This window comes from Hyperoodon ampullatus, assembly GCF_949752795.1.
Source record: "Hyperoodon ampullatus genome assembly, chromosome: 16".
Taxonomy (NCBI): Eukaryota; Metazoa; Chordata; class Mammalia; order Artiodactyla; family Ziphiidae; genus Hyperoodon; species Hyperoodon ampullatus.
In genome coordinates this window covers 73503117-73647295 of record NC_136929.1, presented here as the reverse complement: position 1 = coordinate 73647295, position 144179 = coordinate 73503117, and the positions used below count along the sequence as shown (strand labels likewise).

The 144179-nt window shown below is 46.8% G+C and overlaps 2 protein-coding genes and 1 pseudogene across 3 annotated transcripts; 2 read left to right on the top strand and 1 right to left on the bottom strand.

Moving 5' to 3' along the window:
* The first annotated feature begins 22049 nt into the window (after positions 1 to 22049).
* LOC307065143 (large ribosomal subunit protein uL24-like) lies at positions 22050 to 22489 on the top strand (annotated as a pseudogene). Its single transcript has one exon. The product of its transcript is annotated as a large ribosomal subunit protein uL24-like (transcript).
* Positions 22490 to 32786: 10297 nt separating this feature from the next.
* GTF3A (general transcription factor IIIA) lies at positions 32787 to 114289 on the top strand (the record flags this gene model as incomplete). The annotated part of the gene is made up of 15 exons (XM_079721642.1): positions 32787 to 32831; positions 61071 to 61351; positions 68163 to 68388; positions 69063 to 69176; positions 72517 to 72659; positions 102705 to 102873; positions 102930 to 103118; positions 105313 to 105413; positions 108321 to 108417; positions 108794 to 108882; positions 109875 to 109948; positions 111461 to 111541; positions 112115 to 112344; positions 113380 to 113439; positions 114022 to 114289. 15 exons carry the CDS (start codon positions 32787 to 32789, stop codon positions 114151 to 114153), a joined length of 2031 nt encoding a protein of 676 aa, XP_079577768.1. The 3' UTR covers positions 114154 to 114289.
* Positions 114241 to 118063, bottom strand: MTIF3 (mitochondrial translational initiation factor 3). Its single transcript, XM_079721714.1, has 4 exons — positions 117885 to 118063; positions 117323 to 117783; positions 115858 to 116015; positions 114241 to 114492 (listed from the first exon to the last, which is right to left on the bottom strand). The coding sequence occupies exons 2-4, from the start codon at positions 117780 to 117782 to the stop codon at positions 114274 to 114276; spliced, it is 837 nt and encodes a 278-aa protein (XP_079577840.1). The 5' UTR covers position 117783; positions 117885 to 118063; the 3' UTR covers positions 114241 to 114273.
* Positions 118064 to 144179: the final 26116 nt, after the last annotated feature.

Genomic DNA, 144179 nt, shown 5'->3' with positions numbered 1-144179 from the left:
TATGCACCAGTTCACCTCCCTGATGCAGTTGTGTTCAAGTCCCGTGAAGACACACACGCACAAAAACCCAAATTCTAGTTTTTGTGATTTCTGTATCATTCTCCACATACTCTTTTAAATATTGCAAGTTTTGTGTTATTTTCAATGTAGAGTAGGGTTGGTAGTTTGAAGCAGTATGTTCCTTTCTCCAGTGGGAACTGCCACCAGGTTCCTGTTCACGTTCTTGAGGACCACCCTAGTTTGTAGCCCACTTGCAGAATGAGAAGATGGACACATGTGAAAACCAGTGAACGACGGAGGTAGTAGCTGAGCCACTTCCTAATGTTCACAAGCATCATTCATTCGGCTTCCTTTTCCAGGAGAGTCTCCTTTATATGATGGCAGGTTTCGACATTAAACAAAGTTTAAACACATGAACACTTTAACAGACATGACTGCCATCTAAGAACGCAGGGCATGGTTTTGCTGACCTCGCCTCACAGCAGGTGCTGGTTTCTGCCATTTGCACCTCAGGGACACCTCTTCCCGGGTCCTCCAGCCAGCTTCGGGATCTTACTCTCCCTCCCTCACTGGGACCCTTTACAGAACTTTCTGCATGGATGGATAGAGCCGATATACCTGAGGTAGCAGAGTTTTCCAGTTTCTATTTTTTGGAACAGGTATATTTTCCTAAGGTTCAGAAGTTTTTTTAACCTATAAAAAGGCGTAAAGTGAAAATCTTCACTTCGTTCGGTCCCTGTTCACCTAGTTTGCATCCCCTCTACACCCAAAGGTAACTAACCCCTTGCACTACTTTGCAGTTATTTCAAATATGTTTCATTCAGACCAAGCTTGATTTGAGTCTTGGATTCATTTGACAATGTCAAGTAGTTTAGCAAGAAAAATACAGCTATTGAGGCTAAATTTTGACTTTGAATTCAAACCGAAGATCTTATTGTAAGCCCTGCGGGTAGTATTTTTTGTGCAGTTATAGAATTGGGTTCTTTTTTTTACTCTGCTGGGTAAGCAGTTCCAAAATGTTCAAGTGTTAGCAATGTTGAAACAGCCTTTTGAACAAACTCCATTCACTCAAGGAGTAGTCATACCTCCTGACTCAGTCCCTTGTCCTCAATAGATAGTCTTCCCATTGGATTGCCAAGGGGCATTTAGTGGCCCACGTTAGGATGCATGCAGTAAAGTGCATGAAACGAAATGTTGTGTACGAGCTCCCAGCTGGTTTGGGTCAGGGTGTCACTGTTCCGGTGCAAACTGACAAGACACACAGTGATACATGGGCAAAACATCTTCTTCAGCCCCAGATCAGTGCCTGTGGGAGGAGCCCCTCAAGTAATTTAATTTTGGCTGTTTAGTTTCACAAAGGAGAAATTTCAACAGTGCTAAAAGTGTTTGGGAAAATAGCAGCAAAACACGTCACACAAAGGGAAGTATTACACAAAATGTACCAGGAACATAGCTGAAAATGAATTGTGATTGGCGCTGAGGTCCAGTGAAGGCTGTGCATCGCAGCAGAGTTGAAAACCGTGTGGAAGGGCAGCAAGCAGCTGATGGACACCGGGGCGTCCGCACAGCACAGAAGCAGGGACTCCAGAGGGCGTGCGTGTGTGTGTGCACGGGTGTGCTCTCCTACCTCGTCTGCCGCTGTCTCCCACCGCAGACAGCAGGGGTATGGACAGACCCCACCCTGGAGGCGGATGAGCTGAACCTATGCAGGCTGACCTGAGAGAGGGTCAAGGCAGAGAGAGCATCTTTTTAAAATATATATAGATTTATTTATTTTATTTATCTCTGGCTGCGCTGGGTCTTCGTTGCTGCACGCGGGCTTTCTCTAGTTGCGGTGAGCGGGGGCTACTCTTCATTGCGGTGCGCGGGCTTCTCACTGCGGTGGCTTCTCTTGTTGCAGAGCATGGGCTCTAGGCACGCGGGCTTCAGTAGTTGTGGCACGTGAGCTCAGTAGTTGTGGCTCGCGGGCTCTAGAGCGCAGGCTCAGTAGTTGTGGCGCACAGGCTTAGTTGCTCCGTGGCATGTGGGATCTTCCCGGACCAGGGCTCGAACCCGTGTCCCCTGCACTGGCAGGCGGATTCTTAACCACTGCGCCACCAGGGAAGCCCAGAGAGAGCATCTTGCCTGTGTCATTTTACTTTCTCTGAAAGCCTCTGTGCCTTGCTTTTGTGCTAGGATAGAAAGGATCAGAGGTGACTCTTTCCTCAGCTCTCAGTCTGTATTTATGTTCAAGTCCTCTGAGACATGCTCCTCTCACTTTGCATGAAGTACCCTCGGGAGCAGATTGGGGTTCCGTTCACAAAGGGGGAATACACGTCGCATAAACCCCTCTGAGAGGGCAGGTAGAGAGAAAGCATATTCAGAAAAGTCAGTGAGAATGAAGCTCCCTGGATGGAAATCACTAGGGATGGGAAATATTTTTCCTTTTTCAGTCATGCAGGCCAGCGTTGGTGGGCAGGCAGAGGGACCCCAGAAGTTGGGGAGCCCTGTGCCATCAATGCCCTGAGCAGTATCTGGATGGTTTGACTACTCTGAATCGGGAAAGCAGTTGTCTTTGCATTTTCATTAAGGTCTGGAGCAAAAGCTATTTGTTTTCATCACTGGCAGTTTCCAGAAATTCTCAACTTGGATCCATGGGCCCCAACGCCAGACATTATCATTCATTAGATGTGCTTTTTAACAAGCACCCCAGTTGCTTCCCCTGAGGCAGTCTCCAGAACAGACTTGGAGGAATGGGCTACAGATCGATCAGAGTGAGACTGAGGCAGGAAATTCCCCCTGTTCTGTGGGCCTCTTGCTGGTTCCAGTCACTTGGCGACTAGCTCACGTTGGGATTAGACAAATCTGGGTTGGAATTCCCACTCCGCCCCTTACTGTGTAACTTGGTCAAAGAACCCAGCACCTCAGTCCTCAGTTCATACAGTTCGTGTGAGGGCTCAGTGAGACGGCACGTAAAGTGCACAGAAAGGCGTCTGGCACGTGGTAAGCGCCCAACTTGTTGTTGAGATTGTCTCTCGAATGACTCCTGTTTGTCTTCATATCTGTTCTTTATACTCTAACATGGGTTCCGACAGACGTTTTATCCCTTGGCTGTCATATAGGGCTTAATCACATTGGACAGGACATTGATAAATGCTGGTGAATTCCTTCCAGGAGAGTCTGCTCTCATTTGTCACCAGTTTTGCTCCTTGCTGGGAAGTCTTGTTGAGGCTGTGCCAGTGTTATTTTTCAAAATATTTTACCTGTTGCTTTTCCTTGCCTTGTATAGTGTCGGGCTGATACACTGCTGGTACCAGGATGATACAGGACAATGGTCTGAGGCTCAGTAAGATGGGCAGCCAGGCATGAAAGCTGGTTAGAGGGGAAAGTGGCCCAAATTCATGCTGGACTCAACAAGCCAACATTCGAGGTGAAACAGAGGTAGGGAGCAGTAGTGTGGTCGGAATGGGTGTTGTCAGGCATGACAGGTGAGAACAGGACCAGGTAGACCAGTGGAAACCAGAGCACTCCACAGACCAGGAGCAAACAGTCAAGGGGAGTTGGCACCAGCCAGGGCTGAAGAGGTCCCAGGGTCTGAAGGGTTGAGAGGTGTGAGCTTGAAAAGAAGTGAGAGGCTACAGCACCTAGGAGTGTTGCAGCCAGGGAGGTAACGCCTTGCCCGGCAAGGAAGCCAAGCATTCCTCCCTGAATGACAGGAACCGTCAGAAGTGATAGGGCTGGAGCCAAGAAGGAGAAGACATGGGAATACCTACCGAGTGAGTGACCTGCCAGAGGGCAGCAGGTGCTTCAGGAAAACCATTGTTAGGTGCCTTGCACAAGTAAGAATTAAAAGATACCAGAAGAAACATACTGTGCTCAACCCACAGTGTGCAAAGCACGTGGTACGTGAGCTGCAGACACTGGTTGGATTCGTTATCATCCAGCTAGGAAAATACATTTCAGGCCTCCTATTCATTTGACTTCTTGCCTGAGGTGAGGAGTTTGGGTTTGGAGAAAATCAGTCATTTTTGTTGTTGTTGTTTTGTTTTGTTTTTATTTTTGGCTGCGTTGGGTCTTCGTTGCTGCGCTCGGGCTCCCTCTAGTTGCGGCGAGCGGGGGCTACTCTTCGTTGTGCTGCGTGGGCTTCTCACTACGGTGGCTTCTCTTGTTGCAGAGCATGGGCGCTAGGCTCGCGGGCTTCAGTAGTTGTGGCATGTGGGCTCAGTAGTTGTGGCACGCGGGCTCAGTAGTTGTGGTGCACGGGCTTAGCTGCTCCGTGGCATGTGGGATCTTCCCGGACCAGGGTTTGAACCCGTGTCCCCTGCCTTGGCAGGCAGGTTCTTAACCACTGCGCCACCAGGGAAGCCCAAAAGTCAGTCATTTTTTTGTCCTGCTTGTGATTTAGTGAAGCCCTTGCCCCAGGAGAGGTAAGCAGAACCTGCTGTTTCATCACGGGATTTTGGCAAAGTCCCCTCCCCACAAACCTCCCTCTCTATAAGTTTCTACTGACCTGGGATTCTGAGTTTATCGATTTCCTCCCTCCTCCCCCAGGCAGAGCTGGGGCAGCACAAGACGCAGCACACCAGGGGGAGGACCCAGCTGGGAGGGTGGATAGAGGCTCAGTTGGCCTGGCTGACAGTCTTTCTTGAAGGGAAGCATGTCAGTTATGAGTACTTTTGGCTACAGGTAATAGAAGCTCCAAAATGGCAGTGGCTTAAATAAAAAAGAAGTTTCCTCTCATATTAAAGAAATCCCCAAACTTGGAAGCAACCCAATATCTTCAAGTAGGTAAATGGATAAATAAACTGCGGTACATCCGGACAATGGAATATTATTCAGCAATAAAAAGAAATGAGCTTTCAAGCCACAAAAAAAGGCCCAGAGGAAACTGATACACATAGAGCCAAGTGAGAGAAGCCAGTCTGAAAAGGCTCCATACTATATGATACTAAGCATATGGCATTCTGGAAAAGGCAAAACTATGGAGACAGTAAACAGATCAGTGGTTGTCAGGGATACCAGGGGGTGGGGGAGGGAGGGATAAATAAGTAGAGCACAGGGGATTTAGGGTGGTGAAGCCATTGTGTACGATGCTGTGACGGTGGGTACCTGTCGTTATCATTTGTCAAAGCTTATAGTGTGTACAACATAGAGAATGAATCCTGATGTAAACCGTGGACTCTGGTTAATAATAACGTTATCAGTATCTGTTCATTGATGGCGGCAAATACACCACACCAGTGCAGGATGTCAATAGTAAAGGAAACCATTGGGGGTGTGGCTCTCTGACCTTTCCTCTCAGTTTTTCTGTAAATGTAAAACTGTTCAAAAACAAAGTCTGTTAATTAAAAAAAAAAAAAAGTCCAGGATAGGCTACCTTGGGCTGGAATGGTATAGTTCCATGGCCATCTGAGGCTGAGGAACCTGTTATCTCTCTGCCCTTCTAGCTAGTGTGTAGCTCTCATCCTCAGGGTCCTCCTTGTGGTCCGGGATGACTGCTGGAGCACCAGCTATCTAAGTTACAGGCAGCAGGAAGGAGCATTCCAGATGACCTAGCTTTCATTTATTAATCTTCCCAGAGTCCTCAGTACTTGCATTTGTATCTCACTACTCACATGGATACACGTAGCTAGAAGGGAAGCTGGGAAATGTAGTCTTTTCTCTGGGTGTCTTTGGCACCCTAGTGATACTGCACTTCTGTCACTAAGGAAAAATAGAAGGGGTATTGGGTGGCAGCTAGCTGTCTCTACCTCAGGAAGGCACAACCTTTTTTTTTTTTTTTCCTGCACCTCAGAGCACGTGGGATCTTAGTTCCCCAACCAGGGATCGAACCTGTGCCCCCTGCAGGGAAGCACGGAGTCCTAACCACTGGACCGCCGAGGAAGTCCCAGGAAGGCACAGCCATTCTTGGGAGCTTAGGGTTTGGCCTTTTAAAGAAGCCCTGTAGTTTCTCAGCAACCCTGCTTGGGGCACACTGCTGGGTCTTGCCCCAGCCTGGAGGAATTCCAGAAGGAATCTGTGACTGACGGGGAGGAGTGTGAGGACTGCCTGACTGGGAGGGGCTGAGAAGGAACACTGCCCACCCCTTGCCCCTTCCGAGGAAGGCTCACTGGGCTGCAGGCTGACATCACTTTTTCTGCCCTCATATTGGAGGGAGAAGCGAGATGGACCAAATGATGACTCGGGTAGTAACACGAGTGCAGCGGTGAAGCACTGGGCCTCCTCTTCTAGGGAAGGGAAGGCCTGCCTGTGTGCCAGGCGGGGTCTGGGGGCTAGGGCAGCAGGGCACAGCCCCTGTTTTCTGTGCAACGGGAAGCGGAGCCAACACACGAACTCCCAGTTCCTTAAGGCAGGCTGGGCATCCTCCCTAATGAATCACAAGCCCTCCCAGTAGAGCGGGAGCTGCTGGCAGCACTGATGGGGCTTCTGGCTGACAACACTCGCTGTGATCTTCCGGGTGCGTCAGATGCCCTGCTAATTGCTTAAATGACGGCACAGCACCGGAGGGCAGAGCAGCAGGCGAGGCTGTGACGGGAAGAGAGCAGGGTAGTCATCTGTGGAGACACTGGGTCAGAGCAGACCTGTGACGGGCGTGATGCATCTGTCCTCCAGCCTGTTAACGGGGCTAAAACCCCGTAACTGCCCACCGGTAGCTGCCAGTGTCGGAGCCGGGGTGGTCGCGGGGGACCTGCTGACCCTCCAGCCACATGTCGCGGGGCGGGGGTGGAGGGAGGTTTTCTCTGCTCCATCCCCCTCTGCTGACCAGACCCTGGGACCCGGAGCCCTGATAATTAAGGTCGAACGTCTTTTTCTCTTTGTGTGCGCAGAAAACACTTGGTTTTAAAACCATTATATAATACATCTGCTTAAAAATAACGTTACTTAACAGGATAGGACCAGAGCCTCTTAGAAAATGGTTTTAGCCACAGCGCGGGATCTGAAAACTGCAGGAGAACAGAGGAAATTACTAAGTGGGCCAGTTTGTATTTATTAGTAGAGATTTTGTGTTTGTGTATCAGACGAGACAAAGAAGTTTAAGGTAATTTGGTAGAAAAGTGTCCATTATAAAAACTCACTGTGGCAGAGTTTCTCTTTCTTTATTCATTCAAAACATACCTCTGAATATTAGCTGCGCGTCAGGCATTGTGTGATTTTGCCGACAGGGATGGGACGATAAAAGGGAGTTGAGGGCTGGGGTCACCTGATCACCGATGACCCGTCCTTGCTGTGGTTACTGCTGAGATGGTCATCATTGTGGGCAGCCTGGCCGGCCAGGCCTCTGGAGCGTCTGGCCAGGCTGGAGAGTGCACCTTCCCGAAGATGCCCCGGCCTTTCCCCTCCGGGTCTGCAGCCGGGCTCCCCTCTGCCCTCTTCCAGCCCGAGAGACTCTCCCTCTGACCTAGGAATAAAGGAAAGCCCGATTTTCACCACTTCCCAACTTCTGCAAAAGATCTTTTGCACACCCCCAATCCTCTCCGCATTATAAAGATACAACATGCATGCTTCTGACGACGGCATTATGTCTGTCTATGGAATCCTCTAGAAGCCTTTAAGGGCCTGGGCTTCTGCAATACTAAGCCAAAAGACTTGTAGGAAGTCTCTGCCTTCTGTCCTGTTGCATCCCTCATGGGGCAGATGCCGTTGTTGGCTACCAAACACTCATTTCAACCTCCTTCTTGCAGGGTTTACAAGGGCGCTGCTGTAAGAGCACAAAATGGGAGGCCACTAAAGTGTTTTTTTAGATCATTTGTGCCTTTTCCATCATTTTGGCTGCAGTGTGATCACTGAGTCAGGATATTAACCAGAGCTGGGGCAAGCTTTGGCCCCTGCGGGGTTGTAGGTGAGTCAGAAAGATGCGTTCTATTCATTCATCAGGGGAAAACCAGGTTTAGGCAAAGAAAATACAGATGATTGTTGGAATTTATTATCCAAGTATTTGTGAGATTTTCGTTACAATTAACTCTAAATCCTAAATAACTTTAAAAGACATATCAAAAGTATCAGTGCTTGGCAGGTTGATGACAAGATTATAATTGTTTTAAAAAGTGATTTTGGATAGAAAGGATGCTTCTCTTTTGTCTCCTGGTTAACAGTGCTTACTGTATCTCATGTGGCCATCGGGCATGGGTAACTCGTTAGCTGACGTTTATCTGGACTTAGTTAGCATTTATTCAAAGGACCGACTTGGGGAAATGCCAGGGAAGCGAGTAGTAGATTCAAACCTCAAATCTATACACTGGTGGCCAGTGTTAGGCCCCCTCTCTGCATTTTCTTTCTCTGGTAACTTCAGGCATGTGGCTGTTCCTCTTTGGAGCTTACTGAGCCTGGGTCTGGTCCCTGAATGATGTTTGTCTTTCCAGAGGTAACGAAGACAGACACAGAAGACAATGGGATGAATCTCAAAGAGACACAAGTAGCATTACGCTTGAATTATTTAAAAGCCTTTTTATTGTTATTTGAACACTTTTAAACATCCTGCAGAGAGAGAGAGAGAGAAAAAAAAAAGAAGGGAAAGGAGTTTAGAAACGAATGAGAACTAAATTGCATAGCAATAGTTCTAGCTGTCAGATCTGCCACTGCACCCAAGGTCTTCCTTAAGAAAATGATTTCCCGTTTTATCACTCCATGTTATCATTGTTTATCATTCATTGTTTATCTTAAACACAGGCTGCACAGGAAGTTCTGCCTTTTCCCATTTATCACTCACAAAAAGCTGTAGTCTATAGTGTCTTTTTGGAGGTTTACAAGAGGATAACACCAATTTAAGGCAATTTTCCAAGTCAATCTTGGGATAAGGATAAATCATCATGGACGATTTAAACAAATGAAGTTGTACAGACTCATATACTTGAACAGTTTTACAGGCTCATATACTATAATGTTTATTTTTAGAGCAGTTATAGGTTCACAGCAAAGTTGAGCAGAAAGTACAGAGAGTTCCCATGTGCTTCCTGCCTCCACCCCCAACCCACAGAGCCTCCCCAGGATCACATCTTGCACTGAGTGGTACATTTGTTATGATGATGATGTTACATGTCCCTGTTATCAACCAAAGCCCATTACATTAGGGTTCACTCTTGGTATTGTACATTCTATGGGTATTTTAAAAAAGTATAATGACACATATCCATCATTATAGTATCCTACAGAATAGTTTCACTGCTTTAAAAGTCTCCACGCTCTGCTTGTTTGTCCCTCACTCCCTCCTAACCCCTGAGAACACTGTCTCTAGGGTTTTGCCTTTTCCAGAGTGTCACATAGTTGGACTCATGCAGTATGTAGCCTTTTGGATTGGCTTCTTTTACTTAACAATATGCATTTAAGGTTCCTCCATATCTTTTCATGGCTGATAGCTCATTTCTTTTTATCGCTGAATAAATGTCTGGATGGACCACAGTTTATTCATTGACCTACTGAGGGGCATCTTGGTTGCTTCCAAGTTTTGCCAATTATGAATAAAGCTGCTATAAGCATCTGTGTGCAGGTTTTTGTGTGGACATAGTTTTCAACTCCTTCGAGTAAATACCAAAGAGTGAAATCGCTGGATCTTGTAGTAGAGTATGTTTAGTTTTATAGGAAATCGCCAAACTGTCTTCCAAAGTTGCTGTTACCATTTTGCATTCTCATCAGCGATGAGTGAGAGTTCCTGTTGCTCCACATCCTCGCCAGCATTTGGTGTTGTCAGTGGTTTAGGTTTTAGGCATTCTAATAGTATGCAGTGATATTTCATTGTTGTTTTAATTTGCAAGTCCCTAATGACTGTGATGTTGATCGTATTTTCGTATGTTTATTTGTCATCTGTATATCTTCTTTGGTGAGGTGTCCGTGCAGATCTTTTGCTCAATTTTTTTTTGGCCAACTGTGTGGCTTGTGGGATAGTTCCCCCAGCAGGGATCAAACCCGGGCCCCTGGCAGCAAAAGTGCCAAGTGCTAATCACTGGACCTCCAGGGAATTCCCTTTTGCTCAATTTAAATTCAGGTTTCTTGTTTTCTTATCATTTAGTTTTAAGAGTTCTTTGCATACTTTGGATATCATTTCTTTATTAGACATGTGTTTTGCAATTATTTCCTCCAAGTTTATGGCTTATCCTCTCATCTTTCATAGAGCAGAAGTTTTAAATTTTAATGAAGTTCAATTTACCAGTTCTTTTCTTTCATGGATTATGCCTTAGGTGTTGTATCTATTATAAGTCACTGCCAAACCCAAGGTCATCTAGATTCTCTCCTTTGCTATCTTCTAGGAGTTTCATAGTTTTGCATTTTACATTTAGATATATGATCCATTTTGAGATAATTTTTGTGAAGGGTATAAGGTCTGGGTTTAGATTCTTTGTTTGTTTGTTTGTTACATGTGGATGTCCAGTTGTTCCAGCACCATTTGTTGAAAAGACTATCTTTTCTCCATTGAATTGCCTTTGCTCCTTTTTCAAAGGTCAGTTGACTATAGCTGTGTGGGTCTCTGGGCTCTCCATTTTGTTCCATTGATCTATTTGTCTATCCTTTCACCAATAGCACAGTATTTTGATTACTGTAGCTTTAGAGTAAGTCTTAAAGCTGGATAGTGCCAATCCTCCAATTTTGTTGTTCTCCTTGAACATGGTGTCGGCTATTCTAGGTCTTTTGCCTCTCCCTATAAACTTCAGAATTGGTTTGCTGATATCCACAAAATAACCTTCTGGCACTTTGATTAAGATTGCATTGAAAGTAATAAGTTTACATTTTTGTTGAGTCTCTACCTGGTAGTAGAATTGCTGGATTGTAGAGTAAACATATGTTAAGCTTTCATTCAGTTTATGTTGTTTTCCAAAATGGTTTTGCAAATTTACAGCGCCACCAGAAGTATGTGGGAGTCTGAGTTGCGCTATATCCTTGCAATAGTTAGTGTTTTTCATTTTAGCTGTTTTGGTAGGTGTATTATGGCATCACATCATTTTAGTTTGCATTTCCCTGGTGACTAATGAAGTTGAGTACTTTTCAGATGTTTACTGACTATTTGGATACCCCCTTTTGTCAAGTTCCGTTCAAGTCTTTTGTTCATTATTTCTACTGAATATTCTTTTTCTTATCAATTTGAAGGAGTTTTTTTTTTTCCTATTCAAAATGTGAGTCCTTTGTTGAGCACGTATTGCAAATGCTTCTTCCAATATGCCGTTCTATTTTTACTCTGCTAATAATGTCTTTTGATGAATAGGTGTCTTCATTTTACTATTTTCCAGCTCAACTCATTTTTTTCCTTTATTATCAAAGTTTTTGTGTTTTGTTTAAGAGATCTTTGCCTCCTTCAAAAATTGATGTTCAGAGCAAAATTCAGTCATCAGAATGGGGCTGTGTGTAATGGTAAATTTATTTATTCACGTATCTGTTGGTATATTTATATAATGGAATACTCTACAGTAATTTAAAATAAGTGAACTACAGCTGCATGTATTAACAAGAATGTATCTCAAAAGCATAATGCTAAATGACAACAGTAAGTCACAGAAGCACAGAGCATATATGATTCTAGTAATAGAGAGTAGAATAATAGGCAAAATTAAACAACATGTTGGGTGGAAACTCATACAATTGTGGTAGACCCTTCAAGAAAAACAAGGGAATTATTGATATAAAAGTTAGGTGTACGGGCACCTCTTGGAGGGAGGAAGGGAGTGTGGTCAGGGGAGGGCACACAGGGGCTTCTGAGACACTGGGGAAGCTCTGTCTCCTAAGTTCGTTGGTGGATCCACAGGTGTTTATTTTCCTGCGCTTACATCTGTACGTGTACAGTCCACGCACTCCTTTGAATGTAGGATAGAGTCACAGTAATAAAGAGAAACACAAAAGATGAGCATTGAGATTGAAGGGACACACCACGTCTTAAACAGAATAGATACAAATATGTCCTCACACAGACACAGCAGAATAGAACGACAGAACGTCAGCAGCCTAGAGAAAATCTTCAAAACCAGTAGAAAGTCACGTGCCTAAAAGGCAATGGTACTTTGACTGACAGCGGACTTAGCAGTAACAGATGACAGCAGCTACCTGAACGACACCTCCAAACTGCTGAGGGAAAAGAATTCCTTACCCACAAATTATACCCAAGATCTAAGGTGCAATAAAAACATTTTAGTCATAGAGACCGAGAGGGCTTACCTCTCACAAAACCTCACTGGAAGAGCGACTAAAGGATATTTTTCAGCAGAAGAAAACAGGACCGGAAGGAATGAGTTGGAGACCAAAAGTGAAAACAGGCAAAGAAACTAGTCAGCATGTTGGAAAATCCAAAGTAGCACGAGCTATAAAACACAAGAAAGCAAATTCAAGGAATTTTAATAAGTTGGAATTAAATAATACACATCATGGGCTTCCCTGGTGGCCCAGCGGTTACGAATCCGCCTGCCAATGCAGGGGACGTGGGTTTGAGCTCTGGTCCAGGAAGATCCCACATACCGCGGAGCAACTAAGCCTGTGCACCACAACTACTGAGCCTGTGTTCTAGAGCCCATGAACCACAGCTGTGGAGCCTGCGTGCCACAACTACTGAAGCCTGCGTGCCACAACTACTGAAGCCTGCATGCCTAGAGCCCGTGCTCCACAACAAGAGAGGCCACCGCAATGAGAAGCCCGCGCACCGCAACAAAGAGTAGCCCCCGCTCACCGCAACTAGAGAAAACCCACGCGCAGCAACGAAGACCCCAATGCAGCCAAAAATAAATAAATAAATAAAATTAAAAAAAAAATACACATCATTAGCATGACTGGTGGTGTATAGCATGCAAGGATTATGAGAGTCTTGCTTTGTTCTCTGGGAAGAGTAATATATTAACTCCAGGTTTTTGTTGAGTACACACAGTTTAGAGTTTTAATGGTAACCTCTAAGATAATAAAGTGTATAATTTTCAAACTAAAAGAAGAAACTAAGAGAATAAAAAAATATACAGCAGGTAGGAAATGAGCAAAAAGAAGCATGAAATATGCATGATAAATAGAAAACTAAGATTTATCTGGTAGAAATAACTCCCTGTAATGAGCTATCACAATAAATGCGGGCGGTTAAACCATATATTAAATTATATACTAATGAGCAGATTAACAAATTAATACTAATGAGAAATTAACAGAATCTGGCTCTGTGCTATTTTCAAAGAAGAAAGGTCGAAAGTGAAAAGACGGTAAAGGATGTTCAGGCAAAACAGAAAGGGGGCATAGGAAGGGTTGCATCGGGGTGGAAATACCCCAGGCTGACAGCCACCAGAGGGGAGTGCGTAAGGGGAGGCGGGGGAGGAGGCCTAATGAGGGAGTGGTGTGAGACCTGAGGTACAGATAACAAGGGTGAGCGGCCACGTGCAGACCTTTAGGCAGAACATTCCAAGGGTCTTAAGGGAGGAAGAAGCTTAGCATGTTTGAGGAGCAGAAAGGTCAGTGAACCGCTGAAAGAGTGGTGTACAGACTGCATCAGGAAGGGTCTTGGAGGACATGTGCATTTTATTTTTAGTGCAGTGAGGGTCAATTGGAGAGTTTCTAGTAGGCGAGTTACATGATCTGTCTTTTAAAAGATCTTTCTGGCTACTGTGTACAGAATGCATTCTGGAGAGTTACAGAGAAGCAAGAGGGAAACAGGAAGTCACTTAGTAGCCAGGAAAGTTATTCAAGAGAGAGAAGAGTATGGCTTGATCCAGAGGGGATCCAGAGGGGCTTGTTCCAGAGGGGATGTAGTGGACATATGGAGACACAGACAGGTTGGAAATATGTTGATTGATTGGGTACAGAGTCCACGACAGGGAGGAATCAAGGCTGACTCTCAGCCCAGGGCTTGAACACCTGGGTTGATATCCGTGTCTTTCACTGAGACAAGGAAGATAGGGTGGCTGAAGACTGAGTGGGCAGGTAGAGGTTGCAATCAACAGTTCTGTTTAGGTTGAGATGACTGTGAGCTTATGAAAGCGGAATTATCAAGTAGGCAGCTCGATGTCTCAGTGTGAGCTTAGTGCAGAGTTGGGAATTGGAAATATAAATTTGAGAGTTGTCAGGATGTGGACTGGACTGGATAAACTCACTTAAGTAGTGAGCGTAGATCGAGAAGGATCTAGGGTGGACACTTGAGGTTAGGGTTACTAGATTTAGCAAATAAAATAGAAGATGCACAGTTAAATTTGGATTTCAGATAAACAATAAATACTTTTTTTAGGGTATGTTCCATGAAAAAATTGGGACATACTTATAATTTAAAACATCATTTGCTGTTTATCTGAAATTCAGATTTTATTGGACATCCTGTAACTTATTTGGTAATCCTACCTGAGGTACTCCTATTTTTAGATGAAGTAAAGAAGGATGAGAAGTAGAGAAGTAGAGAAGGATGAGAAGCAAAGAAAACGTTCCATTTAGTGTGGCTGTGTATCCTATTTCCCCAGAAAGTGGTGCCATAAAACAACTATTTATTATGCTCACAGACTCTGTGGGTCAGGAATTTGGACAGGGAATAGTGGGCATGTCTGAGGTCTCAGCTGAAAGACAAAGGCTGGATCGTCTGAAGGCTCACTTACACACATGTCTGGTGGTTGATGCTAGCTGTTGACTGGCGTTTCGGCTACGGCCATCTGCTGGAGACTGTACTTGTGGCCTCTCTGTGTGGCCTGAGATTCTTGCCGATATGATGGCTGAGTTCCAAGGGTGAAGAGAAAATAAGAAGAGGCAGAGACAGAGAGAGAGATTTTATCACTCAAATCTCCTGATTCCAGGTAATTTGATCCATTCAACAAGGAAACTTTAAAGGGGAAACTCTTCCATGCCTTGCCTTGTGCGCTGGACCATAGTAGGGATGGGAAGAAAGTGATTGCTCACTCGTCAAATATTTATGGACCAGGCCCTATGCAGGGCACTGGAAATACTAAGGTGCTTAGCCATGGCCTCTGCCCTCAAAGCACTCACAGTATGGATGGATATGTGAGGTGGGAGCAGATACGCTGGGAGAATCAGGGCTGGGCATCCCAATCAAACCCAATCCTGGCTTTGGGGGAAGAGGATGCAAAAGTGCAAGCTATTTAAATAATCTAGTAGGTGACTAAGGATTCACAGGGTGAAATAGAGGACAAGAGCAGGTGGAAATCTGGGAGAGGGAGCAATCGGCATAGGTTGCATTAATTTAGAAAGACTTTGTGCAGGAGAAACAATTTGAGCTAGACTTTCTGGGAGGAGGAGAATTTAGATAGTGATCACTTCCCTTAGCCAAAGTAACATCATAGATATCACTATCGTAAACAGGTAGAAACCTAGTAATCACATAGTTTAGTTGACGTTTTAGAAGAACTCACACCTTCAAGTACGTATTACATATATTCCCATTCAACTTTAAATAAGTACTAAAAGCTCCTTAACCTATGTTTTTCTATCCTCTCCTCTCTCATGAAGAAACTCTAGGAGTGAATTTATCTTTTCTTTTTAGGCTTATTGAAATATTTATTGAAATAATAACATAACCATTCACCCATATTTTCCCAACAATAATGTGACCCAGTAGGAGGAGACCCAAGTCCTTCCAGGTCACAGAATCCTCCATAAAAGGCTCCCTGGGGAGCCTTCAGGAGAAGCAATGGAAAAGGGGTGACTTCTTGATATGAAAAACATCTCACCAAGCAGCCAAAATTTCTGAAGAGTGACTGCAAACCACAGGGGCCGTCACCACTCAAATGGCATTTGCCATTCCCCACATTTTCATAATTAAAAATTTCAAAAGTACAGAATCATTGAAAGACTAGTACAATGACTATCAATGAACTTCCACTACCAAATTCAACTATTGATAACTTTTTGCTATATTTGATTTATCTTTCTACATATTCACATGTATCTTTGAGTATAGAAATTAAGTTACAGGCAGGACACTTCTATGTATTTCAATAGTCATCTTCTAATCATGAGAATATTGCCCTACACAACCATAAGAAATTTTCAGAAGTCTTCAATATGATCTAGTAGCCAGTCCATGTTTAAATTCCCCTAGTTATTCCCAAAGTGTCTTCCTTGGTTTTTCTTTTTTTTTTCAAGCCCACATTTACCAAGTTTCTCTTATCGTATCTGGTTAAAATGACTCTTTAGTCTACTTAAATATGGACCAGTTGTCTCACTTTTTTGTGTGACACTGATATTTTGCTTTTGTTTTTAAAATCAGCTGTATTGAGATATAATTTAAATTTAGTAAATTGCAGTCATTTCAAGTGTACTGATTATACATTTTGACAGATGCATCAATGTAATCAGCACCCCAATCAAGATACAGATTTCTGTCATCCCGAAAAACTCCTTTGTTTCCCGCTGCAGTCATTCCCCTTCTGCCCCTGGTCCCAGGCAACCACTGATCTGCTTTCCACTATCATATGGATTTTCTGAAGAGACGAGGCTGTTTGTCTTGTAGAATGTCCCACGTGCCTAATTGCCTCCTTGTCATGTCATTACCTTGATGCCCTAGCTATTGAATTTTCTGTGCATTGCAATTAGGACTAAAGACTTCGTTAAGTGCAGGTTAAACACTCTGTAGGTGGAGAAAATACTCCATAGGTGATGTGGAGTACTTCCTGTTGCATCATATCAGGAGGCTCAATGCCAGGTGTACCGTTGTTAGGGATGCCAAGTTTGCTCCCTTGGTTGAGCTGTTGAGCAGAAGGGCTTTTCTTGGTAAAAGTAAAAATTGGCAAGTCAGGTATGGGGTGGTACTTTGGTCATGACCAAAGATTCTATCTCCCCACAACTTTACCCAATGTTTGTAGCATTCATTGATGGTTCTTGCCTGAATGAGTTATTTCATAGGGAGTTGCAAAATGATGATTTCCTAATTCTATCATTTCTTCTACTTTTGTTATCTGGTATTCTTTGGTAAAGAAGAACTTCCTTTCGTGAACTGGGGAGGAACTTCAGCTCCTAAAAAGGCAGAGTAAATGCTGATTCCTTTACCCTTAGTTACAATTAGGGAAAGTTTGAGCATTGAAAAAGGAAAGAAAACAAACAAACCATAATTGAAAGTAAAATACTGAACAACTAAGACTCTGATTTAATTTTATTTTTGCCTATGTAATACAAGCATTAAAGATGGTTTAATGCAGAGCATTGTGAATTGTACTGGTAACTCTTATTAGGCTGCCTGTTATTTAAACCTTCATTTAACATGCAGGTTTAAGGCTGGCACACTCACTGCATTTCCCCCTTTAGTGACTTGAGCTGATAGAGGGGAGGGTTGTGGACTTTGGAATCAAATGCATCTGGGCTGAATCCTGGCTCTGCCACGTACTTGCTGGGTGGCTTTAGGAAAGCATTTGACTTCTCTCAGCCTTACTGCTTCCCTCTGGAGGTAGAGCAGTGCTGAGAATGAACGCAGGTGCCATAAGTGAAATGTCTGGCTCAGGTGAGCAAATGATCATCTCGGATCCTTTCGTTTCCCTTGAAGGAGAAGTGGGGCCACAAAAGAGGAGCTGCCTGAGCTTCAGAACCAACAGAGAAGTGGGGCTGATCAGACACCTAAAATTGTGGCCACAAAGGCAAAGTCATGATTCGCTGTTGGCTTACTCTTCCGTCCTTCACTTATCTGGTGCTTATTGAGTGATGTCTTTATTCTAAGAAGAGAAGGGGGCCAGCACGTGTGTGCTGCTGCCGTGGTCCTGACCCGTCCCTGGGTGTGGGGATTTCTCCTGGGACACTGATGCTGATTCCCATCCAGCCTCTCTCAGGATTTCTGAAGCCAGAAACGGAAACCAGTGCAGGGTGGGAAGGGAGGGGTGGGCTGGATGCTGATGGACAGTGGCTTCTAGAAAGGCAGAGCCTCTGAGAGAACCAGGAGGAAAAGGGAAGACCTGTGTTTTAGCACAAGTTTCCATAAGCAGTTACTATGCAAGAAACCACTCCAACCATGAATAAAGTATCAAATGAATGAAAAAAGCAGGAAATATATGTATTAAATGATGCAAATCATGTGCAGGAGTTGATACGAACAAACACTCTTGTGTGGCCGGGTGAGAGGACGCCAGCTGGTGGAGGTGGCTCAGAAGGTGCCACCCTAAGAGGAGACGTGCCAAAGGGAGCCATGATTTTCTCTCAAGTTTAGTTTCCGTCTTGAGGAAAAGTTTGCAACTTTCACGCGGTTACAGAGGAAATACTCCACATGGCTGATTTAATGTAGTTTTCCTCCAGAATACTGGGATTTAAGACCACTGTTTTTCCTATTTTTGGAATTGTAAGCTCATAAAAATGTACATGCTCCTAAATGATGTAAAAGGCAGATACTATTCCAAATAATTAGGGAGTTTCTTGATTTTAAAATACATAAGCTCATACATTTTAAAGGTTCAGCAAGTGATATAATTTCATAAAATCTGTTGTGATACTGTGGCCTGATGGGATTTTTTAAAAAAACAATAGCACCCTAAGGGACTTCCCTGGAGGTCCAGTGGCTAAGACTCCGAGCTCCCAATGCAGGGACCCGGATTCGATCCCTGGTTGGGGAACTGCATCCCACATGCCACAACTAAGGATTCCGCATGCCGCAACTAAAGATGCTGCAACTAAAGATCCCGCACGTGACGACTAAGACCCAGTGCAGCCAAATAAATAACTAACTATTAAAAAAAAAAAGCAGTAGAACCCTAAGAAGATTTGAAAATGGAGCAATATTACAAGCATCGAGTACCAATTAAATAAAGACACAAGGTAACTTCAGAGTGTTATATAAATTATTTTTAAAAGTGCCTCATGAATATATTAGGGATATTTATAATGGAATTATAACCCATCATACACCAGACATTCTGCCCCTGAAATCTTGTCGTCAGGAGACTGACAGCTAGACAATTAATGTAACCACATGGCTGCTCAGAGCGCTGTATCAAGTATGGATAATTCCAGGTGTGCTACCCAATAAAAATGGACCCTCTGCCCTCATGTTAACTCCTTTTAACAGGCCTGGTGGGCCAAATCAATAACATTTAAAGCTACAGAGTTTTAGATGTGGCTGCCAAAGCCAGCAACACCAGCTGTGCTGGGGGAAGAAGAGGCCTTTGGCACCACATGCAAGACAAAACCCAAAATATTTCAGAAGAACTTCAAATTTTCAAAGTTCTCTTTTCATGAGTATGTGTTAATGAGCTCCAAGGAAAAGCCGGGCACGATTAGGAAATGTCTCAGGAAAAATGGGACACAGTCATGAGGAGGACGAGGGTCCTTCCAAGGTGCCCTTCTGCTCAATGGAGATTAGAAATTCATTTTACAGTCTTCTTGCTGACATCAACAAAGGGCACAGCTGGTTGAGGGCTTTCACTTTCCCCTACTGGGCTATGACCTGGCCAAAGAAGCGCTGCACCAAATTCAGGGACGGGCTAGAAACCCAGCACGGGATGTGTGTGTGTGTGTGTGTGTGTGTGTGTGTGTACACAAAAAGATGCATATCCAAGAGGTCAGCTGACCCTGAGGGCATCCGTAGAAGTGTGATGCTCTCTGTTGGTTACTGTGAATCTGTGTACTTTAGACGGTTAACATGTTAGTCAGTTCCTGGTTGTTAGGATTTTTTTCTCCCTCTGAGAATATTGGAGGGTCCAGATCTCTTCATTATATCAATGTAAGTCACTAACTTAGGTGCTTTGAGGTTAAAAAGACAAACCAGACACAGACCCTACCCTTGAGGGGTTTACAGAGTAAGGCAGTGTTTCTCAACTTTGGTCTCGCACTGAAATTGCCCCGGGAGCCTTGTAAAATGCCAGAGCCGGTCTCACTCGGAGAGATCCTGACTTAACTGGCCCAGAATGGGGCCTGGGCTCCTGAGTGATACTAATCTGCATTCAAAGTTGGGAGTCATTGCAGTAAAGGAGAGACAAAGGCTCCCAAAGTCCATCAGCTAAAGAGGAGGAACAATTTCCAGCCTCCAAGAGTGGTAATACCACTATATGAACATTATGGAAGTTAAATAAAATTTGAAGTTACTGTTCTCTTTTATGTACATACATACTTACTCATGCATGTATGTATGTACGTGTACACATATATATTACACACATGATATACTGTTCTTGTAATAGATCCGGTGACATAGAAGTAATCCAGGAAACATACCTCCCCTAACTCCGCAGTCCCACTCCCTAGTGGTGTGGCACCCACAGTAAGTGCTCCCTGTGCAATTCCCCAGGCTCCTTTCTGTGCATTTTGAGCGCCTACACATACAAACGTACTCCTATTCCTACAAAAATGAGATCAGGTTACGTAATTTGATTTTTTTTTTAAATTTAACAATTTTCATGGCTACACTTTTTAATAGCTATTCAGTGTTCTTGGCTGTTTGGTGTGGATCATTCTCTAGTTTACTTAACCTCTCCCCTATATGGACATCCTTTTCTGGTTACTTTTGTTTTAACTGATGTAAAAACTCTTAGAGCAGTAACACCAATAGTTCAACAAGCAAAAGTAAAACTATGACTCAGAATCTCCTTCTGATTTAGTGAAGAACTTAGTCATTGATGTCTTATGAAAGTCACAAACCTTTGTTTATGAATCTGGAACCACTTCTGACTTAATGCCCGTGCTTTAGGGCAAAGAAAAAATGGGGAAATGTTCTGGAAAATAGGTATGGTTTCTACTGGAAACCATGAAAGGAACATGAGTGTGATCATTTTTGTGTGGGAGGAAAAGAATTAACAATAGCTCAATAGACTGAAAGAAAAAGGAAGCAGAAGGGGTGCAGCGGCAAGCAGACACCCCCTCACTACATTTCTGATTCCCTCCCTTATTTCGAGATGAGGCTGGTTATGCATGTGTACATCACTTGGGGTGACTAAGCTGAAGGTGGTGTGGAAGGCAACAGCTGTCTCTCCTCCGTCACTGGCGTTATGAGCAAGAGATGCTGAAGGGGGAATCAAATCAGGAGCCACCTTCAGCTTCACTTTCAATTTCATGAAATCGCCACTGCTGTTGTGGAGAGTGTCACCTGCTTCTGAGAACTCCCAGCTGGTGGTGAAACCAGCAGGTAGATTTTCCAGGCTGGAATGCAGTTGTGCAAGCATTCAATTAGACGTTCATTCCATCTGAAATAAAAATCATACTGTGCCCTGGCCCACGCTTTACCAGCTGCCTCCAGCATGGCGTGGAAGGGATTGATTGTTTAGAGCCTGATAAAAGTGCTGAGTTACCCTAGAGGTAACAGCAGATGTCTCGATTCAAGAGGTCCTGAGAGAAATTCTCTGATGCTTGAGCTGGCACTTTGCCCGACCCGAGCTAGTCAGAGTTAATACTATCATTTATCAGGCTTATTATACTGGATGTGCTTATTTAGAAACATAGCTGCTTGGGGTTTAGGAATGGATTATTTTGCCTAAGAAACAGATGAGAGGAAAGAAAAACAATCAGCATTCCTAGCCAGACAGTTTAATTTCCCTAGAATTTTTTCTCTTCTAGTAAATAATTGTATCACGATATTTTGGGAGATTTGTCTGGGAAAACACCCAACATACATCATACGCTAATCCTAACGGAGCCAGGAGTTCCGGAGGCTTCTGGGGCCAAGGACCGATGCATCCATAGGGCTGGGGCCCAGCAGAGGGCTTGGGTTCCAGCCGCGTGGGAGGGAACATGACAGTGGCCTTTCTCAGGGGAATAAAGTATGGTGCCAGGCAGTGTGAGCTCAGGAATCAGATACTCAGAGGAGTGTTGGCCCCTGGACAAGCTGGGGAACCCCCACCCCCATCCAACAGGAAGTTGAGAACGATGCAGCACCTCCCATGGGGAGAGGTGGAGCCTGATCAGGACACCCACCAAACACCCTGACTGCTGGTGTCCACACCACTTTCACTAAGCACCTACCACGTGCCAGACAAAAACCAGGTGCTCTACATGTGCTAGCTCTTATCGTCACTACGACCTTGGAGATGGATATAATTATTCCCATTTTACAGATGAGGAAAATGAGGCTCCAGGGAAATTAAGCTACTTGTCCAAGGTTAGCTGGCTTGCAAGTGGCAGAGCCAGGATTCAAACCCAGGTTGTGCTCTTCCCTCTGTGTTGCTGTGTCCTAACGAAATGTTAAGTAAATATGGTAAGAAACATGTACCAGCCCTTTTGTGGCCATCGCTGAAGCGCCGGAGGCCAAAATGAAGTTCAATCCCTTTGTGACTTCTGACTGAAGCAAGAACCGGAAAAGGCATTTCAATGTGCTTTCCCCTCTTTCTAAAGAGCTGAAACAGAAGTACAGTGTCTGATCCATGCCCATCTGAAAGTATGATGAAGTTCCAGTTGTATGAGGGCACTACAAAGGGCAGCAAATTGGCAAAGTAGTCCAGGTTTACAGGAAGAAATATGTCGTGTACATTGAACGAGTGCAGCGGGAGAAGGCTAATGGCACAACTGTCCATGTGGGTATTCACCCAGCAGGGTGGTTACCACCAGACTAAAACTGGACAAAGACCACAAAAAGATCCTCGAACGTAAAGCCAAATCTCACCAAGTAGGAAAGGAAAAGGGCAAATATAAGGAAGAAACAATTGAGAAGATGCAGGAATAAAGTATTCTTATATACAACTTTCATTAAAAACTTGAAAAAAAAAAAAGAAATGGGTACCAAAGAAAATACAATTCACATAACGCTCTTAATGATCCATATATGGATCAAACTATGTCTTCAAGATGGACTTCCTGGGACATCCCTGGTGGCGCAGTGGTTAAGAATCCGCCTGCCAAGGCAGGGGACACAGGTTCGAGCCCTGGTCTGGGAAGATCCCACGTGCCGCGGAGCAGCTAAGCCCGTGTGCCACAACGACTGAGCCTGTGCTCTAGAGCCCGTGAGCTGCAACTACTGAGCCCGTGAGCCACGACTGCTGAGCCTGTGCACCTAGAGCCCCTACTCTGCAGCAAGAGAAGCCACTGCAATGAGAAGCCCGCGCACCACAACGAAGAGTAGCCCCCACTCGCCACAACTAGAGAAAGCCTGCGCGCAGCAACAAAGACCCAACGCAGCCAAAAATAAATAAATTAATTAATTAAAAAAAAGATGGACTTCCTTCTTCCAGCCTTGACACTAACAGTGATGGCGGCCTCTGTTGCTAGTGGCCAAAGAGTGGCACTGCAGATGCTGGAGGATCCCAGTGCTCTCCAGAAGTCAAGGCTTTGCTTTGGTTTTGGAAAGACCTTATAAAAATTTGAGAATGTGGAGGGTGTGTGTGTGTGTGTGTGTGTGTGTGTGTGTGTGTGTGTGTGTGTGTGTGTGTTGGGGAGGGATTCCCAGAATTGGGACCAGAGTGAGCAGTGAATGGACTTGACTACTTTTGGGCTTGAGGTCCCTCCCAATCCAAGGGTCACCCCAGAAAATCCAGGGCCAACCAGATGGCCTTAACTACTTTGAAATGAAGAAGAGTAGCCAAGACATAAGGGGAAATCATCAGAAGCTCCTAACCCATCTCTCTGGTTCTCTAAGACACTCACAGCTGGTAGTTATCCACGGTGTGACCTCTGAGCTCCACCAGAATCCAGGGATGCAAGCAGAGGTTCAGTGACCTCCAAAAGCTGAGCCTGTGGGCTTCAGCCAGATGGGGCACCTCGCACACCCCCACGGGAGACTCTGCTCTAGGGGAGCAAGGGCAGGAGCGGGGGCAGGAGGTCCAGGCTCCTCTCAGCCACAGTTTGCTCTTCCTGCAGCCCCCGAGCTCCAGCAGCATGAGAACGAGAAACAGAGCTGTGTGCTGCTGATACAGGGACTTTGTGTCAGGTCCTTGGGAAAAGAAGATGGGCCTCAGGGCCTCTCATGCAGGGTGATCTGTCATCATTTTCTGGGAGCTAATTATAAGCCAGAAACCAGAACTTCACCAATTTTGGACTCTCCTCCGAGGACAGCAGACAGCTGACAAAGGCTGCTTTCAGTTTAACTTTGGGCAAATGGTCCAACATGCTGTGACCTAGATTTCTCGGCTGTAAAATAAGATCAAACAACTTGTCTGAAACTGGGCCACGACAACGTCGTGAAAGGTGCTGTATAAGCCAGGGGCTGTGGAATCATGGCGTCTCAGAAGCCTGACAAGATCATTTGGTTCATCCCCTACCTTCACACAGGCACATGCTTACGGAGTCTACACAGAGGAGGGGCTGTTCTCATTTTATCATCCTTCTGAGCAGATTTCACACCGTTGTCAGGCAGTTTTGATAGTTGACAGCTTACTAAGAAATCCCCCTTTGTTGTCCTAACTCCCACGTCCTGCATCCCCCGCACCACCCTGTCCATCGTCCTTGGCGGTATCCCTGGTACTCGCTGTGCTGACGACGACCCTCCCGTTGCTGCCCCAGGTAAGGGCCATGCCTCCGAGGCAGAAGTCAACATCTCCGGAGAAAAGAGACAATCCAGAGATCTCCGCCAGGAAAGAAGAACGTGGAGGGACGGGAGGCGACCCTTCAGGACCTACACGAGCTTAGAGGACTCCCACGGGGTGGGGGTTATAAAAGGCTTCTGCCTCATGGAGGGAGTGCAGGAGCTGGACCAGGAGTTGTCCATGGGAAGGACCTCAGGACGAACATGTGACAGCTGTGTGCATAACTGTCGGTTGCCCATGGCTGAATGTGCTTTCTTGTCCGCTTGGCTACACTCCAGATCCCCCCAGGATAAGCATTCCCTCCACCCTTCCCTCGGGAGGGAACTTTGATGGAAATTTTCAGGGGTACTGGATCATAGCATTTGCTTTGTGAGAATATTTGCTGTTGTCCCTATTCATCTTGCTGGCCAGATGTTTCCTGGTCCTTCTCTAATTGCTTTATTCATTCCACAAACATTTATGGAGCACCTACCATGTGCTACGTGTGGAGGACTAGCTGTGAGCACCGTATGCCTGGTGCCTGTCCTCAGGGAGTGTCCAGTCTACAGAGAGGGGCTCTCCTGTTCCTGAGCCTGGGCTCCTGCCTTCCCCTTGATGTCCCCATCGCAGGCTCTGCCCTGACACTAGCCTGCTGCCCAGGTGGAGCACCCCTCCCGGACTGTCTCCCTGTTGTGTACCAGCAGTACCTTCTATTTATTTTATTATTTTATTTTTTTAACATCTTTATTGGAGTATAATTGCTTTACAACAGTGTGTTAGTTTCTGCTATATAACAAACTGAATCAGCTATATGTATACATATATCCCCATATCGCTTCCCTCTTGCGTCTCCCTCCCACCCTCCCTATCCCACCCCTCTAGGTGGTCACAAAGCACCGAGCTGATCTCCCTGTGCTATGCGGCTGCTTCCCACTAGCTATCTATTTTACGTTTGGTAGTGTATATATGTCCATGCTACTCTCTCACTTCGTCCCAGCTTACCCTTCCCCCTCCTCATGTCCTCAAGTCCATTCTCTACGTATGCATCTTTATTCCTGTCCTGCCCCTAGGTTCTTCAGAACCATTTTTTTTTTTAGATTCTGTATATACGTGTTAGCATACGGTGTTTGTTTTTCTCTTTCTGACTTACTTCACTCCGTATGACAGACTCTAGGGCCATCCACCTGACTACAAACAATGCAATTTCGTTTCTTTTTATGGCTGAGTAATATTCCATTGTATATTAGTGCCACATCTTCTTTATCCATTCATCTGTTGATGGACACTTAGGTTGCTTCCATGTCCTGGCTATTGTAAATAGCCACCAGCACCTTCTCAATGTGTGTGTGCTCTCTGCAGGAGGACTCCCAGCCAGACAATCCTGTGCTCTGCTTAGGAAATGATGTTAGGAAGGTACGTGGTCCAGGGGGTTCCAAAGGGGTCAGTGGTGCTGTGTGGATGCTGGGCTACTTCTGATCCAGGGATCGCTCATTTCAGGACTGTACTGTTTCAGAACAGTCATAACTAACAAAGAAAATCCACTAGGTTGCTATTAAAGGAGCCAGATGCTCACTCACATGTCCTCAACAATGAGTCACAGTTCATCCCCAGACTTAATGAAATAACAAAGCTTGATGAAGCCCCTGGTACCAGGAACATGAGTGATAAGTTAAGGGGCCTTGGTAATAGGACTGGGCTTTCTGGCACAGGACCAAGCCCTCACCAGCCAGTTTCAAGCCACCAGTGTGGAGAGATCACAACCATCTTGCTGTCATTCCAACCCCTTGGCTTGGCATCGTCCGGCAGAGACAGGGTGAGAGTTAAACAGACGACACAGGATGAAACAAGGCAGTGCTATTTTAGAGGCAGGTAATGTGCAGGTCACCCACACAGGCGTTTTGCCTCTCGATCAGCTCTCCCTCCTAACTACCTTAGCGTGTTTTCTAGAAGCGAGGAAGGAGAAATTTTAATGTTCTGTGGGCACTCTTATGAAGTGTTTAGAAAAAGATGAAACTTAAAACCTGCCTGAAACGAGAGTTTGGAATGACCTCTTAATGCTCACATCCACATTTTCCCAGCTGAGTTCCTCTGCAGCCTTTGGCCACAGCCCTCAGGGTGAATGTAGCACTGAGCAGAGGGGAGGAGTGCCCAGGCAGAAGCCTCGGGAACTGCTGGCTCTGTTAGGATTAGCATATGATGTATGTTGGGTGTTTTCCCAGACGCATCTCCCCAAATATCATGATACAATTATTTATATTTATTATAGAAGAGAAAAAATTCTGGGGAAATTAAACTGCCTGACTAGGAATGCTGATTGTTTTTCTTTCATCTGTTTCTTAGGAAAAATAGGCCTTTCACTGAAGGGGGCAGGAGAACAGAGACCCATGAAATCTAGCTCCCTCTTCTGCCTGTGAATCCAACATACCCCATCTGAGGTGTAACTGGGTTTGTTGGTCTTTGCCCATGGCGGGTAGTTTGGAGTCTGGGTACTTGCAGCACTGTTAGTAATAGTCGGAGCATCTAATTACTTCTAAGGATATGGAAACTATAACTGCATATCTTCATATCGAATTGATATCTGCCTTTAAAAGTGAATTGGGAAGGGCTTCCCCGGTGGTGCAGTGGTTGAAAGTCCGCCTGCCGATGCAGGGGACGCGGGTTCGTGCCCCGGTCCGGGAGGATCCCACATGCTGTGGAGCGGCTGGGCCCGTGAGCGATGGCCGCTGGGCCTGCGCGTCTGGAGCCTGTGCTCCGCAACGGGAGAGGCCACAACAGTGAGAGGCCCGTGTACCGCAAAAAAAAAAAAAAAAAAAAAGTGAATTGGGAAGTGAATTTTGGAGTGTCACATCTTATTTTTCCATTGACTTGCATTATTAAATAGGAATGTATTCCTTTAGAAGAAAAAAAAAGGATTTTAATAAAACTCCATGAAGGAATACATCACATACACAGAATACTAAAGTTTTTGTATAAAATCCTAATAAGGATACCGAAAATCAGTTACAAAATGTAAACAGAAACCTTTGGGTGTTAATTTTCATGACAGTTGCCTAACGTTCTATAAAAGGAGCAGCAATGACAGCCCAGCTGCAGAGAACATTCTGGACAGGAAGTCAATTTTCACGAACTCTTTTCTAAAACCATATAGCAGCATAAAGTGCTATTTTTTTCCCTCTGTTGATCAGATCCTGTATCCTAGAACCTTGAGAGGCTAATCTGTGGCATGATTACCTTAAAACTTTGGGTTTGATTGGATCTGAAAGGAGAAACAAATCAGGAGCACTGTATCAGTCAGGATAGGCTAGGTTTTGCTGTGACAACAAACAGCCCCAACCAGAGTTTATTTCTTGTTCTTACCATGCGTCCATTGAAAACTGACAGGGAGCTGTACTCACTGGGGCCACTCAGGGACCCAGGCTGGCAGGGCAGCTTCTACCATACGTGCTGCTAAGAGGGAAACGGAGGTCTCTGAGGGCTCACACCAGCAGTGAAATGCTCAGCCCACAAGAAACACAGATTTCTACTATCACTCATTGCTAGAACTAACCACACGGCCCCACCCCTCCAGAAAAATCCAGGTACGCCCTGTCCTGTGCCTGGGTGGGGAAGAGGAATCCGGGGAACAGTGCTAATGTCCACCGACGGCGTTTGCTGATACACTTTCAACCATGAAAGAGGAGGAAGCAAAGCTGGGACTCACCCCCGGGGAAGGCAAAGGAAGGGAAAGAGTCTCCAGGAAACGTACGTGGAACCAGCTTCCTAGTCTGTGAGGGGAAGAGAATCCTTTTCCAAACAAACAAACTCTGAGAAAGGTCATCACCAAAATACCGTCAATGAAGAAAATTGAGAAGGATTTACTAAATTTAGACAGAAGGAAAATGATCTCGGATGGAAGCTCTGAGATTAGAGATATGGGGAATGTGGGGTATATTGGTTTCCCGATGTTGCTGTAAGAAAGTTCTACAAATGTCAGGCGTAAAACAACACAAATCTATTCTCTGGCAGTTCTGGAAGTCAGAAGTCCAAAGTTAGTTTTCTTGGGCTACCGTCAAGGTGTCGGCAGGGCTGGTTCCTCTGGAGGGTTTGTGGGAGAATTTGTTTCCTTGCCTTTTCCAGCTTTTAGTGCCACCTGCATTCCTTAGCTCGTGGCCCCTTCCTCCCTCTCAAAGTGCATCACCGTGGTCTCTGCCTCCAGCACCGCACTGCCCTCTCCTCTATTCCAGCTCCCTCTCGTTCTCACCATTGTGAATACACTGGGCCCAGCCAGATAACGCGGAATAATCTCCCATTTCAAAGTCCCTATTTCCATGTAAGGTACCAGAGTCACAGGTTCCAGGGATTAGATGCGGACATCTTTGGGGGAGAGGGTGTCATTGTCCTGCTTACCACGCCAGGTAAATATCTGCCAAAGCAAGGTCGGTGTAGCTGTATCAGACAAAGTGGACATTAGGGCAAAAGTCATCCCTAACGATCAAGCGGTGCACTGATTATTTTACCGTCATACATTGGTAAAATAATCAGTGCACCAGGAAGACACAATAATTTGTAACATGTATACCCATCGTAGAACTTGTCAACATCCTACAGCCAAAGACCACTAGGAAGACACTTGTATACTTAAACATTGGGTGCAACCAGGCAATTTCATGTAAAAGTCAAGAAAGCACAACCCGAAGAGAGTAAGCCCCTGTGCATGGTAGGTGCTCCATCAGGTCCAGCCGACTGGAAGACACTGTCAGGAAACAGCATTTCCAGGCCACCGCTCTACGGGAAGCCCTGCCCTGCTTTGTCTGAATGGCTAATGCCTCGTGTGAGCCTTGGTTCTGCATCAGAGCTTCTGGACTCTGTGGTGGTGGTGGTGGTGGGGGGCTGGACTCCATGGCCCTGCCTCTTCCCCCTGGTCTTTCACCTTCTGTGGTCACCTGTGGAGGGGGATGCACTGAGGCCACTGGCTGTTTCCCTGTAGACCCCCCTTTCTCTCTGATGACAGTAAGGTCCCCTCTGGCCCATCATCCGGGACCCAAAGCCACCCTACTGAAGCCCTCCTACACCCAGGACTGAACACACCACTCCCGGGAGATGCCGCTCCTCTTCCTGCTGGGCCTGACTCAGCACCTCTGGCCCGTCCTTCCTCCTTCCGTTCTCAGCCTTTCATGCCATCCACATGTCCTGGATGAGGGTCACAGGGTCTTCTGTTGCTGTCCCTCATCCCTCCAAGCAAGGGTCTGTTTTGATGCCCACACTTCTGAGTGAGCATCACACAGCCCTTCACCACGTCGTCTTATTTACTGGATCCTCACCACAGCTGGGTGATGCTTTTACGCTCCTTTTAAAGCCAAGGAACAAATCTTCAGTGGTTGAATTTCCCACTTTAGTGAGCTGACGGGCATGGGCATTCCCAGCGCCTCTGACACTTCATCTCTCTCTAGGGCACATTCACTTACTCATCCACTTACAAGTAATTTGGGTGGTGATACATGCGATGAAAACCACGCCAAGTCAGGGGACAGAGAGTGGCCACCTTGGAGGAGTAGGGGGCAGTCAGGAAAGGCTTCTTGGGGGAACTGATGAGGGTGCCGGTTGAGCAGAGCCATGTGAAGGCTCGGAGAGCAGCTTCTGCAGAGAGAACAGCAATGCAAAGGCCCTGTGGTGGAAACCATCTTGGCGGGTTTGGGGACCTCACGGTCTGGTCTGTCGGGGTGAGAAGAGCAGAGTGAGTGCAGGGGAGGAGGGAGCCGCATGGGCTGAGCCCAGACCAGGCAGGGCTTTCTGCTAGTGGAAAGGTGTTGGAACACCTGTTCATAAATGAACACACGTTGGGTGATGCTGTTCACAGAGCAGTGTAGGTTCTGCAGGTAAATTAAGGGCTTCTGGGTCCAAGATCAACATAACAGCAGTTGCATTTTGGTATAACAGCAACAAACAGAAGATGACACAGAAATATGAGAAACTTGGGGAAAAATAACTAAATATTTACAAGACTTCTGTGGTTTGTATTGAGCATAAAAGAAGACCCAGAGGAACATAGACAATGTACACGGACTAAAGACTCAGTGGGTTAAAGACATCAACCCTCCTCTAATTAATCTAGAGAGTCAATGCAGTCTCAAAAAACCCAACTGGGTTTGTCTTGTGGGACTCCAGAATCTGATTCTAGAATGCATGTAGAAATGTGAAAACCCACGCAGGGTCGGGATCGTGGCTCACTCTCGGGGAGAGGCAGGAGGATGGACAAGGGGGAGGGGGCTGCACGGGCCCCTCTAAGGAAAGGACAGCGTTCTCTTCATCTGGGTGGTGGTGACTGTGGTGTTTATTTTCTAATCTGTAGCTGATATATTCCACATTAAAAAAATAGTGAAAAATAAAAGCATCAGTGGAGAGGGTGTCTGGGAAGGAGCTGGACTGAGGATCCAGGCAAGAAGTGCTGAGGGTGTGAACCAAGTGCTGGCTGGGAGAATGGAGAGGCAAGGGTGGCGTCCTAAAGCCTCCAGGTGGTGGCCCCCAGCGTTAGACCCCAGGGGGGTGGACCCCAGGGCGTCAGTAACTGATGCTCCACTGAATAAGGGCAAGGGAATTGTCTAGAACACCCAGTGACTCCCAGGTTTCCAGCTAGGAGACTGGATGATCCGTGGTGGGTAGGGTAGCCGGGGAGTGGGTTGGAAGGGGTGATACATTCTGTTCAGGGCAAGTTGAGTTTGGGATACTTGTGGGAACACCCGAGCAGATTGTTTAGTAGTCAGATGTAAGGACTGTAGCTCCGCAGAGCCAGTAACCAGCTGCCTTTGAAAAATGTCCAGCTGCTAAAGATTGCTCCATGGGGTGCCTTCCTCTTTCTACTTGTCAGGAGAGGCCAGAAACTCCCCCAGGCGCTGGTAATTTTGCAGCCTGAGTCACTGAATGGCCTTTCTCTCGTGGTTCATCTTTCTTTACCTAAGCACAGAGTTTAATGATTTTTCAGGCTCCTTTTCCCTCAGTTATAATGTGGAACTGCTCATTATGGTACTTACGAAGCTCATTTCCCACGTAAACCTTACTAGAAATCTAATTCCTTCACTATAAAAGGGCAACACAATAACCTCAGCTTCCCAGGCTAAGTGGAGGAGAGAGGCACGGAAAGCTACATGTAAACAGGAAAGGCAGAGGGAGTGAAGGAAAATGTAATCCTTATTCTAGGCCCTGGGGAGCTTGAGGGGAGGGTCCGTCTGCTCTGTGGACCCGTATCTGGGACTCTGCCGCAGTGTCTGGGGCAGGAGCACCACGGGATCACCTGGAGAGAGGTGACCTTCCATCACCTATCTAGCCCAGGCAGGTAGAGTGACCTGCTAAGGGCACGTGGCTGGAGGGACAGTCAGGGCTGGGGCTGGGGGCAGAGAGGTGCCAATGCCCACGGCTTGAGAAGCACTCAGCCTTTCATGACCCTGGGAGTGACTGTTTCCTTAAGATTTTGCACCCAAGGCACTTCTCTTGCCTTGACTAGCCCTGGCCCCAGGGTCGCAGACCCAGGACAAAAACTCAGACCTTGCGATGCCTCGTTCACTGTTCTTTCTGCTGTACCAGCCTCTGTTGGATCATCTTTCACAGTTCAGCTCGCCAGGCACCTCAGGGCCCCTCTCTTCGCCCTGGCGCTCTGCTCGTACTTATCTCAGAGTGCTGATCGTCGTCAGCCGTTTCCACCACTGGGAGGGGAGGCCCCCGACCGCCTCTTCCGGGAGCGCCCCAGGCGGTGCTGGACAAGGAAGCACGTGAGGAAGCACCATTCCTTGAGGTATCCCCCTAACCGGAGGGAGCAGGGAGGTTTGGAGAAATCCTAGTCCTCACTCCTTTGCGTCACAGCTTGTCTCTATTGAGTTAGAGGTTTTGACTGTTAATTAGACCTTCTATTAATCACATGCCCAGGGACAGCCAGTCTCAAGCTTGTCAAAATAGCCCCTAAGAAGCAACCCCTAAGGTGAGACATGTAACTAAGTCCCCTAACTCTGCAGCCTGCCTCGTCAGACCCCAGCTGGACTGCATTCTGTTGGGTGGTCTTCCTGGTACCTGCTTTTTAGAAACTGCCCCACCCCCATTCCATCCATCCTTCCGTCCATGGAGACTGCCATGTTTTTAACAATGCAACCCGGTTTCCCCACTATATTCGACTGGCCCAGGGGTGGGCAAACTGCAAAATCGGAGGCAATTCCTCGTACAGGAGTTTAGAATTGGGCCTGGTAGAAAAATCAGTCTCTCTCTAGGGGCTAAATTGTGATGTGGAAGTCTATGGCCACTTCTGTTTCAGTTTTGAGGTCTGAGAAAGAGAAAGTAGACCTGAAAGGGAGAGAAATGAAGCAGAGATGAGGGCCAGAGAGGTGGAGGGCCAGAGAGGTGGAGGGCCAGCTTCCCTGTGATTCCAGCTTTGGTTCCTGAGCCCAGGGTCCAGGAATCCATGAGCTTCCCTAGGTCACGAGGGGTTCTGCTCCTTGTAACCAGAAAAGTCCTGGTGAACTCAGGACTCAGCACAAGGGCGCTTGATGACCCCTCTGCCCGATGTCGGGACCCAGCCTTGTAGCAGGGATCGGGACCCTGTTCTGGGTAAGGCCTGGCGTCCTGGACGCTCTCAGCTGGACCTTTGCTTTTCTCACCCTGGACTTGCAGCTGAGTCCTGCCTCCTCTGACTGGCTTCCTTGAGGGTGACCACGGGTTCTTTCCCTGCCTGGGGCCTCTACTGCTGGACTCACCTTCTAGGTTCTGCCCACCTGTGGGGACACCCAGCTCTTTGGCTGGACCCACATCATCTACTGCTGTGTCCCGTGAACCTCTTGCTTTACTGCCTTTGAACCTACTCTCAGCATCTCTTTGGGGTCAGTCTCCCCAGATGCTCCTTTCCTGAGCCTCTCCCTGCCTTCCTGACGATGGAGTGAATCCTGGGGGCAAAGCCTCGCTGAATCCTAAGATACACAGTCTGCTTGTTTGTGTTTTATGTTTCCTTAAAAATTGAGGAAGGGGACTTCCCTGGTGGTGCAGTGGTTAAGACTCCGCACTCCCAATGCAGGCAGCCGAGTTCCATCCCTGGTCAGGGAACTAGATCCCACATGCGTGCCACAACTAAGGAGCCCACGTGCTGCAACCAAATAAATAAATAAATACTTTTTAAAAATTGAGGAGGATTGTCCCTCAAGCTCCTGAAAAAGGTAATTGAAGATCATGATTAGTGCCAAAGTCTTCACAAGTCAAAAAAAAATGGGTGGAAACACTGCATCTTGCCCCACTCATACCTGTGGTGCCGAGTTGGGGTGGACATAAAAACCATCAAACAGGCAACCTCAAAAACACCCACATCATACCAATAAACTACTTAGATATTCACCACCCATATAGACAGACATCCCCCTAGATTCACTAGCCACTTTATCAAAAATTTAATACTAAATCTGACACAAGCCACATAACACAGCCATATAAATATCACTTGTACACAACAAGTTGATGTAGCGTAAACCTCTAAAGCAGGGCACTGAAAACACCTAGATGGGCTTGCTAGTTCCACAAACACACAGGTTTGGTCTCAGCCTTTCTTTTAATTTTTAACAGAATGACACATGCAAGTATCCACCCTCTGGTGAGAATGCCCCCTAAATCACTGCGGTTAAAAGGAGCAGGTATCAAGCACTCTGTGCCAGTAGCTCACAGCGCCGTGCTCAGCTACACCCCTGCAGGAGACAGCAGTGATCAAAATGAAGCCATAAACGAAAGTTCGACTAAGCCATACTAATTAAGGCTGGTACATTTCGTGCCAGCCACAAGGGTCATATGGTCAACCCAAGTTAATAGAAATATGGCGTGAAGCGTGTTAAAGAGTAATGCAAAATAAAGTTAAATTTTAATTACGCTGTAAAAAGCCATAATTAAAGTAAAAATAGACTAAAAAGTGACTTTAGCACATCCTGATTACACGACAGCTAAGACCCAAACTGGGATTAGATACCCCACTATGCTTAGCCCTAAACCCAAATAATTACAAGAACTAGATTATTCGCCAGAGTACTACTAGCAACAGTTTAAAACTCAAAAGACTTGGCAGTGCTTCACACCCCTCTAGAGGAGCCTGTCTATAATCGATGAACCCTGATAAACCTCACCAACCCTTGGTAATTCAGTCTATATACCGCCTTCTTCAGCAAACCCTAAAAAGGAGTAAAAGTAAGCACAACTAGAGCGCATAAAAACATTAGGTCAAGGTGTAACCCATGGGGTGGGAAGAAATGGGCTACATTTTCTACACCAAGAACATTCTCTTACCTACACGAAAGTTTTTATGAAACCTAAAAACCAAAGGAGGATTTAGTAGTAAATTAAGAGTACAGTGCTTAGTTGAATAAGTGCATGAAGCACACACACACCACCCATCACCCTCCTCGAGTATTATGACAAAAATCACAACCTATTGGCAGATACTAGTCGATTGTATGAGGAGATAAGTGGTAACAAGGTAAGCATACTGGAAGGTGTGCTTGGATAAATCAAAGCATAGCTTAAATAAAGCACCTAGAAGATTTCATAACCTCTGAATGCCTTGAACTAAATCTAGCCCACACCCCTCCCCATTATAATAGCATGAACCGATCAAATAAAACATTCACCTAACATTTAAAGTATAGGAGACAGAAATTTAAATACTAATGGTGCTATAGAGAAAGTACTGTAAGGGAATGGTAAAAGAAACATTAAAAGTAACAAAAAGCAAAGCTTACCCCTTGTACCTTTTGCATAATGATTTAACCAGCAAAATTTTAACAAAGAGAACTTAAGTTAAACCATCTGAAACCAGGCGGGCTACTTATGAACAGTTACTAGAACAAACTCATCTATGTGGCAAAATAGTGAGAAGATTTGTAAGTAGAGGTGACAAGCCTAATGAGCCTGGTTGTCCAGAAAAAGAATTTCAGTTCAACGTTAAATAATACCAAGAACCCCTTATAAGTTCCAGTGTATATTTAAACGTCAGTCGAAACATTAGTCGAAAAAACACAAAACAGCTTTTTAGAGATGGGTACAACCTTAACTAGAGAGTAAAAACAAACAACACCATAGTTAGCTTAAAAGCAGCCATCAATTAAGAAAACATTCAAGCTCAACAATAAATATATCTTAATGTCAATATTAAATAAATTAACATCTAGTCTTATTACTGGACTAATCTATAAAATTATAGAAGCAATACTGTTAATATAAGTAACAAGACACATTTCTCCTTGCACAAGTTTACATCAGCAACTAATAATATACTGATAATTAACAGTAAATAAATATAGCCCAACACTAAACTATTTATTAAATACACTGTTAATCCAACACAGGTGTGCACCCAAGGAAAGATTTAAAAAAGTAAAAGGAACTCAGCAAACACAAACCCTGTCTGTTTACCAAAACATCACCTCTAGCATCACTAGTATTAGAGGCACCGTCTGCCCAGTGACAACTGTTAAATGGCCGTGGTATCCTGACCGTGCAAAGGTAGCATAATAATTTGTTCTCTAAATAAGGACTTGCATGAATGGCCACAGGAGGGTTTTACTGTCTCTTACTTTTAATCAGTGAAATTGACCTCCCCGTGAAAGGCGGGGATAACAAAATAAGACGAGAAGACCCTATGGAGTTTCAATTAGTTAATCCAAAAAAAAAAAAACAAAACAATTAAACCACCAAGGGATAACAAAATTTCACATGGATTGACAATTTTGGTTGAGGTGACCTCAGAGCACAAAAATACCTCCGAGTGATTAAACCTTAGACCACTAGTCAAAGCATAGCATCACTTATTGATCCAAAAAATTGATCAACGGAACAAGTTACCCTAGGGATAACAGCACAATCCTATTCTAGAGTCCACATCGACAATAGGGTTTACGACCTCGATGTTGGATCAGGACACCCCAGTCGTGTAACCGCTATTAAAAGTTCGTTTGTTCAACGATTAAAGTCCTACGTGATCTGAGTTCAGACCGGAGCAACCCAGGTCGGTTTCTGTCTATTATGTATTTCTCCCAGTACAAAAGGACAAGAGAAATAAGGCCCACTTTAAACAAGTGCCTTTAAAACAATTAATGATATAATCTCAACTTAATAAGCAAACACAAGACCAGGGTTTTAGTTAGGGTGGCAGAGCCCAGTAATTGCATAAAACTTAAACCTTTATACCCAAAGCTTCAAACCGTCTCCCTAACAAAATGTTTATAATCAACATCCTAATGCTTGTTATTCCTATTCTTTTAGCCGTAGCATTGTTAACATTAGGAGAATAAAAAATCCTAGGCTACATACAACTCCGAAAAGGACCAAACATTGTAGAACCACATGACCTACTTCAGCCCATTACCGATGCAATCAAACTGTTCATTAAAGAACCACTACGACCAGCTACATCTTCCACCTCCATATTATCATCGCACCAATCCTAGCCCTGACTCTAGCCCTAACAATATGAATTCCCCTACCCATGCCATACCCCCTCATTAACATAAACCTAGGGGTGCTATTTATACCAGCCATATCAAGTCCAGCCATGCACTCTATCTTATGGTCCGGATGAGCCTCCAACTCAAAATATGCACTAATCAGGGCTCTACAAGCAGTGGCACAATCTCATGCGAGTTAACACTAGCAATTTTTCTCTTATCTGTACTTGTAATAAATGGGTCTTTCACCCTATCAACCCCCACCACAACACAGGAGCAACTATGGCTGATCTTCCCATCATGGCCACTGGACATAATATGATTTATTTCTGCCCTAGCAGAGACCATCCGAGCCCCGCTGGATCTAACAGGAGAGTCCGAGCTCGTATCTGGCTTTAATGTAGAATACTCAGCAGGCCTTTTCGCTATGTTTTTCCTAGCAGAATACGTTAACATCATTATAATAAATATATTCACAACAATCCTGTTCCTGGGAGCATTTCACAACCCACATACACCAGAGCTACATACAATCAACTTCATCATCAAAACACTGTTATTAACAATGTCCTTCCTATGATTCGAGTGTCCTACCCGCAATTCCAATATGACTGGTTAATACGCCTACTCTGAAAAAATTTCCTGCCTTTAACACTAGCCCTGTGCATATGACACATATCACTACCCATCATAATGGCAAGCATCCCCCCACAAACATAAGGAATATGTCTGATAAAAGAGTTACTTTGATAGAGTAAATAATAGAGGTTCAAGTCATTTCTAGAGCTATAGGAGCTGAGCCTACCCTTGAGAATTCAGAATTCTCCATGCTACCATATTACACCACATTCTATAGTAAGGTCAGCTAAATAAGCTATCGGGCCCATACCCCGTAAATATTGGTTTATATCCTTCCCGTAAACTCCATTACTTCTATCATTATTTTAACAACTGTTGTTTTAGCAACTATGGTTGTAATAACCAGCTTCCACTGATTACTAGTCTGAATTGGATTTGAAATAAATATGCTAGCCATTATCTCTGTTGTAATAAAAAATTTCATCCCATGAGCCATAGAAGCCTCCACTAAATATTTCTTAACACAAGCTACCGCATCAATATTACTTATATTAGCAGTCATCATCGATTTACTCTATTCCAGCCAATGGACCATTACAAAAATATTCAACCCAGCAGCATCAAACAGTAATAACAATAGCCCTGGCCATAAAGCTAGGACTACCCCCCTTTCACTTCTGAGTGCCCAAAGTAACACAAGGCATCCCATTAATGGCAGGTCTAATCCTGTTGACATGACAAAAACTTGCACCCCTATCAGTTGTTTACCAAATCTCGCCACCAATCAACCTAAACCTAATACCATCCGTATCCATGTTGTCCATTCTAATTGGAGGGTGAGGTGGGTTAAATCAAATCCAACTCCGAAAAATCGTGGCCTACTCATCAATCGCCCACATAGGATGAATAACAGCCATCTTACTATACAACCCAACTGTAACAACGCTAAACCTAGTAACCTACATTATAATAACTCTCACTGTATTCATATTATTCATTCACAGCTCAGCCACCACTACATTATCACTGTCTCACACATGAAACAAAATACCTCTTCTCACAGCCCTTACCCTAGCCGCCCTGCTGTCGACAGGAGGACTCCCGCCGCTGTCAGGCTTCATGCCCAGATGAATAGTTATCCACGAAATGACAAAAAACAATATCGTTATTCTACCCACACTAGTAGCCATCACAGCACTACTTAACTTGTATTTCTACATGCGACTCACTCCACAGCTCTGACCACATTCCCCTCCACAAACAACATAAAAATAAAATGGCAATTTGACTCTACAAAGCAAGTAATCCTACCAACCATGATGGTAATATCCACGATACTCCTGCCTCTCACACCAATAGTATCAGTGTTGGAATAGGAATTTAGGTTAAACCAGACCAAGGGCCTTCAAAGCCCTGAGCAAGTATAACTTACTTAATTCCTGCCTAATAAGGGTTGCAAGGCTATATCCTACATCAATTGAATGCAAATCAAACACTTTAATTAAGCTAAATCCTCACTAGATTGGAGGGCTACATCTCTCAAGAATTTTTAGTTAACAGCTAAATACCCTAGTCAACTGGCTTCAGTCTTCTCCTGCCCCCAGGGAAAAAAAGCCGGGAGAAGCCCTGGCAGAATTGAAGCTGCTTCTTTGAATTTGCAATTCAATATGAACAATTCACCACAGGGCCTGGTAAAAACAGTACTTAACCCCTGTCTTTAGATTTACAGTCTAATGCTTACTCAGCCATTTTACCTGTGTTCATAAACCGCTGATTATTCTCAGCCAACCACAAAGACATCGGTACTTTATACTTGCTCTTTGGTGCCTGAGCCAGAATAGTAGGTGCTGGCCTGAGCCTACTGATTCGTGTTGAACTAGGCCAGCCTGGAACACTACTCGGGGACGACCAAATCTACAAGGTAGTAGTAAGAGCCCATGCGTTTGTAATGACTTATAGTCATGCCCTTCATAATTGGTGGCTTCAGAAATTGACTGGTGCCTCTAATGATCAGAGCATCTGATACGGCTTTCCGCTGTATAAATACCATGAGTTTTTGACTACTCCCCCCTTCTTTCTTATTACTGCTGGCATCGTCAGTAGTTGAAGCCGGTGCAGGTAGAGGCTGAACTGTGTACCTGCCCTTGGATAGAACCTTAGCACACGCAGGGGCTTCAGTTGACCTTACTATTTTTTCCCTACATTTAGCTGGTATATCCTCACTTCTAGGGGCTATTAATTTTATTACCACTATTATCAATATAAAGCCACCTGCTATGTCCCAATATCAAGCACCACTATTTGTATGATCAATATTAATCACAGCAGTATTACTTCTATTACCATTACCTGCACTAGCAGCCGGAATCACTATACTCCTAACTGACCGAAACTTAAACACAGCCTTTTTGGACCCTGCTGGAGAAGGGGATCCAGTCTTATACCAACACCTGTTCTCATTCTTTGGACACCCTGAAGTATCTGTTTTAATCCTACCTGGGTTTGGGATAATTTCACACATTGTAACCTATTACTCAGGGAAAAAAAGAGCCTTTCGGATATATGGGCATGGTGTGAACTATAATATCAATCGGATTCTTAGGGTTCATTGTATGAGCCCACCACATGTTCACAGTAGGTATAGGCGTTGACACACAAGCATATTTTCCATCAGCCACTATAATTACTGCTGTCGCAACAGGGGTAAAAGTGTTTAGTTGACTAGCAACACTACACGGGGGTCATATTAAATGGTCCGCAACCATGATGGGGGCCCTAGGTTTCATATTCCTTTTCACAGTTGGTGGGTTAACAGGTATTGTCCTAGCTAACTCATCATTAGATATTGTCCTTCATGATACCTACTACGTAGTTGCACATTTTCACTACGTACTCTCAATAGGAGCCGTCTTCGCTATCATAGGAGGGTTTGTGCACTGATTCCCACTATTCCCAGGATATACACTCAACTCAACGTGAGCAGAAATTCACTTCATAATCATATTTGTAGGCATCAACATAACCTTCCCACAACATATCTTAGGTCTATCCAGCATGCCTCGACGATACTCCGACTACCCAGATGCCTACACAGCATGAAATACTGTTTCATCAATAGGCTCATTCACCTCACTAACAGCTGACATGTTGATAATTTTCATTATCTGAGAGGCATTCGCATCCAAACGAGAAGTCCTACCAGTAGAACTTACTACTACAAATTTAGAGTGGTTCAATGGATGTCCTCCACCATATCACACATTTGAGGGACCGACTTAACATCAATCTAAAATAATCAGGAAAGGAAGGAATCGAACCCTCTTTTATCGGTTTTAAGCCAACACCGTAACCATCAACCTGCCACGTCTTCTGTCACAAAGGGAGCGAGGACCAAGGGCCCAGGACAATTTTGGGCGTCTGAAGCATCTCACCTTCAGACAGAGGGCAGGAGCAGTGCATAAACCCAGACGTTGCTCAGCAAAGCGCTAGTGGGAAATAAAGGGAGAGTCATCCTGGGCTCTTCCTCGGGGTGTCTGCAGCTTCTGTCTCCCTGTAATCCAGAGACTCAGAGCTGGCCCAGCCCCGGGGAGGTAGGAATCTGAATTTTGGGAAAAACTAAAACATGGGGGCAAAGAAAAGTCATTTAACTTTTTATTTGGATGTAATTTCAAATTTACAGAAAAACTTCAAAAATAAGAATAGTAAAAGGAACATTAATAAACCCTTCACCTAGATTCACCTGTTGTTAACATTTTAATCCATCTGCTTTACTGCTTTATCATTCTCTCTCTCTCTCTCTCTCTCTCTCTCTCTCTCTCTCTCTCTCCCCCCTCATCTCAATTTTTTTCTGAACCATTTGGGAGTAAGTTACATATACCAAGAACCTTTCCCCCTAAATACTTCAGTGTGTATTTTCTAAGAACAGGGATATCCTTTTACATAACCAAAGTCATCAACTTCATGAATTTTCATTGATAATTTTTTTTGTTTGTTTGTTTTGCGGTACGTGGGCCTCTCACTGTTGTGGCCTCTCCCGTTGCGGAGCACAGGCTCCGGACGCGCAGGCTCAGCGGCCATGGCTCAAGGGCCCAGCCACTCTGCCGCATGTGGGATCCTCCCGGACCGGGGCACGAACCCGTGTCCCCTGCATCGGCAGGCAGACTCTCAACCACTGGGCCACCAGGGAAGTCCATAGATTGATAATTTTAACTTAATGTACTCTTCATTTTCAAATTTTGTCAGTTGACCAATAATGAGCTTTCTAGCATTTCTCCAGGACAGGAGCTAGTCCAGGGTCGGATATTACATTTAGTTGTTATGTCTATTTTGCCTCTTTAATCTAGAGGTTTCTTCTTTGCAATGACCTTTGAGGTCTTCAGATCCTGCATGGTCAGGGTTGACTTGCAGAAGGACAGAATGGTCTCCAGTGAGTTGCATCAGAAAGGGACTTAGCAAAGGATATTAAATTGCTTACAGAATCATTGCAACATCTAAGGCAATGGATTATAAACTGAAACCTCCAGCTTCAGAATCGTATGTCTAGGTCCTGAATCACACTACACCATCAAGATCGCTGCTCAGTGCCCTGCCTCTGGACCCCCATGAGCTAGTGACCAGACACTGGGGGTGGGGCAGCCTCTGGCCACGCTGATGAAGCAAAGCCTGATGTCTCCGTGGGTGTGCTCGCCAACAGGCATGGGGGTTAGGGGGGCAGCAGAAGTGCAGCCTCCACCTCACTCTCTCCAGATGGTCCACATCCACACCCTTGGCTGCAAGGAGTCTGGGAACTGCCGTCTCCCATGTTTCCACCTGCATCACATCCAGCTGCCTTCCTCGGTTTCCTATGTTGATTAAGCAGCAGCCCTCCTAAGAGTTGAGACGTGGCCCAGTCCCACACTCTCCTTGCCTCAAGCAAATCCAAGAGCCCCAGCTTTCGTAACAAAAGTTCTGAAGATCAGAGGGAAGCTGGCTTCGAGACCAACCTTATGGCTCAGACCTGAGGGGTAGCCTTTGATTCTGCACTTCTCCCCAGACTCATCGTTTTGGGACAGTAAAGCTAATAGGAAAAGCAGTGACCGGAGTCAGTAGATAAAAGCATCCCTTGAGATTATCACGGCTCCGCAAAGACTGGCAGGTGAGGATTGAACAGTTACAGTGCAAATCAAGGGTAGAGCCAAGGAGGGTGGCAAGCACGTGGCCCAGCATCCGAGGCTGGGTTGGGGCTGGGTCACCGTTGCAGAGGCGTTTCTGGGGCTCTGGAGCAGACGGCTCAATAGTGCAGGGGGAGGTGGGGACCGGGGTCCAGGCAGGAGTGGGCCCTGAGGCCTCCGCTGACGGATTATTCAGGGGCCAGCCGCTTCCGTTTTGGAATTCTCCAGACCAGCTGCTTTCTCCTGGACCCCTTATCTTCCCCTTTTCACCTTTCCCCTGTCCAGCGAGCCGCACTGCGCCACCGGGCAGCAAGTTCTAATCTTGGCTTTGCCACTAGATCAAGTCACTAAATTTTTCAAACCGTGAATGTATGTGAAGCCATACCATAAACTATCAACGACAGATAAGGGGGATTATTGTTATTATTGACTTTGAACTTTTCATACCTCCACTTAACACCAGATACACTGTAAGTGGGCCATAAATATTAAATATAAAAATGATAATGACGTGGCGACATGCTTACGAAGGAGTGTTGCTTGGTGCGCCCGCTACCCCTCCTTCTGTTGTAGGGACACCGCCACACTTAGGAGCACGCCGTCAAAATTCACCGCCACTGAAGATTCTGGAAGGGAAAGCTCAGTCACTGCCGACAGCCTCACCACTTCCGGTTCTCATCCAGGGAAAACTAGTCATGCAGCAATTATTTTCAAGATGGGGAAGAGAGAAAGGAAATGAATAATTAGGAGGAACTGAAGAGTTGCAGATTTCCCTTTGCTCAGAGCTGGTGGATCAAGATGCCTCTTTTCATCCCACGCTTGCCTTACTTTCAAGTGTGTAAAGTAAGGAGAGGGTGTTGGAGGGCAGGAAAAGAGAGAGGCGAACAAGAGAGACGAGGAAAAGAAAAGCAAACTTCCTGCTACAGGGAAGGCAAGTTATTGCTATTCTATCAGAAAAATAAAACTGCAAGAAATTACCGTAGGCAAGGAAGGATCCTAATTCTTTATGGGAATCCTGGTGGCCCCAAGGGGAGTGTGCCTGCCCATCCCTGGGTCCCTGTCCTGTGGCCCTTCTCACTCCACGTCTGTCTCCCCTGCCCCCCAGCTCTCCTGCGTGGACTGTCCGTGAGCAAATGACTAGTAGTCCCACCACACAGCCCCTTATCTTCGGCTGAAAGTCCATTAAGTGAGAACAGTTTCCCCCTTTGCTGACTGGCTCTGGGGCAGGCACCACACTGGGCACTTTGCATGGGGGTCAGGCTTCCCAGGTGGAACCTCCACAGGGTGCCCAGGAGGAGGGCTGCCGGCCTGCCTGCAGGACCCGTGGAGCCCCTGCGAGCAGTCTCTTTGTGGGCCCTCTGGGGAGGGGGCTCTCTGAAGGGTATGAGAGCTGCTCCTCAAGTTTGGTGCCAGGGCAGCGAGACGCTGGGGAGCCTTCCCAGATTCCGGGGGTGCCCAGCACCCTAAGACAGAGCGCCCCATGCTCCCGATCAAGGCACTTACCGTGCCGGGTTACAGCCGTCCCCCGCTAGCCTGTGAGCCCCGTGAGGCCAGGCCCTGCTTTTCTTTTGTTCACCACTGTATGCCCAGCGCAGAGTGCAAGGGTAAGTAGTATGTACTGAAGACGTACCAGTTGCACGAGTGAATGAAGGGGTTGGGCGGGGGACAGGCGTTCTAAGAACTACCAGGGCCTGTCCCCTCCCATCCTGCTGCTTACCCTGCACGTGGCCTCGTGCAAGAGGGCACAGGGAAATGGCCAATGGGAATGGAGAGACAAGCCACCTACGATCTAGAGGACGGCTCAGCAGACGCCCTGGAAGCTAGCAACTTGAGCAGCCACCGGAGATGCCACCAGTGTCCTCAACGGCGTTGGGTGTTTGGGTCTTTTCCACAGCTTCAGTGTTGTGGGTCCTCCAGGCTTTGGGGCAAAGCACCAAGTGTCTCATCTTCCCATCCCACCAAAGTAGGCCAAGGTACGGGGGTGGGGCGGGGGAGTGGCCGACCCCACGGCATGGCTGGGCACTGCTCCTGAGGACAGGGGAGTCCAGCCAGGCACGGCCAGGGCCAACTGGAAAGGAATTGGGTGGAGAGAGAAGGCCCACGCAGCCCAGGCTTCAGGAATGCCAAAATGAGGTCTAGTTGGCATGGCCTGAAGAAACCCACAAGCAACATAATTACCCCCACCAGGCAGGTTCTCTTTATCACCCTCTCTTTGCTGATGAGAGTGGCTGGGTTGCTTGTGCTGGGTTACAAGGCTGGTGCCTATCCGGCTGCCTCTTTCAGGATGCTGGTGCACCTGCCCGGGCTCAGCTTGACCTTGAGGCCCTGAAAGAAGACCCGACATTGGGGAGACTTAGGGAAATTGGAAGAGCCGGCCCAGGAGGCAACCACACCAGCTGGTGGACGGATGCATCCTGGGAAAGGAGCTCCAGCCTCACTGGGTGGTGGGATGTGTCCTGATGAAGCAGACACTATGGCGTGCCCTGGTGGTGTGTCCTGTGGCCACAGTCTCGGTCAGAGGAGAGAACTTTGCAGCCAGGACGGCAAGATAGGGCATCGATCTCACATGCCAATGAAGGTGTGTGCCAGGCTCCTCCCGCGTGTGGAAATGGGAAAGCGAAGGAATGATTTGAGTAACAAACACGTGGCTTCGGGCATCGCACACAGAGGCAGTAAATTAGATGCTCGGGTGAGTTATCGGGGCAAAAAGGCAAAAACCCAACTTAGGATATTCTGCCAAATGGAATAAATCCAAAGTAATTGGGTTGCTAAGCATTACCCACCACAAAGGAAACCATAACATATCTTGGTTAAAAAACATACGGAAGATAAACACAAGCTGACTTACTCACTGGGGAAATCATGATTATTTTTCCAGAGAGGGCCACAGTGAAGGGCTGTGCCTTCGGTGTAAAGCGTTCGGTAAATATTTACCGAGTCCTTGCGTTTTGTGTGTTCCTGATGGTCTAGAGTGGTGGCTGCTGCTTTGGACTCAGACGCCACATGGCTGGTTGACATCCTGTCTTCATATTGTTCTGTCTGAAACCCCAAAAAAGGCCATTGGGGTTTAGAAGGATAGATGTCTTTCTGGGAAGATGTGGATTTGGGAGGCACGACTGCACCCTTTGAAGGACAATGTCTCGTGCCCCTGCAGAGCCTGGGAGGCTGGAGGAAGGCAGGATTGTCCCAGACATGGTGATTCATGCTTGACAATCGTCAGAGAAACCACTTGCAGACCTGCTGAAAACCTCATTGTGTCCCACTTAAGAGGCTGTGTTCTGGCTTGATGGAGACCTGGTAACACACAGTTCTGTTCAGTCCTCATTCTGCAGTATCCGGAACGGCCTCATCCCAGCTGTGGACCAGGCTTTCAGAGGCACGGCCAGAGAGGCTGGCTCCCAGGGAGATTAGGACAGCTCATGTTTGCAGTGCTTGCCCATGCTGTCTCTGTGTAGGTGTGACACTGACTTAGTCTGACAGATGACAGTGCTGAGGCTCAGAGAGGTTAAGTAAGTTGCCCGAGGTGACACAGCCAACGATTAGCAGAGGTGGGATATAACACTTGACCACTCTGCCATCGGGCCTCTCCCAGACGGGGAGGCGTCAGAGCTGGGTAACTGGGGAAGCAGCCATAGGTTTGCGTTTGTTACGGCCACATCCAGTTCTGGCATTTCTCCTTTTTGGTGTTCTCCTTCTTCCCAGAGAAGGAAATGATGCAGATGCCAGCTGTGATTTCCAGGGCTCAGGGAGCGTCCATTGGACAAAGCATAGATACCAGCAGATGCAGACTGGTGTCACTGGTGGAGAACGTTCAGGTGTGTGACAAGCCAGTGACACAGATGTAAAAGCGACACAGTGTCTCAGTGAGGGTTCATATAGAAGCACCGTTGATACAGTGTACAAATGGTGATTTATATTTGTCTCCTAGGAAATAATCACTAGTCCAGAGGTAGAAAACTCACGTGGCCTGTGGCCCTGGCAGGTGGCACAAAGTGATACAGAAGGGCCAGCTTAATCAGAGTGCACTTGCAGCTCTGGGTCCTGCGGGAAAGTGGCTTCGCCGGCAGCTGCAGCCACCGGGCGGGTTAGACATTCTGCTCACTCATAGCTGCAGTGTCCCTGCCCACGAAACCCATCTGCACAGAGGAGGGCTCCAGCGTGGTTGAAAGGATCGTCATACAGGGAAGAGGGGTGCTCTTTATGCTCCCCACTCCTTTCCCTAACATCCAGTATCACTCTGCTCGGGGTTGTCACCAAGGCATTCATTCATTCATCCAGCCCTCACTGTTATCCCTCATCATTCATTCAGCGTCATGGTCTGTCATGCTGAGCTGAACGCTGGTTATGAAAGTGGAGAAAACACAACCCCTGTCTTCAAGTTGCTAGCTGTTCAGAAAGCAGATAGACCTGTTAAACAAGTACAGTGCTGTGGGTTATGCACTTGTTATGTGGGTTATGCACGCTTGGGTTATGTGGGTTATGCATGCTTGGAGATGCCATGCCTGAGAGCTGGGCTGGGGCTTTTCCAGAGAGAAGAGCCTACAGCTGGATAATAAGGATGAATGGGAGTGTCCCCAGGTGGAGGGCAGTGAGGCAGGCAGGAAGGGACATCTCAGTCTGTGGAAGCAGTGCAGACAAGAAATCACAATTGGTTGGCTAGTCAAATAATCCTTCTGGCCACCCTAGCTTCCAGTCTGCTGATCAATCCTAAATGCGACACTGGTTTATTTTTCTGAAAACCTAGTTTTCACCATGTCACTCTCCTGTGGCAACCCTTTCGTGGCTTAGGACGAAAACCCCAGTGTCCTTTTTTTAAAAGTATAGTTGATTTACGATATTGTGTTAGTTTCAGGTGTAGAGCAAAGTGAATCAGTTATATATATATATTTTCAGATTATTTTCCATTATAGTTTATTATAGATATTGAATATAGTTCCCTGTGTTTTACGGTAAATCCTGTTGCTTATCTATTTTATGTATAGTAGTTTGTATCTGTTAATCCCATAGTTCTGTTTATCCCTCCCCCGCCCCCCTTTTCCCCTTTGGTAACCGTAAGTTTGCTTTCTGTCTGTGAGTCTGTTTCTAAAACCCCAGTGTCTTGATTGGTGCCCAAGGCCCTCCACTGTCTGAGACCCACCCACTGCTGGGCAGATGTCCTGCCCCCTGTGCCCAGCTAGCCTCTCCTTTAACCAGTGCAGGTCTCTGAAATCTCCAGCCTTGGGGGGAAACTCAAAGCCTCAGAGGCCACAGATCCCATAAGAGTGGGAGGTGGCAGAGCAGATGACAGCAGGACACCTGTGACAGCAGACCGTTGGCCATTGGCGTTTCCCCGCCAGGTCTCCTGATGGCCGTGCTGGGTAGGGCCTTGCGGGGCTGTCCCGGAGGCTGTTCCAGGCTCAGTCCTGCCTCCAGGCCCTGGTCCAGGCTGGGCCCTCTCCTGCCATGTCCTCCTCTCCTGTCCATCTCCTGTCCTTTCCTCAGCACTTAACCTCCCATGAAACTTCCTAAAATACTCCAGGAAACAAAAGCTTGCCTCCTGCCATACCCAAAACAAATCTGTCCAAAACCGGCTTCATCTTCCTTTTCCAAACTAGAGGAGTGCAGTCGCTGATTTAACAGCATCCTCACTTGTACTCGTCTGGAAAGCACCGTTTGTCCTTGATTCACAGGGAGTAAATCTCCTGGCTGTGCAGTCAGAGTGTCTGGGTTCAAATCTGTGACTTGGGTCACTGACTTAACCTTTCTGAGCCTCAGATCCCTCATCTACATCAGGGCCAATAACAGGCTTTCCTCTAGGAGTTGGTGACGTTGGCCCCGCTGGCACCACGCTGGGCTTGCTAAGGACTCAGATGATCCCTGCTTCTCCTCCATCTCCTAAATCATCCCTACGGAGGAGTGCTTTTCCATCATGGAGTTTGTGCCCGAGCCTCACACCTCGGGCAAGCAGGCTCCTGTTAGGAATATTATTAGGGCCGATTTCCCTCAACATCCCATCCTTCCCCTCCTCCCCATGGGGATGCACTGGCCCAGTGACCGGCTGCTGGGGCGGAGGAGACCTCCAGACACAAGATGATACGAAAGGGGGAAGAGAAAGAGTTCATGTTCTGGGAAAACAAAGCAAAGAAATATCTGTGTTGATATTTGAGATGGCCGGCAGCCCCCCTTCCCTCTGGGGAAAGAAAAGCTGGGCCCAGGCTCCCTTTCATGGGGTGGGGGGGTTGGCCCAGGCCCCACTTTCGAGGCCACAGCCCCACCTGGTGGCGCTGTCACCACACGGTCACCTCTCTTGCTGGGGCCCGACTGTCACTGTCCTCCTACTGACAAGAATCTGCCCGTGATTTCAGCACCAAACACAGTATCTGATTTACTTCCTCTACAATAAACCGTTGCCACTGGGAAAGTTCTATTCATTCCTGTCCCAACGAGACTTCCATCTTGGGCAAAACATTCTTTTCTAAAGGGGAAATGCCATTTCGGCAACATAAATCTGACATACCTCATACTCGCCTGGATTGTAGGGAAGCGCCCATTTCTCTAGGATAAAAAAGTCACCTTCCAGGATGATACCTGCACAGGTAGCCTGCCTCCCTCTACGCATCTCCTGCTTCCTCCTGTGCCCCCGCTGCTCCCCCTCAGCATCCTGCTACGGGTCTGGGCACCTGCCAGCCCCTCCTGGGAACGGTCTTCCCCTTCCTGGCTGGTTCCTCAGGTTCATTCTGAGCTGCACCCAAATACCACCTGTCTAAGGGAGCCCTTCACTCTGTGCCCTCAACGATAAAACCATGATCGTGTGTCCTCTCCCTTATGACATTGGGAAGTGTCTTTGTCTCTTATTATCTGTTTCTCTCCCACCTACAACGTGAGGATCCCTCATGTTTCACGTTTGTGTTACTGGTCTTGTTCTCTGTTTTCCTGGCAGCATATAGTGCCCTGGCTATAGACACACTCCATAACCATTTGTTGAATGAACTCATTAATTTATCTTTCAAAACTGGGCTCCTCTGCCAGCTCAGCAGCCCTTGCCTGTGCCAGGGCAAGGACCGGGGAACGAGAGGAATGACAGTGATTTTGCAGGAAGCAGTGAGATCACTGAGCGTGTGGATTGGCCTGTCTCGGAAGAGATCACTGACTTCCTCATTAACTCACTGAGCAGGTCGCCTGGACCAGTGCGGCTGGGTCTCCCCTGTGCTGGCAAGAGACTCGCATCCCTTTTCAGTAACCTTTCCAAGTGCCTCAGCTGTCACTGGGCCTTTCTTGTCTCTAACATGGAGGGGTGTGTGTGTGTGCGTGCGCGCACGTGCACGAGCCTTGACTCTCACGCCCTCTGTGCACGGTGAGGGGAGGAAGGGTATTTTGTTGTGGACCCTCCTTAGGCTATTTTTGCTGCTTCGGAGACTAAAAGTGCCCCAAAGAGGGCGGAGGAGCAGCGGATAAACCCTCACTGTTGTGCTTACACCGTTCTCGCACAGAGCTCTCAGTTAAGGGATAAAGAGGCCATTTAATTTCCGAGCACTGGCGCCTAATAACCATGACTGTCAGCAGGTGTCACTGTCCCACAAGACGTGAAGTGCAGGGACGGACCCATAGATCTGGGTGGGGGGAGGGGAACCGGAAGAGGCTGGTCCTAAAGCAAGGGGTGAGCAGCGACGTCTCTGGGGTCATTCACATGCTGGTTTACGGGGCAAAGTAGCACATGTCTGGTCTCCTAACCTCCCTTGAGCCAGGGTGAACCTTTTAGTTAGTTCACTTAGCTTATTTTCTTTTGTGGGGATGTGTTTGTCATTTGTATTTTTTTCAGTGCCATCCACTTTCTCTATTGGACACTGACTTGGGAGCCGTGGGGGGCTGGGACCTTCCCGAGCCCGCCCAAACAATCTGCATGGTCACTAGCCCTTCTCTGCCTGTCCATCCGTCCTGGAGCTTCGAGGTCAGACTCTCCCCTGCCCCGTCCCTGCTCTTGGGGAGCGTGGACTCCCCTCTGCAGACAAAGGTGGCCTTGTCACAATCGCCTATGGCGTCTTCCTCCAAGAACTGCTTCCTGCCTCTAATGGAGCCGTTCCTTCCTCGGGGCAGGTTCGCTGGAAACTCAGGAAAGCTGACTGGGGAGAGCACGGCCTTGCTCCTGTCCAGAACCTCAGGCTTTGACAGTTGGTCCTCCGTGTCTAACCATTTCTGAAATATGCACATCACTGACAAGATGCCCCAGGGAGACCTAGGCCTGGGTGCTGGTGCTGCAGCCCTATCCCAGGTACTGTCCCTGGGCGGGGGACGGAGAGCTGGTCTGCCCCACGTGTGTCCCCAACAGCCCCTGTTAAACCATCTCATGACCCCCCGCCCACGTCACAGGAGCCCCAAGGTTTCTGGGCCCCTGACTCTTACCTGGTCCTGGGAGGCCAGATCCGCATTTCCCTGATAAAGTGCACACAGGGTGGGTGGTGATTGCATTTACCGATGTTCTGCCCTGGGGTCAGCACACCAGGGTGGCCTCCCTGCGGGCATTGGGCCAGGCGTGCCAGGGAGGGGGCCAGGGGGCAGCCCCGGCTCTGCAGCCCTGTCCACCCCGCTGTGTGTGACGTGGGTGGGAGCAGACCTGAGAAGAACTGCGCTCTCCCCCACTCTCCCACCGCCAGGAAACAAATAGATGCGGGGCAGGCACTTCCTAGGACGCATTCACTACATTCTGGCCCCTTCGTGAGTTCCCGTTTCTAGCTTGTAATGCTTCTGGGGTTAACTTTCAAACAAAACAAAACAAGACAAGACAATACACTGTGATTGTCTACAGCTCCCAAAGGCAGGACAGTGAGAGTTGAAGACACCACCTCTGCTCTGGAGCATGGAGTTATCCGTATTTCAGAAGGACCAGAGTTCTTAGACCCCCTGGTAGAGCATGTGGTAAATTCGAGCCCGAGGAAACTGATCATTCCTGCCTTGGCCTCCTTCCAAATGATCTCTCAGGGGCAGAGACGTTGAGAGGGTCTTTGAAGGATGGGGTGGTAGAATCAGGGAATTATCTTGTGCACGAACGCCCTTGTGGGACACCCCAGCAGATGTGTTCCTTGCTCTTGATTCAGTTTTTCCCATGGCTTCCTCTCACGCGCCTTCTAGCCCTGTCCCCATCCCCGTCCACAGATCCAGTCATCTGGATTGCTTGAGGGTACCTTGAGGCTCACAGCAAGGGCACAGACACCTTCTGGAAGACCTTTACAGGGGGAACACCTGTATTCCTGACTCACTCACAATATATGTCCCTAATCAGAGAAATGAGTTTGGCTTGGTACAAAAAAATGTTTGATGGACAGAGGGGAAGAGGAAGGAGGGAGGGAGGGAGGGATGAGAGCTGATTCCCTGCTCACTGTCTTCCAGATTAGAACGCCACACTTGGCAGGGAGGTCCTGTGCATTTTATACTGAATTCTAGAATTTTAAGACTCGGGGGCCCTTAAATAATCTAGTACAGAAAAGGAAACTGACTTCCTGAGGGAAGAAGGGACATCCAAAGTCACACCGGTTACTTGGAAATGGATCACATAAATTAACCTGTTGATACTTTGTACTGTTAGCAAAAAGTAAAGTTGAAGTTGAGATGTTTTAAACCACTTGGGCCAATAGGGTTAACAGTATGTAACAAGTTGTAGGCAGTATTTCATTTCTAAAAACTAGAGGTTACTCTTACTGTTGTAAAATCAAAATGTAACAAGTATTTTTAAGTGTAATGGAAGCGTGAGGTCCGTTCCATTCCATCCTCCAAGGCAGTGGGATTGCTCTTCACCGGATGCAATCACAGCCCCTCAAAGGTCCTTCCTGTGACCAAGGTGCCCATCCCGGCCTCCCCACATGCCCCAGGTGGTCCTGCTCAGATGTGCACAAGCTCAGTGATGGTTTGATCTTGGAGTTTTGTACTTTCATTGCGTAAAATTGCTTTTGTTTTGTTACTATGCATGAAATTGTTCTTTTGGCAAATACGAGTTAGCTGTGGACCCCATGCCAGGCCTGGGTGGTCTGTGGGTGTGGTCCCTGCTCTCGGCCAGGGGTTTTGCCCTCGAGAGCCCACAGCAGGGAATCAGGACACACAAGAGGGTGGCATTGATGGGAAGCTTGGTCAAGGAGGTGGCACTCAGGTCTCCCAATTCTGAAATTAAGTTGTTGGGGCCCGAATGGAGGACTTGACATTCTCCCCTCTTCACTTTCACCTGAGCTTTCAACTGGTCCTCCTGCTCTTCAGGGCCACCTGGCTTGTGGTCACTCGACCCCATCAGCTGTTTCTGTGAGATGAAACATTTAGTAAGTGTGTCTCTGTGTCTTTCAGGGTTTGTCAAACATAAATAACAATGATAGCAGACTGCAGTGTGCAGAGTGCAGGAAACAACATTCTTCCTCTCCAGGTCCATACTGTCAGGATTCCTGACAGGCCCGGAAACAACCTGAAACAGTCGGGGTCTCCTGACCTGGGGTGGGATGCGGCACACCTGAGCGAGAGACACAGCTTTTCTCCTGGCTCCACTTCCAGCTTCAGCGCCTTCTGGTCATGTTTACCCCATCCCCGCTGCTTTGAGCTCATTCTTTCCATGAAAAGAGAAAAAGAAGCAAAACAGCCAAGTAGTTGAGAGGCTCTCTGCCTCCTTTTTGGAGTTTGTTAACATTGTCAACATTTCCCGAAGTCTTTATCTTCTTTACCCATGAAGCTGAAAAATGTTCCCTAGGAACTCTCTTCCTTGTAATTTTTTACAGGGTAAATCCACAAAATGTATTAAACCTGTGCTCTTTCTGGCTAATTGACGGCACTTTTGTAAACTGTTTAGGGCAACTGCCAGTGGGTTTGGGCTCAGCTGGACCAAACTGGGGGGCTTTCAGTCAGAGCAGGTGACTGACACCTTCTCGGGGTTTCCTCAGACCCCCTTCTGGTCTCCAGGTCTCGGCTTCCCTCTTTCCCTGCTCCCCATCCTGTGGCCCTGATTTATTTCAATATTTTGAGCTAATCAAGAAGTATAGAAATAGTAAAGTTACTGAGAGGAAAAAGTCTAAATTGCCACCTCCGTGTAACACCACCAGTCTCTCAGTTCTCGAAGGGAATCTCCTTTTGTGAAGAGCCAGAGATGTTTGCTCTCCCAGGGTGAAGCCGTTCAAAGCAGAAACTGTTAAAATGATTACTATGGGTAGTTAATATGGGCAGATTTCACCACACTGTCCTGAGTGTTCTTTCACTTAGAAGGCTGAGGTACCTGAAACAGCAGGGTTTATTTTTGAAAATAAAATACTAAGTACAATAACAAAAATATAAAAACAAGTTATATTTTTGTTTTTTCAACTTTAACATGAGTATTAAAACATGTACTTCTTTTAAAGGTCTGAGTTGTTCCATTAATGTGTTTTAAGTTGACTAGTTTTAAATTCACTTTTTGTTTCTGTACAAGTTGCTTTCATTAAAAATTAACTTTTCTTCCTGTTGGCCCTCAATGAAGCCCTTCTCTCAACATGGGTGGCCCCTCATGTCAGTCTGTATAGGACCCACTCACCAGCAAGTGGCTTTGTTCTATTTTTTAAAATTTATTTTATTGAAGTATAGTTGATTTACAATGTGTTAATTTCTGCTGTACAGCAAAATTATTCAGTTATACATATATACATGTATACATATATACATTCTTTTTCCTGTTCTTTTCCATTATGGTTTATCACAGGATGTTGAATGTGGTTCCCTGTGCTGCACAGTCGGACCTTGTTGTTTATCCGTCCTGTATACACTAGTTTGCATCTGCTGACCCCAACCTCCCACTCCATCCCTCCCCTCCCCTCCTCCCCCTTGGCAACCACAAGTCTGTTCTCTATGTCTTTGAGTCTGTTTCTTTCTCGTAAATAAGCTCATTTGTGTCATATTTTAGATTCCACATATAAGTGATATCATATGGTATTTGTCTGACTTACTTCGCTTAGTATGATAATCTCTAGGTCCATCCATGTTTCTGCAAATGGCATTATTTCATTCTTTTTATGGCTCAGTAATATTCCATCATATATATATATATACCACATCTTCTTTATCCATTTCTCTGTCGATGGACATTTAGGCTGTTTCCATGTCTTGGTTATTGTGAATAGTACTGCTATGAACATAGGGGTGCATGTGTCTCTTTTTTTTTTTTTTGTGGTACGCGGGCCTCTCACCGCCGTGGCCTCTCCCGTCGCGGAGCACAGGCTCTGGACGCGCAGGCCCAGCGGCCACGGCCCACGGGCCCAGCCGCTCCGTGGCACGTGGGACCCTCCCGGACTGGGGCACGAACCCGCATCCCCTGCATCAGCAGGCGGACTCTCAACCACTGCGCCACCTGGGAAGCCCAGCATGTGTCTTTTTTAATTATAGTTTTGTCCAGATATACACCCAGGAGTGGGATTGCAGGATCCTATGGCAACTCTATTCTTAGTTTTTTGAGGACCCTCCATACTGTTCTCCATAGTGGCTGCACCAATCTACATTCCGAGTGGCTTTGTTCTAAATATGGACTTTAACAAACACACTACAGAAATTACATACACTCTTGTTGAGTGGAACTCTGGAGGCAGCTGAGAATATATCCAGCCCAAGTTAAAAATGATCTTTGAATCGACTGGAAAACGTTAATACGGTTCATGTTAATCGCAGAGATCTCTGGTAGCACGTTTCTTCCCAGTCTTGCTCATTCTGCAGGATCCTTGTAATTTTAACTCTACCTTGGCACACCTGGAGGGGGGGTGTCTCAGAATCCAGTGCGACAACTAGAATATGAGATAAGACTCCTGGTGGAGAGGCGGCGTTTGCACAGGACACCTCAGGGAGAGGAGGGCAGCAGTGACCATCCAATCCCAGTAGCCCCGAGAGGAGCCCCAGGTAGACCTGCGGGGCGGGACAACATGGGCAGAGTGACCTGCAGACAGGAGCAGCCTCGGTGAGCCTCCCTCGGTGACACTGTGGCTAATGACTCTTGAATTAATGGACCAGGCAGGCGGTGCCCTGGCGTCTTGACACGTCTCGGGACGCATGGCTCTCTTCTTGCCTGCGTGTGTCCTTTTTTTCTCTTTAATATTTATTATTTATTTGGCTGTGCCAGGTCTTGCAGCATGCAGGTTCTTGGTTGTCGTGTGCGGGGTCTTTTTAGTTGCAGCATGTGGGATCTTTAGTTGCGGCATGCGAACTCTTAGTTGCGGCATGTGGGATCTAGTTCCCCAACCAGGGATCAGGGCCCCTGCCCTGGGAGCATGGAGTCTTAGCCACTGGACCACAAGGGAAGTCTCCCGTGTGTGTCCTTTGATGGTAGCATGCAAATCTCTGATGGTGGGCCAGCTTATGGAGCTGCCGAATCAGGACATTACAGAGACCTTGGCTCTGATGGCCTCCACGTTTAGAATCTGAGTTCGTGAATGGATAAGGCCCAGAGAACGTACTTTTTCTGAAATAAGAAATTTATGATGAAATCCTCAGTTCACAGTGACTATAGTAGAGTTTAATTTGCTCCAGGTTATATCCCAGCGGGCTGGGGTATAAATCCGTGTGTTCCGGCCACAGTGGTTGTGCTCACTACTGGCCACCTCTCGTGTGTGTGTCCCCTACAGCTAACCTTGTGTAACTTTTCTCAGGATCTTGGATCTAATAGTTTTGGAAGGCAGCGCCGTGGGGAGAGAGGTTCAGAGTGCGTGGTTTGCTTCTTCGAGTATTTGTTTGTGACGCCTCCTCTCTCTCCTGCGCTGCTACAGGACCACCGATTCACGCAGACTGGCAAGCAAATGGCAGTGCCACAGTGTTCAAGCTCCAGTATCCACTGGATCAGTGCCAGTGGAGGCGAAGGTCTCACACATTGGTGCCAACCCCTCCGGGGCTTTCATCTCTGTTCCAAGGAATTTGATATTTTCAAAAATCCGAAATCAATTGGAGTGGAGCCGGCTTTGTGCAGCAGGTCATTAATGGCCCTGGAGCCGGCTGATCCTATTTGCACAACCTTTCAATAAACAGCTTCAACAACAACTAGGGTGGAAAAGAAAGCGCACACACCCCATCCAGTCGGGACAAACTCGAAGTATTGATCGCACCACCTCCTTCCCCAACCCCCCTCTTTCAAAACAAATTTCGAGTCTTACACCAGGGCAGTTGATCATTGCCAAACTCCCGTGTCACCAGGTCCCGACTGTGTTTTGCTGGCATAGCGCGTTGACTCCTTTAACTGGACTAACTTCCAAGATTTCCTGAGGCCAGGGCTATGAACAGCTGAATGCTGGGGAAGGCAGACATGAAAGGAACATCTGGGTGGGCCCAGGAACTCCAGGTAGCTCCTGCTGACTGATCACTTCTTAGCTCGTTGTACAGATGCTGCCATAACCCTCAGTCGGAGGGTCTGGTCCTTCCAGAGCCTGTAAACAGAAGGCGCTCCTGCCGGGAAGGCAATGAGCAGGCCCCACAGAACCTCTCCACCCAGGGAGGCTTCAAAGTCTTTATTAGGCTTCTTTCTGTTTAGACCCTGTCCTGCTGGTGAGAAAAGGAAGGAAAACCATGGGAGAGATTTCAGGGCCTCCCTGGTGGCGCAGTGGTTGAGAGTCCGCCTGCCGATGCAGGGGATACGGGTTCGTGCCCCGGTCTGGGAGGATCCCATATGCCGCGGAGCGGCTGGGCCCGTGAGCCATGGCTGCTGAGCCTGCGCATCCGGAGCCTGTGCTCCGCAACGGGAGAGGCCACAACAGTGAGAGGCCCGCATACCACAAAAAAAAAAAAAAAAAAAAAAAAAAAAAAACCATGGGAGAGATTTCAGAGAGCCCGGTCTTCTGGTCTACGCCCCCGTCCGTGCTGCTCTGCTGACCTGACAGCCTTCTTGGGTCCTCACCCATGGTGGCAGCGACAATGACAGCTTGGTGACAGGCAGACATGGATTTTCTCCTCTCTCTTAATTGTTCCAAAATGTGATGCGTCACCACAAGTTAATTGCTTAATTGTGCAACACCCTTCCCACTCCCTCAGTGTCGTCGGCTTTAATGATTCATTAAACCTGTTTTGCTTATTCTTTTTCTCTTTCAGGTGTTTTTAGCTCCTATCTGACTACACTGTCACCCTGTTTGGGAGTGAGGATAATCTCTAAGGTCTTTGTGACACCTTCCAAATAATGACTATAGATACGGCCAAGGGGCAAGTGTATGGATGCTGTAGACAGACAGATACGAGTTCGTTTATTCATTCAACAGACGCTAAACAATTTTAGGCCCTGTGCTGCCTAAATGTTAGCTGTGCCATGCACCCTGATTAAGCCAGGGGGTGAGTTTGGACCAATTCTTTAGGACCCTGAGCCACAGCCGCCTCACCTGTAACCATACAGATAATGATGTCTCTGGGTTTCCATGAGGTTTCAAGGGGGTAATGGGAAGGGCTGGCGTTGGCAGGACTCAGTAATTTTTTGTTTCCTTTTTCTCCTTTGGGCCAAACACAATGGAGGCAGTTTTGGTGGATAACTTGATCCATGAAACCTCAATTTGTTAGTCAAATGAACCCGTGGAGACATGGCCACTCTTCTATACTTATCACTGTGTAAAAAGCAAGGCCTCTGACCCCACTCCATATCTTTAAAAAGTTGACTTTACCTGGGCAAACACTAGGTATCAAAGAAACAAATAAAAGCAACACAAAAGTTCAGTTATTCCAGGTGGGAGTTAATTAGACTTACCCAGTCATCAAATGGCATCTGGACTGTCAAGTTTTAGGATAACGCAGTCTTGATGAGGGACCAGGAGGCCTGGTTCTGACCCCAGCCAGGGCCACTGCTTACCTAACTAAAGCATGTGACTTTGGACTTAACCTCTCTGTCTTGGGCCAAACTTCCCTTTATCTGACCAAGGAGGGGCTAGGTGCTGGGTGGTCTGGGAGCCCTTCTCCTTTCTCCCTTCTCTCTCTCTCCTGGCTTCCTTCCCTCATCCCTGGGGCCCCTCCAATGCTGGGCCTGTGCTGAACAGGCATCAGAGGACTGCCCTACCCTGCTGGAGCCCTCGGGGCTGTGGGAAGACAGGATTTTTTTTCTATTCTGATTGTAACAAGTGATGCGCCCAGACGACATTGATGTTCTATGAGCTCAAGCTAGAAATGGTTGTTGGTATTCTTCTTACTGCTTTCCGCGCACTTCTAGAGGTGGACGAGGAGGAGAGATGTAGCTTGCCAGAAAGGTGATGAATCATCCCAGATGCAGTCCTGAAGCTCGGGTTCTCAGAACTCACCAGGCGGATGCTGTTGCCAGGAGAGGGAATCAGCACCACCTACAGACATATGGTCTGGCTTACCTGGTTATCTTTTTTTTTTTTTAACATCTTTATTGGAGTGTAATTGCTTTACAATGGTGTGTTAGTTTCTGCTGTATAACAAAGTGAATCAGCTATATATATACATTTATCCGCATATCTCCTCCCTCTTGCGTCTCCCTCCCACCCTCCCTATCCAACCCCTCTAGGTGGTCACAAAGCACCCAGCTGATCTCCCTGTGCCATGCGGCTGCTTCCCACTAGCTATCTATTTTACGTTTGGTAGTGTATATATGTCCATGCCACTCTCTCACTTCGACCCAGCTTAACCTTCCCCCTCCCCGTGTCCTCAAGTCCATTCTCTACATCTGTGTCTTTATTCCTGTCCTGCCCCTAGGTTCTTCAGAACCTTTTTTTTTTTTTTAGATTCCATATATATGTGTTAGCATACGGTATTTGTTTTTCTCTTTCTGACTTACTTCACTCTGTATGACAGACTCTAGGTCCATCCACCTCACTACAAACAGCTCAGTTTTGTTTCTTTTTATGGCTTACCTGGTTATCTTGTCATCTGCTTTCTGGTACTAAATGATGTTTTATAGATTTTGTCTCAGGTAACTTCTTAGTCTTACACCATAAGACGCAACATCACTCAATGCCCTGAGTTTAGATTTAGACAATAGCCTTCCTTCCTTCCTCTTTTTTTTCTTTATTTTTATTGTGGTAAAAAACCACGTAACATAAAGTTTACCATTTGAACCGCTTTTAAGTATCCAGCTCAGTGGCGCTAAAGCACATTCACTTTGTTGTGCACCCGTCACCACCATCCATCTCCAGAACTTCTCCATCTTCCCCAGCTGAAAAATCTGTCCCCTCTCCCTAGCCCCTGGCACCCACCATTCTACTCGCTGTGAACGTGACTGCTCCAGGCACAACCTTATTCTTTCCACCGTGGGTGGGAAGGAGGGTGCAGGTTCATCCTGGACAAAGCTCTTCACAGGGAAGAGCTCAAGAATCTCAGTACATGAGGTTGTGGGCACCTGCGTTGTCCTGACAGCATAATCCCGAAGACAGCCTCAGGGGCTGCAGTCTGTGTTGCCATAGCGATTCTGCCCTGCACTCGCCCCAGCGGTCCACAGAAGGAAGGGATTAGGGGTCACTTTGGAGCCAGTCACTCCTCTCCTTGGTCACTGGCCTTTCGAGGGGCCCCTGCAAATCCTCAGACTCACCACACCCTCTCTGAGCCTTGAAGGTGACCTTCTCTCTGCCGCGCCCTCCCTGTGCCTGGCGGATGCCGCCTGGGTCAGGTGCCTCTTCCTCCTGAGAGCCTTTTCCTGCATCAGGGACCCATCCTATGATCTCTCACGCCACCCCAGCCTTACGACTATGGAATTCCTTCCTGTAACTAATTGTCCCTTTGCTGGTCACTCTCCCTTACTCCTATATCACCTGAGCCTGACAGTAGCAGAGGTGGAGGTCTGAGACGTGCAAACGACTAATGAAGGACATGCTCTCGGGGAAATGATCCACAGGAGTGAGGGGCGTCAGGCAGGGGGAGACGCTGAGCCAACATGTAGCCTCAGCCTGATGCCCGGAGAGTTCTGGAACATGAACAGCACCTCAGAGCCGTCCCACGTGGGATAAGGGGGGCAGGCTTTTGTACCTACACCAGCCAGTAGGCGTAACCTTCCAGACATTTTCAGGGGATGTGGTGTCCTGAGGAGGGCAGCTCTCCAGAGAAAGTGCAGCTGCGTTAGCAGCCAACATCCTCCCCTGGGGCGCGTGGGGCCCGACAACGCTGTGTGTTTTGGAATGAAAACTTTTTGAAATTAACGAGGAATCTGCCATCTAGCGAACATTCACCACGTGCCAGGCACTGTGCCCTGCTTTTTACCTGCACCAGCTCGGTCTGTCTCTAAGCAGCCCTATGAGGCAGGTGCCGATTGCGCAAGTGGAGATGGACGTCCAGCAAAGCTAGGCGACATGTCCAGGATGCACAGATAGGGGCGGCTGCGTGGAGACCTGGATCCGCTTACCTGCTCCAACGTGATGCGCACGCGCAGTAACGTTTGAGATGCGCCGGCCTAGACAACGCACTGACACCTCTCTCTCTGCCTCTTTATTTAATTTTTATTCAGAATAGGAAATACCGTGTTATTTCCTTTCCCCATTTTGCTTTTCTGAGATCGGGCCTCGGCAAACCTGCAGGGTTGCTAAGCTGGTAGGGACAGTTAAGCGACAAACCTGGTCAGACCCCTCCCTCTCCAAGGTATCCTTCCCCTCCCCTTGGCAACACTCCCGGTGAATGGGAAAGGTCCGTGGCTTTGGATTGGTTTCTGTTCTTGCCCTGGGGAACTCGGGTTGGCGGGGGGAGACCCCGCATTCCTGGCCACTCCTGTTCCCACTCAGCCCCTGGGAACACCCGTGCCAACAGTCGTCGTCGCTTTGCCTGTCCCAGGACCTGGGCCATGGCAGTATTTGTCCGAATTAGAGTCCGTTGACTCTGCAAACACGCTCGCTCTTCCGTCGACCCCGAGCAGCTGCTGCCCTTGTTTGCCCCGCGTGGTCAGCAAGCAGACAGCCGTCCTGGACAAGCCCCAGCAGCTTCCGGCCGGAGGGAGCAGCCGGCACCCGCAGGCTCCCCGGCTTCACCGGGACAGATGGCGGTCTCGGCTCGGCATTCCAGAATTGTACCCAAGAAATAAAGCCTTCATACAAAAGTGTAAAGAGCCCTGATATACCCGCCAAGGGACAGCCTCTGAGCCCTGGCTCCATCTGACCCCCTCATTCTGAGCGGGAAGAAGCTTAGCTGGTGCTTAACTGAGGCGGTCCTCGCCGCAAGATCGCTGGGTTTATATCCTGGTTCCCTCGAAAGGGGTTTAACCTCTCTGCCGCTCAGTTTCCTCCCGTGTAATATGGGGCTGAGAATCCTGTTGGGAGGGTGATATAAGCAAATAACATATGGTACTTAGAAGAGGGCCCTGTACACGGTACATTCTCAATATAAAAATGAACATTTATTTGTCTGTCTTTTGGCTAAAAGAGTGCTGAGTGGTGAGGTTTTGGCGTTGGTAGTGGTGTGTTCTTTCCAGCATTAAGGATCCTTCCAGACAGGAAATTGGCAGCATGGAATGCTCATCAGTACTTAGCAGCGTTTGGTTGCAGCCAGTAACAAATGATGGCAGCTGGATACCCAGAGTTCCAGTCCAGGTCCCATCCCTGCTGCACTGTCCGTGGTGAGCCTCCGCCACCGCCACCTTCCGTTCCCACTACCCCTGGGACTCTGCTGGTCTCTCTTCTGAATAGACTCACGGTGGGGACGTCATACTTCCTGGACCAGTAGGATACTGTGTGTGTATCTATCCCACTGGTCTTACACGGCGTAGCTCTTGGAGGTTTACAAGGGGTTTCCTTACACTTTCGTTGCTTCCATCTTGAAAGTACTAGGCAGATACTTAACATTTAGTGCTGAACTGGGTCTTCTTGGGCCCCCCAGGGTCAGTTTCCAGTGGTCTTGCCGTGTGAACATCAGGCAAGGCCGTCTACAGCTTCCTAGCTTTAATCAGCAGCAGAATAAAGTGGAATTCCTTGAACAAGACCCGCAAGGATGGTGAGCTCCTCCTTAGGCTTCACTGCCTTCAGTGCCAGCGAGCCGCACCCTGCAGGCTCCTCCTGAGTCAGACCAACCTCGTCTTTCCCTGGCCATGGAGGTCTCTGTGAGCTGCCACGCCCGTCACAAGGAGTGCCCTGCAAAGTTCTGACCTGGCAGTGAGGGCCAGGCAAGGGAGGGGACTTTGGATAATCCCAGGTGATGCTTCTTTGGAAAGGAGTGGAAGACGGGGATCTGTCAGTGAGACATAGGCTCGTCACACTGCTGTGCCCGAGCCTAGCCCTAGACACTCTGGTGCCTAGCAGTGCCATTTCCTGGGAAAGGTGAAGAGAGGGTTAGTTTCCACCTGCCCTTCCTGATTCAATCAGCTCTCGACCCAGTGAGCAAACACACGCCAGTCTCTCGGGCTGTCTCCCTGACTCCCAGGCCAGACCTGCTCTGGTGGAGTCAACATCTCCCATTTTATTTGGTGGCTTCCAGTCAGTAGGAATTTATAGACACAGCCTATCCTTCCAGGTATTATTATGCTCATAAGGTGCAGAAAAAATCGTTCAGCCACACCCTCATCTCTATTTCTCTTAAGCTCAGGAATCCGCCAGTTTTCGTCATGATTATGCTCCAGGTTTTCTGTGTTTCTGGAATGACCAGGAGGGGGCACTGTGTAACCACACAGCATCTCCCTGACAGCTCCGTGGACTGGTTTCCCCAGGTCCTCTAAGACCTGGCCATCCCTCTACCTGCAGAGAGTGGTGCCAGGCTCCATCGACTCTGGAAATCTAACCTACCTTTTACCTGGACCAGAACACCTGGATGAAACTGCTGTGTAACAACACCATCTTCGCAAGATCAGAGCAGTACATTTAGCAGTATCCTTTCTGGTTGAAATGATGGATATCTCGTTCTTCGGTGCTGCAGTGACAGTGAATTTATTGATTTGGGTTGAATCACGAAATGATATTGACACCAACTCTTTACACTCCTGCATTTTGTCAATTAATTTGAAAATTGGTCTGTTTTCCCCAAGTAAGTTCAGAGCATAAAGCTTTAATTGCATGTGTGATTTTAGGTACTGTTAAGAATTAGGAGGAAAGTATCGTGTAAAAACAAAATATGAGTATTTTTTAAAACCCAGATTTACTGAAGAATAACAGAAAACAATATTTAGCACTTTTGTGTCTAGTTTTTACATTGGCCTAACACGGAATAGGAGAAATTTTTGTGTTAATAACTGTATTTTGGCACCAACAACAAAACCAAAAAGCTTAAAAAAAAAAAAAAAGGTGCCATCAAAAGAGAACTGATGCACCCAGTGATGTACAAAACAAACATTAGCAGAAATAAAATAGAATGAGGTATGTGGGAAAGGGCTTTGCAAACTCTAAACTGCCAAAGTAGGGCCATGAGAAGGGAGTGAAACCACACTTTTCCTTTTGGCTGCGTTGGGTCTTTGTTGCTGTGCACGGGCTTTCTCAAGTTGCGGCGAGCCAGGGCTCCTCTAAGTTGCGGTGCGCGGGCTTCTCATTGCGGTGGCTTCTCTTGTTGTGGAGCACGGGCTCCAGGCGCACGGGCTTCAGTAGTTGTGGCTCGCGGGCTCTAACGCGCAGGCTCAGCAGTTGTGGGCACAGGCTTAGCTGCTCCGCGGCATGTGGGATCTTCGCGGACCAGGGCTCGAACCCGTGTCCCCTGCATTGGCAGGCGGATTCTTAACCACTGCGCCCCCAGGGAAGCCCACAACACCACTTTCTAAGATGAAGGATAGCCCTGAATTACCAGCTCTCTTCTGTTCCCAGGCAGCATTTTGTCAGAATCCACCAATGGGTGTTGGCTGCCCCCGAGAGCTCCTACCCCTTCTCCCCACCAGGGGGCTCCAGTCCTCTCTTGCGCTACATTTTCTTTCCTAGACCCCTTCCCTTCCTTTCACGTGTAGATTCCCCATCCTTCCCAATTATCCTCCCACAAAGGGTGTCCCTTCCTTGTTCCCCACTCAGTCTGTGATAAGGCCGTTAAGGCTTTTGGGAGCAACAGATGAAATAAAGCAGAGCCCACCAGCCCCTCTGTATTGAGACTGTTTCTGTGTCTATCGCCCCACTAAGGGGAAAACGTATGATTTATTTGTGTGTGTGTCTATCCCAATGCCCAGCACAGTGGGGTAAGCCAGAGGCATTCAGCAAATTTTGTGAACCTCAGCTAAACTGAAACCTCCAAAAAATGTGATCAAGGCTGCACGGAAGCAATACTTCAAGAATCCACTGCTGATAGATTTGGATAATTTAGAAATCACAAAATAGGGGGCTCAGCTATCAGCTTTGACAGCGTTTGCTTTTAGCTTATAGCTCTCCTTCCTCTTTATCATGGCACAAAGAGTACTTGGCAATAAATCATGCTTCTCTTAAAACTATTTAAATCTATTTTATATATTTTTATTTTGTGTATTTTACTTAACATATATTTATCCTATATATTAACTCATTCAATGTTGTTACTAACTCTATAAGTTATACATTATTGGCCCCATTTTCAGAAAAGGAAACTAAATTTCATGTCAATACTAAATGACATTGAAAACTGTGAGTTATGGAAGTAAATTTGTTTTAGAATAAGATATCACAAAATTTTAGAAGCTGACAAATACCATAAACACTTCAAAATCCAGAAAAATACACAATAATACCTGACATACCTCTACAAGACATTTTCCTTCATTAAAAAATTTGTAAAATATACTAAGATAACCATTTTTAAGGGTACAGTTCTGTGGCATTAAGTACATTCACATTGTTGTGCAGCTGTCACCACCGTCCATCCCAAGAACTTTTCCGCCTTCCCAAACCGAAACCTCATTAAACACTAACTCCCATTTCCCCTCCCTCACACTCTGGCAACCGTCATTCTACTCTGTGTTTCTGAATTTGACCATTACAGGTCCACCTCATGTAAGTAGAATCATACAATATTTATCTTTTTTCGACTGTCTTATTTTGATTACTAGAATGCCTTTAAGGTTCATCTATGTTGTAGCGTGTGTCAGAATTTCCTTCCTGAATAATAAAGGCCGAATAATATTCCATTGTGTGATTGTTTATCCATTCATCCATGGATGGACTTTTGGGTTGCTTCCACCTTTTGGCTCTTGTGAACAATGCCGCTGTGAACTTGGGTGTACAAATCCCTGCTTTCACTTTTTAGGTATATACCCCGAAGTGTAATTGCTGGATTATATGGTAATTCTATGGTTCATATTTTGAAGAGTTGCCATACCATTTTCCACAGTGGCTGCACCATTTTACATTTCCACCAACGATGCACAAGTTGTCCAGTTTTCCCGCACCTTCACCAACACTTGTTATTTTGCTCTTTTGATAACAGCCATCCCAATGGATGTGACGTGGTTCCTTCATGTTTCGACTTCATACTTTCTGATCCCTTCTTCCTATGTCAATGCTTTTGTATTATCATTTGCTATAGGAAGACAGTTCAGTCTTTTTTCTTGCATGGTGTGTGGGATTCATTAACTATGTGACTTCACACACCCATGGTCACCGTGCATAATACTGCTACAGACTTGGGTCTCTCAAACACAGAAGTCCTGATATAACACTTGATTTTCATAAAAAATAAAAATACATGTGATGAATTCAACTAATAGTCTGCATGGCTGAGTATACTCCTGAGAGGAGACAACTTCTGTTTGTCTCAGTGTCATTGAAAACCAACTTCTCCATTGAAAGTTGTACGTGCCTGGTGGTTAGAAGAATGTTTCACTTCTGTGTGCGGATGCTGGGAGCATCAGTGCAGTGGGAGGTGAACATATTCCTAGAAGCCGTTCTTCCACCAGGACAGCCAGCAGTAACTTACCTGTACACAGAAGGGACTGGGAACCTACTATATACATCTCATCAAACCAAATTAAATATATCCCTACTCAACTTCTAAGATGGGATCCTAAGCAGGATCCCCATAATGCCTGTTTCTATTCCCATGCCACCCAACACTGGGGGCAATGTGAGTGGTCTGTCTTTTTCCTACTCATCTGTGGGAGTCCTTTATTATCCCAGATACAAGTCCTTTATCTATTACATGTTTCACAAGCATGGTCTTGTACTCTTTGCTGGCTCGCATTTTCACTTTCTTCATAATGTTTTTGATGAACTGAAGCTCTTAATGTTAATATAACTCAACTTGTCTATTTTCTTTATGGTTAATGATTTTGGTGTCTTGTTTAAGAAAAGTGTCCTGAGCTCAAGATCAAGAAGATATTTTACTGTTTCCTCCTAGAAACTTTGTTTTATCTTTCACATTTAGACCATCAATCCATCTAGAACTGATGTATGGTGTGTGTGGGGGGCAAGATTTGTTTACACACACACACACAACCCCCCCACACACACACCTACATGCACGCACACACACAGACACCCCCACAGACACCCACCCACCCACAGGCACACACGCACGTGCGCACGCACACACGCACCCAAGCACCCACCCACACACAACACGCACACAACAAATATATATAAACACCAGTTGCCATAACACCAATTATTGTGAAGACCATCCCCTCCAGTCCTCTGCACTGGAGCTTTCCAAGTAAATCCAGTGTCTATGTATGTGTGGATTTATTTCTGGACTCTTTCTTCTGTTCCACTGGCTGTTTTTCTATCTTTGCATCCATACCACAGTGTCTTAATTACCATATGTTTATAATAAGTCTTGATATCTGGTACTGTAGAAGCTCCAACTTTGTTCTTTTGTTATTCTTGGGCCTTGGTATTTCTCCATGAATTTTGGAAATAGATTGTCAATTTCTAAAACAAAATAAACTGCTTGTATTCTAATTTGGATGATATTGACCAATAGATCAGTCTGTGGAGGATGTAGCTTAACTTTTCTCTGTCTTAGATCCCTCTTCTGAAAAGACCAAAATACTCACTGAGCAGTCATGAGTATGACGTGAGCAATAGGTTTGCAGACTAAAAAAAAAAAAAATCACTATAGAAATGCTGATTTTTTTTTTTTTTTTTTTATAAAATGAGAAGGAACACGTGTAAGGATTGGGGCACACCCTTCCTACAACGGGTTGTAAAAAGGTTGGGGCAACTCTGGGATCTGGTCTCTGCATCTCCTTTTTCCTTCACTGGCTTGGAGCTCAGAGGCTGGAGTTCAGGGAGGAGGAGGAGGAAAGGGTGAGGTCTCCTGCCTGGGCTCCCCCTGTACCCACAGCCCCAGCGCGTCCTGTGATGACTGTGTGTTTGTCTTCTCAGGTCGTTCACTTTGCAGCCTGGAAACTGAGGATGGAGTCAAGTTATGATTTATTTTTCAAACACACCTGCTGAGTGCCAGGTCCAGTTCTGGGGTAGCTCTGCCTTTCAGGTGTTCTGTGTAGAGCGCCCACCTGGAGAGGGGATGACCAGGCACCCCCGATGGGGAAAGGGCCTTTCCCTGTGACAGTCCCTCTTCTGTCCCCTGGAGCATGCTCTGAGTCCAGCTGAGGCCTTTCGTGTGTGACTGGGTGCCTAGGGCAGGAACTAGAGGCAGTCTTCTTTCTCTCCCAGTCAGGCTGTTTGCTAAACACTCCCCCCTCAGCCCTAGGGGCTTCCTTCAAAGGCTTTCCTCAGAATCCCCTGGACAAACACCTTCTGCCAAAGAGGAATCCCCAGGCCGAGGCAGAGGCAGGCAACAGGGCTCCACGGCACCTTCTCTTCATGGGTCATTCTCTTTGCTTCCTACTGTGGAGCCCCGGAGGGCGACCACATCTGCGCCGCGGGCAGTGCCCCGAGGGGCAACAGTCCCCTCCCCACCCCCCGCAGTGCGGCCCGAGCCCCAGGGCGCCCGCGGACATTCCTCTTCTCGGGCCCTGCAGGCTCCCTCCGTGTTTCTGCCCTTTCCAGCTCCCCAGGGGAGGCCCGGGAGCCGGAGTTTTCAGGACCCGAGGAAGCAGCAAGCCAGTTACAGACTGGAAGGCCGCCAGCTTGGGGCCTGCGTTCCCCTGCCTGGGGAGCCGCCCAGAGAGGGCAGCGGGCAGGCCCGGGGCTGCTGCGGGGTCCCGACCCCTTCACGGCTCCGGCCGACTCCGGGCGGCTGAGCGGAGGGCGGGCTCGGCCAGGACGGCCGAAGGTACACAAGGGCCGAGGTGCTGGGCGGACGCTCAGGCTCCCGGTCGCTTGACTCGCCGCCCCCGGTCAGAGCCGCCCGGGCTGAGGGGATCCAAACGTGGGCAGGGCCGCTGCCGGCAGGCCTCCTGGTCACCGGGTACCTGGCGGGGGCGGGGGGTAAGACAGCGAGAGAAAAGGGACAAAGGGAGCCCACCATAAAAGCAGCCGCGGGTCTGTGATCGCCAGAGCCTTTGTTTAGAGCTGGTTTAAACAAGCTGGGAACCTTAGGAAGGGGAGGCCATAAACTGAAGCGAAAATAAAAGTGTTTATAGCGAGGGACAGCGAAGTGCTGGGACCAGTGGGGCAGCCGTGCAGGAGCGCCGCGCACAGGCTGCCTTCCTCGGCCTGCGGGCGGGTCCGCACATCACGGGCTCCACGCAGACGGAGGGACGGGATGGGGGGGGGAGGGGAGGGGTGCCGCCCGCCCACCGGCCCGCATTCCAGGCGGGGGGCGGGGCGGGGGGAGAAGAGGGCAGGGTGCCAGGTCCCTGTGACATCGAGAGATTCATCGCCGGGGGCTGGGAGATCTCAGAGTCAGCTTTTCCACTCCTCTAGGAATTCCTTCATAATGGACTTGAGGGGTTACACTAATAAGAGGGTTGGAGGGCAGTTGTTTCTGGAAGAAATGCCTCTCAGGCCCGACTTATCAGCCTGGAAAAGGTGTCGGGGAGGCGGTTTCACCGGAGGGGACAACATTCCTCAGGGGAGCTGCATGCAGCTGTGGGTGGTGAGGTGCAGGTGTTTGTGAAGGTGAGGCGTCCGGGGGGCCTCAGCCCTGAGATGTTTTTGCGGACCCTCCATTCACTCAACACATGTAACCGGCACCTGTCGTAGGCCGGGCATCCAGGCAGGGGCTCGCCAGGAAATTGTGTACATATATACACTGCTGCTTTTTAAAAGATTAATTCTCCCCAAGGACCCATGTAACGGGATACTTTTGGAGAATGGTAGTACCAAAGAAAGCTAAGGCGATTCTTGGAAGTATACTGGGCTGAGGTCAGAGGGCATCATTTGTTGTCTGTGCTCAGAGGGAAAGACTGACAGACTTTTTTTGCAAAAAGTCACACTGAGGTCACCTTCCTACTAATAAGGAAAATGAGTAATCAGAGGCTCCTGGGCAATGCGTCAGGTTTTTTTTTCCCCCGTAAAATTTCGTGCTGACTCTGGCTGGTAACGTGTGGAAGTGGTGCTAAGCTGGGTCCTCCAAATGCAACGCCCAGATGGAGAGAGCTCTCAGATGGAGACTGGGGTTGGGGGGTGGATGCCACCACCAAGAGAGTGTGAAGGCAGTCAGCTCTCCCACTCAGGAGATCTTAAGAAAAGTGAGTCCGTGGGGATCCTGTGCCCTTGGTCCTGAAAAACCAGTGCTTTGGGCAGGGGGAAAACAAGGCAGGGAAAGGGTGTGGGCTTTGCAGTTAGACGGTTGGTTTTTGAACCCCACCTCCTCAGTGTAGTAATTGGACAAATGGCAACATTTGCAAGCCTCTGTTTTCTCATCTGTAAAATGAGGATAATAATATCCCCCCCTCCACCCAGGGACTTGATATGAGGATTACGTGACATGGCATAGGTGGAGCTCCTGGCGTCACTTCTCCTTCCCTCCCTCCCTTCCCTCTTCCCAGTGAAGCAAAATTTAGTATCGCCCCCCTCCAAATTCTGAAAAATGAAAAATTATAATAACAGAAGTACCCAAAAAAAAATAGATGAGTTCTCCTTGTTCGAAACATCTCGAATTCCTTCACCAGTGACACGCACTTTCACTGTCCATATATCCTGACGACATTGGTTTAGGACTTTCAGTTCATTCATGTAGTACCTACCGTGTGCTAGGACTGGCTAGGCAGTGGAGATACAGAAATGAATGGCATGGTCCTTAGCCACAAGACAAATAACACAGGAGCAGATAATTTCAAAGGCACAAAGGACTGGGGGGAAGTACAGCAGAGCCCTGCTTTGCCTTGCTTGGGGGTGGGGTTGGGAAGAATGTGGTTCCTGGTTAGGTAAATCTGGAGAAAGTGATCATTTCTCTAGAAAATAAATCTCTAAAATTTCAAGATATGTCAACCAAAGATCAACAAAAGTAATTGAGAAGTAATTAGTGGTAGATTCAATGATTATTTCAATAAGCATTATTTGAAGAAGAAGTTCTCCTGACAAACGTTCATGGGGTGTCTATTTGCAAAACTGCACAGATATGAAGATACGATGCATGAAAATGAGCAACAAGAAGCTGGAGTTCTAACAAGTAAAAAACTGACTCTAATCAAAGCAGTTGATGCTATGCTGGGAGCACGTCAAAAGCATGATGAGAATGCGTGGCTTTTCATTTCCAAAGCGCCAGTTTTTGAGCCACTAAATTACTTTAGAGACCATCCTCCTCCACAGATCAGTGTCCCTTTCCTGACCACTTCCCTGACCACCTTCATGGTCCCAGCTGTGGGGCCTCTGAGTCAGCGCCGTCACCCCATCATTCAGTGTGCCTTAAGCATCACAGGGCACACACGTCAACAGGGATCAAATGTGGAAAGTGACTTAAGTGCTGAATGATGTGAGAAGCACAGAAATTCCAGGGGATTCAGAGAAGGAGAGCTCGGGAATCACAAGGGCACGGAGAGTGAGGTGGTGGTCTGGGGTGTAGTGTGTGGGAGGACAGGAGAGAGGCAGACAGGCTGCAGTGGGGAGAGGACTGTTTGCGGGGGTGAACGGCTACTGGCAAATGGGGAAGCTGGGCATGGAGTCTGGATTCGATGAGGGGGGCAGTGGGGAGCCACGGCTGCTGTAGGAGTAGCAGAGGGTCAGCAGCGCAAACTGTGGAACAAATAGCCAAACGCGAACCTTGGTTCGGCCACTTCCTGGCTTTGTGATCTTGGGGTGTTACGTGGCCTTGCCGTGTCTGAGTTTCTCCATCCATAACATGGTCCCTAAGTGGCAGCTCTGTGGTGAGACCAGTGAGCGCTCAGCGCTCTGTGGGTCGGTCACCAGGTGCAGTTGTGGAAGTGCTGGTGGGAGAACAACACAGGGACCAGAGGCCGGAAGTGCCAGGAGTCTAAGACTTTTAAAATTCAGTCTAAATTACATGACGTGCCATTTGCTTGCTTCATGTCAACTTTTAAGTCACACGTAGCTGGTAACTGTATGTCTGCTTGGCTGCTGTAACAAAGTACCAGGGACTGGGTGGCCTAAACCACAGACATATATCTTCTCACAGTTCTGCAGCTGGGAAGGCTGAGACTAAATTATCAGCAGTTCTGTTCTCAGAAGGTCTCTCTCCTTGGCGTGTAGACGGCCGTCTTCCTGCTGCATCTCACAGGGTCTTTTCTCTGTTCCTGTCTGTGTCCTAATCTGCTCTTCTTACAAGGACACCAATCACATGGGATTAGGGCCCAGGGCCTAATGTTAATTTTTTGTTGTTGCTGTTGTTTTCACTCTCTCTGGGGTTTGTTTTTTCTTTTTCTTTTTTAACATCTTTATTGGAGTATAATTGCTTTACATTGTTGTGTTACATAATGTTAACTTAATCACCTCTTTAGAGAACTTGTCTCCAAAGACAGTCTCATTCTGAGATACTGGGGTTAGGACTTCAACGTGTGAATTTGGGGGGGACACAACTCGGCCCCATAATTCAGAAACTGTAAACTCTTCTAGGTGCATCCACTGGTGTGTGGAGATCTGGGGGCTGTCCCTCTGCCTGGCCCGGACGCTCCCCTCTGCTGGACAGTTACCGCCTGGTGGGCTCCTCCAGCTCCAGTTCAAGTCTTGAAGCTCCCCAGGGCAACTTTTCTGAATCTGCTTTTCTGAAAAGTTGTAACCTGCACATCCCAACTGCAGTCAAACCAGCAGCCTCAAAAAAAGAAATAAAGGGAAAAGAAAAGGGACAGAAGGAAAAAGAAAAGAGGGAAGTGATTGGGGTCCCTTGGTCTGTTACAGCGCAAAATAAGTTTGCAGAGACGCTAGAGCCTTTATCAAACCATCCTGAGTAGGAGAAAAATTGTTTCTGTTCGTTTTGCGTTCTTGATGAACCATTCTAGGAGACAGAGACGAAAAAAGGGGAACAGAGCAAAGACTATAGCCCCTCAGGTTTGTGAAACAGACGCTTGAGCAGCTGGCCCAGGTGCGGGAGGAGCTGCGGGAAGGGGCACAGGACATGCCCTCGCAGGGGGAAGCAGTGCGAACACAGGGGAAGGTTCAGGGCCAGAGAGAGACGCGGATGCTGGCAGGGGAGGGGGAGCGGAGGTGGATAGAGAAGACGGGGGAGGAGAGAGGGAGTGGGGATGGGAGGGGAGTGGGAGGGAGTGAGGGGAGGAGGTGGCAGGCCCAGCTGGGAGCAGAGGGAGAAAGTTCAGTTTCTAGCAGATAAAAGCAAAACTGAATTTTTGGCATCTTCTATTCTTAAGGCTGCTTTGACCTACTTTACCTCATCTGTCATCTGCTCCTGGTATCTAAGTAATGCATCTCAGCGCTGAGCTGAGATTGTTATCCAGGTATTTGAGATCTGTTATCTTGTGATTGGAAGATGCTAGATGGGTTTCCTGTTCTCTTACCCACCTCTCCCTCCGCGCTGAATAGTGCTTGGTCATCCTGTTGGGGTCAGGCTCCATGCAGGGTCCCACGTGCCATGCCGGGCTCGGAAGGTGGCTTCCCACAGGGAAGCACATGGACCACCCAGCTGTTCTGTCTAAACTCCCGGGGTTTTATAAAGAGGTCTTCCTCATTCAGTACGGCTGCATAGCTTGAAAGTACCACATTTTATTCAACCAATCCTCTCCTGGTGGTCATTTGGGTTCTTTTTAGAGTTTTGTTACTGCAAGTAGTTCATATATTTTTTCCTGTTTTTGCCAGTGCACTTTTGGGCGATCCCTTCATAGAAGGGGAATTGCTGGGTGAAAGAGTAAAGGCACAGATAACTTTTCTAGACATCGCCCAGGTCCCCTCCCACTATAAATGTAGGAGAGGCATTTCCTCACAGCCTGGCTAACATTGTATATTGTCAAACTACTGCATTTTTGCCAACCTGCCAGCAGAAAAACTGTATATCAGCGTGATTTTACTTTGGGTTTCTCTTGATACGAACGACGTGGGGGACTTTGTCATGACTGAGGGCCCCTTACAGTTCTTGTCTTGTGAACCATGTTCTAGTTTCTCATCCATTTTTCCATAGGTTTCTTGACCTTTAAAACCCTCTGTGAGGTGATGCAAATGTTTTTCTTAATTTGTCTTTTGTCCTTTTACTTTGTAACAGGGCTCTATGCCATGTATAAAATATTTCCTTATTGTTGTTCTTTTATTTAAGCAAATTTATTAACTCCTTCTTAATTCTGATTTTGAAAACATAGGGAACTTTCCCCCATTTCTGGTTTATGGATTTGAGCTGTCTCCTTTATTGTATACTAAATTCTCATGTGCAGTTGGGTCAACTTCTGGACTTTCTTTTCTGGTCCATCTGTCTGCCTGTCCTTGGGCCAGAATTAAACTGTTTTAATTATAGAAGCTTTGTAATACCCTCTCGTGTGTGGTAAGGCTAGCCTTTCTTCTCTCCATCATTGCTCTTTTCCAGGGTTTTCCTAGTTCTTGCTAGTGCACAAACCATATTTTAAAAAATTTAAGGCGGGGCTTCCCTGGTGGCGCAGTGGTTGAGAGTCCGCCTACCGATGCAGGGGACACGGGTTCGTGCCCCGGTCTGGGAGGATCCCACATGCCGCGGAGCGGCTGGGCCCGTGAGCCATGGCCGCTGGGCCTGCACGTCCGGAGCCTGTGCTCCGCAATGGGAGAGGCCACAACAGTGAGAGGCCCGCATACCGCAAAAAAAAATAAAAAAAAAAAAATAAAAAAAAAAAAATAAAAAAAAATTTAAGGCGAATTTACACAATTACAATACATAGATATTGTTTAGATCCTCATTCAAACAAAAAATTATTTTAAAAATGGTTTGTATCAAAACCAAGGCAATACCCATACTATGTATTTGATGAAATTAAGGAATTATTCTAAATTTATGTGTGTGTGTGTGTGTGTGTGTGTGTGTAATGGTATTGAGGTTTTTTTTTTTTGCGGTACGTGGGCCTCTCACTGTTGTGGCCTCTCCCGTTGCGGAGCACAGGCTCCGGACGCACAGGCTCAGCGGCCATGGCTCACGGGCCCAGCCGCTCCGCGGCATGTGGGATCTTCCCGGACCGGGGCACGAACTCGTGTCCCCTGCATCGGCAGGCGGACTCTCAACCACTGCGCCACCAGGGAAGCCCTTTTTTTTTTTTTTTGAGTCCTTATCCTTTAGAGAAATATAGTGAAGTATCACACATTAACTCATAATTTATATTTGCTTCAAAGTAATCCTGGTGGTGGCTGGAGGAGATACAGATGAAACAAGATCACCATAAATTGATAATTATTGAAGCTGGGTAATGGGTGCTTGAGGTTCATTTTACTACTCTATTTACTTTTATATATGTTTGAAATTTCCCATAATAAAAAGTTCAAAAAAGGGAAAGGGATTTCAAGTTCTAAAGGTTTTTGAAATGTGGAGCAATATGAAACTTTTTTGAAAAATAAGTTTTAGCAAAGAGTGGGTACTTTGCACTAAGGAAATTTGCAGTCAGAAGCCGGTAGTGCAGAGGACAGAAGTGGGGAGAAGATGTTGGCTGTGGTTACAGGACTGACTTGGCCCAGGGCCCGGTGCATGAGCTGGTCATTTTCTCCATTAAACATTTACCTGTAACTGAACTACATCCTTTTCTGGAATTAAAGGTCCAATATAGATAGGTGTGCCCTGATTTACACACCAGATGAGGTGTGTAATTTTTGTTCAGGGTTTAAAACTAGCACTCAATCCTGCGGCTTGATCCCCTCTCTTGTTTGAGTATCTTAAGACTGCTCTCCAGAAGTTAGCACTTTTGCAGTCCTTTTTAAAACTTAAGAGACTGTGAGAAAAAATACAGATAGAACTGGGTTGTTGAGGTGTGAGGGAGGAGGAAAACAAATATATACCCTTTATTTTAAAAAAATTCAGTACTGGCTACATATATTTCCTGTTAAACTACTTGGGGGACTTCCCTGGTGGCGCAGTGGTTAAGAATCCGCCTGCCAGTGCAAGGGACATGGGTTTGAGCCCTGGTCCGGGAAGATCCCACATGCCGTGGAGCAACTAAGCCCATACGCCACAGCTACTGAGCTTGAGCTCTAGAGCCCGAGAGCCACAACTACTGAAGCCCGTGTGCCACAACTCCTGAGCCTGCGCTCTAGAGCCCACGAGCCCAACTACTGAAGCCCATGCGCCTAGAGCCCATGCTCTGCAACAAGAGAAGCCACCGCAATGAGAAGCCCACGCACCGCAATGAAGAGTAGCCCCCTCTTGCCGCAACTCGAGAAAGCCCGAGTGCAGCAACGAAGACCCAACCCAGCCATAAATAAATAAATAAATAAATAAATATATTTAAAAAAAAATAACTACTTGGAAAAACAGTTCTTCTCTGACTGAAGGTAAAGAGAAATGACCCAGATATCAAGCTCCTAAAATACCCTTCAGAGAAATGCATGTGCCCCTGGACACAAGTACAAAAGAATGTGCCAACAAGACTGCTCCCAACAGTCAAATATTGGAAACAATACAAGTGTTTAGCAGCAGCTAGACAGATAAATACGTAGCTGAGTACTGATGCATTGGATAATCATACAGCAACGAAGAGGAATTATCCATGGCTACATTCAGTAACATGGATGAATATTACAAAGGCGTGCAACAAAAAGACAAGAATACATACACATTGTTTATAAACTGTGTTGCTAAAGGATGCATACATAAATGTTAAAATAGAGAAAACAGCAATAGAAAGAGTGACAAATATAAGTATGTTAAACTCAACAGTCAGTTGGTGGATCATCATAGAATGCAGGATAGTGGTTATCTTGGTGGGAAGGAGAAATAAATGAGAAGGGACACATAGGAACATCTGGGGTTCTGGAAATGTCCTATTTATCAGCCTGATTGGTGAACACACAGGTACAGAATGTAAACTTATTTATTAAACTGGACATTTATTTATATGCTTTGCTGGATAGGTTTTATATTTCTCAATTAAAAAGTTTAAAATAAAGTTAATTAAAGGGCTTTTAAATATTTATGGGAGGGATTTCCCTGGTGGTCCAGTGGTAGAGAATCCACCTTCCAATGCAGGGGACGCGGGTTTGGTCCCTGGTCAGGGAACTAATATCCCAAATGCCGCAGGGCAAGTAAGCTCATGCACTGTAACTACTGAGCTTGTGCTCTTCAACAGGGAGCCCACATGCCTCAAACTACAGAGCCCACATGCCACAACTAGAGAGAGGAAACCCGCATGCCACAACTAGAGAGAAGGCCTCGTGCCGTGACAAAAGATCCCTCATGCCTCAACGAAGATCCCACCTGCACAACTAAGACCTGATGCAGCCAAAAATAAATAAAATATTTAAATTAAATATTAAAAAAATAAATAAACATTTGTGGGAAACATAATTTCCTTTGTATTGTCTATAAAAATATATATCACTTGTAAAACAGCCATTGTGTGCATAATTGTCTGTAATGTCACTAAATTTCTGAATCATATAACTCATACTTATGTAAAGAATGTTGGAGAAACTAGAGATGTATAAGGGAATAAAACATCTAAATATGTCATTAACAGTGATTTTTCACTGAATTAACAGTTTGGAAATACACATCTGTGAGTCCACGTTAAATAATGATTTATAAAGGGAAAACATAAAATGGAGAAAATAGCAGCTCACAGGGGGAGATTGAGATGGTTTAAAAAACAACAAACCTGAAGTATATTGATTTTTTTTCTACTTAGAATAAAAGTCCTCTATTACACTTTGGTATGTGTTTGTAGGGCAAGGAAGAGGGGACTCTTCTGAGTAATGAGGGGAAGTGACTTTAATATTGCAAGTGCAGCCTCTGGAGGCCCTTACGGATTTGCCATGTGGTAGGCAGCCAGCAGAGCCCTTTCAAGAATCAGATTTTCACAGCTATCAGCCAGTCAGAAACTCAGTTTAGGATGCCTTTCTAGATTTTTTTTTTTTGTTTTTTTTTTTGCTGTACACGGGCCTCTCACTGCTGTGGCCTCTCCCGTTGCGGAGCACAGGCTCCGGACGCGCAGGCTCAGCGGCCATGGCTCATGGGCCCAGCCGCTCCACGGCACGTGGGATCTTCCTGGACCAGGGCACGAACCCATGTCCCCTGAATTGGCAGGTGGACTCTCAACCACTGCGCCACTAGGGAAGCCCGCCTTTCTAGATTTTAACATTGGTTAATATAGTACATGCATATTCCCTGCATTGTGGATTGTTACAAAAAAGCTATGTTGTACTTCACATGGTACTGAGCTTGAGAAACGAGACCCAGTTGCAGAAATACAACAAACAATTCCATGTTATCAGCATAAGTAACAATCACTCTGAGCAAAGAGAATTGAGGAGGGAGCACCCGATCTTTATTGCACGTCTGGTACTGTGCCAGTCGCTTTTACATGTAATCTCACACAATCTTACTGGCAGTGCTTCCTGCAAAGCAGGTACAAACTCCAAAGGATGGACTGTTCTTCCCCATTTCACAGATGAGGAAACTGGGATTCATAGTGGTAAACCAACATGCACAACATAAGTGGCAGCCCCTGGGGAAAGTGTGAATTTCAATAAAAAACTTAAACTGTAATAATAGACAAGATATCAAGAAAATGTAGATGCTTTATCTAATACATTTATTATATATGAAGACTAAGCACTCAGCTTAAGTAAGTAAATATTCAAAATGTGATCCATTGCAGTCTTTCTGACTTCAAGACTTATTATATAGTTACAGTGATCAAGAGAGTGTGGGACTTCCCTGGTGGCACAGTGGTTTTAAGAATCCACCTGCCAATGCAGGGGACACGGGTTTGAGCCCTGGTCCGGGAAGATCCCACATGCTGTGGAGCAACTAAGCCCATGCACCACAACTACTGAGCCTGTGCTCTAGAGCTCGAGAGCCACAACTACTGAGCCCGTGTGCCACAACTACTGAAGCCCGTGCACTTAGAGCCCATGCTCCACAACAAGAGAAGCCACTGCAATGAGAGCCCGCACACTGCAAGAAAGAGTAGCCCCTGCTCGTCACAGCAAGAGAAGGCCGCACACAGCAATCAAGACCCAGTGCAGCCAAAAATATGTAAATAAATAAATAAATTATTTTTTTAAAAAAGAGTGTGGTATTGGTGGAGGGATAGCTATGTAGATCAATGGAATAAAATAGGGAACACAGAGATAGACCTATACAAATACAGTCAACTAATTTTTGAAAAAGTTGTAAAAGTAATTTAATGGAGGAAGAATAGCTTTTACAAAATATGGTGCTGGAGCAATTGCACGTGCGTAAGCAAAAAAAAGGGATCTTGACCTCATTCTCACACCTTATACAAAAATAAACTTCAAATGGATAATAGTTATCAATGTAAAATGTAAAATTATGAAACTTTTAGAAGAAACACGGGAGAAAATCTTCAGGATCTAGGACTAGGCAAAGTCCTTAGACTTGACACCAAAAGCATGATCCATAAAAGGACAAATTGATAAATTTGACTTCAAAATTTAAAACTTTTGGGCTTCCCTGGTGGCGCAGTGGTTGAGAGTCCGCCTGCCGATGCAGGGGACACGGGTTCATGCCCCGGTCCGGGAAGATCCCGCGTGCCGCGGAGCGGCTGGGCCCGTGAGCCATGGCTGCTGAGCCTGCGCGTCCGGAGTCTGTGCTCCGCAACGGGAGAGGCCACAACAGTGAGAGGCCTGCGTACCGCAAAAAAAAAAAAAAAAATTTAAAACTTTTGCTCAGCGAAAGACCCTGTAAAGAGGATGAAAAGACAAGCTACAGAGTGGGAGAAAATATTTACAAACCATATATACAACAAAAAACTACTATCTAGAACATAAAGAACTCCTAAACTCAACAGTAAAAAAAAAAAAAAAAAAAAAAGTCAAATATCTAATTAAAATACAGGCAAAAACCATTTCACTGAAGAAGATATACATATGTGAAATAAGCCCAAGAAGATGTGTTTAACATCGTTGGCCATCAGGGAAACGCAAATAAAACCACAATGAGATCACACTCCGCGCTTACTAGGATGGCAAAAATAAAAAGCAGTGCCAACACCAGGTGCTGGTGAAGTTGCAGAGAAACTCAATCACACATACATTGCTGGTGGGAACGTAAAATGGTACCACCACTCTGGAAACAGTCCGGCGGTTTCTTAAAAAACTAAACATAAACGTACCACACGACCCAGAAATTGCACTCCTGGACATTTATCCCAGAGCAATAAGGACTTGACATTCACACAAAAACCTGTACACAAATGTTCATTTGTAACAGCCCTAAATTGCCACCAACTTCAGTGTCCTTCAGTGAGTGAAGAGTGAAACAAACTGGGGTTCATCCACACCATGAAACATTCCTCCGCAATGAAAAGGAACAAAATGCTGATACACAGCACAACTTGGATGGATCTCCAGAGACTCACCTTCTTGGGTAAATGACTTATCTTCTGTCTTTGCCATTTCCTTGGAACCACTGGACTTCTACAGTTCTTTATTCTTTGTACATCACGTGTCTTCAATCAAAGGCTGATTTAAGGCTTTGGCCTTAGAGGGTTTCATGAACGGTTTGAGGAAAATCCCTATTGTTGTCCAAACGTTCAAGTTAGCCTGCAGTCTTCAAAATTAAGGCTTAGAGCAATGAGCAATGTTTACAATTAAATATTTTCATGTCTTTCTAGTGCAGCAGTTCTGAAACTTTTGGATCTCAGGACCTCTTTACATTCCTGAAAGTTATTGAGGACCCCAAAGAGCTTTTGTTTACGTGGGTTATATCTACCCATATTTACTCTATTTGAAACAAACACCCAGAAATTAAAAAAAATATTTTATTAATTCACTTAAAAATAACAGTAATAAATCCTTTATCTGTTAACATATATGTTTTATTTAAAAGAATTATATTTTCTGAAACAACCAAACAGTGAGAATGGTACCATTGTTTTCCATTTTTCCAAATCCCTTTAACGGCTGGGTTCCCACGTTTGCTTCAATCTGTTGTAATCTGTTGGTTGAGGTGAAGCATATAAGAAAGCCCAGCCTCCCACAGATACGCAGTTAAAAAAGGGGAACCCGGGAGACCCCCTGGCAATGTCTTGGGCCCCCCAGGGATCTGTAGACCCACTTTGGGAATTACTGATCTAGTGGATTTCCTCAGATTTCATTTAAGTTCTTTCTTCAAGGTTTCAGAAGACATGCAAAGCTTGACTTTTTGTTCAAGTCTTTGGAGGACTTAGTCCTTGTAGACAATTTAGGGAATAGTAAACTGAAAACAGGATGACGAAGGAAGACAGCGTCTCCAGAAGGCTTTTGGGGGGAGGCGCAATGAGGTCTGTTTTTTCTTAAGAAGAGTACTCGAAGTCAAGGTCTCAGTGAGGGCCAGCTTTTGGGGCCCTGAACAAAGCTCCTGACCCAGCCCCAGGGCCCACGATGCACAGGTGACCCAGTCCTGGGAAAATGGGGCGTTTCCAGCAGCTCTGGAAAAGCAGCGTCTCTCTTAGCTTTCCTTTTAATGAGATTAGTCTTGCTTTTCCCCTCGTCTTTATTTCACTGTCTGTGGGCCACCTCTTGGCTCTCATGGTAATGTGATTAGCTGGCCTGTGGCCCACACAGAGGCCACTGTCACAAAGATCTCTGCTTACTTGAGTGCACCTCTTTCCTGAAAGCGCATCTCGTGTTGATAATCACAGGGGTATTGTGAACACTCGGGTTCCAATAGAACAGGATATTTACGACACCCTCCTACCTCCCCCACCCCCATAAAAGTTGATTCAGGGAGACAGTTAGGGAAGGAATAGACAGAAGACAGATGTGTTTCCTTCCCAGATGCTGAGGAGCTTCAATTGTTCTGCATATGTAATGGCTTTTTACTGCTCCCTGCAAATGCCTCTTCTGACTTTTCAAAAGGTGCCAAAGTCAAATACAGGTAGTTTTAGTAATCTCACCGGATGCTCCAGCTGGCTAGAAATCCTCTATCAGAGGACGCACAAAAAGCATACACCCCTTTCCCGTTTTTACAGATGTAGGTGTGATTCCTTGGTATTTATGTGTAAGACTGTTCAGGTACACACAAGAAGCGATAGTGTCTTGTTTGGACAACAAATGTCTTTCATAAACGTTTAATGATTCAATAATTGTTTTAAAGGCAATTTATGTAATTATAACAAAAAGAAAATGAAATTAATGGAGAATGTGGACCCTCATATGAAATTTTTTACAAATATTTTTACATATTTTTACATTTTACAAAAAATACATTTCTGATTTTGTATAGCACTTTGCAATTTACAAAACTTTTTGATGTGCAGTTAGCTCATTTGATCTTTACAACCACATTGTTTTCAAGAAACTTCTTTTTAAAAATTTTAAATTATTTTTATAACTGAAGTATAGTTGCTGTACAATATTATATGTTACAGGCATACAGTATAGTGATTCACAATTTTTAAAGGTTATACTCCATTTATAGTTATTATATATTGGCTATATTCCCCGTGTTGTGCAATATATCCATGTAGCTTATTTTATTTTTATTTAATTTAATTAATTTATTTATTTTTTGCGGTATGCGGGCCTCTCACTGCTGTGGCCTCTCCCGTTGCGGAGCACAGGCTCCGGACGCGCAGGCCCAGCGGCCATGGCTCACGGGCTCAGTCTCTCTGCGGCATGTGGGATCTTCCCGGACCACAGCACGAACCCGTGTCCTCTGCATCAGCAGGCGGACTCTCAACCACTGCGCCACCAGGGAAGCCCATGAAACTTCTTTTCTTTTAATGCAAATCAATACATATGATAATCTCTGAAGGACAAGATTGGTTTTGGTGATTTTGATACTTTAGGTTGAGCTGAACAGGAAAACTTCCAGGACTGGAGAACTCTGTCTGTGGTGCTGCATCTGATCAGCTTCTTGCTGTGCTCCTGTCACTTTACAGACGGTCTGCTCAGAGTTGAACTCACTGGATTTGATCCCAGCGCACAGGGTCATCACTGTCACGTCCGGTGTGATTTCAGAGGGATGTGCAGAAGGGTACTGGGTGCCTCACGGATCTGCTCCCACTGTCGTTTCTCCTCCAAGGCCTGGAGCTCAGAAACAAATCCCTGACCGACAGAAAAAGATGGCGAAAGCGAGCAGAGCCATGAGGAGAGACTCCCAGACACAGACATTGTTCTTCTGCCTGCGAATCCCAGTTCAAATATCGTCTCATCTGTGAAATTCCTTGGTACCCTCCATCCCAAAATGCTCTTTTCGGGGTTCTCATCTCAGGCGTGCTCAGTGGTCTGCTGGTAAAGCTTAACAGCCAGCTCTTTGGGGGGAAAAATGAGCCTGATTTGTAGTGTTTGTGATGCCGTGGTGTAAACACTCCCACCCTGGCTGACTTCAAGCCCCCACCGTGATGTCACTGCCATTGGAGCTGAGAAGAGATGCATCCGACAGGCTCTTGCCCACCGCTGCACCAGTTCCTGCACCTCTGCACGCACTTCCGCTGCTTCTGCTTAATTATGCGTTAGGTGTGCACAGGTTTGTCTCTCCAGGGAAATCATAAGCGTGGTGAAGGCAAAGAGAGTGTCCTATAGGTTTTTACATCAGCTGCAGGGCCCGGCTCAGTGTCCCACAATAGCAAGTCCTCCATAAGTTGTCACCAAATTGCAGCATTATTACTAGTTTTTTAAATTGAAGTGTAGTTGATTTACAATGTTGTGTTAATTTCTGCTGTACAGCAAAGTGATTCAGTTATACATATATATACATTTTTTTCACATTCTTTTCCATTATGGTTTATCACAGGATATTGAATATAGTTCCCTGTGCTTTACAGTAGGACCTTGTTGTTTATCCATTCTATAGATAATAGTTTGCATCTGCTAACTCCAATCTCCCAATCCATCCCTCCCCAACTCCCCTCATTATTACTATTTTTATCGTTGCTGTTGTTAGTTAATACATTTTTTAAAATTAATTAATTAATTAATTATTGGCCATGTTGGGTCTTTGTTGTGGTGCACGGGCTTCTCATTGTGGTGGCTTCTCTTGTTGCGGAGCACGGGATCTAGGTGCACGGGCTCCAGTAGTTGTAGCACGCAGGCTCAGTAGTTGTGGCTTGTGGGCTCTAGAGCGCAGGCTCAGTAGTTGTGGCACACGGACTTAGTTGCTTCGCAGCATGTGAGATCTTCCCGGACCAGGGCTCGAACCTGTGTCCCCTGCTTTGGCAGGCGGACTCCTAACCACTGCGCCACCAGGGAAGCCCAGTTAATACATACTGAATTTAAATTTACTGTTATAAGAGCATCACTTTTATTGTCTCACTTGCTGATGATGGAAATAAGAGTGTATTAGAGACTATGGAAAACAGTATAGTGCTTCCTCAAAAAGTTAAAAATGGATTAACACTATTGAACTATATACTTGGAAATTGTTATGATGGTAAATTTTATGTGGGATATTTTAGCCACAATTAAAATTCTTTTAAATATAGAATTACCATGTGATCCAGCAATTCTTCTTCTAGGTATGTATACTCAAAAGAATTGAAACCACAGACTTGAATAGATACCGCTTCACAGATATCGCTACACCCATGTTCATAGCAGCGCTATTCATAGTAGCCAAAAGGTGGAAGCAACCCAAATGTCCATTGACAGATGAACAGATAAACAAAATGTGGTCTATATACAATGGAATACTTATTATTCAGCCTTTAAAAGGGAATCCTGACACACGCTACAACATGGATGAACCTTGAGCATATCCTGATAAATGAAATAAACCAGTCACAGAAGGACAGATACTGTATGATTCCACCTATATGAGGTATCTAAAATGAGTCAAATCCATAGAGACAGAAAATAGAAGAAAGCCTGCCAGGGGCAGGAGGGGGTGGGAATGGGGAGTCATTGTTTAATGGATATGGGGTTTCAGTTTTGCAAGATGAAGAGACTTCTGGGGATGGATGGTGGTGATGTTTGCATAACAATTTGAAAATATTTATTGCCCCTGACCTATACAACCTAAAATAATTAGGATGGTAAACTATGTTATTTGTATTTTACCACAATTTAAAAAAATTTTTAAGACTGTATTAGAGAGGATGAGTATATTTGTTGAAAGAGTTGTTATCAGAATTATACTCATTCAGTGTCTGGAAACCAGCGAGTGATGTTTTTGTTTCCTCATCTCTCCTCCTTTCGATCTTCCCCCTCCTCCGAGCACGTCTTTCTCCCTGTTCCCTCTTTTCACACTGTTCCCGTCTCCATTCTTTATGATGTATGTGTGCGCACAAGCATTTGCAAATAATTCTCAGTCATCAGAGTGGTACAGTTTTTCATCTTACCTACAGTTATCAACATCACCTCCCTGAAAAAACACGTCTCTTGAGGCTTCTCTTATCAAGTTCCCTTACCAAGGAGTTAGGGGAAGCCAAAGAAAGAGCTGCCTCAAATAAAATCTCAGAATCCCAGGACAGCAGACAAAGGATGGTGGGTCAGCCGTCAGAAGGGGGTTGGAAGGACCACATTTCTTTCAGGCCTGCCACCTGTGTAGGGTCTCAGAAGAGTGTCTGGAGGCGCCTCTGAGGTTCTGCAGAGGGCAGCTTGGGCCTAGACACTTGGGGTATCATTTTGGCTTAGAAATCTCTCAACTACAGAATTGTGTAACTTAAGGCAGATCATCCCCCTTATATTCATTCAACATTTTAAAAAAACTTCCATATTCTAATTTGTTTATCTATAAACTGGAATAACACACTTTCTTATAATTTTGGGGGTAAAGTTCAAATATATGAGGTTGTGCTTTATAAAAGCACAAAGTATGACATATGCTCACGTATGTAGAGAGTGTGAGAGCCCTAATTACATGTAATGTGTAAGCACATTCATATGAAGTATTATTTTTTCTTTGGACCTTAGACCGGTGATCTCATGGCTGATACAGACCTATAGGTATTTTACCACACTGATCCAAATATATAAAACACTGATTGTTATCATTAGCATCAAACATTTATTTGTTAAATGTTCATTAAATGTCCATTTTGGTTATGCATTGGTCCCTATTGTCTGGGTGATTATTTGTCTTTGAAAATGGTGACCGGAAATCAATCCTATTTAGCTAAACCTATTACTAATGCCTAGGAAATGCTCTCAATTCCTGGTCCTATAGGTGATGTATCATCTAACATCTCCCAAATTTCTGGATTGGGCAGAAATTATAGAAATTTCCAGTTTCTGTTAAGAGTTTTTTCCCTGTGTTTGTATTAATTTAGGCTGTTGTTTCCATAATACATAAGTTTATCCTGAAAAGTGAAATCTGATGAAAATATAGATGGAAACATTTTAATAAGAATTTTATTCCAACTATAGCTATTTGTCTATAGTTATTTGAGGCATATATCAGAGGATTGTTTTCTACTTTAGGTTAAGTGTCATTTAGTCAACAACTTCTTGTGAACGAATAACATTCTAGGATTCATGGCTAGTCCCCCAAGGTGCTGCTAATAGGCCGATTTGCTCAGTTCTTCATTCTGGGAAGGAGGTCCAGCTTCACCCCTCGTCCTCCTCATCCACCAGCCTCAGAAGGGGACTTGGACTAATGGTGTTTACAGACAAATGTACAGCCTGTGGTCCAACGCTGGACACCTGCATAAGCTCATAGAAGAGCCTGTGGTTCAAACAGACAGTTTAACATTCTTGGCCGATTGTGGAAACTCCACCCACACTGCACTGGGGCTGGGGGAAGTTCAGATAAAGCACGTGCACACCCCCTGTCTTACTGGGCTGACAACCTCCCCAGGAAAGAAGCGGAGCGCCTGCTGTGTTAGGATACCCATCGCACAGGGGAGCAGACGGGGGCACAGAGGGAGCAGGTCCCGGCGGGGATGGCTCCGGAGCCCCTGGGGGACCTGGGCACGCTGCAAAACCAGACACTTAGTCCATTGCTCCCCGCACCCTGAGACTCACAACGTGAGATGAGCTGAGAGCTAGATCTCCGAGAAGAAAGGGGACATTTAAACCTCATCGATTAAGCCCAGCAAGAAATGCTTCCTCCTCCAGAAACTGAAACGCATTTGTCATCCAAAGATCTTTACACGAAGGCAGTTATGTCAATACGCCATCTGGGCACAAAGAAAAGGGTCCATTTGAATGTACGTAAATGCTGTCAGCATTCAGGTTATTCAAACTGTGGGTGACAGTTGTGTTTCAGCCGGTGCCACCTGCACCCTTACCTCTCCAGTCCCTCTTGGAAACCAATTGCTGCATCTCAAGGTTGCTGTTTCTCCTGACTACGGGAAAGGAAGTTATGAGGCTGGCTGCTTTTTCAGGCTTCTCAGGTCAGGAAGAAGTGATTTAATTTTTCTTGTTCAACCGTTTACTTAATATCTACCATGAATAGAAGGTACTTATTTAAATATAGCTTTCCTGTAGTGCTTTTCAAAGGGCAGATTTGAGTGCCCAAATCCAGGATGGCTTCCAAATTAATGATTTGCTTGTTTGTTTTTTCAGACGTTTTCTCCCAAGATCAGAGGTGAGGGTTCTTCTGAGAAGAGAATAGTTTCAAAGTCTGGGTACTTCCTTACTGGAAAAGCAGGTGGTGAGAACGGAGGCTGAGAGCAGGTCTGGAAGAGTCTGGATGGAAGGAGACCAGGAAGACGGCAGGACCTCCTCTGAAGGATCCCAGCTCATTCCAACAAAAAAGTGCGAGTGGGAGATGGAGAAAATGTTTTTGTCTGGTTATATTTTTAAATGAATGGGCCCTTGGTGAAAAACATTAAGACCTGTTGTCATTAAGAACTAGATATTATAAAAAATAAAACTTAAAAAATCTCCACACTTGACCGATAAAAGGGCCAGTGCAGTTACCCAGGGTGAAAAAGAGCATTTTTAGTCCTTTGATAAAGCACTGCCGGATGTATGAATCATCCATACATATCCTTGGACATGTCCTTTGATATTGGAATCTGAGTTTTATGATCTGCCTGTAATTAAAGTTTTGGGTTAAGTTTTTAATGGAGAGAAAATTAAACACTTTAAAAGCCAACACCTTGTCTCTCAAGATGTAACCCGGGGCGGATTTTTATGGCTGCACTAGGCTTTCAGTCACTGGCTGGCACTTGCTTCCTAATTTTCAAACTGCTTCTAGCTTTTCCTCTTTATGGCAGGGGCTGTGCTTCCGGCGGGGCCGCAAGTGCAGACCTGCCCATTCATCCCCTGTAGACAGGCTCTGCAGCCACAGCTCCATCCTGGTCCCAGGGGCGGGCAGGACTGTGATGAGGGGCAGGGGCTGACACCGAAGGGGGTGGGCCAGGCCTAGAGGCAGCCAAATTAGAAGTTGAAGGAAGTCGAAATGGGAAACAATCACTGTGTCTGAAAGGATAAAGAGCTTCTCTTAAATCACGGCTACCTTCACTGCCACACGCGCAAAGGTGGACCAGGCCAGCTGGTGCAGGCTCCGGAGAATCTTCAGGAGCCTTCCAGTCAGTTATTAAACATAGCCATTCTTAATAATAAATGATGTAAGAAAAGAAGGTGGTAATACTCAAAGTTGATCACTTACTATTTGTCTTTTACTGCATTTTACTATCATCTATGTTCTTGAGATTATTTGGGTTATTGTGGAAACCCTATAAGGGTGCATTACTGGGCACCTCTTACCAACCCCACGTTCAGTGATGTTATGTCAGTAAACAGAAACCGGCCTTGGTGGGACTGTGTGCACCACAGAAACTGGCAAGATGCTTGATTCATTGTTAAATCAATCAGGGGTTTATTATAAATCAGGGCCGGATTTATTATTTTGTTGATTGTCTAGACTTAAGAAAGTGATGGAGAAAATGTTAATACTGCAGATTAAACTGGAAAAGTATATTATGTGTATAGCTGTTAAATTGTGAATAGCTGAAAAACTCAAAATGTGTCCTTCCAGTATATGAAAATATTATCTGACGAAGCAAAGAATTCACACACATCATTGATAAATAACTGAAGTTTTGATATAGTCTTTGTTGTTTTACTTTTACTGTTAAACAAAAATCTCAACTAACAGTTCCGTTGGAACTACGTTTGTTCATCAACTGCACGTATAGATTGGCTGTGGATACAAGCAACAAAAATCAACTGAAAGCATTCTGTGAGAATCAACTAGCTAAATGGAATTTACAATCAAGAGTATTACATATTTTTTAAAATTTGTAAATTGTGTCACACATCTACATCAGTAATAATATAAAATAAACCTATGTATTATACATTATACAATAATAATGTACAGTAAACCTATATATTATGTACATTATATATACACACACACAACATACACACATTTTTACCCCTGAGAGCTGGTTGCTTAATATCACTGTACACACTAGTGCAACATAATGCCAGACTTGTAGAACTCTTAGCAACCCACTTTGACAAACTAAATCCCTTATGGCCTACCTACCTCCATTGGTTTCCATATGACATAGAAAAAGAGCTCCTTGGATACATTCGGCAGAATTATGCACACACTTTATTTATTTATTTATTTATTTATTTATTTATGGCTGTGTTGGGTCTTCGTTTCTGTGTGAGGGCTTTCTCTAGTTGTGGCAAGTGGGGGCCACTCCTCATCGCGGTGCGCGGGCCTCTCACTATCGCGGTCTCTCTTGTTGCGGAGCACAGGCCCCAGACGCGCAGGCTCAGTAATTGTGGCTCATGGGGCCAGCTGCTCCGTGGCATGTGGGATCTTCCCAGACCAGGGCTCGAACCCGTGTCCCCTGCATTGGCAGGCAGATTCTCAACCACTGTGCCACCAGGGAAGCCCCTGCACACGTTTTTTTTTTTTTAAGATTTAATTTTTATCAATTTTTGGCTGTGTTGGGTCTTTATTGCTGTGCGTGGGCTTTCTGTAGTTGTGTCAAGCGGGGCTACTCTTGTGGTGCACCAGCTTCTCATTGCAGTGGCTTCTCTTGTTGAGGAGCACGGGCTCTAGGCACACGGGCTTCAGTAGTTGTGGCATGCGGGCTCAGTAGTTGTGGCTCATGGGCTCTAGAGCGCAGTCTCAATAGTTGTGGCGCACGGGCTTAGTTGCTCCGCGGCATGTGGGATCTTCCCAGAACAGGGATCGAACCAATGTCCCCTGCATTGGCAGGCGGATTCTTGTCCACTGCGCCACCAGGGAAGTCCCTATGCACACTTTTGACTTTGTAGTAGGGGCATTGGTGGTTCACACTGGAACTGCAATGCATTGGTGCGTTACCGTGTAAAGACTGGGAAAGTATAGGCAGATGCTAACGTACCCCTGCATACCGCAGGGCTAATCAAACAACCCACACCAAACTAAGTACACGGTAACAAAGCTAAACCAACAGTAAGTTATAATTTAAAAGCCAGAAAAGCGGCAATTGTAAAGCACAACCTGCTCACGACAGCCTGATAACAAAGTGTTCCTCCCCCAAACTTCAGGAATCCCAGCTATGCTGCAGACGCCCCAGAGCCAGGCCTCGTGGCAGGCAGGCCTCTGGATTGGGGGGACCCTGAGTGGGGCTCTCAGTGTATCCAGCCCTGTGGTAATTTTAGTTTGTGAATAATACATTGTGCTAACTCCTAATGACTCACTGTCGGGTCACAAATAATTAGGCATGAGTCATCTATAAAAGCGAAAGTGTCTGGAATGGCCTGTTATTCATACATGAGAAAGGAGGGAAGGACCTGGATTTTGCCTCATTTCCCAGGTGGGCGGTGGGTCATGGAAGCCCCTACCTCACAGGTCCTGGGGCGTTCTGTGGACCCTGTACATCTCACACGTAAACGCTCTCTCCCCCAAATCAGACTCAGACTTGGCGTCCTCGTGCTCAATCTGGTCTGTGCTGGCAGCCCCTGACCTAAGTGTGGAATCTTTGTGGAAGCGTCACATCCTTCTGGTGGTCATCACAGCATCTCTGGGGCCAAGTCAGTCACAGCAGGTCTCAGGCAGCACCCGGCCACTGTGCTCCAGGTGGAAGGCCTTCCCTGACCGCTGGTCACTACAAAGGCCCAGCTGCGCCCCAGATGAGGGAGCGCTTGGGCAGACAGCCCTCCATCCTCCAAATGAGGGCCAAGTGGCCGGTTATCTCTGCTTGGGAAAGTCCGGGTCTGCTTCGTGGTGTGCTTTAAAGAGCTTACCTTTCTGCTTATTTGTTTCTCCTGATCGAAACAGCTTTGGTCCACTGACAAACCGGCACCCGGAACTGACCCAGCAGCCGGACCGCCTCAGCCTCGGTTGAGACTTGACTTGGGGGTTAAAGTTTACACTTTTTGAGAAAGGTAGTAAAACATTAATGATGGGTAAAGTTCTTTCTCTTTTGCCCCATACGTTAACTGGGCTATGCTGTTTGCTCTATAAAGTGAACTGTATTTGCTAAGGGTAATTGAAATCGGCAACACAAACGACCTCCCTGATTTCCTGCTGCTTTTGGCCTCTGTGTCAAGTGAGCATTGCCACGTGTTATGAGGCAGCTGGAAACAGCCTTGTCATGTCCAAGACCCGCTCTTCATCAAGTCCCCGCCACGGGACAAATGCTGCATATTTTGTGAGAACCGCTGGATCGGAGACTGGGGTGCCTCAGATGCAAGGAGCCGCGGGGTTCCCAGAGCTTACACCCCACCCGCAAACGTACATGCGTGTCCCGTGGTGCACGAGAAATCGGGAGCTGGGGAGTCTGATTGACTTTCATCATTGAAGACTCTGATTTTATTCCTGTCTCCGGCCCCCAGGCTCCTGGGTGACCTTGGACCATGCTTTGGATTTGACATCTAGAATGTGATGTATCTCTTTGTTCAGGAATGTCTTCCCATGCTCAGAGCAGTGCCTGGCACATAGCAGGCACTCAGTAAGTATCTGTTAGACCAACAAATGAATCCTATTACCTATTCCACACTGGCTGCCCATGGCTTTTGTGGCATTTACCATCCCCCTGGGGAGACGTGGCTGTTACATGGCGCACAGGAAACGATGAGACAACCGAAAGAGGCCAGCAGAGCTGGGTGCCGACCCCCGGCACAGCCTGCAGGCCTCTGCAGGGAGTCAGAGGGCTCAGAGGGCTCAGAGGCCCTCGTGGGCCCAGGGCTGAGGCCGGGCAGGTACCTCCGCGTCTGCTGGGCAAAGATCAGGTTGGCCCAGGTTGGGTCTGGACCAGCATGGAGAAGCAGGAGGCACAGTGTGGGTTGCCCTCTGGGTACGGGGAGCACAGCTCATTTTAAAAATTGAGCTGAATTCTGTCTTAGCTGACTTTAAGAGTGTGGCCAAAGCCATCTGTGACAGGTTATCCCCTGATCTGGGCTGGCGATTGTTCCTTTGTGCCTGGAAACACCTACTCCAGCTGAGGCTCTTAGAGTTCCATGGCCTGTGGTCCTGAAGCTTGGCTTTGCTAAGCACAGCCCCGAAGGCCTCCTCTCTCAATGCCAGGCCGGCTGCTGAGCAGGGGCCACATCAGTGGAGGCAACGGAAGCTTCCTCACTCTCTGGGCAGTCATCCCGCATCAGTCACCACATCCTTAAAAAACGTCTCTCGTAACGAGAGTTCAAGTTGGGGGCTTAGGTTTGCTTATTTGAGGGCCGAAGTTTGTGTACAGAAAAGCACACAGGCATCACCAGTCACAGCTGATACGTGTTGGCAAAGCTGTTTATGACAGTCATGCAGACGCGGGTGACATGGATGCTTGAAGGAGCAGACAGCCCGAGCTCAGGTGGCAGCCGCACTCTGAAAGTCGCCCACCGTGTGCACTGCGGGCGGGGGGGGGTTCGCTCTGCGGGCCTCGAGAACGCAGCACGTGCAGCTGTTTGCACCCCTAAACGGCCCCCATGAAATGACCGCTGCTCCCAGGAGCCGCAGCACGAGTCCTGATGCCTACAAATGGACATTCTGCATCTCGTATCATCTCTGATGAATTAGACGCAGCGTGTGGCTCCACAGCTTTCGACAGCCTTGGAGAGCAATCTAATTTATTATTATTTTTCACAACATAAAAATCCAAACCACATGGTTGGGGCAAATAATAAACGTTTGGGGATCATGACTATCCAATGTAGCTGTTTACTTCGATCAAATCACAAACTAATGACCGAATTTGGATTCGATTATGTGCCTATAAAGATAACCGAGGACACAGTGTGGGTAACTGTCCGTCAAAGTCTCTTCTGAAAACAGTGAGCATTATAGCACGCCAATAACATTTTTATCAGGTAGTTAAGTTAATTACCTGTGGTAAATGTGTTAGCGGGACAAGTGTAGATTGCTGTCAACATTTGCCGACCACTTTAAAATGCTTCCCGACTGTGAGGGAGGGATCAAGGGTATGAGAGTATGCAGATGCATTTACACCCGCCCATGTCATATAGAATCGAATACAAGTTTTAGGCTGAAACCTGTGCATCGTTTTTCCACCACAAGATGGCTCTGTATGGTTTCTTCTCAGAAGACATCTGGGATCGCCTGGCAAATCTGCGTATGCGAAGTCGCAGCAAGCCCTGCTGCTTGCTGCAATTGTATAGTCAAAACTGGACGGTCAGTTTTTTAAGGACCCTCCATACTGTTCTCCATAGTAGCTGTATCAATTTACATTCCCACCAACAGTGCAGGAGGGCTCCCTTTTCTCCACATCCTAGCCAACATTTGTTATTTGTAGACTTTTGATGATGGCCATTCTGACACGTATGAGGTGATACCTCATTGTGGTTTTGATTTGCATTTCTCTAATAATTAGTAATCCATCAATTCCACTCCTGGTACATACCCAAAAGCCCCAAAACACTGTTTTGAAAATATACATGTACCCCAGTGTTCCTAGAAGCATTATTTACAATAGCCAAGACATGGGAGCAACCTAACTGCCCATCAACAGAGGAACGGATAAAGAAGATGTAAAAAAAAATATATATATATATATATATATATTCCATATATATACAATGGAATACTACTCAGTCACAAAAAAGAATGAAGTAATGCCATTTGCAGCAACGTGGCTCGGCCTAGAGAATATTATGCTTAGTGAAATTAGCCAGACAGAGAAAGACAAATACTGTATGATATCACTTATATGTGGAATCTAAAAAAATAAACCAGTGGATATAACAAAAAAGAAACAGACTCACAGATCTAGAAAACAAACTAGTGGTTACCAGTGGGGAGAGGGAAGTAGAGAGGGGAAAGATAGTGTTATGGGATTAAGAGGTATAAACTACTATGTATAAAATAAATAAACTCTAAGGATATATTGTACAGCACAAGGAATGTAGCCAACATTTTACAGTAACTATAAATGGAGTATAATCCTTAAAAATTGTGAATCACTGTGTTATACATCTGAAACTTACATAATATTGTAAATCAACTATACCTCAATAAGAAAGAAAGAAGCAAACAAACAAACAAGCAAACGAATAAACAAACTTGGGCAAATGTTTCACGAGAGTGCTAAGGGCAGAAACCAGAGCATAGGATACAATGAAAGACAGATAAATGGATAAATTGATAAATAAAAAGCATACATGTTTAAAAAAAGAGCAAATTTTTAAAAATTTAAACATGATAGCAGAAGATATAAAAATAAAAAACAGTATAGAATATTTGAAAAACTCAATAGAAAGGTTAGAAGATAAAGCTGGGGCAATCTTCCAGAAAACAGATCAAAAAGAAAAAAAAAATAGAAATGAACAGATGAAAACATTAGAGGATTTAAGGGCATCATTTAAGAAGTAATCCAAGAAAATCTCTAAAGATTCAGGGCATGGGTTTCAGATTACAAGAGCCCACTCTGTGCCCAGCCCAATGGTGAAAACAGGCCACAGCGAGACACAGCTCTGTGTATCCTCGTGAGATGTCAGGACGCCAGGAGAAAGAGAGGACCCTCAGAGTTTCCAGTTTCCGTAGCAGGTCCTGGGAGCAGTCAGTCCAGATGGGAACAGGTCAGAAGTGCTCCAGGAGAAATTTCTCCAAGAAGACAAAGCTGATAGAATGCCTGATGTGTTGGAGCGTGTTGAGAGAAGCTTTAGCTGACTGGCAGTTAGGCTGAATTAGAGATAAGTACAAAAAACACAAAAGACCAGGTAAGCCACGGCAACAAAAAAAAACCAGTCAGCTTTTAAACTCTGGCTAAATTAAAAAGTTTTGCAAGAAGGAAAGAGAAATCACAGTTTACTACCTGGATCAGCTGTTGATAGCACTGATATAATCATATTAGTAAAAATCCTGAAGTCTGGTCTAACTAAAGTTATGGCATAATCCCAGCCATATAACGCCGTGATTGAGAGCACAGACCCTGAGGCCAGACCGACTAGGTTCAAATCTTCACTCAATCATAATACTCCACTTATGAGCTGTGTGGGTGGGCAGGCTGTTCACTCTGACTTAGTTTCCTTATCTGTAAAATGGGGATCATAACAGAACCTATTGCATAGGGTTTGGGGGGATAGTAGATGAATTAATACATGTGAAATGCTTAGAACAATGCCTGGCATGTGGCAAATTCTATATAAGAGTAACCTAGCAGTATTGTTACTTCATAACCATTTAGGAGAATGGAGAAAGTGTGTGTGTGTGTGTGTGTGTGTGTGTGTGTGTGTGTGTCTGTCTGTCTGTCTGTCTTAATCTTTATGTCCCATAAGGAAAAATCAGTAGAAAGTGCCTAAAACTGAAAAATCAAGAAGTAGCACTATGAAAATGTTATTTAGAGATGTAAAGGAACATACCAAAAAAAAGAAAAAAAAGCTGAGATGAATGTAAAATTGTTGCTTCTGGAGAACAAGAGGTTGGAGAGAGGCCGGGTGGGGCTGGCAGAGGCCTGTTGTTTTTTGGAATAAACCTTATAAAATGATTTGAATCTCGGTTCGCCAGAGCAGACCCTGAGACTGAGTTTGTGGGCAGGATTTGTGAAGGAAGTGCTCCGAGGGGAACTAGTAGGGGACAGGGGATGTGGGAGGGGGAGGCAGGGCCAGGCTCCCGCCGCTGCAGGCTGGGCTGCTGGGCTGCCTCTCTCTTACCCCTGGCCAAGGCCAGGTGGGGGGCCTTGCAGCCCCAGGGCGCGCCTCGGGAGTGTTCTGGGTGCTGGTGCCCAGAAGGCTGGTGATAGGCCTGAGAAATGTAAAATTATCTGGGAGGTGGCTTTTAAATCGCTAAAGGTCCTAAAAATCTAGTTCAAAACTCTCCAATTTGCACCTCCAGCCAGACTCTCCCAGACTCCAGGGGTGAGCAATAAACCCAACTCGACCCCCTGCGGCTCCTGGAGTCTTCACACCCACCTTCCCGGGAGTATTTGCTGGTTTCTTTTCAGGTACCCAAATACCTCAGTGTGTACTTTCAAGCATGAAGCAAAGGACCATTCGGGGCCAAGTTCTTCCTGAACCCCTGGAATCACGGGGTGCAGACAGCTCCTCCTTCCGCAGGGGGCTTGATGCTGGATGGCTGCCGCTCGGGAAAAGCATGCTCATTATATATGGTCTGCCCCACCCCGTGCAATTAAATAGAAACAACAGTGCTTAATACATTTCAGTACAATTTTAGTACACATTTTAATACAATTATAACACTTAAACAGCACTTTTTTGCAAATATGACCAGCAACAAAAAATTTTTTAATGCTCAGAGTAACTTTGAAAGAGAAACCAGTCCTTTTCATTTTCTCCCAGATTTACATACTTTCATGTATTGCTCGATAGAAGCTTAATGAAGAATTTGTATGTGATGTCATGATTAAAACACAGAAAATCAGGACTTCCCTGGTGGTCCAGTGGTTAAGACTTTGCCTTCCAACTCAAGGGGTGCAGGTTCGATCCCTGGTCGGGGAGCTAAGATCCCACGTGCCTCGTGGCCAAAAAAAACAAAACATAAAAGAGAAGCTATACTGTAACGAATTCGTCAAAAAAAGTCTTTAAAAAAAACCACATAAATCTTTCTCCACCAACCTTGCTGCAGACAAGGGGCGATCTCACTGTAACACATTTAACCGCTCACCCGGCACTGGCCCAGGTGACTTTGAGGTGTCGGCTCGGAGGCTCCGGGGTGCAGTCCCTGAGCACCACATGGGGCTGGCCTGGCATCTCACACAGAGAGCCCCAATTAACAGCTGCAAGAACCAACCTTGAGCCACTACATGCAGGTCTGCCCGCCGTGTCGCTCTGTGCCATCACTGAGAGCGTCACAAGTGTCATGACTCTGGGGGGAGGCAAGGACGTCAGCCACTTGCTTGTGGACGAAATGCGTTGTCACAGACCGTGCCAGGGAAGAGCACACTCCCTTCTGGAAGACAGTACTGCCTCTCCCCGGACGCCCACCCTTTGGGATTCTGGAGGAGCCACTGTGCTGGAGACAAGCCCCACTGGGAACAGTCACAAACCTCAGACTTGAAATCATACCACAGAAAGCAACCAAAAGATCGAAAATTCCAACCAGCATGCCAGCTCCATTAGTCTCAGCTGCCCCAAGTGTTACTTTTGAAAAATCTTTTTCTACTCACCCTCTGGAGCAGGAACTCTTAAGCTGAGTCCACCCTCCATTAAATTGTATGCAGTATCTGCTGAGATGTGTGTGGGTATTTTCTGAGGAGAGGACCCTGGGCATGACGCCGCCTCCCCCCCAGTTGTAATGATGGGCTCTAAGGGTGACAAAGGAAGAGCTTTTGGTGTGCAGTGGAGTATATATTTTTTCTACATTTGGTAGAGGAAATACCCATATAAACCAGTTTTTTTTTTAACATCTTTATTGGAGTAGAATTGCTTTACGATGTTTTGTTAGTTTCTAGCTTTATAACAAAGTGAATCAGCTATACATATACATATATCCCCATATCCACTGGGTAAAAGAATGACAAAAGGCCTGGAAAAGAGAAGAATGGAACAGAACCATTTCATTCCTCCGCAGCTGCAAATAGATGAAGGCATTTCCTCTTTTTATATAGGGGCAGGGACCTACACAGGAGAGGCAGCAGCTGTTTCAACATGCGCTCAAATTCCTGTTTCTAGAAGACTAATACTTGAGACCAGATAATTTCTCTTCTCCACAGGTAAGTGAATATTAATAGAGGTCCTTTTAAGGTTCTGGGGCAAGTTTGTATCATCACAGACATTAGAGTTGTGGTTTTCCAGGATACACTCTGCAGGTTCCGAAACACGGCCCCAGACACCCCAAGGGGCCAGGAGACCCCTGCCCTTCCCATCCTCTCTCCACACAACCCTCTATCTGAAAAGAGATGGTTCCTATTTCTTCATAGCAGTGTTGGGAAATCTATAGGCTCCATCGAGAAGAGAGAGTGATACAACCCTGAGAGGAGAGTATGCGGGGAAGTGGGTGGTGGGCAGGTAGGTGTGAGTAATGAAGGAAGCTCAGCGGGGTTGGACCGAGCCGGAGGGGGGCTTGGACCGAGTGGGAGGGGTGCGAATTGAGGCCGTGCGGGGTACAGTAAGGAGTCGGGGCTTTACCCTAAAGGCTCTAGGACACCACTGAAATCCCTGGCATTTGGGAAGGATCCCTTAGCAGTCGTGTGGAGAAAGGACTGGAGAGGGGGACCCTGGCTGCAGGATGCACCTGGAGATCAGGTGAGATGATGGTGGACTGGGCAGAGATGAGGCAGTAAAGGGAGATGGATGGATTCCACCCCTAAGGTAAACCAAGCCGCCATCCATAAGTGGGGCGAGGACTCCCGCTCAGCTCTGCCGGCGGCGTCTCTGGGCGCTCGGTGAAAAAAGCTGATGGAGGGAATTATCAAACGCAAAAATCTTGCACGGGCTGTGGATGGAAACTGTGAGCATTCAAGCACCTGACCCTGTGGGTAATCAGAGAGCAATTAGGTCTCGCTGACTAGATGGAATCTGGCTGCTGCCGGCTCAGATGGGTTTGAAGTGGGCGGGAGTGATTAAGCACAGGCCCGTGGCAGTACCCTGGTGGGGCAATTACAGCTGCAGGAAAATTCAATGATCAGACTGAAGCGAGAGGACGGCTAATTGGAGAAGCCAGGCTGGAACTGCACGGTGAGCGGGCAACCAAGAAGGGAGGTGTCCCGCGTCTCCCACTGTCCACTGATGGTTTCAGGGGAGGTCGTGGCGGGGTGGGGGGTGGTCCAAGAACAGATGCTGCAAGAGGGCGAGGACTCTGCTGACACAGGAGCAAGGACAAAGGTACAGGTGATGCCTGGGGGACCTCTCCTGACTGGTTAGATGATCAGTGACCCCGGAGGCTCCCTGAGGGACGGGGGAGACGGGCTATATTGAGGATGTGGCCGAGGGGTGGAATCTCTCTTGCTCAATCCTACCTTGGCCATCCTTGGGCTGACCTTGGCTCATTCACTTTTGGTTTGAGCCAATATTTGAGAACCTAGTGTCAGTAACAGTTTACAGATGGCTAGCAGTTGATGGTGGGCAAAGGTGTTTTACGTGTATTTTCTTGTTAATCCTCACAATCTGTGAAGTAGGTACTATTGTCCTCAGTTGGCTGATGAAGAACTGAGGCTCAGAGAGGTCAGTTAACTCGCCAGGTTCCCATATGATGCCCATAACAACTGTGAGAGGAAGGCAGGGTCTCCTCAATTTCACACACTAGGCAAAGCAGGTTGCGGAGAGTTGCCCCAAGTCACACTCAAGTAGTTAGTGGCAATTGGGGCTGAATCCAAAAGTCTGTCTCGGCATGCCTGTAAAAGAAGGAACGGAGCTTCAAGTTAAAGGTGGGTTTCAGGGATGATGTCCTGGTGCTTTGCTTGATCTGCTAGGACAGTGGCCCTAGCTGACCACCTTGGCCGTGCTGGACCAAACCGGGGGAAGTAAACATTAGAAGATAAGAATAAAATCGGGATTAAAGGGCCCACATATTGAAGGGTAGTCCACGTTCAAGCTATTTTGTCCAGTTATCACCGTAACTACATGCGTTCTTGTCACACTGTGTGATTTTTGGATAGGAAGAGACTTGTGTGATGGTTGGATGCTGGGTCAGAGCCCCCCTCCTGTCAGAACCCTCTTTGCTCAGATGCCCTCTCCTTAGTGTGAGTTCAGGACTACCAGGTCTAGAGTTATTTTGTGTAATGTAACTATGCGTTAGTTATGCTGCATGACAAATCACCCCCAAATTTAGTGGTGTAAACAAACACACACTTATTATCTCACAACTTCTGCAGGTCAGGAATCTGGGCATGGCTTACCCAGGTTCTCTGCTTCAGGGTCTCTCCCAGGCTGCAATGAAGGAGTCAGCCAGGGTTAGGGTCTCACCCCAAGGTTTGGCTGGGGCAGGATCTGCTTCTAAGCTCAAATGGTTGTCAGCAGGATTCAGTTCCTCCAGGGCTGCTGGACCGAGGGCCTCAGTTCCTAGGTGGCTGTTGGCCACCCTCAGTTCTTTGCCCTGTGGGTTTCTCCAGTGTGGTTGCTGTTTTGTCACAGGGCACAAGCCCAGAAGGGAATGAAGGTCTGTTAGGAAGGTGAAAGCCCCAGTGTTTGTAACCTAATCACATCCCATCACCTTTGCCTTATGCTATTAGTTAGAAACAATTCACAGGGTCCAGTCTATCCCAAGGCAGGGTGGGTAATCACACAAGGATGTGAATACCAGTAAGCCGTGTTCACTGGAAGCCGTCAGAGTGGCCGGCCAACCACAACTCAAGGGTAAGAATAGAAGGCATAAGCCAGCAGCAAGTGGGGAAAAAAATAAAGGCTACTAATTTTTGATTACTTATTATGTTGAGCCCTGAGCTAAGCACCTCACATGAATTAATTGTCTCACATAAATCTCCCAGCAACACTGTGGCATAGATACCATTATCCCCATTGTACAGATAACACACACTTCAGAGGAATTAAATAACTCTCTCGAGGCCAAATAGTAAATGGTAGAGCCAGGATTCAGAGTTGGGTTGCCAAACTACCAAGCCCATTCGGGGCCTGGAGGGGGCCTGAGCCCGGGGACCCCATTTCCCACCTGAGTGCTTTTACCTGAATTGTAGGAATAATAGCTAAGAGGAATAAAAATGCTTTGCAAATGCCAGTCTTGCAAACTTAAACCTAGAAAGTCTCAGGTGTTTTACGGAGAGATTAGAGGCAGGAGAGTGTTAAGGTAGGAAAGCGGTTGAGAGGCTGTTTCAGGTGTCCAGGCTCAGAGCAAAGCAAAGCTGGGCAGCAGGTGGGAGGGAATGGACAGGCAGGTGCACAAGTCCGCCAGGCCAGGGATGGGCAGATGGAAGGAGAGGGGACAGGGGCTGATTGCACTGGTGTGGGTGGGGCCCAAGAGACATCCTTTTCAGAAGCTCCTGGTGACTCCAGTGTGCTGCCAGGGTGAGAACCACTGTTCTACATTTTCGTGGGTGGCAGACAGGGTCACACTGCCAATGGCAAGAAAGGCAGGGAGCAGGCGGGAGGGAGGGAGTGTAACCAGGTGGAGATGGTAAGATTGTTTCACTTGCAAATAACGTTGAGTTGGAGGTGACTGCTTGATGCTTTTTACTTTAGTAAAAAAAAAAAAGAAAAATCCACTCATTTAGAAACGTGGGATGTTGAAAACACATTGAAGAGTAAACTGCAGAGAGGGTAGAGGTGGACGATGGATCAGTTCATAGGAAAGAAAGAAAAAGAAAAGGCACGGCCTGGATTGTAGCAGCTTCTTTACATGCAGAGTTGTTGGGAGAGCTAAGAGTTGCTGGTAAATGTGCTTGGCTCAGCGGGTGGCACGTAGTAAATGGAACTATCGGTTAATACAATCACATTCACTCCAAGAATGATTCCAATGGTCCAGCTTAAAGGTAAGAAAAGAAATTCAAAGAACCTTATCCAACGTCCTACAGGGAGTAAATGCAGACTTAGACCTCGAAGTCTGTGCTCCCCGCTACAACACCTCACACCAGAGGGCTGAGCACGAAGACGTGGGTACCGAGAAGAAGGTGTGAAGAACAGTTGGTTAAGGAGATGGGAGAAGTTGGGAAGGCAGGAGCAGAGGCACGGGGCACGGTGCGCGTCAGGAGGCCAAGAGCAGGGCGGAAGAGGAAGAGGTTTACCCTGCAACCCCGTCACGGCCAGGGGGCAGCGGAATGCGGAGGAGGTATCCGGAACCGGCACCAGGGAAACCATTTAAGATGTGCAGAATTGTAGGAGGGATGTCTGCGGACTTGTCCCCCGAAGAGGGGTTGGACCAGCAAAGGAGAAAAGCAGCATGTGGATGCGTGTCCCAGACTCCCTCTCCCAGCCCTCATGACACTCGACAAGACAGGCCATTATCCTCGTGGGAGTCCTGGTTTGTTTTCAGAACTGCACTTCTTTGCAGGGACTGCTCATCACCATCAGACAAGGGCTTGCCAAATGATTCAAAGTGATGCAGTTTGTGAAAAGTACACACCTGGGGGAACATCAGACCATCCTGTCATTGTTATCCTCATCCAAGGATGTCCTTTAAACATGTGGTCCCCATAAACAAAGATACCCATACCATTTAAGCCTCTGAACAGTGCTTCTCAAATTCCAGTGTGCGTCAGATCACCTGGAGACCTCTCCGATTCAAGCAGGTCCGAGGTTCCGATTTCTAACGAACGATGCTGCTGACCCGAAGACCACACTCTGAGCAGCAAGGCCTCAGGGCAATGGTCCCCAGACTTGTCTGAACGTTGGAATCACCTGGGGAATTTCCAGACTATGGATTCCCGTTCCCCACCAACAGAAACTGTGATTTAATTGGTCCGGTTTATGCTCTGGGCTTGGAAGTTTTAAAAGGTCTCCACGTGATTTTAAGCAAGTTTAGGATGCACTGCCAGGGGGCTTGCAGAGGGAGCATGTAGAGAGCTTGCGGGAAATGAATCCATAAAGAAGACAAACCCAGCATGTAATAAGAACTGGATAGTTTAGATCATGCAAGGGTAGTACTTTGAAAAGGGTGGTGGCGGATGGGAACACATTTTTTTTTTTTTTAATCTTTATTGGAGTGTAATTGCTTAACAGTGGTGTGTTAGTTTCTGCTTTATAACAAAGTGAGTCAGTTATACATATACATATGTTCCCATATCCCCTCCCTCTTGCGTCTCCCTCCCACCCTCCCTATCCCACCCCTCCAGGCGGTCACAAAGCACCGAGCTGATCTCCCTGTGCTATGCGGATGGGAACACATTTAACAGTCGCCTCGGGGTCCATCACAAGGCCTGCGACTCGCGGGCACCTTTTGCTGGGGGGGAGGATGAGGGCTTGGCCACTTTTCCCTCGCTTCCGCTCCTGCCCCAGGGCGGGAGGGGCGGGGAGCTTTCAGAGCATGCGCGAACGCGGGCCGGCGAGGGGCTTCTCGGAGCATGCGCGACTGCGCCGGCGCTCCAGCCCCGCCCCGCCGGGGCCGCGCTACCGGAAGTGCAGTCGGACCGCGCGTAGGATCTCCCGGAGCGGTCGGTCGGCCTCGGTTCGCGGCACGTGGCTCAGCACGTGGCCTAGTGCCTGACCCCGGGCACCCTGGAGCCGCCGGCCTCTGTCGCCGAGGCGGTGTCGTCCCTGACCATCGCAGACGCGTTCGTCGCGGCCGGCGAGAGCCTAGCCCCGCCGCCCCCGGCGCCCCCTCAGAGGTTCATCTGCTCCTTCCCCGACTGCAGCGCCAATTACAACAAGGCCTGGAAACTAGACGCGCACCTGTGCAAGCACACGGGGGAGGTAACGAGGCCGAAGGCGTGGCCGCGGGGGGCGTGGCGTCCAGGCTGGGGACTAGTGGTGCGGTGCGCGCCGGGTGGGCGCTGCCCGAAGGTCCCGCGCGTGGGTGCGCAGACGCGTTCAGCTTTGGCCCCCGGGACCGCACAAGCGAACCAGCCATGCCTTAGGGCAGGGAAGGACTGGGGAGGTAGACATGGAGTTCTAGGACCGAGATATCCTTGCCGTGGGCTCAGGGCTCACTAAGCAACACCTTCCCCTTCTTTGACCTTGAGTGGTGGCCAGTCACCACGTCCCCATAACGTGTAAATATTTGCAAGGTTGGAATACTCTCTCCCACGCCCACCCCCAACCTGCCTTAAAAGGCCCCGCCTCCTGGGACCGGAATAGAGGAGAACTTTAGAGCACTGGAGGTTTGCAAGCAGCATGTGTTCGTTCATTCATAGTTCAGTACCGTCCTGGCCCGGAGAGCAGCAGTTAGGACAGGCAAGGCTTCTGCCGTCAGGGACCTTATGCTTTAAGCGGGAGGACAGCGGAATAAGTAGGAATGCGACTCAGTGAAGAGAGGGCTGCAGGAGGGTGGTCGGGAGAGGCCTCTCTCTTGACCTGAATGAGAAGGAAAGGTCCCAGCCCTGCAGACATTTGAGGGAGAAACAGCCCGGGCAGAGAGAACTGCCAGAGGAGCGTGTGGTCCTGGGGGTGGACGCCGGGCAATGTGATTGGGTGGGGGAACCATTCAAGGGGAGCCTGAGGGGCACGCCTGGAGGGTCATTTGTAGGCCAGGGTACCAGTGGGTTTAGAGCCTGCGTTTTGTTTTGAGCGCAATAGGAAGCCTTTGGAAGGTGACAGGTGAGCAAAGGGCGGCTCATGGAGGCCTAGGAATTGGCCGAGTTTCCCGGGATTTGGCTGAGTCTGGCTTTTCAGGGCCTCAGCTGAAGGCCCTTAACCGGGGTGCTGCCACTCCTGCCTCCGCTCCAGCAGTTTCCTGCCTTTCAGGTCATTCCTCCGTGTGTCCTCACGCTGCCCGTCCCCCTGACCCCTGCAGCATTTGAAGGCTGACCGTTCCCTGCCCGGGACCTTGTCCCGCTCACTGACCCTTTCCCCTGGCTCCTCTCCCGCCCTCAAGGTTCTCCACCTGCCCCACTCTCTTGGCTGCTTCTTACCCTGTGACTGGCTTCCTTCATGTCATGCTTTATGCTTCGCCTCCCTCTCTTTCCTCTCGCCCGTTCAACCCCCCTAAATTCTGGGCCCTGTTAACAGGATGTCCAGACTAGACCTTACGTTTTCTTTCAGACTCGTGGGCTGTATTTAGGATATTGGCACTCCCAGCTTCCTTCACACAGGCTAGAAAACTTGGAGTCATGTCATCCCAAATCTCACATTAATTTGACATATTTTTCGAACGTCCTCCATGACGGGCTGTGCAGAGTTCTTTGCACCTGCCCTGGTAACGCAGCTCTTGTCTTCCTGTCCACCTGCTTTGCTACCAGTAGCGTCCTTTGAGGCCTTGGTACCTCCTTCCTGGACTGTTCTGGGACATGTTTTCCATAGTTAAGTGCACAGAACTGGTTATACGGAGGACATGTTTTGGCTTTTCCTATGGGTTCAGAGTGGAGGCCCTTCCTCCCAACTGCTGGGTCCCACGTGGTGGTTGCACTTCGGGCCGTGAGCTGTGTGTGTCCGGGCACCTGTGAGCTTCCTCGGATGTGACACACTTCTGTAGCTGTGCCCGGCGTTCTCTGAGCAGACAGTGGGCCTGTCCAGATGAGACCGCCTGCCCTGGGCTCTGAACGGATGCGGAGATGCTGTGCGGGAGGAGAGGATCGGTGCGCGCAGGCCGCGCCGAGAGCTGGCAGGAGGTCTTTAAGGGGGTCGCTGCTGAAGCCTGGTGCAGGTTAGGAGCAGCTTCACAGCACTGTACGGTTCCTGTGAAGGCTGCCCGCCGGTTTCACACGGTATTCCTAGAACAGAATCTGCTGCAGCAGCTCTGTGAGCAGCTGCGGCTTTTCCGTTGTCGTGTAACCCCAGGCGGGAGATCCTTGCCTGGCCTCCTGTAGCAGGTGCTCAGCACTTACTGGGTGGAAACCACCTCTACAGACAGAGTCCACGGCTTTGCGCATCAGGTAGTTTAGGGCTTGAAGTAACACCAGAGCCACTGACGCAGGCAGGATTGACGTGCTTTTTGTCTCCTTCCTGCTAGAGACCGTTTGTTTGTGACCATGACGGGTGCAACAAGGCCTTCGTCAGGGACTGGCACCTCAGCCGCCACGCCCTGGTTCACACCGGAGAAAAGCCCTTTGTGTAAGTAGAGATCTGTCTTCAGGCCTCTGAAGTGGGTGGCGTTTGGCACAGAAAATTGGCTGATGACCTTCGAGGTGAAGAAAGCGGAGCTGCTTTTGCCTGCATCTCCTGAGACAGGGTTTGGAATGTGCGAAGAGTGTCTGGGGCCTTGTGGGTCATTGCGTGTGATAACTTCAGGGACGCGTTCATCAGAAGTTGTCTTGAGTTTGCATCCCCTCGTCTCCCTTTCAAGTATATCCTAAACGGGAAATCAACCTCCTAAAGTTCAGACCAGATGGAAAATGGTTCCCTGGCAGATTCTGGGCTCGCATCCTCAGGGTCTTTACGAACCAATCAGCTGCTGGGTTAAGAGACCTAGGCACGAGGAGGTAGAGCTTTAACAGTTTACCTTCTCTTTCTTTCAATTAAGCCCCCACTCCTCTGCCATGCCAGTGTTAATTTCATTCTTCTCTGATGGAGTTGCTCATTATTTCTGAAAAGGTAGATATTACTGCTTTTCTTTTAAATCAGCTACTTTAAAGCAGTGGATCTCAAATTTGGGGTCCATCAGAATCACCTGGAGGGCTTGTTAAGTCACAGATGGGAGCAGCCCGCCTGCTCATCAGGAAGGAGCAGTTAAAGTATATCCACGCCGTGGAATACTATACAGCGGGAAAAAGGAATGCAGGTGTTGTTCCCTGTGAAACTAAGAAAATCCCTGGGGCTTATTAGTTGAAAAGCCAAGGTTTGGAAGAGGGTGTATTTCGGGCTACCTGTTTGTGTGTAAAACAGAGCAGGGGAGGTAGACAAGAAGTCCTCTATTTATAGTTGCTTCTGTTTGTATAAAGCAATCCCAAAAGCTACATAGCAAAACTGAAGGGCATTGTTGCCTGTCTTGGGAGTGGTGGGAGTCCTGGGTGGGGAGGGGCAGGGGTGGAAGGAACCATGCAGCTGGGTCCCTTTCCACGCTTTTGGTTTCTGACCTAAGTGACTGTATACTATTTAAAAAACGAAGTCTTAAATAAAAATGGGGCTGGATAGGGATGCGCGGGTTGGAGGGAACGGCGAGGGCTCCTCCTGCTGGAGCAGGATGACGGCACTGTCTCTTCCGGCTCGCTCTCCAGCCCAGATCCGTCTCGTTAGCGCCGGATCCCCGAGTCCAGCTGCTTGCTGGGCGGCGTTATTTGGCTGTCTCCCTGGTTCCCTGGGGCCCAGGTCGCTGACAGTCCACAAGCTTTGTCTTTGGTCTCATTCTTGTCAGGCGGCATCACTGCCTGCTTGCTAACCCGCAGGACTCCTCGTACTTCCCTCCCGTCCTCCACAGCGGGAGGTCTGCAAGGGCTGTCCTTATCCCTCAGGGCCTCTCCCCTCCCCCAGCTGCCGGTGTCTCCATTCAGGCGCTGGCCTGCACGCCTCACTTGAAGGCTGTCTCCCTGGCCTTCTCTCACGTCACCCTCCAGATTGCTTCCTTTCCTAAAACTGGGCAGTGGTTTTGAGCACTGCTTATGTAATGACCTTTGTGCCTGGGCACTTTTGTGGTCTTGCCCCATTTGCTGGACTCTGACAGGAAGTGGTGGTCCAGCTCTTCTTAACTGGGCAGCAGCACTCCCACCCCCAACTTTGCCAGGGTGTCTCACGCCCCCTGCCTCTGCTGTTTGGTTCCTGGCAGGACTTTCCTGGCCCGTCCTGCCCCACAGTGGTGTTGGGTTAGATGTCTGTGTCAGGATTGAAGTCAAGAGTGACAGAAAACTCAGCCCAGTAGAGGCTTAAACAGGATAGTCTCTGTTTCTTTTGCATAACTAAGATGCAGAAAGGCCGAGGTGGATAGAGGCTCTTCCTAACTTCCTCTGCAGTCCTCGTGGTCCAAGATGGCTGTCAGAGCTCCAGCTGTCACATAAGCATTCCTGCCACGGGGATGGAGGGAGGGGCAAAAGAGCTGTGCCCCCTTTTTAGACACCTTGTGGGAGCTGAGCAGGATGGGCCAGAACTTAGCTGTGGGACCACGCCTCATTACAAGGGAGGCTGGAAGAAGCTCTGTTGGCTGTGAACCTAGCTGAAAGTCAGCATTTTGTTCCTGAGGTCAGAAATAGCACGTCTTGGAACTTGGGGTGGGTGGTCTCTGCCATAGCACCCCTCTTGTGTCCTTCCAGTGGGCCTCTGGGCATTTCTCCCACTGTCACTCTGCACTGTTGGTCTCCAGCTTTTTCTGCCTGTCCCTGTGGATAGCGTGGTGCCTGACAGGAGTGTTATTCGGGGTTTATCGGTGCATGATGGGTAAGATGAGGGCTTGTAAAGGAAGTCCTGCTTCATCCATCCGGCTTGTGAAAACTCATCACAAAAAGAGCACATATTAAAAATCACAAAGAATTTAGATAATTCAAGGTCAAGATATAGAAGCACTCATTAAGGGGAACTACACCGGCTTGGTGATATGTCACAGGGCCTAATGGTTTATGGTTCTGTAAATACCTGTTTTTTACCTCTAATGATAAGCTGAAACCAGTTTGTTTGTTTGTTTTGTTTGTTTGAGGTCTTTTTGGAAATGTAGTTTGTAGAGACATTTCAAGCAAAATTAAAGTTATCAGATTCTAAACTGAGAACAGTTTAACTTAAGCATGATTTAAGTCTCAGCAGGGTTTAGACTTTTGGAACTAGTGTTTTTCGTCTTCCCTCTGCCCACTGTATAATGTCTGCTACACTGTGCTTAATTTCAGAAGCCTAACAAGAAAATGCATCTCTCGTTACATATAATCAGTCAAATTGAGAGGCATTATGTGGTATGGCTTAACACTTTGGAATTTGTTAAAGACTATTATTTTTTATTATACTTTGGAATAATTAGCTTTTATAAAGTGGGAGGATGTACACATCTTAAAATTTCTCTTCCCTTTGTTTGTTAATATTTTGGTTTATACAATTTCCTAACAGTTGTACAGCTAGTGGCTGTGATCAGAAGTTCAACACAAAATCAAACTTGAAGAAACATTTTGAATGCAAACATGAAAAACAGCAAAAACAATATGTAGTAAGTATGAATGACTTTATATGCTTAAATTCTGACTTTTTTATGTTTATTGCCTATGTGTCTAAAATTTTCATCAACCAAATTTTGTCGGTCAAATATCTGAATTTAGTTTGACACTAGCTATCATAATAATGGCTTATTTTGAAAGCAAACTTTTTTGCTAATTAAAGTATATTATTGGTAGACTACCCCAAATGAAACGTTTTTTGTTGTCTCATATGTGTTACTCTTCAAAGCTTCTTGAATTTATAGTAACTAAATGGGTGAAAGTAGCAAGTATGTAATTTCTGCGATATTTTTATCTTGAGAGGATTCTGTTATGAACTGTTCTTGAATTTTTTTTTTTTTTGAAACTAACAAACCTTTACTTAAACAGTGCAGTTTTGAAGGTTGTAAGAAGACCTTTAAGAAGCATCAGCAGCTGAAAATCCACCAGTGCCAGCACACCAACGAACCGCCGTTCAAGTAGGTACTTTACGTGGGTGAAAACCTCTTAAAGTTCAGGTGGGGATAAGATTAAAATGCATAGTTTGCATACCAATGCTCAGAAACAGTTTCTTAATCAACATTTTCCTGTTAAGTTGTACAGTGTATGCCCATTTATGTATTGGGGCATTTCAAAAGTTTGTGCTTTTGTTTCTCTAAAAGAAAGATTTGATGTGTTTCAGAATAATTTGTGAAATTAGTACAATTGTGGTTAAGCTTGAAGGGAAGGGTTATGTCTTAACTATTCAATAGAGCCTGTTCAATGGTGTGAAATGTCCTTATGAAGATGCTAAGTATTCCTTTCCTGTAGAACAAAGCTATCTGGGCTTAGCCTGCATCAGAGAGGGTTTCAGGAGAACAGGGAGAGGTGACTGGACATGTTGGAAGACACCTGCAAAGGGCACCTGCTGGTGGCTGTCCTGCGAGCCCTGGCTGGCGCTGTACGCGGCTGGGCTGTCCCCTGCCTGGGACTTGTGGCCGTGACAGTGCCTGTCCCTGCTTGCAGCTCTGCCGCCTCTTCCTGTGCCGCTGGTGGCCTGAGCGCAGAAGGAGCACCCAGAGGCCATGCGTCTGCTGCTGTGTTTTCTTTTCACACCATCCCATGGCAACATCATTAGAAAAACTAGACACAAATGACTCAGGATGACTTAGGTGTTTACCCGAGCCATCTTTCTGTTTCCATGAAAACGGTATATTTTCAGAGGTATAAAGATGAAAACTCTTTAATTTGATCACATAAGCAAAAAAAAAAAAAAAAAAAAAGTAATGACTTTTTTCTCTCAGTTTGTTCTGCCCAAGGCTGGTGAAGTAACTTGCATTTCACCTACAACTAGGTCTGAATTTGAAATCCCATTTTTATGACTGGTTTGGTTGTGGGAGGAGGAGACTTTGGCAGGATGAGGACGACATACTGTTTAAGTGCAGTTCTGTCTGAAAACTGATCAGCTAATGCTCATGTGTTGTTGACTCAGGTGTACCCATGAAGGATGTGGAAAACACTTTGCTTCCCCCAGCAGTCTGAAGCGACACGGGAAGGTCCACGAGGGTGCGTACTGGTGCCCGCTCTGACGGGCACACCAGCAGTAGAGTGTGTTTGTTTAATTCTCTGACTGCTGGAGTCTGTGGTCATCCCGAGAAGCTGAAACTGCGTGGGCAGGGGCTCCATCTGCTTGTTCAGGTTTTATGCTCGTGACCAAAGAGGTGCTGGGTGTCGTGTCTGCCCTTCCACTCCCTGTTGTTGCTGTTGAGAGTTAATGTTTATTGTTTACAGCCGTGCCTGCTTATGCTTCTTCCTTGTGAAAGGGTTGGAACTCGAGCTGTGGCTTCGCTGCTTCAGCTGCTTTTAACCTCTTCTCTTTCCTTTCCTTGTTGGCATTCAAAGGACTTGGATTATAGTTTGAGGTTTTTGGAGTAATCAGATTGTAACTTTTTTCAGAAAGACTTAAGCCAACAGCTTGAATCTCTTCTGTTTCCATGAAGGATTTTTGAAACATATTCCAGTTTCCCAAGCCTTAGAATTTATATGACTTTTAAAAATATTTATTTGTTTATTTATTTATTTATTTTTGGCTGCGTTGGGTCTTCGTTGCTGTGCGCGGGTTTTCTCTAGTTGCGGCGAGCGGGGGCTACTCTTTGTTGCGGTGCATGGGCTTCTCCTTGCGGCGGCTTCTCTTGTTGGGGAGCACAGGCCCTAGGCGCGCAGGCTTCATTAGTTGTGGCACATGGGCTCAGTAGTTGTGGCTCGTGGGCTCTAGAGCGCAGGCTCAGTAGTTGTGGCACACGGGCTTAGTTGGTCCGCAGCCTGTGGATCGTCCCGGACCAGGGCTCAAACTTGTGTCTCCTGTATTGGCAGGCGGATTCTTAACCACAGCGTCACCAGGGAAGTCCCCCCTCCTTTTTTTTTTAAGACGAGACTAGTAGTTGAGTCTTTTAGTTTCTATCTGGTATTTAATGGGGTGAAGCTCAGGCTGACTGTTACACTGACTAATCCAGTTCAAGTGCTTTGCACAGTGTCCATTTTTGATCAGGGAGTTTTTCTCTGGAATCTTGTTTTCTTTTTTCCCTTAGCTTCGGCTTCCTAGTTCTTTTTTGCAGCATGAAATTTACAAGATATTGACACTACAGGAAGCTGGGGGTGGGCACAGCTATCCTTGGTGGTTTATCCAGGGCAAAGGGCTGAGTAAAAAAAGAGGCAAAGGTAAAGCAGGGGGAGGGGAAAGGGGCCTTGAGCCATGGAGGCCGGGTTGGGGGGGGCATCACAGCAGCTGGGAGTCCCTGGGCTGTGTACCCAACCCACTGAGAACAGGAGAGGGAGGGCCTCCTCATGAAGCCCTGCTGAAGGGAGAGCCTATATGAAGGACCTTGACATGCAGTTGTTTGGTTTTACTGTAAAATAAACTTTTTAGTTTTCATAGCTATCTTGCAGTCTAATTTTTTTTGATAATTTGCTTTTTTATGATAATTATTTTCCTTTCAATCTAATTATGATCGGTGTTTATGCCGAGTATTCACAAAAGGCAACGCACCAATCTGTGTTTTTTTGTTTTTTTTGAAATAGGCTATATGTGTCAAAAAGAATGTTCTTTTGTGGCAAAAACATGGACAGAGCTTCTGAAACATGTGAGAGAAGCCCATAAAGGTAAGGCAGGCATGAGGGGCACGATATAAATATCTGCCCCTGTGGAACTGATTGAGTGCTTTTAAAGGGTGAAACATTAAATATGCACTTGAAAATACAGAGTTTCTATAGTATGTCTGGTTAAGTGCTGGGTACCTCAGCTGTTTGACACGTGAGCAGAGATCCGTGGTCCTGGGCCGAGGCCTGTACACATTTTAAAGGCTCGGGCAGGTGAGGCCTCCGGGGAGGCACTGGCTGGTGTCTGCGGGGCAGTGTGGGAAGCGTGCCCTGTGTGTTGGGGGACACGGAAGAAAACAGGCCCGTTTAACTCCCTCCCCTTGCTGCGCCCCCGGGTGGAGAACCCCAGCTGCCTGCATACGAAAACAGGGATTTCATGTCATATAGGAACTTGGAAAAATTGAGGCCTACTTTCAAGCAGTAAAAACTGGAGTTAGTTTCCTCTCAGATTTCTGATCTATGTGTGTCCTCATAATGTTTTGGGCATCGAATATGTCGCTTGATACATTCCATATTAGTTTTTCCTGTATGGTAACACCTGGGAAGTGGGCTCAGTTTGCTTGTCTGCTCCCGCAGAGGACATAACATGTGACGTGTGCCAGAAGACATTTAAGCGCAAGGATTTCCTGAAGCAGCATATGAGAATTCACGCCCCAGAGAGGGACGTGTGTCGGTGCCCCAGGGAAGGCTGCGGCCGCACCTACACCACCGTGTTCAACCTCCAGAGCCACATCCTCTCGTTCCACGAGGAGCGGCGCCCGTTTGTGTGTGAGCACGCCAGCTGCGGCAAGACATTTGCCATGAAGGTGAGCACCCCGCCCGGGCCCCGTCCTTGGGGGCTGCTGGGCTCCAGGGAGCCTGGCCCCAGGCGGCAGATGGGGAGGCTGGGGGGGACTCCAGCCCTTCACTCTTGCTCCAGCAGGAGTGGTTTTCCACCAAACTCTGCGAACAGACAGATTCGCCCCTGCCAGTGGTGCTCAAAGTCTGGCCCTCAGCATCGCCAGGGAACTTGCGAGAAATGCCCATCCAGGCTCCACTCCAGACCCACTGAATCAGAAGTTTTGGGAATGGGCCCAGTCATTTTTAACAAACTTTCCAGGCGATTCTTATGTGACGGAATTTGAGACCCAGTGGCCTCTGGTACCATATGCTTATTATTTATGAGTCTGCTGATATTTGGGGTGTCCTTCTGGGCCGCCATCATCTGGGGATTGAGAAGGGAAGCAAGAGACAAGGACATGGGGGACCTTAGAGCTTCGGGACACTCGTCTAGACCCGGAGACCGTGACCCAGGTGGAGGGGCCCGTGCGGCTCCGAGGACCTGCGCCTGGTTGGTGCTCTCACAGGCGCTCGTGTGAACAATGGTAGAGACTGAAGTGGGGGTGAGGCTGGCTTAGCACAGCCCAGACCGAGAGAAAACCACGGAACTGCTGGTGGTCAGTGTTCATGCCAAAGACAGCAGGACTTGGGTCAGGTTTTCCACTGGTGTTTGGCGATGCTGATGACACAGATTCAGTAAGAAGAGCCTCCTTCAGCTTGGAAGGGTTTTCAGAACTGGCCCCCCAAACCCCTTACTATGAAAGAACTAGGAAGCCACAGGCGCACGTGGTGAAAATGTATACATTCCTAACCTGGGTCCTTGGAAAAGGCAGTGATTTTAGTCCAGGATTTAAGGAACAGTTCTGCTCCAGTGGTAGAAGTCAGATCCCTCAAGAGAATGTAACAGAAAGAAGGCTGTTGGTTTCTTTAAATGACTCATGGGGTTTTCATATTAGCAGACACCAAATACCAAGTGGCAGTGTTTTACAAATAAAACTGTTTTTCTTTTTCCTTCATTGTAGCAGAGCCTCAGCAGGCATGCTGTTGTGCATGACCCTGACAAGAAAAAAATGAAGCTCAAAGTAAGTTGAGACTTAGTAAGCTATTAATTTTAAAACATAAATTGCTTAAACTAGATGCAATCTATTTAGCGTATTTTCAACTACTTATTACTGTGTGAGGCTGTACTACTATACAAAGCAATTGTGTGGATTTCACTTTCTTACTTTACAACAGTAGTTTTGTTGTTGTATATACTGTGATAGTTGTATACCTAATAAGTATACGATTCCAGTAGTTTTGATTTTGAATTCGAGTTACAGTCGTCCCTTGGTATCCATGGGGAGTTGGTTCCAGGAACCCCCAGGATACCAAAATCCGCAGGTTCCCAAGTAAAGTTATATGAGGATTTTCGACTGCAGCTGCATTTGCATATAACCTCCGCACATCTTCCATATACCTTAAATCATCTCTGTGTTACTTACAATACCTAATACAATGAAAATACTATGAAAATACTATGTAAATTGTTGGCACAGGGTAAATTCAAATTTTGCTTTTTGGAACTTTCTGGATTTTTCTTTTTTTTAAATATTTTTGATCAGCTGTTGGTTGACCCACAGATATAGAGGTCTGCCTGTAATCTGTCTTCCTCATTCCCAAAGGTGAGACCGTCTCGTGAAAAACGGAGTCTGGCCTCTCGGCTCAGTGGGTACATGCCTCCTAAAAGGACACAGGACCAGGGCGTGTCTTTGCCCAGAAACGGGGAGACTGAACTGCCTTCTGAACTGCACTAAAGGCAAGGTGCCCTCCACCGTGGCGACGCTGGCCCCAGGTACACACCAGACTGCTTTGTTTGAAGGACTGCAGACCAGTCAGCTCAGTTACTTTCTCTCAGAAGCACGTTTTTATTAAAATCACTGGTGCAGAGCATTGGATGCTCCGTCGTCTCCATTTCCTCTGTTCAGAGCGTCTCCTCTCTGGGTCCCCAGAGCTGATCTGCACTCATTCTCTTCCTTTTGGCTCAAGGGACGAAGCACACACATCACAGCCTTTCCCCCTCTGATGAGCTGTGGCCTGGATGAGAAGGTAGCTGTTCCAGGCATAGTCTGGAGTATTTGATTACATATCTCCTCCTAGAAAAGGAAAACAGCCAAAGACTAATTTAACACCAACATCTTTGATTCTTCCCTGTGTTAATGCTCTAATACACATAAAAACCAGCATGCTTGAATTGCTGCTGTTTAAGGGATTTGTTGAATCGAATCGTACATACCTGGGTTAAGTTGACTGAAACCTGTACAATAAGCAGGCAGTTATACAAACTCCATGTAACTAGGCTAATGCACTAAAGGCTTGATAGTTTTAAATCCCGTTATGGCACTGAGGGGCTATGTTTGGCCCAGACCACCCTCTCGAAGAAAGTGCAAAGCAGTGGGTTTGGGCCCTGGCAGAACCCCTCCTCTCCCCCCAGGTGGTCAGCCCAGTACCGTTCCCGGCACTCATTCACAGAGTCATTGGGGTGGTTAGAAAAATACAGACAGCTCAGTCCTAGAGATTCTGGATCGGCTGGGCTGGGCTGGGCCGGGCCCTAGGCCTGAGTCATTCTCACGTGGAACTAGGGTTGAAAACTGCTGGAATAAAGGCTGCCTTTTAGATGCTGCAAGTTGTCTAACTCCAAAAGCAAAGTAGATACTCCACAGACTTATCCTGGGACTGTGAACTGATAGACACTTTGTAGAAGACAATTTGACTTTATATGGAGTGTTGCTTATAGGCCTTTATAGAGAGGAAACAGACTTTAAAAGATGAACCCATAAAGTTTCTAACTTTTCCTATTTAAGTGTTGGATACTCTACAATTTGCAAAATAGAATAGCATATAGCCTGTAAGTTATAAAAGAGGGTTTTTTTAATATAAATTTATTTTTATTTATTTTTGCGTTGGGTCTTTGCTGCTGCATGTGGGCTTTCTCTAGTTGCGGCGAGCGGGGGCTACTCTTCGTTGCGGTGCGCGGGCTTCTCATTGCGGTGGCTTCTCGTTGCGGAGCAGGGACTCTAGGTGCGTGGGCTTCAGTAGTTGTGGCTCGAAGGCTCTAGAGCACAGGGCTTAGTAGTTGTGGCTTGGGGGCTCTAGACCGCAGGCTTAGCTGCTCCGCGGCACGTGGGATCTTCCTGGACCAGGGCTTAAACCTGTGTCCCCTGCATTGGCAGGCGGATTCTTAACCAGTGCGCCACCAGTGAAGCCCTGTGAACTAGAGTGGTTTCACGTGGCGAAGTATTTATGCTACAATGGAAAAAGTAACGTGTACATTTTGCATTTTGAAAAACAAATCCTACCGCCACTGGGTAGGATTAGTAGTTACTTTTCTTTGCCGTACATTTCCCAGATTTTCTACAGTTGTATTTTTAAGATCAGAAAGAAAACAAAAACACACAAGCAGTCAGTCAAACCTGCTTTTACTTACCATTTTGTTTTCTGGCACACCTGCTTTTACTTACCATTTTGTTTTCTGGCTCTTCTGTATTCTTCCCTTTCTTTATTGTAATTTGAACTTTATACTTCTTCTCGATCCAGTGCTGAATCTGTTTACTCTTTGTGTCCAAATCATGTTGTCCAATATTTGAAGAAAAAGTCAGTTCCTTTGTCAGGGTGGGTCCTGGTTTGAAAGAGTGAGACTTGGTGCTAGTCTGTGTGAGGCCTTTGCTTCATCCCATGCTCGTCCTAAGTCTACATTGCTACGGGGGCCCTAAAAGTCCTCCTGTCCGGTAGTTTCACATGCCAGTAAACATTTAAACACAGGAGACAGACACAGGTAAAATACCAATTTTTTACCTGCCAAGTAAGAGTATTTCAATATGGAATGCTGCTGTTTATCGATACCATTGTCTGATGAAAGAACAAAGAAATGGTCCTTTAAAAGGAACCAGTTAATCCTTATTCTTCTTATTTTGGATGGTGGGTAACAGGTGTTTATTATATTTTTTCTTTAGGCTTTCTTTTCTTCTTATATTTTTTCTTTAAATAAAAGTAATTTTTCTAAAAAGGAATTCTTTTATTAACACCTTTTTGCTTCCTTACAGCTCCTACCAGCTGGTCTGAGTTCTCTGTCAGCCCTTCAGCCACCTCTGAACCAAGCTTCTCAGGCTGTTCACCTTTTTGTTTTAAATGTGACATAGTTTGATGTCCTTATCACCCTAGCTGGCCTCTTGTGGATAGTTTTTTGTTTTCCAGTCAACATCCCTGTTGTTAAATGTGGTGTCAGGAAATTGACACGTGGCCTTACTGTGCAGCCCTGGAGCCAGCCTTCTGACCTCTGTCCCAGTGTGTTTTCCATAATGATCAGCACTTACTAGGAATCATGAAAAGCAAACCTCTTCACTTAATATCCAACTCACGGCTTCTGTATGGTTTAAATGACAAGTGAGCTGGCACATCACGTGAGCGTTCCTACCCTTACTGTGATGAAACGGGCGTGGGGCACGCTCCAGGAGTCACTTCAGAGTTAGGGAGCGCTTCCGTGTGAGTAACTGCACACCTCCCCCCGCCTTAGAGATGACGGGAGCGGGGGCGGAGGGCGCCCCGACAGGTGAGCGGCCCAGGACAGGACCAGGAGCCCGCCCCACCTGTCCGCGTCGTCACACCCATGCGCCACTCCGCCGGGCCGGGCGCTGGGAGGCCAGGCAGCCGTCGGGGGTTTAAGGGTTCCCATTATTTTGGTGGTGGTCACCTTGTTTTCCCCTCATTTTACACAGGTGTAGAGGAAGACATGACGGACACAAGAGTAGAAAGGAAAATAGAAAAAAAGGGATAGAAATAAGTGGACAAAAAAGACACTGGAAATGGTGGTGAAGGGACGTCTCAGTTTCTCACTGGCCCGTTGTCACAGGGGCCCTGGCAAATGCCAGACCTCAGCTGCAGATCTGCAGTCCTGAGGACCTCGGGGGCAGACAGCAAGGTACCTACCAGGCTTGGGCTCGGCCCTCTCCATCCCTCTGAGGCGGAGCCGCTCCTGGTAGATCTGCGTGCCCGTCATGAGCTGGTACCGCGGGGGCTGGGCGCTGGGGTCCCTCGGCACCAGCCGCAGGTCCTGCTCGGCCATGAGCCTGATGACGTTCGCTCGGTGCATGGGGCCCAGGTCGTTGCCCTTCTCATCCAGCACCTGAATGATGCGCTCGTTAATTTTTCTTCCAACGTTACGAAAAGCTGTTTCATGCTTTTTTTTCTTTCCTCTCTTGTCCTGGTCGTCTTCAGTACTAAAAGCTTCTGTGTGAATGAGGCAGGACGGTCTTGGGGCAGAGGCAGTGTGGGATGGCTCCGCCAGCGCCGTCTTCTGTACGACGTATTTACCCAAACGTCTTCTAATGCAAGTATTTTCCGTTTTTATAGTTTGTAATGTTAGCCTCTTTAGAAAAAGAGCAGCCATCCTAAAAAGCAGGGAGAAAAGCTCACTGAAGTCTGATCACTCATTCCCATGGGTCAGTGCTGTGGAACATGGAGGGTGTGTGTGAGCCTGTGGGAACCTCACCTGTGAACACTGCAGGTCCATGCGCAGGAAACTTAAAAGTTATCTTAGTTGACTCCGTTCCCCATGGATCTCACAGTGCCAGCTCCAAAAGCAGCTGTCACCCTAAGGCTTTCTTTACGACAATGCAGAATAGTGAATCCCTGGGGACTCACAAACACCTCTTCATGAACGTAATGAACAACTTATCAGTACATCTGACGGTCTACAAAAGGTAAGAACACGGTTATGGGAAAGGGGACCCTCCAGGAAGACAGCTGACCCCCTGGAAGAAAGAACTGGGACTCAGAAAGGAAATGCCCTGACATTGAAGTGGCCTCATAAACTACATCCATCACTCACAAGGCAGGTGCTGCACTGCTGCCAGAGGTGAGCTAAAGCGTCAGGCACATGTGGTCTGACTTCATGGCTATGAACGCTGCACTCAGAAGGGGCATTTTGATTTTTTAGTTGCTTGTCCACCATAATAAGTGTCCCTCCTACCATCCACTTGACAGGTAGACCTGAGAAGTGTCTGAGGGAGTGATGAGAGGACCCGTTCATCTCATCTAGGGTTTGCTGAGAAGCACGAGAGAATCAAGAACTCGGAGAGGTAGGTGTGTGCGGCTCGTCAATGAGAGAAGAGGATGCGGTGCCTTAGATGGTGCTTCTCAGAGAAGGCTCCCTGGGGCACCTGCTCGAGCATCACCTGGGGCGTGTGTTCAGACTGGAAGCTCCCTCTGGTCCAGCTCTGATCCCACTGGGCTGGGTATCCCACTCCTCCTACCTGTCGCCACCAACCATGCCCATCGTCGACCAGTGACATGGGTGGGGGGAATGAACAGCAAACTATGGAAAGTGATGAGAGGCGCACGTTCTCACCTCCCTCCCCCGCAGGTCTGTCGCTCTGGCTCCAACCCCGCAGGCCCCCCAAGAACGCCACCCTTGCAGAGTTACCTGCCCACCCAGGCCCTCCACGCAGGTACCCAGCGGGCACCCTCGAGTGCGCACGGCCAGAGCTGCATCCCACCTGCCCTGCTTCCCACTGTGCCCTCCCGTGTCCTGTCCTCACATACACCCTCAGATGCTCAGGCCCAGAACAGCTGAGTGATCCTTGACCCTTCTTTTTCAGCAGATCCCATTGTTCGCCCTCTAAAAATCAGCAGGGTCCAAGCATTCCTCACCTTTTCCCTTGCTGTCCATTGCCCTGCCCCTGAAACGCCCTCAACTCTCACCTGGATCAGGTCCCAGCCTCCAGCAGTCCTCCCCGCTGCTGCCCCTTAAAACGTGGAAGTCAAGCCGCGACGCTCCTCTGCCCACAGCCTTCCGCGGCCCCCACCTCGCTGCAGAGCCCCCGGGACCAGGCCCCCACCCACCCCTGCCCACAGCACCCACCCCGCTTCTTGTGCTCCCTGTCCCAACCGCATGGGCCTCCCTGCCATTCCTGTAAACGCTGGGCGCCCCCAGCCCCCGCCCCAGGTGGGATTCTCTCCCTCAGACGATGCCAGTTCATTTACTTCTCGGCGAGGCCTTCCTTGTCCACTCTGTCAACGGCACATCCCATCCTTTCAAACTCATGACCTTGCCTTTTAAAGAGATTCACTGCCGACACACACTGATCTACACATGAACACTCACAGTCTTTCCTCACTGGAACGTAAGCTTCATGAGACAACGTCACTTGTCTACTTCGTTCACTGCTGTGCTCCCCACACTAGCGCCTACAGCCTGTCTCAGTACGTACAGCCGTCCTCAGTATCCACGTGGGACTGGTTCCAGGACACCTGGCACGGACACCAAACTCCGAGGATGCTCAAGTCCCTTATATAAAAAGCTGGAGTGTTCGCACGTAACCTATGCACATCCTCCTGTACACCTTGAATCATCTCTAGATTACTTACGATACTAATACGATGGAAATGATATATAAATAGTTGCCTGGCACAGTCGCTTTTTGGAACTTTCTAGCAATTTTTTCTTTTTCGAGTATTTTCAGTCATGGTTGGTTGCAGCCACGGATGTGGAACCTGTGGATACGGAGGGCTGACTGAACGTGCTGAATGACTGTGTGAGCCCAAGGAAACCGCCAGGAGGCAGGCAGTGTTTGGGAGCAAATCTCCAGGTCGTCAGGTGCATCAGCGCCCCCCACCGCAGATGCGCTGTAAGAGCACTCTTTTTATTCCAGAGATACTGAACTTTCCTCTGTATATTTTCTTCCTTTATTCAAAATCTAGGGCCCTTTTTTCCAGGAGTATTCAATCATACCGCTGTATCAGTTTTCTTCTGGTGCTTTTCTATAGTATCGTGAGAAGATATTGTCAGATTTATGAATAAACCTTGAATAAAATGATCCATGCTTTACAAAAAAAAAAAAAATTCCCAGCTGGCATTTCAAATGTCCACCAACCTCAGTGAGATCTACGGCCAGATGTTTCATCCACAATGAATGGGTTACCTGATGGTCATTAACTGGGGATGCAGATGCTGTAAAGGTTCCACAGTGGGACTGAACTGGGTTTTAAATAGCTGAGATACATACTGTTCAATAACAGACACTCAGATACTTGTTGCCATGTGGCAGAAGCCGGCAAACCAAACAGAAAAGTCTGAAGACACTGGAGAAGACTTTTCCATTTATCCTCAGAAGAAGAGCAGCAGCAGCAAGTCCCAAATTTCACTATGAGTTAGGATGAAACTAGCAGTTACAGACGAAAGCTATAGTGTGCCCTGTGTAATGAATTATCAACACGTTACATAGAAAATACTATTTCAATAGGTAGGATTTTGTAAAACAAGGAAGCGAATAAACAAACTACGCACAGGAGAAAGATGAAAAGAAATTTAAGAAGAACCCTGAGGTTTCCTTAAGGTTGAAGACACAGTAATTTTCTTTCCCCTATTCTTCCTAATTACCATTATTTCTCTAATTTTTTTATAAGGAGGAAGTATTTTTTATACTTTAATAAATTCTATTTGTTTACAAAATAAAAACTATTTCAGAAAGATAATGTAGATTTTTTTTAAAGCTTTAAAAACACTTTCCAAGAAGAGGAAAAGGTAGAGTAGAAAAATTATTATAATAACAATAATTGAATATATTAATATATAATTATTATATAATTATATATTTTATATAACTATATATAAATTATACATTATATAAATTATATAAATTATAAAATATATGCTATATATAATAATTATATAATTATATAATTATTAATGTAATAATTAAAAATGATTATATTTACCTTTAATTTTTTAAAGGTTCTTTGCTATTATTCAAATTTTGAAAGGCTTTAAATTTTCTTGACTTACACAGCAATTATGCTTCAACACTAGCTAAATTTTGGCTTTGGATCAGCAAAGAGGAAGATATACCTGTTTCTTCAAAATAAGCTTTTCATAGATAAAATATAAATAACAGAGTTAGGGGAAAACCTGTGATATGAAATTTGAATCGGAAACATCAACATAAATTCAAGTAATTGAGAAACTTATTAGGAAAATTCTCAAGCATGTACAGAAAAAACAGCAAAATAAAGGCCTAAGCACCCATCACTTAGCTCCTTGATTCGCAGCATGTGCTCCAACAGGCTTTCTCTCCACCAGCAACTACTCCCGGGACCCCAGCATCTGTGAACTACTTCCGAGTAAATCCTGTGTCATCAGTAAACACTCCAGTAAGAGCTGAGGACTCTTGTATCTTTTGAATAAACATAGTAACACATCCCAACTGATAATCATTCCTCTATATGTTCAAATATCCAGTCTTCAGGTTTCCCTGATAGTATTACCATTTTGTTTACATTTCATTTACAGTTTGATTGCATGAAGAGACTCCCATGGGCCAAATGTGTGATAATTTAAACATCAGTGACTGAAATTCATTTCCACACACCGAATATGCAAAAATCTATGAAAAAGAAAGATAGCCACAACTGTATGTGACTGCTACTCTAACTCCTTACTCTGGAAATTGGTCATTGAAAAAGAACTAAGCATTTATCCTACCTTTTTAAGAAGAACTGTAATCAGCCCCAGTTGATGAAGAAAAGCGTTCTTTAGAGGAGAATGCCAGCTAATACATGGAGAAGAAAAGTAATTTGAAAACCACCATTTTGTCATCTCCAATCAAATCACTGACTCAGGCAAAGATGGATGCAAAAATCATTAGGTAAAAAGCTGATGAGGAAACAAGGTATTCAAGTGGTGCCAAAGGGTGACCCAAAGAATACTTCCAGACTGAAGCGGGAAATGCGCACTCTGGCCGTCACCCCGTAACAGAGGTCAGACTCAGCACCTGACAGTCTAACACTCACCTCTTCACGTGATGGATGGTCCTTCCGTGAAGCAGTCCTGCCAAAAAGATTAAACCTGAACTGTGTCAAGCCTCTAGACTTAGCTTCTAGTTTCCAAGGATACAGGGGCCAAACTAGAGAGGAACGAATGAGATGACACTACAAGGAAACAGTCTGACAAGTCCAGACTGGGACAAAACCACTGGCCTCAAGTCTTAAAAAAAGACTTAAAAAAAGAAAAGTCAGTGTGCCTGGGAACTTGAATTAAAAGACTGTGGAGACATATGGAACTTCCCTGGTGGCGCAGTGGTTAAGAATCTGCCTGCCAATGCAGGGGACCCAGGTTCAAGCCCTGGTCCAGGAGGATCCCACATGCCACGGAGCAACTAAGCCCGTGTGCCACAACTACTGAGCCTGTGCTCTAGAGCCCACAAGCCACAACTACTGAGCCCGCAAGCCACAACTACTGGAGCCTGTGCTCTGCAACAAGAGAAGCCACTGCAATGAGAAGCCCACGCACTGCAACAAAGAGCAGCCCCCACTCGCCGCAGCTAGAGAAAGCCCATGCACAGCAATGAAGACCAACAACAGCCCCTAGGAACTCCTTAGGGAGCGTGTCATGACATCTGCAGCTTACTTTGAAATGGTTCGGCAGAAAATATAAATGTAATTATGGCAAAATCTGCAGAATCTATGTTATGGTTATATGAGTTTAGTTATTAATATTTCAACTTTTCTGTATGTTTAAATTTTTTTTCATAATTAAAAAAAATTTTTTTTAAAGAATCAACAACCTACAGGGAGGAAAAAGTTCACTAGTCACGCCAATATGACTATCCCAGTCTGTGTAAGTTGTACACTTACTGTAATTTAATAAACGGGCACTCTGGCTTTATATATCTTAAAAAAATTCCCTTCATTAGTTGTAAGTCTATGTCTAAGTGGAGCCTATGTGTAAGGAACTTTACAAACTTAATGGCTGATTTTTTTTTAATGCAAATTGCCTTTTTTTTCTCCATCTGGTTTTCATCAAATCAAGACTAAAAGTGTCTTACCATCATAAATGGTGATGGTTTCAGTTTAAGGTACTATGTGAACAATTTGTTGTTAACCAAAACAGCTAAAAGTTAACACAAGTTCTCTATTTTAGAGAAGTGGTTCTCAGAAAATGGGAGCCTACCAGCATCAACTGGGGATGCTTTTTCAAAATATAAGATGTTTCCTCACCCCACTCCTGTTAACAACCACTGGGTTGGGACTCCCCCCAGAAAAAGATGACGTTAAGAAAATGAGTAATAAAACATTATAACGTAAGTGGGTTCAAGTAATTTAAGCTGGGATGTCTGGGGTTACCCTTAACCTTTCCAGGCTGATACAAAATAGGGAGCCAGTTTCTCTGATGAGATGTCTTTGATACCTCTGTCAAATATATACAGACCGAATGAACCAAATCTAAGTCAAAATAAGCACTTACTAGGAATCATGAAAAGCAAACCTCTTCACTTAATATCCAACTCACAGCTTCTGTACGGTTTAAATGACAAGTGAGCTGACAAAATACGTGAGTGTTCCTACCCTTACCTCCACAACTGGCATTTCTGAGACATCCAAAAATATTTTAAAAGCCAGTTATCTTAAAGTCAGTTACCTAAAATGCACAATTTAATAATATGAGATATCCATTTCTGATTCCATGATTACTCAGACCTTATTGAAATCACACTGTGCTGTACGAGCTGCATCTATTGGTAGTTTTAGTTCAGGAGCTAACTCCATATTCTAGAAAGAAACACAGGATTTCTTTTTCTTCGTTGTTCTTTACTTACTTGAGATTGGATCATTGAAAAACTCCACATCCTCTAAGCACTGGAGGACAAACTGACAAATGTCCCCAGAGTCCCTCTCTCCTCTGGGCTGTGGTTCCTCTCCTGCAACTCCTGCTACTTTGCATCCTCACTCCTCTTCTTGGACCTCTTCAGCATCATCCCTAGCTGTCCCAGGATGATGTAAGAAAAAAATGTCAATTACATTATTCTAGATGTACACAACGGAGTAATTTTAGTGTTTGACCCACATATTACAATAAGAACTGGAAATAATTTAAACATTAAGCCATAAAGTAGGCAATTCTGAAATAAATATGTGGTACTTCCATATGCTGTGGTTCTCAGGTGAGCTTAGGGCTGCATCCTTTATATTTTCACATTAGTCTTCAGTTGTCTGAAAGGAACCACGTTCTTTGAGGACTGTTAGCAAGTCCAGCTCGTGCTGCTCGCCACATGACAGGACAATAAATCGAGAGACGAGTTGTTGGGACAAGGAACAGTGACTTTATTTGGAAAGCAGCAGACTGGAAAGATGGTGGACTCATGTCCCAAAGAACCACCTTCCCCGAGTTAGATTTCAGGCTTCTTTTATACTAAAAGGGGAGGGAGTAAAGTCCTGGTTCCGGCCAGACTCTGGAGGGGATGTGTTATTTCTTCCTCCCTGCAGCCATTCACAGGTGGGCCTGGTCTGGATATTTTCTGTGATCTGAACAAAGGTATTTTAGCTTCCAGGCCTTTATTTTGCCTTGGAGGCAGGGTTCCCAGAGATGGGACATTATGTATAGTTTAAGCTTATAGGCAACATCCCTTTAGTGATTAACTAGAATACAAAGGTTCTTCCCTATTATAGGACTACTTTCCCCAACTTTTATTACGAAAATGTTTAAACGTTCAGAAAAGTTGAAAGATTGTATAGTCAACACCCCAATACTCATTCACCCAGACTCCACTGTTGCTCTCCTTGGTTTATCTATCCATCTATTTTTTCCTCTTTCCATCCATTTTATTTATGGTTTGATACATTTCAAAGTAAGCTGCAGACACTCATACACTTCATCCTCAAACACCTCAGCATGCATATCATTAACTAGAGTTCAATATTCATTTACAATTCTTTTCATTTTGAGGCAAAATTTACATACAATGAAATGAACAAATCTTAGCACATAATTTGACAACACCTTTGTTACCAAACTCCTATCAACTGAAGAGATGAAAATAACTTCTATTATTTGTTCACTCCCTGCTTTTCTTTCCTACATAGCTGACACTGTATATTGATATCTATTCTTTCCAGGGAGGTTGAATCAAAAGGTACATGGATTCTAGTGGACTAAATATTTGTGAAATTAATTTTGCCAGTTCTGATGACTTTAAGAATCGTCTCTCACACCTTCCAGAGGAGTTTCACTAAGTCCTTCTGCCTGCTGCCCTGCCCACTGCCCCACCTGCCCCATTCCAGCCCGGGGTGAGCACTGCTGTCACCAAGCCTTCAGGTTGCTGTCGGCTGGCCCTGGTTTTGTACAAAGTACTCTCCACACTGACGAGCTGTTGACGAGCTAGAACACTGATTAAAACACTGGAAAAAGCTAACATATATCTTGGCCAATTACTTAACTACACTTCTTTAGCCATAAAATTTTTATTTTATTTTTTGGTTATTTTACTGAAATAAGTTAACCATCCACAAAACATTTTTTGAAAAGCTCTTAAATCCTGAGCTCAAGACTCAATATTAAAAGTTGTACTTATTCCTGTATATTAATTTTCTAAACTGTCATCTCACCTTCCAGAACTCCCTATCTCAGTGACCAGCATCTCAGTCCGTCCAGAGCCACGTCGTCTTGTCCACTTCTGCTCTCCCGCACTCTCACAGCTAATCCAACACCAAGCCGCCTCAGTCTTACTTCCGAACACCATGAATCCACCTACTTCTCTCCATATCCACTGCCACCACCCTAGTTTAAGACATCTTCCATCTCTCCTTTGGATTCCCATCAGTCTCCTAACTAGGCTGTTACACCATGAGCTCTGCAATCAGTTCTCCCTTCTGCAACACTGGTGGTGTCCCCGCACCCAGCGCTCACCCACCTTAAACCTGCCTGAAGATTAAAGACCAAGAGCTTTCAGGAGGCCAGAAGGTCCTTCGCACCCTCCTGGCCTCACTCCATTCCAGACTTCCATTATGCCTAAACCACCCCGGCCTTTCCGGTCTTGAAGTGCTCTTCCCCTTGGTTTAGGAAACTCCATTCCTGCCCAGCGGGGTCTCAGGGCGTTCTTCCGATACCTCCCAGACTAGGCCAGCTCTCCCCTGGTCAACCCCCCCCTCCCCGTCCCCCGCTATCTGCTTGTTGAGCCCAGCGTTAAGTGCGTCCACAGAACAGCTCATCTTTCCACGATTATAATTTTGTGATGATCTTATTACTGTTTCTCTCAGAGGGTAAGTTCTGTGAAGCAGGGAACGCATCCGGTTTACCCTTCCCTGCATCGCGCTGGGCACGGTCAACAGTGGCTGATTTTCCAGAGCCCTCCACTCTGCACTTCCTTACACTGAAGCCTCTCATAACCTGTACTTGGAACAGCGGCTCTTCAGGAAGAAAATGTATTTACTTCTTTCAGGAGTCTTATGCCGTGGGGCCTAGTAAATGGTACATGGGAAAACAAGAAATCCCAAACCACTCAGCGACCTTCCCCACTACGCCACCTTCTCTGGCCGCAGAGTGCAAAGAGCCTGCACGCCCTCCCCTGCTCCGCGCTGAGCCAGGGAGTGCAGAGTGGGGGGAGCCCCGCCCGCCAAACACACCGGTCACGTGCACCTGCGGTGGCCGCGCCCACCCGAGCCCCGCCCCGCGGCGCGCCTGGGCCGGAACCGGCCGTAGCGACGTACGGCCTGTGTGCGTGCCCGTACGTGCACAGGGATAACTGGGCGGAAGGTCCAGGGGCCTGAAGGCCCGTGGACGGCGGGTCTAGATGCTGCGGCTCCGGGGTGCGCGGACAGCACCTTGGGCTCGAAGACGGCTTTACAGCCCGGCCGAATCCCCGAACCCGCGGCATGGTCTGCAGGGCCTGTCCGCTGGCGGGTGGGCGGCACTGAGCTTCCAGGGACTGGGACACGGCCGAGCGCAAGGCCGCGTCCTCCGCAGGCACGTCCCTACGACCCCGTCCTCCCGCCGCAGGTCCCCTCACCCGCGCAGCGCCCCTTGCCTTTAGCTTTACCTGTTCCGGGCCGCCGACTGGTAAGGTTTGGCAGAAGGAGCCCGCAAATGGGCTCCGCCGTGAGACCCTTTCACCTTCCGTAGTGGGCGGGGCTTCGGCCTGCGTCTTTAAAGGAAAGGTGACGTGAGGAGGAGCGCTTTTCCGGCCGGCGGCCTAAAGTCCTCCGACAGAAAATGCCGAGGGCGAGGGGAGGTGCGTGCGGGCAGTTGCCGTTCACCTGGCTCCTGCCGCCGCAGGTGGTGCGGCGATCGGAGCTTCCCATCCCCTCGGTCCATTACGTTGGCGCCGACCACGGTGTGGCTGTATTCCCACTAGGCTTAGAGCTTTCATACACGTCTTTTTTATTTAATAAAATACTATTTTGATAGAATGCTTAATAAACGATTTCATAAACGTCTTTATAATTATTGTGAGTTCGGGAGCACTGCTCACCTGCATTTGCAGGTGAGCAGGCAGACTCGGGAAGCAGAGGCTCCCGTCGGTTCCCAGGTAAGCGGCACTGACGGCCTGCGAGCGCCGCGCCGGGCGCGGAAGGCCCCCGTGGCGCCGTAACCCGGAGAGCTCGGAGCCGTCAGCGTTTGGCCGAGGACCACACGGGCGTGGGGCGTGCGTGCAGTGTCCAGGCTCTGGAGTAGTTATAACCTTGGGAGCGGACCGTGCACCCGGCCTCTTGCCTGCCTGCTTTGGGGTCCGCGAGCCTGCAGACCGCCGTGCCAGCCCCTGCCCCTCTCGCCTCTTCTCCAGTAGGCCATTCCTCCGTGGCCGTGGCTCCCTGAAGCCACCTAGTTAGAGGATACTTTGATTTATATGAGAGCACACTGCTTCTATTGGATACTTGTAGTCCAGCAGGACACGTCGCTTTATTCTCTTTAAACAGCTCAAGACTCGCATTACCTCTTTCGTTTCAGATGAGAAAACTAATGCAGCCTTAAATAGTTCCTTGAGAGTAAAGACCAAGTTTCCGTTTCCTCATCAAACCCACGGCGTCGTCGGGCATAGTAGGTACTGAATTTTTGTTGAAAACGGTGAAGTGGTAAACCCAGAAAAACTATGTGTGGCCCAAAGGCCAAGGTTAGTATTTGCATGTTGGTCTTTTCCAAGTTAAACATGAAGAGTTAAAGATTCATTTTATCCTACCAAAAATATTCTTTAATAGCAAGATGTGTTTGTTTAGTGTAGATCTGGGGATGGAGTGACCAGCACAAAACTTGGGAAATGGTAGGTGCTTGTCACCTGTAAATGCCCGCATTTACAGCATTTACCTGTGTGCGTGCCGGGCAGTGTTACACAAGTGCTTGACTTCTCTCAAGTTGTTTAATCCTCAGGAAAATGTAATGACCTCATTTCACAGATGAGGGAACTGAAGCCTGAAGAAAGTTAGTAATTTGCCCAAGGTCACGCAGCTAGTAGCAGATTCAAGAATAAAAAACCCCAGGCAGCCTGGTGCCAGAGTTGGTGTTCTCAATGCTGAATGTCCCTTATGAAATGAGTGTCAATGGAGTTATAAGTCTGGGAAGATACTAAGTGAAGTTGGTTGAAGAGTTTAATACCCAAACTAAGGACTTAAAGTTTGGTGAGATTATGATTCGAATAAATTCACACCAAGTTGTCCTTGGTAACTGGAGCTACCTGTCAGCATCGCTTGTTTTCTTTGCAGCCCCTCTTTGAAGGTATGAGTGGCCAGAATAGATGATTTGGGGAGTTATCTAAACTGCCATTGTGAGATATCTCAACAAGAGAGGGGCTTTGGTGTTCCTGGAAGGAGATGAGCAGGAAAGGGTGGGTGTTACAGACATGCCCTCAGAGAGAGAAGCAGGTTCTTTTTAGCTCTTGTTTTGAACTCTGCTCTAACCTCCAGCTGAAATGGGACCGGGCAGCTTCTAAAGAATCGTTGAGAGTCTTGGGCTCTGCTGCAGTGGGGGTGACTTGGAAAACCTTCGAATAATGATAGTAAAGCAGGTAACTGGGTCTTTCAGGACCCCTCCCTGTATTTATGGCCTCTGCTTGCTAAGGCACCCTTCTTGGTTTGGGGACGGAATATGACTACACCACAAAGTCCCTGTAAGCTGGCTCATTCAGTGTGTGCAGAGGAGAGGACTCTCAGAAGTGTATAGAGCTTTCCAAATTGTTATTGTCTCTACCCATAATTTACCAAAAAAGCAAAGCCCAGAATGTAGAAGTGTAACTTCATAATATGACTCAAACCCTGGCTATTCTAAAACTTCTACATTTTCCACCACAGGGTAATTTCCATGATGCTTTTCCTGGTTGGTCCCTGAGCGACACATTTTCTCACACAAGGCAGGTATTGATGTTTTTGCTCTGACGAAGGATTAAAGGAAATATTCTGTCCCTCTCCTTGCCTGTCAGCTTTCAAAGTCCCCTGTCTCCCACTGGTGCGGACGGAGGTGTGTGAAACACAGTTGATCAGCCCAGGTCACTGAGGTTCAAGATATCTGTCCCACAAAGTCGTTACTCTGTGGGTGATTTCTTTAAAAGTTGTTAACACTAGGCTGTGTCTTCATGATGCCACAGTGACTGCAACAAATTGAGAAGCTACTCTGCTAATAGTCCTGCGTTTGTTTTGAAGGCCTGTGTGTGTGGCAGAGCCTGCGTGAGGTCCAATACTCTGCATCGTCTTCAACAGGTAGTTGTTAATGGATTGCAGGTCGTTTATGTGCCCCCTTGCCTCCTTCCATTACACTGTGAACTCCTGCCAGGACATTTTGGTAAAACAAAAGAATGGGAGTCTATTACATGTGAGAGCCTGTGCAGTGCAGACTGTATCCAATAGGAGCGTGGTCTTCAGTGGCAGACACTGTCTCGTCACGGTGCCTCTTAAAAACCGAGAGGGTCCATGCGCTGCTCTCCGGGGTACGTGTTTACAAACTTGTCGAAAGGGACAGAGGAAGCAAGGTGCGCACAGGGCTTTGGCTGATGTGGGGCGACTTCAAAACCTCCGGAAGATGCTCGCAGCCCAATACTATGTGTCTATTCTCATAACACATGAAAGCTGGAAGCCTTCTTACAGAATCCGTACCATTATCCACAGGCAGAAGTGTGATTAATGCGTTCTAAACATGTAAACATCTGTACACTTAAAAAAACAAAAGTCCAAACAAGGAGATTCAGCCCTCCCTCAGTATCTCATTGCGTTATTTTAAAGGACTGAGGAAATCTTCCTTTAAGTAACCTAAATCCATCATGCAGCTACTTCTGCTGGTTCCTCAGAAGAGCTGGAACATCTGGTGACCACATCTGTGTTAAAACCCTTCACATACTCTCAAACTATTATTAGATTCAGAAAAAATTTCTTTTTTTAAAAAATATATTTATTTTTGACTGGGTTGGGTCTTCGTTGCTGCGCTCGGGCTTTCTCTAGTTGCAGCGAATGGGGGCTACTCTTCATTGCGGTGCGTGGGCTTCTCATTGCAGTGCCTTCTCTTGTTGCAGAGCACGGGCTCTAGGTGCGTGGGCCTCAGTAGTTGTGGCACGCGGGCTCAGTGGTTGTGGCTCGTGGGCTTTAGAGCGCAGGTTCAGTAGTTGTGGCGCACAAGTTTAGTTGTTCCGCGGCATGTGGGATCTTCCCGGACCAGGGCTCAAACCCGTGTCCCCTGCATTGGCAGGCGGATTCTCAACCACTGCGCCACCAGGGAAGCCCCAGAATAAATTTCTTTATCATGTGTAAAATTTCCCATAACATTAGACTCCAGATTAATCATTTATCAAGAGGGATGGCACCAATGATTAAAACATGACGGTGGTTGGGAATAAGCAAAACGGGTTTGTCTAAAATGAATAACACTGTGATGAATTTTTTTGAAAAGCTCTCATGTCTACTAAGTAAAAGAATATTTATATATGGAAGGGCCATTTATCTTCTGTGAAAAATCTCTTGTGCAACCGAATGAAGCAGAAAATAAATAGGTTCAAAAGTCTCCTTTGGAAAAACAACAGGGCCATGTGTTTCCATTTCAAAGATGTTAAGTTTAGGAGCGAGTCAGTTAACTTTGGTCATTTTGAAACACTGAAAATAATTTCCTTTACCATGAGACGACCTCATGCAGAAATGCAAAGAGCTAGTACAGGGAACTTTATGAAAGGTGCACTGTTTCCTACTGTGTAAGTCAAAGCAAAGCAGGACCAAGTTATTAGTGTTCTACATTATAAAGAAAACCCAATAATGTGTTTAAACAGCCGCATGAGATCTGGTTACAAGGCTATGTAAGGAAGCAGAACTAACAGTAAATATAACGTTAGTGATGAAACAAATTTACGCTCTCCCTGTTTCCCATCTTTGAGGGAAATAGAATTAAAAGCAAATCATTACGTCTTGGGAAGTTCTCAGATGTGGAGTTTCACACGTTTACTGTATAGGGAAGACTTGCCGCTGGGCATTTCCGTCATCGTTTGGCTGCTTTCACCCCCTGGAAGTCGCTAGCTTCCACTGCAAAGATTTTAAAGGCTGTTTTGCTGGCAGCCTGGGACGTATCCGTGACCTTACCAAAGTGGAAGTGAAAGCTCTCAGTTTTTCTTCTTCTTTTTTTTTTGCAACAGTAAATCTACCAATTTTACAGTCAGTTGAACAGCAATAGAGGAATTTGTTTAAAGTCTGCCTTCACAAAGAAAATCTGAACTTCAGTGGCTTGAATGCCTGAAGCGGCAGCGTGATAGTTGAAGAGCAGACACGCTTACAACTTGCTCTAGGCCACTGTCACCTGCTTCTCCGCACAGGTGCTGACCCCTCCCTCAGTCGATCTGGGGCATCCTGAGAGGGGAGCAGGAAGCCTGGGCCTTTGTGTGCTACAGAGAACGCGTTTCCAAGGACTGGACCACTGTCACCTGCTTCTCCACACAGGTGCTGACCCCTCGGTCGATCCGGGGCCTCCTGACTGGGGACCAGGAAGCCTGGGCCTTTGTGTGCTACAGAGAACGCGTTTCCAAGGACTGGACCACTGTCACCTGCTTCTCCACACAGGTGCTGACCCCTCGGTCGATCCGGGGCCTCCTAACTGGGGACCAGGAAGCCTGGGCCTTTGTGTGATACAGAGAACGCTTTTCCAAGGACTGGACCACTGTCACCTGCTTCTCCGCACAGGTGCTGACCCCTCGGTCGATCCGGGGCCTCCTGACTGGGGACCAGGAAGCCTGGGCCTTTGTGTGCTACAGAGAACGCTTTTCCAAGGACTGGGCCAGTATTCTCCAGCAGTCACAGGAAGCAGAAGAAAGAAAAGGTCAAGGGCCACCACCAGGGTCAGAATAGGTTAAGTTTAGTTAACATCAGAGGTTATAGCTTTTAACAAGAGCTTCAAGAAAACTTACTAGAAGATGCAATTTGTTTCTTCTTTGTCAGCCGTTATTTTTTTTTTATCCTATTGATAGTGACAGCTTAACAAAGTTTTTATATGGTAGAGGTTTTCATCCTTTAGAGGATAAAGGACTGTTCCTAAAAAGAGATGCAGGTGGAGAACTTTATAAAGCTTCCATGACTTTCAAATTGGGAGCTTTAAAATAGACTCCCTGCTTGGCTAAGTCAAAAATAATCTGTGAGGGATGTTTTAAAAAATCCCTATTGGAAATGGAGAACTGCTTCAGAAATCAGATGCAGAGGCTCAGATTTCTAGAAGGTTTCTTTGTGTGTATTTTGCTTTCATCCATTCTAGGACAGTTTTCCCAGTTGTTATTCAGAATTACCAGAGAGGCCTCCTCTGAACTTTCCATACATGTATTTCTTTAAATTTAGAGCATCGTACTGAGAAGAACTAGTTGTTTATTGTATTTCTGTGTGAGCAAAAGAGATGGCCACAAATTTCTGTACCTGCCCTCTATGTTCCTGTCATTCTGTTAGTCCACATTTTCTGATCAAGGACTGAAAGGTTCCAGAAATTGGTCCTTCAAAGGAGAGTCATGTAAACTCTAGCTTTTCAATCGGAAACCCATACCTTTCAATAGGTATGATTGCCCAGGGCTGATGTTGAGTGTCCTGTGTCATACGAAGGCATTGTGTATTATTTAGCTGCATTTCTGCCATAGACGAGAGGCTTGACTTTCTTTGAATGAGTTTTATATATTTATTTAGCTGAGGTTTTGTTTTTGTTTCTTGGGCTCGCGCCGTGTGGCATGCAGGATCTTAGTTCCCTGATCAGGAATCGAACCTATGCCCCCTGCACTGGGAGGGCAGAGTCTGAACCACTGGACCGCCCGGGAAGTCCCTAGCTGATGTTTTAAAATGTTCAGCTTGGGTCTCCAGAGCCGTGCTTTCTCTCTGACACTCAGCAAGATAAACATAACCTACACATCCAAATGCTGTCCTGTAATATGCATTTGACGGCATGACTTTTTCAGGTATAGTGAGGACTCATTTAATTATTATTTGGGAAATAAGATGTTTTGTATATGAGAATCTTCCAGATACCTAAGCTTACCTCTCAAAAGAACACAAAACTTCTTACCATTTTGAAAGAAAGTATTTTATATAATGTATTACAAACTTTATTGCTTTCTGAAACGTGGTATAATGAATATTGTTTTCAAGAATGGGAGTACCATTATGACTACACATCATCACACAGTGGCATATAAGACAGTCACGTTGTACTCAGTGCACTACAGTACGGGGCCCAAACTGTCATGATTTTGAATTTGTGATTCTCCTTTTTATAGATTTTCTTACTCTTCTCTTGCCATTATACTGCCGGCTACCCCTTGTTGCTCTAAGTGCCCACCTAGCTTTAACAGTTCTCCCTGCCTCCTCATGTTCTGCTCAAGGTCAAGTTCAATCTCACCTGGCCTAATGCAGGGGTTACTTAAGGGGACCTGTAGCTCTCCATCCCACCTTATTCCAAATCAGCCCACACACTAAGGCCAGGATACGCTTGCTTCAGTAAAGCTCCATTCACACCAGTGCCTTGCTAGAAAAACTGCTGACGATTCTCCACCGCCCGCCTGCTGAATTGGAGTGTGATTTTCCACTCCAGCGTTTATTGTCCTCTGCAATGGATCTATAGCCTGTTGTAGTTGACAAGTCAGTCAATTTGCCTGCTCTGCCCAGGCTCCTTTCTCAGTCTCTGCTCCTGGACACCACCCCTGAGAGGGGAGACTTATAGTCCAAACGTCCCGCCCTCATGCCCTCTCCCATTCATAGCTGATTGGACCAGGGCAGGAGGCTGACCTACGGGAGACCAGTCTATACACGGTGACAACTTACAAAGTCAAACTGGGAGATTTGTTGGGTGTCAAAGGGCGCTTGGGGCAGAGATACTCTTTCTCCTCTTTCCCAGGTTTTAGCTGAGCACACAGCTGCCCAGAATAAAGACAGTATGTGTAGCCTCCCTTACAGACAGGTGTGACCATTTGACTACGTTCTGGCCAGTGGAATATATATATATATATATATATATAAATATATATATATCCCCCATAAGTCCTGGGAAAGTCCTAGTTTATGCCTGTTATCCTGGTATGATTTTTTGTTTTAAATTTTATTCATTTTTGGCTGCATTGGGTCTTTGTTTCAGCACGCGGGCTTTCTCTAGTTGCGGCGAGCGGGGGCTACTCTTGTTGTGGTGCATGGGCTTCTCATTGTGGTGGCTTCTCTTGTTGCGGAGCATGGGCCCTCGAGCACGTGGGCTTCAGTAGTTGTGGCGCACTTGCTCTAGAGCGCAGGCTCAGTAGTTGTGGCGCACGGGCTCAGTTGCCCCGGGGCATGTGGGATCTTCCTGGACCAGGAATCGAACCCATGTCCCCTGCATTGGCAGGTGGATTCTTAACCACTGAGCCACCAGGGAAGTCCCTGGTGTGATTATTAATAGCATCCTCTTTCACCCTCACAAGTGTTCCAGTTTAGATGGCATATGACATGGTCACCCTAAGTAAGCAGATATGTTATGTGCAACTTCCAGAAAGTTCTCTCAGGAGGAGAACTGTGCTCTTGTCCCCTTCCTCCTTTCTGCTGGCTCAGAGGTGCACGTGACAGCTGGAGCTTGCATGGCCTCCTGGAGCAAGAGGGCTCCCGGTGGCGCTCCGGTCCTGACACTGTGGAACCCCGTGCCTCTGGATTCCTGACTGTGAGAGAGAAACTAACAAGCTTTTATACTGCAGCTAAACGCCACACACACCTGTTGTTCACACGGATGAGTCGGTCTATGGAGAGAAGTAGGACCAGGAACTAGACACGCACAAAGGCCAGACTGCGGGGCCCTGTGAAGAATGGGGTAGGAGCCTTCATTTCTAACCTTCCGACTCCAGTCCCCCTGGAGCACACTGGGATTCGTTTCCTGTCTTCAGACAACTCTTAAGTGGATTTTCTTACGGTAACTGTCTGTTGATTGAAACCAGACATCTTTACAGCTTTAACCCTCTTCGCCCACCTCTGCTGAGCAGCCAGACGATGACGTGCGCTTCCCCGTGTTTGTGCTTTTCTGCCTCTGCCCATGCATGCCCCGCCCTCTGCCTGGACTCCAGACCAAGTGTCCCCTCTGCACGAAGGCTTCCCTTAGTTTCTGCCTTCTTCGGACCCTGTCATTTTACGTGTGCTTATTCTGTGCCGTTTATTTTTCTCTGTCTCCTAACGTAGTTACGTATATGTTGGCATATCCCACCCTCTGCAGTGTCAGAGCCTCAAAGGCAGGGGCCTTTGCTCCTTGCATTGTGCAGAGAGGTCAGCCTAGGGCCTGCATGTCTTTAATGCACGTTAGGTATTTGTTGTGGGCTGTGAAACACACAACCAAGCCTTTTCAAATGGTCTCTGAATAAACTGTAGGAGCTTTGGTGCAGGATTTCATGTCTTCCAGAGGCTTCTCTTTTCCTCTGCTGGCTTGAAGTTGACAGTACTTGATAGGATACCACTAGGTGTTGAATTACAGTTTTAGGACGAACCTTTCTAAACCACTTGGGAAGCTCTCTGAGGTGGGAATCTTTTTTTTTTTTTTTTTTTTTTTGCGGTACGCGGGCCTCTTACTGCTGTGGCCTCTCCCGTTGCAGAGCACAGGCTCCGGACGCACAGGCTCAGCGGCCATGGCTCACGGGCCCAGCCGCTCCACGGCATGTGGGATCCTCCCGGACCGGGGCACGAACCCGCGTCCCCTGCATCGGCTGGCGGACCCCCAACCACTGCGCCACCAGGGAAGCCCTATGGTGGGCATCTTTTGTTGAAACAAACTTCAGTGCTAAGTAGCATGCCTCCTACTGTAGTAATTACAGTTGCTGAATGAGAAGCACAGAAAGTCTAAACAATTTATGAAAAAAAATCACAGGGAAGGTCGGTGTCTATAAAGGAGTTACAACTCGGTCTCTGGATGTCCTTGTGTTAATTACCATATACTATGGAGTCTATAACTGCAACCGACATTCCATATCATCATCATAAGAATCGTCAAAGGGTTATTCAACGATCACACATGTAGACCATTGGGCTGACCTTGCTGCCTCTCAAACAGAAAGTTCACAACGAAGTAGAAGACCCAGTCTAACCACCTCTTTAATTTTCTGTATGTGATTGATGGATTTTTTGCAACTGACGTGGTCCAACGTTTCGGTATTAATGCTCGCAGTAAAACACAGACATCATACAACGGATCCATGTGTAATTATAACTGCATCTTTCAATTATCACTGTGAGGATGTGCAACAGAAGAAGAATGGGGACTCGTGAAGAGTATGTGCTGCTCACATTTCTGACGCATCGTTTATAGGCTGTAACGGACGGCCTTTGACAATTTCTAGTGCCCCCTTTCACACTCAACCGTCATGTCAGGACCCACTGGTATGGGTTAGTCTTTTACACTAATAATAGTTTAAGTCATAAAAGTTGCCACCGATTTTACTTTATTATTTACAAATTAGAATGGATTTGAAGTTTCTCTTTTTGTAATTGGCATCCAGCTCACTTGCTTTCTTGAGTCTGGGAGAGATTGCTGCTGAGTTACAGGTGGTACAACAAGGGCTGTATTTTACCCCAAACCTGGTTAGACCAGGCCCTCACCTCTCTCTGGACACCCTGAGTGTGGCCAGGGGGCTCACATGGGGGCTTTGTCACACGTGTGGGGCTGTCCCAAAGAGTGACACTTGCTTTCCCAGGCAAAGGCGCTGGCATGGATAAGAAGACACAACCAGACTGAGAAACACATTCATACTGTGAACGTGACAGAGTCAGAGAAGAAAACACAGGACAGTGGGGATTCCACGTGGGTAGGGGGTCTGGAGAACCCTGTGGCAGGCTGGGCAGACCTGGGGGCAGGTGGCAGGGGAGCTGGTCTGGCTCCTTGGAAACCTCAGAAACATTACGGTCAGTGAAAGAAGCCAGTCACAAAAGAACATGTACTGTTCTTCCATTTACAAGAAATACCCAGGGCTTCCCTGGTGGCGCAGTGGTTGAGAGTCCGCCTGCCAATGCAGGGGACATGGGTTCGTGCCCCGGTCTGGGAAGATCCCACATGCCGCGGAGCGGCTGGGCCCGTGAGCCGTGGCCACTGAGCCTGCGCGTCCGGAGCCTGCGCTCCACAACGGGAGAGGCCACAACAGTGAGAGGCCTGCGTACCGCAAAAAAAAAAAAAAAAAAGAAATACCCCAAAATGACAGCTATATGGAGACAAAAAGTAGATAATGGTTGCATAGAGCAGGGCGTGGCAATGGCGAAGGATTGTAGATAGAAAAGAGGTTTTTGTTTTGTTTTTTAGGGTGATGGAGGTGTTCTAAAATTAGATTGTGGTGACGGTTGCACAACTCTATAAATTTACTAAGACTCATTGAATTGTACACTTAAAATGGGTTGATTGTATAGTATGTAAATTTTCTAGTGTGTATTGATATTATATATCAATAAGGCTACTTGTAAAAAGCCAAGGGAAACATTATTTTAATAATAATTAAAACACTTCTAGGAAAATCTTATTATATAAAAAGATCATCATTTAACCAAATTTCTATTCTTAGTATTGCATCTGTTTTATCTCAATGACCTGTAAAATGCCCATTGGGATGTTAACTATGAACTGCATTTTTATTTTCCTAAAATTATTATTATGCAAAAAAAGCAGCTTGTATTTATTTCAATTTATGTGGTATTAGATAGGAATAAGTTTATTTTCCCAGTGAGTCAGTATTCCATGGAATTGAGGGTGCTCAGATTTTACACTTTTGCCTTAACAATTACAACATATAGTTGTAGTAGAGTTTTGATAAAGTTTCTGTTTAAAAACTATCATAATTTGAAAGTATCATTGGGTTACTGCTGACAGAAAATACTTTATCATGTAAAATGAAAATTAAAATACAGCTACATTTTGCATTAGGTCTTGAATCAGTTTCAGTGACAGAGATTTTATAAATTCAGCCTGTGTGCAAATAGAATTTCTTTTATAAATTAACCTGTATAAACGGTAATGCTTATTATTCCACAAGAATATAGATTTCTTATTTTTACCAACAATTGTCTAAAATACTCTCATGAAAGGAGACTGCGCTAGAGCTGACCCTTCACGTACAAAGTGTCTGAGTGTCTACGGTGCTCTGTAGAAGCTGGACCTGGACATTAGTCCCACAGATTCCACAAGAATTTCTATTCTGTCGTTAGACTCTTTAGGGAAAGTCTTGTCTCGCTGGTTGGAGGGTCTCCCTCACGGTGTTCGTGTTGAATCATTCTCACGTGCCCTAGGACGCCATGCTGAAAGGGAGTCAGGCCCCTGAGAACAGGAGCTCAGTTTGGTGAATTGTGTCTCTAATTCCATGACAGACGACCCATGGGCTTCCTGAGGGGGGCAGCACACACAACCGCTAGCAAAGCTGCACGCGAGCCGTCTGTGCGGGAGGGTCTTTGACCACAGAAAGGATTTGTCAGCCAAGCACCAACAGTCAGAGAAAGGCCCCAGACAAGGGGAGTACGCAGGGGTCAGACAACCCTGGGAAGCAACTTCCCAAAGTCCAGCACCTGGAGTTATTGCCAGACCAGGGGACGCCGTCAGGGTGGCCCTGGACGTGGTGCTGAATTCACCGGCCTTCTAACTTGCAGTTTCAGCTCCTTCTTGGAACTCGTGTACAAATCCGGGTGGGGCGTGAGTGCCAGCAAGCTGGGGGCTCAGCCAGCAAGGAGTGCCAGGCATTTCCCATCCTGCTCTTCCTGGCTGTCCTGGGGTGCTGCCCCCAGGGACCTTGGCTTTTCCTGCCTCCAAGACGAGGGCTGGGTCCAGGGTGCTCTGTGAATCCTTCCCTGACATTCTTTTTCGAGGATGCCTCCTCGCTGGTCTAAGTGAGAGAGGGCTTCTGTGCTGTTTTTGAGAGAGAATTCTGGGTCAGAAAACTGAGCCTTGACACCCAGGAGTCCTGGTCCGAATTAAGGCCTCCTGCAGGATCCCACCTGGCCCGGGCCTGAGGGCTGAACAGCTTCGGGGCACTGTTACTAATAATGATATAATATATGATACGTGTACACACGTACGTATGTATACAGCTTACCATGTGCTCTGACACTCTTCTAAGCATGTTACATCTATTGACTCATTTAGTTCTCATAAAAACTCTCTGATTAATTACTATTCTTGTTCTTATATATTCTTTCATAAATAAGGATGCTGAGACAAGAGAGTAACTTGCCTAGGGTCGCACAGCTAATTAACAGCAGAGCTGGGATTAGAACCTAGGAGGTCTGTGTCCAGAGTTCATGCTCTTACCTAACGTACTACAAATGAGAGTTAAAATAATATTGTGATATGTTATTTATGCAATAATAGTGGCATTATTATTGGCCTCAATTTGAATAGATACCTAGGTCCTACTTAAAGTGAGTTATAATCCCAGAACTTCCTTCACTTCTCAAAAACACTGTAGGGAGGTGATATTGAAAATCATCTACTAGAGAGGAATATTTATAATTAGTTTATATTTTATTATCAAAATTCTTTTTTTTTCTTTTTTAAATTAATGAATTTATTTATTTTTGGCTGTGTTGGGTCTTCGTTTCTGTGCGAGGGCTCTCCCTAGTTGTGGCAAGCGGGGGCCACTCTTCATTGCGGTGCGCAGGCCTCTCACTATTGTGGCCTCTCTTGTTGCGGAGCACAGGCTCCAGACGCGCAGGCTCAGTAGTTGTGGCGCACGGGCCTAGTTGCTCTGCGGCATGTGGGATTTTCCCAGACCAGGGCTCGAACCCGTGTCCCCTGCATTAGCAGGCAGATTTTCAATCACTGCGCCACCAGGGAAGCCCCAAAATTCTTTGTTTTCCATGTGGAGGACAGAGCTCCATTGTGAGATATATATTTGCTAACTGCATCTTTTACCACCTATAGTTCCTTGAGCAATTAGCTTTGGCTCTCTGGACCCTTGCTTCTTCATCCTTAGAATGGGATAATATTGTCACAGAAGCACAAGGATCAAACATGATAAATTAAAATATTTTGGAAGCTATAAAGCAATATAGAAAGGTAAGATATTATTCATCTCCTGATCCCAGGTCCCCTCGAAATACTTATCGCTGAGAATTTTCAGACTTCTACGCATAAACTGAAGAGGAGGAAAGCTACACAAACCAGTGCTACTCGAAGTGTAGTCTGCGGACCAGCAGCTCCAGTGGCCCCTGGAAGCTTGTTAGAAACGTCATTTCTCCGTGTGTTCTCAGATCTACTGATCAGTAACTGATTGCAGGCGCGGAGCCCAGCAGCCGTGCTTAACAATCTCTCCAGGTGATTTTGATGCATGTGAAGCTTTGAGCAGCACTGTCGTGGAGGGTTTGCATTCATTCTTCAACAGATACTTATGGATTATCTCTAGAAGGGGCCGGTGGCTCTCCCGGGAGGATAAGACACAGATGCTGTCCTCAAGGAGAGTTGCTCCTTCTTAATGAACCCCTTCTCATCCTTCAAGATGCTGTTCAAGAGCCCCCGGAGGACCCCACGGCCCACGGCATGTAGACTGACTGTGGCCACACTGGCGCCGCCTGCGTCCTCACCAGCGCTCCCACACCTGTCCTCCCACCTGGAGACCTGTCCCTGCGAATTGCTCTTCCCACCCGTCCCGTGTTCTGTGTGGCCTCCGTGCTCCTGTGCCCGCGGGTCTCTCCGTGAAGCCTTCCCTCCTTCAAGGGCCGCTCACGGGAAGCCTCCCCGCCCTCCGTGCGGACGGTCACTGTCCATCCCTCTGCATCTCCTGTGTGCCTCCACCGGGCCTCTCTCGGGTCATAAGGTGAGATGTTTTATGTCTGGTTTTCCCCTAAACTAGAAGTGTACGTTTTAAATTTCTGGATCTCCAGAGCTTGATAACATCCGCCGAGGGAAGACAGGAGCGAAGTGAGGGAGAGAGGGCTGGGGGGCCGTTTGCCTTTTTTCTTTGTAAGGCGTCACCTCTGTTCACCTGTTGTGCAAATAGGATGATTTTGTCATTGGCGTGAAAGGGACTTTTCAAAGCCCGACTCTTGAAATGACCTGCAAATTTAATCAAATTCAGTAACTATTTCTTTTGCACCTGCTACATAAAAGGCACTGTGGTTGCTGCGCTGAATGATCCTGCCCTCGGGCAGCTCCCAATCCAGCGGAGAGACACAGCACCCAGTGCCCCTGACTAAGCCAGGTGACAGTGCTTTACCAGGGTCGCAAGACTCAGAGGGCAGGTCAGGAGAGCAGTGGCCCAGGAGAGGGCAGGGTGATGAAGGGATGGCCCCAAATAGGAGCCGCTCCAAGTCCAGGTGGAGAAGGGTCTCCGCCCAGGCCTCCCTGGAGGGATGGGGAAGTGACGGTCTACACCGGCGGCCTCATCTGTGTAGGATCCGTTCCCCTGGAGCAGCCTACACAGCACACGTGGGGACCTCCGGCTGCGGTGCAGGTTCAACCCTGCTCCCCCCAGCCCGTCCTTACCCTCCTGAGGATTGATAATAGTCGTTAACCGAAGTTGAGGTCCACCCCTGTGATTGCTGGACGTAGGGAATCTGGGGCACAGAGCCAGGACAGCGGGGTAAACAGCATCCTTTCAGAACACAGCTTCGAGAGAGCGCGGTTTTGACAGAGGGCTCTTTTCATACCTACCTGCTCTGTAAGTGGCTGCAGTGTCTGCTGCTGTCCCCTGAGACATGGACAAGTTCAAATGAGAGGGTGTAATCTCGGCGCTAGAAGGGGAGACGCCTTGCATTTCTCCCCGGGTGGTCTCTACTGCGTGTTTTCCCATCAGAAGGCAAGCCGCCTGGCAAAGTGGGAGAGAGTGTGGGCTTTGCCAGTGGGTGAAACAGGGCTTAGACCCTGACCTTGTCATTTGTGTGCTGTCACCTTGGGCAAATTGCTGACCTTCTCTGTTTTTCTTACTCTGCAAAATGAGGATCGTGATTTCAGTTTGTAGCTGGAGTGTCTCATGTATATGAAGTGCAACAATATTATTGCTACTGCTGCTTTAGGATTACATGAAGTGCTGTAGGATGGACAGGATCAGGGTTTCCATAAGCTGGTGATGTCACACCACTCCAGCAGGACCGTTAACCTTGAGTCTGCCCGGCGGCAGCCTGGGAGTGGGGGTGCGATGGGTGGGGGCCGGTGGCGAGGCTGAGAGGGAGGTGCATTCGCACCTGGGGTCCCTGTCGCTGCCTCTCCCCCTCTCAATGCTGTGTTCCCCTGTCATTCTCCTCCACCGTCTTCTCCTCTCTCTACACTTCTACACCCAGAGGGGATTTCAGGTCAGTGTCCTGGGAGGTGGAGCTTTGATCATTTGGTCACCTGGAATCCTCCGGATGGCATTCTTAAGCCTCTGCCGCCTTCCTAAACGTAGGGCGGGTGCCACGGCCCTCTGCTAAGTCCCCTGTTCCTGCTAGAAGTTTGCAGCTGGGAGCCGTGGCTTGGCGTGCAGTGATGGGTTGCCCTTCTGTTTGGCGGTGGGAAGCGGGTGGAAGCTGGTCGGGGGGAGGTGTGCAGTGTGGAGGAACCGGGGGAGGCAGGAGGGGCCGGGGCTGGCTGAGAAGATCCAATCATGTTTCCAGAAGCCCTGAGCCTCGCGTGAAACACTGAGTCCTCTGGGAGGTCACAGCTCAGCCTTTGGGGTGCTTTCAGAGGGACTACTTATACACTTTGGTCTCTGTTTCAGAGTTGTCTCCTGGGCTGGGACACCCTAGCTTTGCTGAAGTACTGTTTAAAAAAGAACGTAATAATTACTAACTTCGTACTCGGAACAAAAGCTTCCCCATAAGCATCTACTTCCACTGCTCTGGGCAGGGGTGGGGGCACGGGAGCTGGAGTCCTCTTCATCTCTAGCTAAAGCAAGGTTCTTGGAATAAATTAAGTAAGGACTTTCATGCCCTCGAAGGGAATGAGCGTCTCAAGGTCGGGCCAGCTGGGACCTGCCGTTTCACTGTGGTTCCTGACTTCCTTAGGAAGGTTAGTTAGTCAGCGAAGTAGGGTGGGTACGGGAATTCTCGGTACTTTCTGTTCAGTTGTGTTGTGAACCTAAAACTGCTCGAAAAATCGTCTATTAAAAAAATCCAACAGTGTGGAGTTCGAGTGAAATTAGCCAAATCAGTGTTTTAATGATGGGTTAGAATCTTCTGTGCTCATTATTTACATGTCTATGTCATATATGTATGACATATGAAGTTCTCAGTCAAAATAATTAATCAACAACAAGAGGAAACAGTTCAGAAAAGAAGATGAGACATTCGGGTTTAGACGGCAGGCCACCCTACTCCGTGGAATAACACAGATCCGAGTTCAGCTACCGACCCGCCGCCACCAGCATAGGGACCGAGAGAGAGGCATCTGTCTGGATACAGAGAGCTGAGCATCCTGAGTGTGCCTGAAGCACCACGGAGAACTTGAAGGCTGGGCCAGGATTCTTGGCATGGTCTCTGCCTTGTGGCGGAGGGAACTCCAGGGGCCTCCTGGACCGTCTTGGACTCACTGGGATTCTCAAGGAAGAGCAGACCTCTCAGGTGAGACCCCTGGGTCTAGGAGCATCAGCACCCCTGGGGGGCTTGTTGGAAATGCAGGGATCCCAGACCTGCAGGATCAGAATCTGTG

Excerpts from the sequence above, each read along its gene's own strand:
- MTIF3 (XM_079721714.1), bottom strand. The coding sequence starts at position 117,782 with ATGGCTGCTCTTTTTCTAAAGAGGCTAACATTACAAACTATAAAAACG. Across the intron at positions 116,016-117,322 it reads GAGGGCCGAGCCCAAGCCTG|GACCCACCCTGACAAAGGAA; the intron begins GTAGGTACCTTG and ends CTTTCAAACCAG. Across the intron at positions 114,493-115,857 it reads AAGAGCCAGAAAACAAAATG|GAGGAGATATGTAATCAAAT; the intron begins GTAAGTAAAAGC and ends TTCCTTTTCTAG.